Here is a 131,503-nt window from a genome sequence, read left to right on the forward strand (position 1 = left end):
TTTGGGCTCCTGGAGCACAAAACCGGGGGGGGGGGGGGAGGGGTCGTTAGTCAGCAGAAGGGAGCAGAGCCAGGCCCCCGGCAAGGCTCTCCCAGTGCTGCATGGATTAGCATGGGAAATGCGACTGAAACACCTCACCTTGAGATGCTCCTGACAGATCCCCTCGACAAACGCCTGCCTGGGGGAGGGGATGCTCCCAGCAGCCCAAAGCCTGAAGAAAGAAACCTTTCATCCACTGCTGTCAGGGCCAGGGCTCCTCCAGGGAATGAGCTTCGCTGGCCACAACCTCCACCAGTGCCTGGCCAGCCCCAGCCCTCTCTGGGCTCATCCCTAGGGACACTCTGTCCTGGCTGGGCAGAGGAACAGAGCCAGTGCTGCCACAATGGTGGGCACAGCACGAGGGAGAAGGGACCTGGAGACCAAGGAGAAGCAGACCCACCTTCCCTCCCAGACCCTGAGGCACCCTCTCCAAAAGCAGAGTTAAACATCCACAGCCTGAGAACAGGGGGTGGAGTGAAGTCTGATTTATCTTAACAGCAGCCCCCAGAAGCCAGAGGGAAAAATGAAAGAGAACTCCCCCCACACCCCCACCCCTGAAGCCTCCCTGTGCAGCTGGCAGCAGGCAGGGAGGGCTCTGGCTGCATACAGAAAAGCGTTGCAAGGGAGGAAAAGGAAGAGGCTGGAACCAAACCCTGCTCCTGCCAGCACAAAATGCACAGCAAAGCAAAGCAGCCCTGGGCAGCAGGGGTGGGGGCCACTCCCTCTGACTGCCCAGCAGGGCACCAAAACCTGCAGGTGGCCCAAACGGGCCTCTGGGCCCCAGCCTCCAAGAGAAAAGGCTGCCCCTGGTTCCAGGAGGAGAAATCTGTGGTGGTTTGTGGCTGGCTCAGAGCTTGGCTGGGGAGGCCTGCAGAGCACAGCTCCAGCCACTGTGTGCTGCCCTGCAAATGTTGTCCTGCTGCTGCCAGGACAGCCCAGCCCTGTCCCCATGCCTGTTCCCATCCCCACCCTGTTCCCATCTCCATCCCCACTCTGTTCCCCTCCCCATCCCCACCCTGTTCCCATCCACGTCCTCATCTCCACCCCATTTCCATCCCCATCCAGCCCCCAGAGACTTTGAAAGCTCTCCCTCCTCCTCCCCTCACTGGGCAGTGCAGGTCCTGCTGGGGGAGGTGGGGAGAGAAGCTTTCTGCCCCACTGCAGGGCACAGTCACCCCCCAGCCAGGCCACGCGTCCCAAGCACCACCCCCAGCTTCCAGCTCTGCAGCCAGACCCTGGTCCCAGGAGGCTGTGTCCATGTGCCTGCAGCAGGACAGATGGGCAGGGCTGTCCCTGGGAGGCAACTGGAGCTCCAGCTCCCAGCACACACCACGAGGACCAGGTGCTCTTCCCTTCTGATCCCATCAAAGCAACAAGGCTCAGCTGATGCCTTCACGCCTGGCAGACAGCTGAAGCCAATCATTCCGTGGTGAATGCTGCAGTGGGAGGCTGCAGGAGCAGAGCAGACCCACCCCAAAGCAGATCCCATGTCCTGCAGCCCCCTTGCCAGCCAACCCCCGTGCCCCTGTCCCACCAGGACGCTCAGGACCCAGCCCTAAGACGGTGGCTGGGAGCAGCTGGCCCCTGCTCTGTTCTGCAGCTCTCCAGCCAGCCACCCCCACTGAAAAAGGAGCATTTCCCAGCGCTGGCATCCAGCCCCAATCCTGCTGCCTCTTTTGGTGGATGTCAGGAAGGATTCCAAGCCGTGTGAATCACTCACAGCCCGGCCAGGATGCTGCTCCCCAGCGCTCTCCTGGAAGTGCCTGAATTTAGCCCACGCTGCTGGAGCTCTCCCTGGTTAAGTGCCACAAACGACCTGATGGGGTTAGGGCCAGGAATCCTCTGAGCTGGCATCTCCCTGGAAGGATTCGTTGTCTGCAGGAGTGTGAGGACCACTGGCCAGCCATTGCCTCGCTCCCTCCATCCCCGGGGTCCCTCTCTGGCCACCACCATCTGCAGCAGCAGCGCCTGGGATCAGCAGGCACCTTCGGGACTCTTCTCACCCAGAGCACAAGCCAGCAGGTTTGTCCTGCAAAGGGGACAAGCCAGCAGCTCAGGTCCCTTCGGTGCCTCTCTTCTCGGTGTCTCGGGGATGTCAGCTCCCAGAAATGCACAGCACAGCCTGGAGGTTCCTCCACCACCACCAGGGGAGCGATGGTGTCGCCGTGCCACACTGCCCGGCTCTGGCCGGGGCAGGGACACAACCCTCCGCGTCCTCTGTTACCTGCCAGTCCTGGGTGGGCTCCTGTGACCTCTCTCCTCACAGGGAGGGCATCTGCCAGCCCTTGCCGGCACTGCTCGGTCTGCCCCAGGCTGCGGGGACGGGGTGGGGGCGAGCTCCGGAACGTGAGCTCCCCCTGCACGGGGGGCTCCTTCTGCCGGGCGATACATCCCGGGGCCACGGGGCCCAGTCCCGGGGGGTACGGAACTTATACCGAGGCACGGAGCCAGTCCTGGGGACACAGAGCTGACGCTGGGGGCACGGAGCCGTCCTCGTCCCGGGGCCGCTCCCGGCGTTCCGGCTCACCCCTCGGGCAGCGCCGGGGGGGCGGCCGCTAGAGGGCGCCCTGGCTCCGGAGCCCTCCCGCCGCGGAACCTTCCCGCGCGGCCGCGGCTGCAGCCCGGACGGCCCCGGGACGGACTCTGGCGGCTCGGACTCGGGGGGGCTGGGAGCCGGGACGGACTCCGGGGGCTGGGACGGACTCTGGGGGCTGGGAGCCGCGGCGGCCGCAGGCCCGGCCCGGCAGCGCCATGGCGCGGGACCCGGCCTTCGTGCTGCGCTACCTGGCTGAGGTGGAGGAGCTGGCCGAGGACGTGCTGGCGGCGCGGCAGCAGGTACGGGCTGGCCCCCGCCCCCCCGGGAGCCTTCCCACCCTCCCCACGCTGCTGCCCCCAGCCCCGGCCGCAGCTGCTCCTCTCCCGCTGCAGATCGTGGACCTGGACGTGAAGCGGAACCGGAACCGCGAGGCCCTGAGGGCGCTGCACAAGGACGCGGAGCCCGAGGGTGAGGCCCCGCGGAGCGGCGGCGGCGCCGGGCGGGAAGAGCTCCGCTGACAAAGCCTTTCCCTTCCCCTTCTCTTCCCCCAGGCAAGGCCATGGTCTGCTTCGGCAACATGTTCATCGAGCTGCCCAAGGCGCAGACCAAGGAGATGCTGCGGAAGGGTGAGGGCGGCTGGGGGGGGGGAAGCTCTGCTCCGGGATGGGAGGCGGGAGCCAGGTGGGGCTTGGACTCTTCTCCCAAGGAACAGGGGGCAGGACAAGAGGGAATGGCCTCAAGTTGCCCAAGGGGAGGTTCAGGTTGGACATGGGGAGCAATTTCTTCCCCTAGAGGGTTGTCCAAGTCTGGCTCAGGCTGCCCAGGGCAGTGGTGGAGTCCCCATCCACCCTATCTCCAAAGGCATGGAGATGTGGTGCTGAGGGCCATGGGTTAGTGGTGACCTGGGTTAAAGGTTGGGATTGATGATCTTGGGGATCTTTTCCGACCAAAATGAGTCCATGGAGTGCCCCAAACCTCCCAGGAGCAGCCACAGGCAGGCTCTCAGCTGTCCTGAGCAGTGCACATTGGGTCATGAAGCAACCTCAAGCTCAGCCCCAGGAGCAGCAGAGGACAGGGTGGGACCCTGAGGCAGTGGGGGGGGGAGAGCTCCTCAGACCTGGGGTTCTGCATGGAGCATCCCAGAGGAGGTTCTGCTTGCAGCCCAAAGCCCTCCTGACTTGTGTCCCCCTTGTCTCAGACCAGGAAAGCCTGGATGAGGAGATAAGCAAGCTCCGGAAGGAGCTGCGGGTGAAGGTCAACCGCCTCTTTGAAGCTCAAGGTAAAGCCTTCCCCTCTGGAAGCTCCTTGGTCTCTGGGAGCAGACATCCTGTCTTGGGAGGGCCCAGAAGCTCCCTGGGGTGTTCCTGCAGCTGCTTCCCCACCAGCTCTGCAGTTCCTTCCCTGCTCGCTCCCAGCAGGCTCGGAGGCTCCTGCTGTGGAGCTGCCACCCCCCAAGCACATAGGTCACCCCCAGCACCTTGGGGTGACCCCCCAGCAGCTTCTGGGGCTGTCCCACAGCCCCTCTGCAGCTCCTCAGCTTCTGCTTCCCTCATTCTGGAGCAGAATTCCCCTTTCCCCACCTTCTCTTTCAGGCAAGCCTGAGCTGAAGGGCTTCAACCTGAACCCCATGACTGCCGAGGAGATGAAGCTCATCAATCGCATCCTGGAGGGCTGAGGGGGCTGTGCCCTCGGCCCAGCAGCTGTCACCTGTGGAGCTCACACTGCACCAGCTGCAGGGGCTGCAGGACATTGGTGTGCCCACAGCCCACCCTGGGGGAGGCCCTTGGCGAGTGCTGGGATGCTCCTTGGCCACCAGGCTGCAGCCTCCTGTACCCCCAGACCCTTCCCTGCCCCTTGCTGCAGCCTGGGGGCAAGGCCAGGGGCTGGGGCACGGTGCCCAGGGTGCAAGTGTGCTCATTAAAGTCAGAGCAGTGGGGCACTCCCAACTCTGGGTGCCTGCTCCTTGCTGGGCTTTGATGTGAGTGCTCAGGGAGCTTGACCTCAGGGCTGGTTCCTTGTGCTGCTGGGAACAGGAGTGGGAGGAACTGGGAACGCAGAGCGTGGCTGGAGCGGAGCAGAGGAGTTGTGCACCCTGAGGCATTCACACAAAGGCAGGGCAGACATCTGAAACATGCCAGGAATCCCTGCAGCTCTGCAGGGATGGCCAGGAGCCTTCCAGGCTCTGCTGCTGCTGAGTGTGAGGCAGGAGACCACAGGAGGAGGCTCCCCAAGGCAGGTGAGGTGGTGCTGGTAGTGCAGAGAGCAGCCTGAGGAGGCCTGAGCAGAGGTCCCTGGGCCTGGCTCAGAGGAAGAAGATCATGAACCAACCACCAATGGCTTCTGCAAAGGTTTGGACTTTCAGCTCCTGCACTCCCCTCCCTTTAGGCTGAGCTTGCCCCCTCCCAGCACCACTTCTTAAGGCCCTAAGGTGATTGAAACTTCATTGGTGATGGAGATTTGGCCTCTGCCTGGGGGTGTTTGCAGCCAGGCTGGATGGGGCCTTGAGCAGCCTGGAACTGGATGGTCTTTCAGGTCCCTTCCCACCAAGCCATCCCATGCTTCATGGATGCTTTCCCCCCTGTGTACAGGAAGGGGTCTGGGTCCTGCCACTCGAGGTAGCAAACCTGTCCTGTCTCCTGTCTGCAGGAGAGAAGGCTCCAGGGAGACCTTCTGGTGGCTTTGCAGGGCTTAGAGGGCCAAGCAGAAGGCTGAGGAGAGGCCTTGGAGCAGGGCCTGTTGGGACAGGCCAAGGGGGGATGGTTTGAACTCCAAGAGGGAGATTCAGGCTGGAGAGAAGGGAGGAATGTTTGGTGCTGAGGGTGGGGAGAGCCTGGCCCAGGCTGCCCAGGGAGCTGCCCCCTGGCAGGTCAGGGAGCTGCCCCCTGGCAGGTCAGGTTGTGGCTGTGAGCAGCCTGCTCTGGTTGGGGCTGTCCCTGGGCACTGCAGGGGGCTCAGCCTGGATGACTTCTAGGACCCCACCCAAACCAGTCTGGGATTCTACAACTCCATGAAGCCTCCCAGCATGGCCCAGAGCTGAGCTCAACCTCATCCTCTGCAGAGCTTCACCCCCACCATGTCCCTGCCTCCTTCCAGCTTCAGCAGGGTCACCTCCAGCAGCCCCCCACTGCCTTGTCCAGCCCCACAAACACTTCCAGTGATGCAGAGCTCCCCAGCCCCCCTGCTTCAGCCTGCTCCCACCTGAGAGGTGCTTCCCTTAGCTCCAAGAAGCCAACCACTGTTGCCTGGTTGCCAGGCTGTGCACCCTGTGGCTGCCACCACATCCCCCTCTCCACATGGCCAACTGGCAGGAGCAAGGTCCTCCAGGGGGAAGCTTTGGCTAAACAAACCAAACCCACCCTCAATTTGTGACCTCAACTGCCTCACCTGTAGCTCTTCCAGGAAGCCTCCCCTGGAAGCCAGCAGCAGCACAGGGAGCCAGGTCCCTGTGTCACAGCCTCCCCTGCACACCCTGCAGCACAGCCACTCACCAGCTCCAGGCTGTGCTGGTGGAGTTGTGTCTGCAGTAGCATGGCAACAGGTCTGCTCTGACAGGTTTCCATAGCAGAAGCAGCAGCAGGAGGAGGAGGAGGCTGAGGAGCTGCCTTCCCCAGCAGCTTGGCTTTGCCCTGCAGGGTGTGTTTAGCCCCTTCCTGTGTTTCCTGGCACAGTGCAGATGGGCAGGGAGAAGCAAGCAGCCCTGTGTCAGCAGCATGGAATAATCACAGGAGGGAGGTTGGAAGGGACCTCTGGAGCTCACCCAGGCCAAGCCCCTGCTCCAGCAGGGCTCCCACAGCAGCCTGCCCAGGGGCACAATGCCCAGGGCGGGTTGGAAGCTCTCCAGAGGAGACTCCACAGCCTCTCTGGGCAGCCTTCAGGTGGAGCTGAGCTCACCCTGTGGTAGTTAGGAAGCACAGGCAGGGGTGCACTGCACCTCAGCCTCTTGGAAGTGTGGCTGTGGCATCCCAGCAGCACTTCCCACCAGGAGAATCCACCAAAGCTTCAGGGAAGTGCCTGGGGAGAAGCCACTGAGTGCAGAGAAGCAGAGAAGAGCTCTTGCTGGCACCTCCCCCTTGAAAAGCAGGACCAGCACCAAAGCTGCCCCCACAGCACTGAGAGGTTTGTGTCCCACAGAGCTGCTGCAGCCTGGCTGCTTCCATCCACCCCTGGCAGGTGCTTGCTCCTTGGAGCCCCCAGGCCTGCAAGGGAAGGTGCTCAGGGCACCCTGCCAGAGCTGGATGAGTTCATGCCCAGCTGGCTGCTGGCCAGGAGGGCCTCATTCCCTGGAGGGCCCAAGGCCTCCCCCCTGCTGACAGACCTGTCAGGCCACAGCAGGGCAGAGCTGCTCCTTCCCCCTCAGCTCACACCACCCAAAGCCCTCCCTGCAGCGCCTCAGCCGTGGCAGTTCTCCCCCAGGGAGCAGTGGACATCTTCCTCCTGTTCCTGAGGTTGGCACAGTTGGCAAAGCCAATCCCAGCCCTGCTGCAGAAGGAGCTGCTGGGAGCAGGGAGCTCCAGGGTGGGAGGCAGGATGCAGGAGGGCCTCAAGGAGAGCTCTTGTGCAAGCCCCAGCCCCCAGCCCCCTCTGTGCTCCCACTCCCCAGAGGCAGCCTGCTCACTCCACTCTGTCTAAAGGTTCCAGGTTGTGCTCAGCTGCCAAGCAGGACATGGAGCAGCTCCTTCCATCCCCAACATGTTCCCCTTAGAAGGTAATAAACCTCTCTGCCTGCCCTCAGTGTGAAGAGGGCCTCTGAGCAGAGGCCACTGAGCTCAGAGGCTCCTTGCTGCTGGCAGGGGGGGAAGGTTGGGCCTCCCCCCTCCACAGCAGCCAGCCCAGGAGCAGCACCAGCAGCAAGCCAGGCAGAATGAGGCTGCTCTGCCAAGGGCTGCTCTAGGAGCAGTGTCTGTCCCCAAGCCCCACTGCAAGCAGGGCTAAGTGTGAAGCAAGAGGGAAATCCAACCCTAAAGCTCTTTCCCATGCCCTGAGCCAAAGAACATTCTGAGCCTGTTGCAAAGTTTCTATTCCTGTTCTCCATGGCACTGGAGGGGGGAGAGGAGAGAAAACAACCCACTAAAGCCCTGCAGCTTCCAGCCAGCCAGCCAAGGGAGAAGCAAAGCCTGGCTGCAGCAGGGGAGGCTGAGGAGGAGTCACAGGAACAGGCAGCAACCCTTGGGGAGCAGCAGGGTGTGGGGGAGCAGCTGCCCAGGGTGTCCCAACAGCCATCCCAGGGACCTGCCCCCCACCCCCAGCAGGGACCTGGACCCCCCCTGGTGCTCTGCCCTGAAGTTCCTGCAGCTGTAGGGGCAGGCAGGTTGGCCACACAGGGATTCAGCTGGGGGCTACAGACAGGAGGTGCAAAGCAAAGTGCTCAGGACCACAGCAGAGCTGCATCCAAGCAGCCCCCAGGGGCACCTTGTGGAGTGTTGGGTTGGAGCTGCCAGACACAGGGCTGCCCCCAGGGGACACAGCCAACCCCCCCCCCCCCCCCAAGGGGAGGAGGTAGAGGCAGGAATCAGGAGCTGCTCTGCAGGCATCACAGAGTGCTTTGGGTTGGAAGGGAGCTCAAAGCTCAGCCAGTTCCAAGCCCCTGCCCTGGGCAGGGACACCTCCTGCTAGAGCAGCTTGCTCAGGGCCCCATCCAACACTGCCAAGGCCTGGAGCCTCCACAGCTTCTCACCACCTGTTCCAGAGCCTCACCACCCTCCAGGGGAAGAATTTCTCTCCCCAGTGTCTGATCCCAATCCAGCTCCTTCCACTTTGAAGCCATCAGCCCTCACCCTGTCACTCCATGCCTTTGTACAAAGTCCCTCTCCAGCTCTCCTGGAGCCTCCTTCAGATCCTGGGAGGTTGCTCTAAGGTCTCCCTGGAGCCTTCTCTTCTCCAGGCTGAGCAACCCCAACTCTCTCAGCCTGGCTCACAGCAGAGGGCTTCCAGCACTGGCCCTGCTCCAGCAGGTCCCTGTCTGTGCTGAGGGCTCCAGAGCTGCCCCAGCCCTGCAGGGAGGTCTCAGCAGAGCAGAGCAGGAGCAGAATCCCCTCCCTGCCCCTGCTGCTGGGAAGCAGCCCAGGGCACAGCTGGCTGTGGGCTGGGGAGTGCACAGTGGCAGCTCATGGAGAGCACCATCAGCACCAATCCCACCTGAGGGAAGCCTCCTGAGCTGTGGTTCTGCTCTCAGGCCACATGAGCAAGGCTGAGAGCACAGCAGAGCCCTCAGCCTGTCATCTCTGGAGTGCTCTCTGCTCTTTCTGTTTCACTCAGCCCCTGCAGTGAGAGGCCAGCTGCACTCTCAGGTTCCTGTTGTGGCAATCCTGGGGCTGCAAGGGGAGCAGGCAAAGTTCCCAGAAGTTCAGCTGAACTTTACTGACATCTTTTTGTTCCCCCTTAGCCAGCAAGAAAAGCTCTGTGTGGAAACAAACCCCAGAGGCCAGTGATGGTTTAATGTTTGGGGGGTGGGTTTCCCCCCCCTTGGGTTCTGGTCATTACCCTCAGCTCCTGTGGAGTCCTCTTCTCCAGGAGGGATCTTCCAGCTGGGCTCTGAGTCCTGGCCAGTGGGTTGTGGTCAGTGGGTTGTGGTCAGTGCTGGCAGCCAAACAGCACTGGCTGGAGGTCTGTTGGTGCTGCCAAGGCTCTGCTGCAAGACCCACAAGCAGAAGAATCAAACATGGTTTGAGTTGGAGGGGGCCTTAAAGATCCAGCCCCAGCCCCCTGCCATGGGCAGGGACCCCTCCCACCAGCCCAGCCTGCTCCAGGCCTCATCCAGCCTGGTCCTGAACACCTGCAGGGAAGGAGCATTCACCACCTCCCTGGGCAGCCTGTGCCAGGGCCTCCCCACCCTCACTGTCAACAGTTTCCTCCTGCTCTCCAGTCTCAGCCTGCCCTCTTCCAGCTCAGAGCCACTGCCTCTCATGCCCTCACTCCAAGCCCTCCCCAGCTCTCCTGTAGCCCCCTGCAGGCACTGGGAGGCTGCCAGCAGCCCTCCAGCCCTGGCCAAGTGCTGTGACCCTGCAGGGCAGCACACTCCAGGAGGAGCCATCCTGGCAGGGCTTCCCCACAGAGGGCTAGAGCTCCTGCAGACAGCAGCACAGGGTGCTGCACCCAGCTAATAAACCACCCAGGCTCTGAGCAACAGCAGATGAATCCTTCCAGATGGCAGCTCCCTGCCTGCAGAGCAGCTCCAACCTCTCCTCACTCACAGCCCCAGCCTGGCTCCCTCTCAGCAGCCTGCAGGCACCCACTGCCATGCTGCAGGAGCATCACAAGGCAGCCCTGGCCCAGGGGGAGCAGCTGGCCTGGTGCTGCCCCCACAGCCCAGCTTGGAGGGGAAAGGACCTTTAAAGGTCACAGAGGCCAGGGACACAGAGCAGGCTGCTCCCAGCCCCAGCCAGCCTGAGCTGCAGTGGTGCCAGGCAGGGGGCAGCTCCCAGCTCTCTGGGCAGCCTGGGCCAGGCTCTCCCCACCCTCAGCACCAAACATTTCTCTCTTCTCTCCAGCCTCACTCTCCCTCTTGGGGTTCAAACCATCCCCCCTTGGCCTGTCCCAACAGGCCCTGCTCAAAGTCTGTCCCCAGCTTTCTCAGAGGCCTCTTTAAGCACTGCAAGGCCCCCAGGAGGTCTCCCCAGTAACTCAGGGCCCTCCTTTGCCTACAGACAAGGGAGCTGCCCACCCCAGGAGGCACTGAGCCCCAGCCTCCATCACCCCCAGTCACTGACCCTCAGCTCAGATCCTCCAGCCAGCTGACATCCCATCTGATGCCTTCTTCCCCTCTCTCTTCCTCTGAGAGAGGAAGCTGGGCAGTGAGAGCTGTGCACAGCAATGCCAGCCTCACTGCAGCACCTGGGCAGCAGAGCTCTGAGGTGTCTGCAGCTCAGCAGGCTGCTACCCAGGGCTGACTTGGTTCAGAGTCAAAAGGAGCAAGCTCCTGGATCTGCAGGAGGCTGCAAAGCCAGGCTGCAGCAGGAGCCTGCCCCCAGCCTCTCAGTGGCATCACACTGCAGGCTGTCAGGAGGCACTGCAGCCCCTCGGTGGCTGTGGCAGATGTCCACAGCCCGGCAGCTGGCAGGGGGAGGTCAGCTCCCATCTGCCAGCACAGCCCCCATGGCTGGCAGCAGGGGGCACAGGCTGCAGATGGCTGTGATCCCTCAGCTTCCTGGGAATCACCATCAGGAAGAGTCTCTTGCACTGCCACATCTGTCAGATGAACATCTGGAGGGAGGTGGGGACCAGGATCACAGAGAGGCAGGCACTGAAGCAGCAGACAGGGAGCTGTGTCTCTGAAGAGCCCTCCTGTGCCTCTGTGCCAGCTAACTGCCCTCCCTGCCTGGCATGGCTCCCACCTTCCAGCTGAACAGGAGCAGAGAGCTGTTGGGTGTGAGGGAGCAGAGCCCTGGGGCAGGCTGCCCAGAGAGGTTGTGGAGAGCTTCCAACCCCCCCTGGGCACTGTGCTCCTGGGCAGGCTGCTGTGGGAGCCCTGCTGGAGCAGGGCTTGGGCTGGGGGAGCTCCTGAGGTCCCTTCCAAGCCCTCCCTGCTGGGGTTTGGGGATTCTGCCACCACAGGCTTCAGCTGCTTGAGCTTAAACCTGGCCCTGCCCCTTGGTGCCTTGCTAAAGCTGGCAGGAACAAGTCCAGGGCAGAAGGAATCAAGCAGGAGCTGGAGAAGAATCAAAGGCTAAGAGGCCTGAGCCAGTGCTGTGCCTCCTGGCTGGCCCAGAGCTCCTCATGTCCCCAGGCCTCCACACAGCCTTCACCCCCAGCACTTCTCTCTTCCACTCTGGAAAGGCTTTTTGGATCACTCAGAGCAAGCAGGAGCTCTGCTGAGCTTGCCCAGAGAGAAGGGATGGATTTCCCCCTCCCTTGGTCTCCTGAGCCCTCAGCTTGTGCTGGGACAGCTCTGGGGAGGATGTGCTCAGCAAGTGAAAGCTCTCAGACTCAACCCAGCAGCAAGCTTGGCATGGAGGACACCAAAGAGCTCTCTCTCCCCTTCCCCCCACCCCCACCTGACATTCTTCTGAGGCAGAAACAAAGAGGCTGCCAAAATTCATCCCCTGCCAGACAAAGCAGGGCTGAGAGCTCAGCTCTGGGCCTGGCTCACTTCTCACAGCCACACTCCCAGGGACCTGCTGGCAGCAGTGTCCAGAGGGGGGAAGCCAAAGGAGGCTGGAGGGAGGCAGGGGGAGGGTGGCAGTGGCAGGAGAGCAGGACCCTGGCGGGGGGGCTGCAGCAGCTGGCAGTGCCAAGGTTCACCTGGCACAAACACTGAGCAGCAGAACTGTGCAGGCCTTCCACAGGATGGAAGGGGAGGGAAGGGACCTCTGGAGCTCATGGAAGCACAGAGCTGGCAGGGTTGGAAGGGAGCTCAAGGCTCAGGCAGCTCCAACCCCCTGCCATGGGCAGGGACACCTCACACCACAGCAGGTTGCTCACAGCCACCTCCAGCCTGGCTGCAAACACCTCCAGGCATGAGGCTGCCACCACCTCCCTGGGCAGCCTGTGCCAGGCTCTCACCACCCTCCTGGGGAGCAACTTCTTCCTCACAGCCAATCTCAATCTCCCCACTTCTAGTTCTGCTCCATCCCCCCCTACCAGAGCAGGAGCACAGAACCCAGCACAGGTCCCACAGGACCACATCCAGGTGGCTCTGGAAAGCCTCCAGAGCAGGAGACTCCACAGCCTCCCTGGGCAGCCTGCTCCAGGGCTCTGGGAGCCTCCCAGTGCAGAAGTTCCTCCTCATGCTGAGCTGGAGCCTCCTGTGCTGTACTTCACATCCAGTGCCCCTTGGCCTGTCACAGGGTGCAAGTCAGCAGAGCCTTTCCTTCCCCTTTCCCTTCTCCATGGCACACACAGGGAGGACACAGCAACCATCCCTGCTGCCAGAGTGAAGAGCAGCACCCCCACCCCTGCATCACCAGTGGGGGGTACTGGGAGGAGGAAGAAGGAAATGGGAGTCAGCACCAGGAAACCTATCTCTAGCAAAATTCAGCTCAAAGTTTGAGGACTGAGAACCTCTGGGAGCCAGGCTGAGAGAGTTGGGGTTGTGCAGCATGGAGAGGAGAAGGCTCCAGGGAGACCTCCTGGTGGCCTTGCAGTGCTTAAGGGGGGCAATCAGGAAGCTGGGGACAGGCTCTGAGCAGGGCCTGTTGGGACAGGCCAAGGGGAGATGGTTTGAACCCCAAGAGGGAGATTGAGGCTGGAGAGAAGAGAGAAATGTTTGGTGCTGAGGGTGGGGAGAGCCTGGCCCAGGCTGCCCAGAGAGCTGGGAGCTGCCCCCTGCCTGGCACCACTGCAGCTCAGGTTGTTTGGGGCTGGGAGCAACCTGCTGTGGCTGGGGGTGTCCCTGGGGGCTGCAGGGGGTGGTCTGGATGAGCTTGAGAGGTCCTTTCCCACCCAGAGCAGTCTGGATTCTCTGGTAACTGGGTTTGTACTCACAGATGTCACTGGAGCATAAGTTCTTGAGTCCAACTTTCAGCCCATGGAGGGAAATGTGTAACACAATCCAGCTGCTGCCTCCTGCCAGCCACAGCAGGGCCTTGCACTTGGCCTCCCTGAACTCAGGCTGGCCTTGGCCCACCTGGGAAGAGGACAGAGTCATAGATTCACAGAAGAGTTTGAGTTGGAAGGGACCTCAAAGTTCCAACCCCCTGCCATGGGCAGGGACTCCTCCCACCAGCCCAGGCTGCTCCAGGCCTCATCCAGCCTGGCCTTCAACACCCCCAGGGAGGGGACAGCCACAGCCTCCCTGGGCAGCCTGTGCCAGGCTCTCCCCACCCTCACTGGAAAGGATCTCTTCCTCATCTCCAGTCTCAATCTACTTAAACCCAGTCACCTTCCTCAGCCAACATCATCCTCCTGCTTCCAGGACAGGAGAATCCCTTCCCCCTGTGACCTGCCAGCCCCCAGGTGGGAGAGCAGAGCTTCAGCATTGCCACTTCCTGCAGCTTGCCAGCAGTGCAGTGCTGCACAGCCTCACTCAGCAGCCCCTCCCCACCTCTGCTGAAGCTTCTGATGGGGAAGAGGCCTCCACCACCAGCTCTCCTGCACAAGCAGCTCCCACTTGCAGGTGCCAGGAGGATTCCAGGAGCAGGCAGGCAGGCCTGTGGGGAAGTTCCACTGTGCTGACTAAAACAAAAGCTGCCACATGCTGACACAAACCCTCAGCAGCACACCATATGTTGTGGGGAATTTTGGTCAGCCCCACTTCAAGCCTCTGCACATTGCAGAGCTCAATGGAACAAGAAAGGCAGGAAGGATGGTCAGAGAACTTGGGAGGGGGGGGGAGAGCAGGGCGACCCTGAAGGCAGCCAAGGTTGCACCATGCATGAAAAGTGGGTCCTGAGTAGCCCAGCTCAGCACCCCCAAGGGGATCCAGCCTCCTGCAGCCTCAGGATGGAGCACTGAGCACATCCTGGCCCACTGCAGCACCCAGGCATGGGAGGGGACAACCTGAGGCATCACAAGACAGGGCTGCTGGCCAGCACAGACCCAGGGGAGGGGCAGCACTGAGCTGTTTGTACCTGGCTGGGAGTTTTGAGGTGAGCCACAAAGCATTTCAGCTGTTGGTGTCCTCCCAGCACTCACAGGCTCTGCACACAGACTCCCTCCCTGGGCTTTGGTGCTCCCACCTGGGTCACTGAGGTTCTGGGCACAGAAACCAGCTCCATACAAAGGGCTTTTGTTGCCAGCTAACATGCTGCCACTTGCAGAGTTAGCTACCCTCCAGCTGCTGCCCTCCTGGCTCCAGCTCACATCTTAACTTGTGCCATTGCCTCCCATTCCCTTCTCACAGGGGAGGCCTTGCAGGACACACAGGGCAGGGGGGAATCCTCCTGTCCCAGCCCTCTCCTGGGAAGCAGCTGCTCCCAGATTCTCCTCTGATCACTTCATGCTCTCAGGGTGGAAGCTGCTCACTGCCTTGGCTGGACTCACCCAGGGGCTTCCCTAAACCCAGCCAGATGTTTTCACAGCTCCATCTTCAAGGACTGCCCTGGAACACTGACTGAGCAGAAATTAAGCTGCCCTGCACCCACAGCCCCCCACACCTGCAGCTGAAGTGGAACATGGCACAGACGTGGCCATAACCCCACAGCAAGCTCCTGGGAGCACAGTCTGTGCCTCCACACCAGAGCTCTGCACTTCACCACTGAGTTATCCTGGGCTCTACAAATAAACCAAGCTGAAACAAACAGCTGCAATGAAAGGTTCCAGGAGAAGAAGTGTTTTGGTAGTAGGTGTTGACCAGGGGACTGCCCAGGGGCATGGCCACTCCTGGCCACCTTGCTCTGCCCAGCTCTTCCCGTGGCTCCCCTGCAGGTTTCCCTCTCCCCCTGCATCCATTCATCCTTGTCTGACTCTCCCTGGGAGAAGCCCTGCTTACCAGTTTCATAACCCAAGCAGTGCCAGGAGCCTTGCAAAATCCTTCCACAAACAAACACAGCTCTGGAGGCCTTTTGGAGCTCCTCAGGATGAAAGCACATTTTGTTGCCTCAGACTTTCCTCTGTCTCTTTCTGCTTCCGAAGCCTCTTTGGATCCTTTCCTCAGCTGCTCTTCTGACTCAGCTGGAGAGAGAGACAAATACAAGGTTCAGCTCCCACAGGCTGACTCACTGTAATTGCCCTTGAGAAGTTTCTGGGGAGGGGTGGTGGGGAGGACCAGCTGCACCACATCTTCTGAGGAGAAAGGGGAAAAAAAGAAGCCCTTGAGAGCTGCTTCCCCTGCATGGAGGTTTGCTTTCAATCTGCTGTGTCTCTGGAGGAGCACAGGGAGCCAGAACAGGTCTTACAATCCACATTCTACCACATCTACCCTAGGCAGCAGCCAGCACCCTCCTCTCCAGGACAGGCAGCACAGCCTACACAAGGAGGCTTAGCCCTGCAGCCCAGCCCCATCACTCCTGAGCCACCACAGGTCACAGCCCTGCTGCAGCTCCCCCCCCACTCCAGCCCCACCAGGGCGAGAGCAGGGCCACATCCTGCTCAGCTGCAGGGGAAGCAACACCCTGGAGAGCACCGGGCAGGGAGCTCTGCCTGTCACACCCAAACCAGCCCACGGCCACCACCAAGACTCCCTGGCACGCAGCCCTTCGGAGGCCTTACCGCAAGGCTCCAGCCCCGGGCGGCCTCGGGGCAGAAGCTCCACCTGCGGGGCAGGAGGCGCTGCGCCGGGCCGCAGGGAGGGTCGGAACCGAACACACTGCCCCAGTCCCAGGCGCAAACACCGCCCCGAGCCCTTCCCTCACAGCCAGGCCTGGGCCTGAGCCTCAATTTGAGGCCCGCGCCCGGCGCCCTGCAGGCCGCGCCCGTCGCCATGGCAACGGCGCCGCGCGCCGCAGGGGGCGCGCGCCCAGCCGGAACTGCGTCACCGGCACCGCCCCCGCACCGCCCCTGTCCCCCCCCCCCCGGTGTCTACCTGGGACCGACACCGCCGCCCCCCACCCCCAAGCCTGATCCTCAGCCTGCTCCCCCCAGCCCCCCCCACCCCGCTCCGCGCCCAGGGGCTCCCCTCTGCTCCTCCCCCCCCCCCCGCCCAGTTCATTGCTCCTCCTATGCCCTCTCATCCTGCTGTGGGTCCTCAGGTGCCCCGCGCTGTGCTCCCCGCACTGTGACCCCGAGTCTCCCCCTACCCTGCGCCCCCAGATTCCACACCCTGTGGCCTCCCCTCCCTGCACCCTGTGATTCCTAACCCTGCACCCCCAGAGCTTCCCTGCCCTCGGAGGGGCTGTGCTGTGTCACCCCCTGCCCTCTGGTTCTAGCTCTGTCCTGCCGACAAGCAGGGACCGGGACCAGCGCGCACCCAGTTCCGGCAAGCCCAGCAGCAGCCCTGGACAGCTGCTGGGGCCGGTGGCGAAAGGACACACATTAAAAAACCCTTAAAGTCTGGATCAGGATGTTGCTTTGGAGGGGAGTGGGGAGGCTGGCTCGTAGGTGCCAGCCAGAGGGTGAGCCATCACCCACCAAACCCCTCTGCTCGGCTGATGGCACCCTCTGGCACTGCCCTGGAAAGCCCCTGGGAGATGCCCTCGGGCAGCCTAGAAGTATGCACACACACCCTGCAGTGGGTACAGGCAAGGGTGGGCATGGTGCAGTCAGGGGTAGATGTGGTACAGGTTAAGGTGGGCATGGTGCAAGCAGGGGGTGGGCATGGTGCAGGCAGAGGTGGGCATTGGCACAGGCACTGGTGGGCATGGTGCAGGTAGGGGGTGAATGTGGTGCAGGCATGGGTGGGCATGACACAGGCAGAGGTGGGCATGGTGCAGTCCAGGGTGGATGTAGCACAGGCTAAGGTGGGCATGGCACAAGCAAAGGTGGGCATGGTGCACTCCAGGGTGGATGTAGCACAGGCTAAGATGGGCATGGCACAAGCAGAGGTGGGCATGGTGCAGTCCAGGGTGGATGTAGCACAGGCTAAGGTGGGCATGGCACAAGCAAAGGTGGGCATGGTGCAGTCCAAGGTGGATGTAGCACAGGCTAAGGTGGGCATGGCAGAAGCAGACGTGGGCATGGTGCAGTCCAGGGTGGATGTAGCACAGGCTAAGGTGGGCATGGCAGAAGCAAAGGTGGGCATGGTGCAGTCCAGGGTGGATGTAGCACAGGCTAAGGTGGGCACGGCGCAGACAGGGGTGGGCATGGCGCAGGCAGGAGCAAGCAGGAGCAGGCAGGAGTGGCTATAGCCCGGCTTGGCAGCAGGTATGGCCCAGGCAGAGGTGAACATGGCACAGGCAGGGGTGGCCACGCCACTGGGCAGCGAGCTGCGTGGCCACACCGCCCTTCCCTGGTGCCGCAGGACAAAGGTTTTGTTCTTCTGCCCACACTGGGGCCTTGCGCGGGCAGCGGCGCCAGGCAGCAGCGGCTCCCACGCCACGCGCGGAGGGGGAGCTCCTGCTCCTTTGTCTCCGCCGGCAGCCGAGAGCGGCAGTGCCCCGGCAGCGTCCCGGCGGGAGCGGCGGAGGACGGCGGGACCGAGTTCCCCCCTGTCCTGGCACAGCCGGCACCGGCTCAGCCTCGCTGCCCCGGGCAGGGAACGCGGAGGAGCTGAGCTCTTCATGACGGAAACCCCGGCGGGGAGCGTGCGGAGCGGGGACAGCCGCGGCCGTGCCTGGGGACGCGGAGGACGGCGACAGCATTGGGGACAAGGACAGCCACGGTCGGCACCCACCGCGGCGTCGGCCGCCGGCCATGGGAAACGGCATGAGCCAGGTACTGGGGAGCACTGGGGGACGGCGGGGAGAGCCCGCTAAGGGCGGGTGGCCATGCCAGGGTGGCTTGTGCCAGCGCTGGAGGTGGCAGACACTTGCCTGGTGGCTCGTCGTGCCCGGTGCGGGGCTCGGCTGGCAGGCAGCGGCTGGCAGGCAGCTTGTTTACCTCCGGCGGGGCGAAATCGGAGGAGAAGGAGGTACGGACCGAGCCCGGGGGGCTGCAGAGGGCAGGGGTGACAGCGATCCCCCTCTTTGAGGGACGGTGGAGCCCTTCCCAGCACTTTTAAACCCAAATTCTGGGCACAGACTGGGAGTTCGGTGTGCCCCTGAGCCCATGGGGCTCAGCACTGCTGGGCAGAGGGGACGGGCACTGTTTAATGGTCGTTTGAGCTTCTCCCTGTCACAGCCGAGCAGAAAAATCCTCCTGACGGACCCTCCAGCTCCCAAGCTTTAAACGTCGCCCCCACCGCCGCTGCCCATTCCCTGGGGCAGTGCCCAGGGCTGCAGAGGGGGCTGCACTGCCCCATTTCTCCCAGCCAGGAATGGGTCGGGAGAGTGCCGGGGACAGGAACGTGCCATTAGTCCTGGCTCAGTGTCCTGCCCTTGGGAGCTGCCCTTGCCAACGGGCACTCTCCTGCCCGCTCCTCTCCGTGCTGCAGCTGCAGGTTAAAGGCACATTATCAAGAAAAAATTGATCTAAAATCTTGTGAATCACTGTTGGGAGGGGGAGAACCAACCAACCAAAAAAAAACCCCCAACCTCTTTAAGCTGCTCGAACAGGAGAACCATTTCCAAACGTGGGCAGTGAGGTGAGTGTGGAAATCGCCTCCCCCTGGTCCTGGGCACCAAACTGCAGCAGGCAGAAGCTGGAGGGGAACCGGCTGGCTATGGGGGTGGGCAATCCAGGGAGCCTACTGCCCGGGCTGGGAGAAAAGGGGAAGCTAAAGGAGCTCAGTGTAAGGAGGTCTGCAAGGTGTCCTGCTTGTGATCAGCAGTGCTATTAGCAGAGCCGTCAAGGTAATTATCTTCTCCTCACGAGAGGTGGAATTGCACAGGGAAAAAAGAGGCTGAAGAGAGGGTCCAGAGCGATTTGTTCCTGGGCCGATAGAAGAGGGTTCCCTGCAGCACAGAGCATGAGGAGCAGAGCTTGGGGCTGGGATGGGGACCACCACATCCCCATCTCCCCCCACCCCGGACTGTGCCTGTTGCTGCCCTGTCCCTCAGCAGCAGGACTTGTGCCGGTCACGGGTGCAGCCCGAGGCTGTCCGGAGGCGTTGGCAGCTTGCTCAGCTCACTGATGACCCCCAGACAAAGAGCTGATTGATAACGAGCAAGAGGAGCAGCTAAAAAGCTGGGGCCAACTCCCAGCGGGCTGGGGAGGTTGGGGTGCCAGGGCTGCAGCCAGCCCTGCTTGCTGGATGCCAGGGCAGCGGCACGGGTTCAGCTGCACAGGCTCAGCTGCACCAGCACCACCCCTGCCCTGGGGCTGGTGGTGGGCACCTGAATGGCAGAACTTTGGCCTTTCTGGATGAGCTTGCTGTTTCTTGGGAGGCCCTGGCAGGGTGGGCACCGTGGCACAAGGTCACTGCTCACGCTGCCACTTCTTGTGTCTCACAGATCCTCCCCGGCCTCTACCTTGGGAACTTCATTGGTAAGCAGAGCATGGCCACCAGAGATGTCCTGCAGAGAGGGAGCTGGGCTTGCTTGAGCTGTGCCTCCCTGCCTGCTAATGCTGCCCACTGCCCTGCTAATGCTGCCCACTGCCCTGCTAATGCTGCCCACTGCCCTGCCAGCACCCACCGCCCTCCCAGTGCCCACCGCCCTGCCAGCGCCCACTGCCTGCCAGCACCCACCACCCTCCCAGTGCCCACCACCCTCCCAGTGCCCACTGCCTACCAGCACCCACCACTCTGGGCAGGCTGGGAGGGGACAGGAGCAGAGGTGGGGGTGGCACAGGGCACGCTGGGCTTTGCTTCCACCCCCCATGCCCATGGGAGTTCACCCGCTGCACTGTCTGTGCCATGTGCTCAGGCTGGCATGGATCCCATGCTGGAAGCAGAGGAGCTGGTGGTGCAGCACCAGCATGAGGGAGCAGGATCATGGCCCTTGGGTTGATGCACCACAGTTTTGCAGCTGTAGGAAATGCAGGAGGGGAAAATTCCAGAGACAGAGCCCCCGCTTCTCAGACCAGTTCACTGTTTTAGGGGGAGGTTCATTGTCAGGGGACAGCTCATGACCCAAAATTGTCCTCTGCCATGACAAACAGCATTTATTAGAGCTCCTGCTCCCCAAGGGCTCCTTTGGCAGCTTGCTTCCTGCTGGAAGTTCTGAGAAGGTTTAAAACCACTGCTGCGAGGTGCTAAGAAAACGTCCTTGATGCTCAGCTGCAGCCCTGTGCTCCCTGCACCCCATGGAGCACCTTGGGGTGGGCTGAGGGGAGCTGCAGCAGGTCCCTCAGGCTGCAGCAGATTCCTCACACTGCAGCAAGGCTCATTGCTAGAGGCCACAGCAGTGCAGGCAGGGCTGGAAGCCCTCTGCTGTGAGGCCAGGCTGAGAGAGTTGGGGTTGGTCAGCCTGGAGAAGAGAAGGCTCCAGGGAGACCTCCTGGTGGCCTTGCAGTGCTCAAAGAGGCTGAGCAGGAAGCTGGGGACAGACTTCTGAGCAGGGCCTGTTGGGACAGGCCAAGGGGAGATGGTTTGAACTCCAAGAGGGAGATTGAGGCTGGAGAGAAGAGAGAAATGTTTGACACTGAGGGTGGGGAGAGCCTGGCCCAGGCTGCCCAGAGAGCTGGGAGCTGCCCCATGCCTGGCACCACTGCAGCTCAGGTTGTTTGTGGCTGGGAGCAACCTGCTCTGGTTGGGGCTGTCCCTGCTGGCTGCAGGGGGTTGGTCTGGATGATTTCTAAGGCCCCTTCCCACCCAAACCCTTTGATAATTCCACAGCTTGCCTGTGCAGCTCACTGCATGCCGGGGGGGGTGATGCAGCCCTGCTTTGCCTGCTGCCTGTCTGTAGGAGCACGGTGAGTGCTTGTGGGCAGAGAAGTGTGGGCAAGGAACATGTGCTGAGATCTGGCTTCATCCTTTAGATGCCAAAGACCTGGAGCAGCTGAGCAGGAACAAGATCACCCACATCGTTTCCATCCATGAGTCTCCCCAGCCCTTGCTGCAGGTAGGGTTCGGTGCCCACCGCCACCACGTAGCTCCCCGCAGCTCCTTGCACGCTGCAGCATCTCCCTTCCCGCTGTGAGCAGCCCACAGCACGTGCACCTCTCCCCTCTGCCCAGGCAGTGGTCCCAGAGGAGCTGGGCAGCCCTCCCAGCATGGGAAAGTGGTCATCTGGTGACCATAACCTGGCCTTGAACGCTAAGGGGAAACAATTCCCAGCTCTCCAAACTCCTCTTGTTTCCCACCAGCTGTCTGTCCTTCACTGCCCTCCCCACCAGCCCAGTCAGAGGATGCTGTGCTGGGGGAGTAAGCCCCACAGGCAGCACTGGGGTGAGGGGCAGAGGGGCTGCAAGCCTCCATGGCACCTCAGCCACAGCACCCAAGTTCCTCCTCTTCCATTTGTGTCTTCCAGGACATCACCTACCTCCGGATCCCTCTGCCAGACACCCCTGAGGCCAACATGTGAGTATCCAAAGGAGCTGTCTTGGGGCACACAGGAGGGCTGGGGGAGGTCTTCTGGCACCCTGAGCCCTCAAGGTGCTGCTTCCAGCTCCCTCTTGCAGCCACCCACAGGCTGGAGGCACGGTGCCCTGGTGCTGGGGACCACCTCTGCATCCTGACAGCATCCCAGCTCAGTAAGCACTGGGGAGCAGGTCCCAGCTGTGGGGTGAGGTGAGGGGCAGCCCTTCTGGAAGCAGCAACAGAGAGGAGCAGTGAGCATCCCCCTGGGAAGCCCCCATCTGCTCCAGGAGCATGCTCAGGAGAGGTGCTTGGAGCAGTGAGAGCAGATAAAGGATGTGGAGCAGCCAAGGGTGCTGGTGTGGAGCAGCCAAGCTCCTGCTGTCCCAGCACAGGTCCCACGAGTCCCAGGGCTGCCCCACACGTGCCCAGCACCGTGGGACCTGCTCCCACTCCCAGCACAGCACAAGCTGGCCCAGCCACCTTCCCTTGGGAAACAGCAGCGCTGAGCTCTTCAGCTCTCAGCAGCCGCCTGGGAAGCCCCTGGGCAGCTTGTGTGCAGGGCTGCCCTGCTGCACCCTGAAGCCCTGTCCCATGCCTGCAGCCTCTCTTCTGACTGGTTTGGTTTTCCCTCCAGCAAGAGGCACTTCAAGGAGTGCATCAGCTTTATCCACCAGTGTCGCCTGCACGGAGGGAACTGCCTCGTCCACTGGTAACTCAGTCACTGCTCAGCTGGCAGGCACACAGCCACTGCATGCCTGTGGTTGGAAGAGATCTTTGAGCCCGTGGAGTCCAACCCTTACCCCAGCACTGCCAGGGCACCACCAAACCGTGGCCCTCAGCGCCACATTTCCATGCCTTTGAAACCCCTCCAGGGACGGGGACTGCCCTGGGCAGCCTGGGCCAAACCTTGACAGCCCTCAAGGGGCAGAAATTGTTCCTCATGGCCAACCTGAACCTCCCCTGGGGCTGTTTCCTCTTGCCCTGTTCCTTTCCCTGTACCTGATGCCACATCCCCCTAGCACAGCAGGAAAGACCCAGCCTCCAGCCCCCTGCTGTGGCTGCAGCCCTGTCTGTGCCAGAAGGCTCTGTGCCCACGGATCCGCCCTGGGCTGAGGAGTGTGACCCAAATCCAGTGGGATCCAGCCCTGGGGATGCTGTGGGGCTGGCAGTGTGGCAGTGCCCACTGCAGGCTGTGGGGTGGCAGTGCCCACTGCTCTTGCTGCCCGGGGAGGAGCTTGGGTGCGCTCCGGCCTCCAGAGAGCAAGGTCTCAGAGCAGAGGAACCGAAACAGCCGAAGGGCAGGGGTGGAGAAGGGTCGAGCAGGGGGCCAGGCTGTGCCACCCACAGCAGCCTTCTGCCCTTTCCCTCGGCAGCCTGGCTGGCATCTCCCGCAGCACCACCGTGGTGGTCGCCTACGTCATGGCCGTGACGGAGCTGAGCTGCCAGGAGGTGCTGGATGCCATCAGGACCATCCGGCCCGTGGCCAACCCCAACCCTGGCTTCAGGCAGCAGCTGGCTGAGTTCGGCGGAGGCTCAGCTCGCAAGGTGGGACCAAGCCTCCGCCCCCTCCCCTCGCCCTGCCCCCAGGCTCACAGAGGGAGAATGGCTCCGCAGGCTGCTTCCCTAGCTGGCGAGCTTGGGCTTGCCCTTGGGCTGCACCTTAGTTTGCTTCTCCTTTGTTCCTTCCTCCCCCAGGTCCGCAGGCACCTGAAGCAGAGGTTTGGGCCATCCCCTTTCAACGACGAAGAAGAGATCAAAGCCTTGCTGCCAGCAGGGAGGGGAGGATCAGCCAGGGCAGAGGGAGCCCGGCAAGGACTGGTACAAAGAGGCAGAGACATCAGGAGCACAACTCCCTTCCTGCTGCGGGTGAAGAGGACATTCTCCTGCATCCCAGCTTGTCTGAAGTGACCCCCAGGCAAGGGAGAGTGGCCAGAGTCACCCAGCAGCCTGGGAGAGAGGAAGGAGCCACAGCAGAGCAGGCCAGGGCAGCACGCTGCAGGGGAGCCAGGTCAACCCTGCTCCTTCTTCTCTTCTCCGTGCCACCCCCTGACCTGGCTCTCAGCTGCTAGGGAGGGACTCATGGGCACTGCCAAGCTCTGCAGCCTGTGGTGGGCTCAGCCTCTTCTCATCCAGCATCCTGGGGACGCTGCTGCAAGGTGTCCCCAGGTCACTGCAGACTCCTGCTGGGAGCAGGATGACAGATGGGGGCTCACCAGCACCTGGGTGGTGCCAGCAGCAACTTTACCCCTCGGGTACCTGCTGCAGGGGCCTCGGGGCACACAGGGTGCAGGAGAACCAGCAGTCCCCTTGGAGCAGTTTTCCTACCAGCAGCACAAGCTCCCAGAGCCGTGGTGGACACAGAGCAGGGATGTGTGGGCAGGTTAGCAGGTGATGCCACCACAGCAGCTCCCAGGAGAGGGCCCAGCTCCAGCCCAGCCCAGCACAAGCCCTGAGCGAGCACTGCAGCTTCAGGAGCCCATTGCAGCCCATTCCCACCCATCCCAGGGCACAATCTCTAAAGGGTGGGAGCTCAGCCTTTGCCCACCCACCTCAGCAGAGCCTTAAAGCCATTTTGCTCAAAGACTTTCTATGCCCCCCTCTACCCCCCCCCCCCCCCCCCCCCCAGTAATAAAACCTTTTCTCCGTGGTCTGACTCCTGAAGGATCCACAGGGGAGTGCTGAGGAGGAAGATGCTGATCTGTGGCAGGTCTGGAGGCTGCTGGCAGCTCCCTGAAACCCAGACAGGGGTGGGGAAGGATTGGACTGGGGACAATGGGACACCCAGTCAGGGGGACCACCCCACTGCCAGACCCTGGGTGCCATGGCAGGGGTCCCTGTGAGAACAGGCTCTGGCCAGGACCGGTTGGGCACCCCCAGGGAGCCTGTTTCACTCACCAGGTTCAGGAGCCTGCTGACTCTGGGAGCTTGGCACCAGCTGAGCATCATCATCCCCAGCTCCTCCCCAGACCTGTCCTATTTATACCTCTCCCTGGGGCAGAGTCTCAGGTGGGGGAAGTGCTGGGAATGCCCAGCTGGGTCATCAGCATCATCCCTGCTGCCAGAGCAGGTTTCTGGGGTCCCCTTTGGCCCTGCCACTCCTCTGCCACATGGGATAGTGGAGCTGGACAGGGACAGGCACTTGCAGGGAGGTTTCCAGCTCAGCATGTGAGGAGGTGCCCAGGAATGGGGTCCCAGAGCAAAAGAACTTCCCAGGAAGCAGGAACTGCCTCTGCCCTGGCTGCTTCCAAGAGAGCTCAGCATGGGACAGGACATGCTCATCACTAATTAACAAGCCCATCAGTGATTAATAATTGCTTGTTTACCCCTGCACGGCAACTCTGGCTGAATGTGAGCAGCCCTTGCCCTCTCCTCCCATCTCCAGCTGTTCCTGCTCCCTCACCCAGGGCTCTCCAGCACCCTTGGGCCCCCAGCGCCCAGCAGGATGGCAAGCCCTGCACCCCAGGGCGGCAGTCAGGATGGATGCAAACCTCCTGCACGGCTGCACCCTCTCCTCAGCCCCGAGCCCGTACAGGCTGCGCCGAGGAGCGCCCAGCCCCGTTCCCACCGGCACCCCCCTGGGGCGCAGCGGCACCTCCAGCCCAGCTCCGCGGCACAGCAAACGGTGTTTATCTTGGCAGCTCTGGGTTTGCACAACTGGAAAAACCCAGGCGAGGGCAAGGTTGGCTGTGAGTTAATGTTTGACTCCTTCTGAAGCTCGTTTCGGCAGGCAGAGCCTCGGGTTTGAGCACCTTCACCTTCACCACGGCAGGGGACCGGCCCCTGAGCATCTCGGCTGGTGCTGGGGTAGCAAGATCCCGCGGGTCCCGAGCGTCCCTCGGGAGGAAATCCCCAGCTGACAAAGGCTTCTCCTGGCTGGCTGGGGCTGGCTAACGAGCTGCTGGCGACCACTATCTCCTGGCCTTGGGTATAATCTGTGCAAGCCACTGAGAGGGGCTGTGCAAAGTGCCCCTGCCACCACCTCCCCTCCCCGGGCAGAAAGAGGAGATGTGGATCCTCCATTGGTCACCTCAGGGCCCTCTTCCTGAAACGTGCCCCTGGTTTGCCCGGGTTCGGGGGTGCAGGGGGTGGCAGGAGGTTGCCCCAGCAGAGGCACAGCTGGCTGGAAATCCCCTCCTCACTGGCACAGTGCAGAGAGGCTTTCTGTGCCAGCAAGCTGCCAGCCTGGCCACAGCAGCCTCAAGGGGGATGGCAACGGGCTCCCAGGGCAAGGGCAAGTGTGGCACATCAATGGGGGGAGTCTGGGGGGGTCTTAACCTGCTGCCCTTCTCCCCTGCCCCAAACCAGGACTCTCCAGTGCTCAGAACCACACTGGTGGCATCATGACCTCTTCCTTCTCTTCCTCCTCCTCCTCCCTGTCAGGGAGAGCCATGCCACAGGGTTTGCCACAGGGTTTCATGCTGAGCAGGCACAAGCAGGGCAGACAAAGGGGCCACAGATGGGGTCAGGAAGGGGAGCAATCCCCTGCCAGCTGTGCCATGCTGCTGTGCTCCTATCCCCACATCCTTCAGGCCAGTCCAGGGCTGGGAGCTGTGCTGCTGATTATGCATTTTGGGGCTGGGTGCATGAGCTGGGCTTCCCCATCCAGTGACACCTGGCTCTGCAGTGGTGCTGGAGCCCACCCCAGTGTCACCCCGGGGCAGTCCAATGAGCCCAAAGACCACCCAGCCCATGCCCTGCTGCTGGGGTGCGTGGGGGGGGGCCACATCAGGAGCAGAGCCCTTGGCAGGGGCAGCTGGGTCATGCTTGGTGCCAGCTCTCTCCCTGCCCAACACAGGGTGAACTCAGACCCTCCTGACAGCCATGGCATTGAGGAAGGATGCCCAGGAGCCAGCTGGGAGCCAAAGGGCTGTCTGGGCCCCTCTGCTGATGCCCATCTCACCCCTGTGCCCACCAGCACATGCACCCACCTGCCTGCAGCACAGCAGAGGGGCAGGAAGGCTGATGCCCAGAAGCACTGTGCCCACAAGTCCTGTGTCTCCTCTGCAGGGGTGGCTTCTACCGGGAACTGGGGCCGGCAGGGAGCCCGTGTGGGTGTGGGATGAGTCAGGCCCCTGCACCACTCCTGGCACAGCTCATCTCAGCTCTTCCCACCAGGTTCCCATTCGACTCAGCACCCAGAGCCCTGCAGGCTATGAGTTTGAGGGGTGGGACAATGCCTCTGCTCAGAGCAGCCTGGAAACCCTGAGCCTCTTTCCGCTGCTCCCCACACCCCCGGGCTGGGAGGGTGGTCCCTGGGAGGACGCAGCCCCCAGGGCACAGAGGTGTGCTGGTCCCCAAAGCAGGAGGACAGGGAGCAGAGTCCCTTGTCCCCCATGGGAGAGTGTGAGGACCATGAATGTCTGAGGGAGGGCACCAGGAAGGGGTGCAGAGCAGTCCCCTGTCCTCTGGGTCACTCTGTTTCCTCCTCCCACGGGAGAGAGGCACCTGTCCTCCCGTGGGTGTCCCCTCTTCCACGGGGGGCCGTGTGCTCTCTCCTGTGGGCTTCCCTGTCCTCTCTCTTCTGTGCTTTTCCTTGTCCTCATTGCCACGGGAGGCCTTTTGCCTTCTCCCATGGTTGCAAAGTGGATGTCCTCTCTCCTGTGGGCGACCTTGTCCCCTGCGCTGCCCCGCGCCTGTCCCCTCCCCGAGCTGGCAGCGGATCCAGCCCGGTGATGGGAAAGGGAAAGTGAAAGCCGGGGCCGCTCTTTCGCTTTCACCGCCCCGGCACGTTCCTTCCCAGGGGGCCGGCGGGGCCGGAGCGGGCCGGGGGGTCCCGGGGCCGCGATGGCGGAGCCGGGGGGGCCGATGCGGCTGAAGGAATGGCTGATCGCCCAGATCGACAGCGGCCGGTACCCGGGGCTGCGCTGGGAGAACCGGCACCGGACCCTGTTCCGCATCCCCTGGAAACACGCGGCCAAGCAGGATTACCGGCAGCAGCAGGACGCCGCGCTCTTCAAGGTACCCCGGGACCCTCCCCACCTCCCCGGCTCCAGCAGCACCCCCGAGACGCCCCCCGGCTCCGGGAGCATCCCCAGGAACCGCCACCCGGCTCCATGCACACTCCCAGGGCTCCCCGCTGTCCGGCTCGCTGCACACCCCCAGAATCCCCCCACCCGGCTCTGTGTGCACCCCTGAGAACCTCTTCCAGGCTCCAGGCACACCCCTGGGGCTCCTCATTGCCCTGCTCTGGGCACTCCCCCGGAACCCCCCCACCCGGGTCCATGCACACGCCTAAGACCTCCCACTTGGCTCCGTATGAACCCCTAGGAATCCCACCCAGCTCCATGGACACACCCAGGATGCCCTGCCTGGCTCCATGCCCATCATAGAACCATGGGATTGTCAGGGGCTGGAAGGGACCTCGAGGCTCAGCCAGTCCCAACCCCCCTGCCATGGCCAGGGACACCTCACACTACAGCAGGTTGCTCACAGCCACATCCAGCCTGGCTGCAAACACCTCCCCATGCACACCCCTAGGACTAGGACCCCCCCAGCATGGCTCCTTGTGCACCCCCAGGGCTCTCTGATGCCAATTCCCTGTGCTCCTCTGGGACCCCACCACCACTCAGCTCTCTGTAGCCCCCCAGTACCCCCAGCCCTGGCTCCCCACTGTCACCCACCCAGCCCCGGTGGGACTCGTACCGCAGTGGGGCCCCTGGGGCAGCCCCCTCTCAGCACAGGGCACCCTCTGCCCGCAGGCTTGGGCCATCTACAAGGGGAAGTACCACGAGGGGACAGACAAGGCCGACCCCTCCACCTGGAAGACCAGGCTGCGCTGTGCCCTCAACAAGAGCACCGACTTCCAGGAGGTTCCCGAGCGGAGCCAGCTGGACATCTCCGAGCCCTACAAGGTCTACCAGATCGTGTCAGAGGGCACCCAGGACACAGGTACGTCCCTGCCATCCCTCCTCCTGCACCAGACTCAGGCCTGATGCCTGTGCAAGCTCTGTGCCCCGCAGACATCACCCTCCCTGCCTCCCTCCCTCCTTCCCTGCCATCTCCTCAGCCTTCCCGGCTGTCCCCAGGCAGCCTTCTGGAGGCTGTTCCTGCTGTTGGCCAGGGGCTCACTGGGTTTTTCCTTGCTCTCCACAGAGAGGGATAGTGGCACACAGTCCCCAGCTGGTGAGGACCAGCAGGTGAGCCAGAACCTACCCCCCTTGCCATCTGTTGCATGGGCTGGAGAGAGTGGGAGCCCTGACTCCCACCTTGTTCTCCTGCCTGCACACTGCCAGCATCCATCCCACCGGGCTGGCAGCTCCTTGAGGCATCACTGAGGGTCCCCTTTGCCACATGGCTTACCAGACTCAGACCAGGAATCTGCTGGCAGATGGGGTCCGTGGTGAAGGCAGGAGCCAGCTCAAGGCCCTCACCACAGCCATTCACCTCCACAGGGCAGCTCTGTGAGGAATCCAGAGGAGGAGAACCAGAAGGGCATGGTGGAACCCTGCCATGCGTCTTTGACACCCCTGCTCCCTGCCCACCCGGCTGAGCGAGGTGAGGAGGGTCCCTGGCAGCAGGATGGGGCATGAGGAGCCCTGCTCTCTGCAGCCCCATGCCCAGACCAGGACTGTGGTCCCTCCCTGCCCTGGCAAAGCCACTGAATCATGCACCAAGGGGCTTTAATGAGGCCCAGTAACGAGCAGCAGTGGTGGGAATGACCATGCTGCCCACCTGACCCAGGGGCTGGGGCCAGGACAGCACCTGGGAGCCCTTGAGGGCAGCTGCCCACGTTCCTTTACCACCTCATCTCTGCTCTGGCCCAGGGTACCATGTGAGGGGAGCCTTCTATGGCTGGGACCCAACCCACAGCCACCTCCTCCCTGGATCCCCATCTCACCTCCCCGTGGAGGACGTCAACCACTCAGGTAGGAGCCATGCTGGCTGTGGGCAACGCCCTGGGTGACCTCCCCTCCCCCAGACCGAGCTGCCCGTGAGCTGACCCTCCCCTGCCCCCCCAGACTGCTGGCTCCACGTCCGCCTCTACTACTGCGACGTGCTGGTGAAGGAGGTGACGACTCGCACGGCCGAGGGCTGCCGCATCGCCTCCCGCCCCGCCCCCGAGCCCTGCGGCCCCTCCTGCATGGAGCAGATCGAGTTCCCCCCGCCGCGGGCGCTGGCGGGCAGCGGCAGGGTGGCCGGCATGACCGACGTGCTGGAGAGGCTCCTGCCCCACCTGGAGCGCGGCGTGCTGCTGTGGGTGGCACCCGAGGGGGTCTTCATGAAGCGCCAGTGCCAGGGCAGGGTGTACTGGCACGGGCCGCTGGCCCCGCACAGGGACTGGCCTAACAAGCTGGAGAGGGAGAAGACCTACAAGCTGCTGGACACCCAGCAGTTCCTGCAGCGTAAGTGCCCGGGGGCACGGGGTCTGCCCGCCCAGGGGATCCGCCTGCCCCTGCCCCATGCAGCTCTGCCAGCCCTCAGCCTGAGCAGGCAGGAGAAGAGAGCCCAGGGGTGACACAGCCTGGGTGCAGGCTCTGCCAGCCCCGCTGCCCCGCTGGGCACGGGGCCCGGGTGCAGGTGGGTGGGCTGGCAGCTGCCAGCCCCATGCTGTGTTTATTGCCCAGGAGGGACCGGGGAGACCCCAATCTGCTTGGGCACGGGAGTGGATGGCGCTGTGGGAGCCTGGTGTGGTGGGTAGCCTAAAACTACCACACCTGGGAACACCATGCCCCCTGACAGAGCTGGTGTCTTGCAGAGCTGCAGGGGTACCTGAGCCACGGGCAGCCCACACCTCAGTACCAGATCCACCTCTGCTTTGGGGAGGAGTACCCCACCAGCACCGGGCACCACTTCCAGAAGCTCATCATGGCCCACGTGAGTATGTGCCAGGGCTGGCGTTTGTGGCACCCCCAAGCCGCCTGCCAGGGTCATGGTGGCTGGCAGGGGGGGCACAGGGTCCTGTCTGCAGCCACAGTCCCATCAGCTCAGTGCCTCTGCAGGTGGAGCCAGTGTTTGCCCGGGAGCTCTTCCACCATGCCCAGCACATGGGCCCAATGCTGCGCCATGGCACGCCCCAGCCCTGCACCCCTGGCACCTCCAGCCACATCACTCGTGTCCTCAGGCGGCTCTGCCAGCCCTGAGCCTGAGCAGGCAGGAGAAGAGAGCCCAGTGGTGACACAGCCTGGGAGGAGAGGTGCTCTGCCAGCCCCGCTGCCGTGGCGGGCACGGGGCCTGGATGTGGGCAGGCTGGCAGCTGCCAGCCCCATGCTGTATTTATTGCCCAGGTGGGATTTGCTCAGTGCTTGTCTGGTGAGCTGGGGCACAGCAGCTCTGCCCTTGCACTGTGGGGACTCACTGGAAATAAAGAAATAAAGGTTGTGTCTGGCTCTGGTGTGGGGATGGGGATGGTCCAAGGGGGGGCCCAGGCAGCTGGGGAAACTGAGGCTGGGAAGAGCCTCACGCACCAGGGGGATCATCAGAGACCATCCATCCATGAGGAGCATCCGTGCAACCACAGGGCTGTTGAGGCTGGAAGAGACCTCAGACATCCCCAAGTAGTCCAAGCACTCACCCAGAGCTCATGAGCTCACCACTGCTGCTAAGCCACCACCACTGTCTGACCTCCCTGCTCCTGCACTGGCTCAAGTCCCATTCTGCCCTGGTCCCCAGCCCCCCGGCAGGGGGTGCAGGCAGTGGTGAGATGCCCATTAGCTGCTCTGCCAACCTGGCAACTCATGACCCTGTCCTAGATGTGCTTGCTGCCCATGCCTCAGTTTCCCCTGATGAGCAGAGTGAGGTGGGAGCTGTGCTGCAGCCTGGAGGCGATAATGGGCACAGCGTGGGGACTTGGCACAGAGCAGGGAGCTGGCACCGTGCACAGGATCCAGCACAGCCCCAGGCCGGGGACACAGCTTGGGCGAGCGCAGCAGCCCCGAGTCCTGCCTCAGCCTCCCACCAGCCCCGGACGGGACCCGCGGGCAGGGCAGGATGAAGCCTAGGCTGTGGGAACCTCCCGTGGGAAGAGGGGCTGGGGACTGTGCCCGGAGTTCAGCCAAGGCCAGCACTGCCCACCTCTGCCCTGGGGAAGCCACGGCCGTGCCAGCCCCGAGGCCGCTGGCTGCTGGCCGCAAGCCTTGGCGGCGCGTCCGTCCATCCTTCCGTCTGTCCGCAGGGACCAGAGCTGGACCGCGGAGCCCCGCTCCGCCCTGGGCGGCCCCGCAGAGGAGGGGCTCTCCCCCACCGCCCCCTCACCGGTCACTGGCGGGTTTTAACGGGCCGTGGCGGGGCCGTGCGGCAGAGCAGGCGGCGGCCACCGGCCAGGACGATGCAGCAGGACCTTCCTGTTGGGGACTCGGCTCTGCGCAGCCCGCCGGCCCCCGAGGCAACCGCCGGTGGTGGCCCTTTCCCCAGCAGCGAGGCCACCAAGCCACCCTACAGCTACATCGCCCTCATCACCATGGCCATCCAGAGCGCCCCCGAGAAGCGCCTGACGCTGAGTGGCATCTACCGGTACATCACGGCACGCTTCACCTTCTACCGGGACAACAAGCAGGGCTGGCAGAACAGCATCCGCCACAACCTCTCCCTCAACGAGTGCTTCGTCAAGGTGCCCCGGGACCACAAGAAGCCTGGCAAGGGCAACTACTGGACCCTCGACCCCGACTGCTACAACATGTTCGAGAACGGCAGCTTCCTGCGGCGCCGCCGCCGCTTCACCAAGAAGAGGAACCCCCGGGACGCGCCGGGCGCCACCGAGGGGGATGAGGGAAGCGGGAAGCCCCCCAGGCACCGGGCACGGGGACCACCCACTGCCCCGCTGCCCGAGGAAGGGAAAGCGGAGGGGGGCTACGCATCACCGGTGGCCGCAGAGCAGAGCCCCGCCGCGCTGCCCGAGTGTGATGGGGTGCCAGGCTGTGCCAAGCTCTGTGCCCGGCGGCAGCCGCCCAAGGCCAGGCAGCCCTGCCTGTACCTGCCAGACACGTCGCAGCCCAAGGGGCCGTTCTTTGCCCCCCCGGAGAGCCGCCCGCCCAAGGAGACTGTCTGCGGGGGGCTCCCGGCAGCGCTGCAGCTGCCCCGGCCAGGTCAGTACCCGCTGCCCGGCGAGCGCCCAGCACCGCACCCTGCCCTGCTGCCCACCCTGCTGCCCGCCCAGCCCAGGGACCCACCGCAAGACTCCTCAGCCCCGCCAGGGACTCCCCCAGGGCAGCTGGAGGGCGAGGAGCCACCCATCCCTGGGCTGGGGCCAGGCCAGCCCTATGGGCAGGTGCCACCCACCTTCCCTGGCACCCTTTTGGGCACAGGCAAGCCGCCTCCATCGTGCTTCCTGGAGGGAGAAGGCTACACGCAGCCCCCGCTGCCTGTTTTTGGCTCTTTCGGGCGCTCAGGGCCCGAGGCGCTGGGCGGCAGCTACCAGTGCCGGGTGCAGGCGCTGAGGTTCTGCGTGAAGGAGCGGCCGTGTGGCACCACCCTGGAGCACCTCCTGGCCACGGCCCCTCCGGCCCCTGCTGCCCCCCGACAGCCACCCTTCGGGGCTGTGGGGCCACGGGTGGGCGAGCAGAAGGAGCCGTGGGGGCCGGGGGGCACGATCCCATTGCAGGGGGGCAATGGGTACCCCCTGGGGCTGCCCCCCTGCCTCTACCACACACCTGGAATGTTCTTCTTTGAGTGAGGGACTCTCACACCTCGGGAGCCCCCCAGCCCTGGCACCAAATAAAGCACATTGCCCAACGCTGCTTCTGTGGTCTCTGCGCCCCGATTGGGGTGGGCAGTGGGCAAGGGCACGTTGGGGACCCTCTGCCCCAGCCTGGGTGCTGGCAGGGCCATCTGTGTCCCCAAGGCCACGCAGTGCCACCCTCACCCTGCTGGGCCCCCCACTGGTGATCACCAGCTGGACTGTGGGGCCACGGGGGATGGGGCATGGCCTGTGTCGGGGCACCCATGCCCTGCTCCTGTGTCCTTGGGAGGTGCTGGGGACCAGGTGCTGCACAGCACAGGGCCAGGAGCCTCCAAAGCCTCATCCCATGGTAGCAGGAGGGGACCTCATCCATGAGGGGCAGGGGCAAATGCTGTGGAAGGAGCGAGACCCTCTGAAGCCATAGTGCCACCTCCCTGTGCCTGGAACAGCTCACAGTGCCTGGCTTGTCCCAAGTGCCACACATGGCATGACTGGCACCAGCCTCAGTGCGTGGCCCCAGAGAGATGCCAGGGAGCAGTGGCACAGTGTGGGGGCTCTGCTCTGCTGAGGATGGGGCTCCCTCCCCTCTCAGTCCCTCCTCAGGGCTGCTGTGGTGCCTGGCTGGAATCCCACCAGGTCCCTGCAGACACCCTGCGGCCAGGGCACCCCCAGGGCCAGGCTGTTCCTGGGCTGCAGCTGCGGTGGGAACCGGGGAAAGTGGATTCCTTAGTCCTGAATCACGGCGGTGGCTGCCGGTGAGGAGGCACCGGCTGAGTCATTGCTGCCAGCACCGGGCTGAGCACCGGGGCTCACTCATGCCAGGCTAGGGGGAACCAGGGAGGGCATCCCCACACAGCCGTGGGCTGGGAGCTGGTCACCAGCCCCTTGCCCCTGCTTCACTGGGACACCCAGACCAGCATCTCCACAGCGCTGGAGTGGGACCAGAACAACGCTGGCAAACTGGGGGCCTGAGCCTATGCCAGTGCCCCCATCCTGCCCACCCCAGTCTGGGAGAGGGGGAACCGCAGGAGCAGCAATGCCCAGGTCCCATGGCACAGCCCAGGGTAGGCATGGGGGGAGAACACCAGGCTGGCAGAGGGTCTACACGCTGCTGTGGAACAGGTTCACGGCAAAGCCCCCTCCCCAAAACCAGCAGGACCCCAGCTTGGCCAGTCCGGGGGTGGGGTCTCTGTGGGGACAGCACTGGCGTCACGCAGGGACTGGGAGCAGAGCGGCAGCGTCAGCTCCGTTATCAGCCCCCAGGCAGCCGCTGCCGGGCCACGGCCGCGGCCCAGCGCTGGGCAGGGCAGGGCAGGGGGCGGGGGCCACCCTTGGTGGTACAGGACAGGGAAAACGGCTCAGCCCCGGGCCTCTCTCTCTTTTTTTTTTCCTCTACATTTTGTTTTTCCTTCCCAGTGGAAAACAATATTTGAGCAGCTACATCATGCTGGCGGCTCCGGCCCGAGCGTGGCTGACCTCAGCCCCCTCCTTCGGGCGGTCCCCGGGGGCGCGGGAGGAAGCGATGGCCGCAGCCGTGCCCAGGGGCCGTCTGGTTCCCACGGAGCTCAGCCAGCCCCATCGCCCACTCCAGCTGGGAACACGCGGTCCCAGCTCCACACGGTGCCCCGGGAGGGAGTCCCAGCGCTGGGAGCAGCGTGGCATCTCCCGGAGCATCATCCCATTGCCCCCCCGCCCCGACCAAGCTCCAGCCCCCCAGGGATGGGGACCCTCAGTTGCCAGCATCGCCCTGGACACGTGGAGGAGGGCTCCCAGTGCTCCCCTTCTCCACCCCAGCTCCTGGCCATGGCCCTGCTGCTCTCCCTGCCCTCCCCCCTCCCCAGCTCCTGGTGGGTGGCCTGGCTCCCAGCCCACTTGCCCGCTCCCAGCTGGGTGGCTGGGGACTGGGCTGCACCTAGTCACGGGGTGAGCCTGCTGCCAGGTGCCAGCACAGGAGGGGCCTCCCCTTCCCTCCCTGAGATGCCCCTGGCTCATGCTGGCAGGGTGGATGCCATGGGGATGGGCTGCAGGTAGGGGGGGGTGCCAGAGGGATGAGGTGAAGGTAGGGTGGGTGTCCCAGGGATGGGATGCTGATAGGGTAGGTGCCACAGGGGCAGGGTGCAGGCAGGGATGGGAGCAGGGTGCTGTTCTCTATGGGTGCTCAAGGCTCTGGATGGATGCCATAGCCCCTGCAGACTGTGCCACCTGCCTGTGGGGGTAATGAGGATCCCTAAACAAGGGGTGGGACCAGGACCTTCTCTGCCATTGTGCCCTTCAGCCCTGACAGGATCAGTTTCCCCATCGCAGGACTCGTTGAGCTCCCAAGCCATGTCCTGCCCCTCAGCCAGGAGCACAGGATGGGGTCATGGCTGCTCCTATGGGTGCCAGCCCTGTGGCCCAGATAGATGGGTGCTGGGTGCCCCTCTGGGGCCCTGAGATAAGAAAGGATGGGGTTGGAGAGTCCAAACTGGTCTGTGGGGTGGATGTTTCCCATTCTGAGCTTGGGATACTGGGATGTATTGGAGTATCTCTGTGCCATAGCTGTGCACACCCAGGGCTGTGCCCAGGAACCCCACGGAGCAGCTTGGGGTGCCAGGAGTGCCCAGGGCTGGGACCCCCATGGACCAAGCCATGGCAGGGCCCTGCAGCCCCCGTGTCCTGCGGGGACTGGGGCAACGCACAGCTCCTGGGGCCAGCCAGGAAGGAGACGTCAGCGCCATGAGCGTAACTCAAACCAGATGGGGCTGCGCTGGCGGCCAGGCCCGCAGGGTGGTCACCGACAGGAACCGGTCAAAGGCTGCCGGCAGGAAGCGGCTGGGAGGGACGCCCGTGGCGGGAGCCGCGGCCAGCGCTCGGGCAGCGTTAACTGCTTCGGGGCCGGCTGCAGCCGCGGCGGGGGTTGGAAGAGAACGCCAAGATCATCGAGTTCGACCCTTAACCCAGCACTGCCAGGACACCACCAAACCATGGCCCTCAGCATCACAGCTCCACGGCTTTGAAAGCCCTCCAGGGATGGAAACTCCACCACTGCCCTGGGCATCACTGCCCTTGACAGCCCTCAGGGGGAAGAAATTGTTCCTCATGTCCAACCTAAACCTCCCCTGGGGCAACTTGAGGCTGTTTCCTCTTGTCCTTGGGAGAAGAGACCAACCCCCACCTGGCTCCAGATCCTTCACCAGCTCCTTTGCCCTTCTCTGGAGCTCTCAATGTCTTTCTTGAAGTGAGCAATACCTCTAACCATCCATCCATCCATCCTTCTCTCCCTTTCCTCTTTGGAGCACTCAGAGCTGGCTGCTGCTGCAGTCACTGGGTGCAGAGTTCAGGACCCCTCAGCACTGCACAGCACCGGGGATGCACCAGGTGGTCCCCAAGCCCTGCTCAGCAGGGGATCTTCTCTGTCCCTTCTAGCCTGGGGACAAGACAGCAACCTGGGGAGAGGGCCAGGAGCATCCCCCCAGGGACACAGGGCAGCTGCAGACAGACCTGTACATTTATTTACAAGAGGGTGAGAGCTGGGAAGGGCCCCAGGAGCTGTGCCCCCTGCCCAGTAGGGACAAACCCAAAGCCCCTTCACCTGGGGCTTGGGGGTCAGCACCTCCCCCCATCTCTCCCCAGAGATTTTCCACCAGGCCCAGGCAGCAAACACACAGACCTGGCTAGGGGCGGGGGTCGTCCATGGTAAAAGACAAACCAGGGAGAACCGAGGGGGCTTAGGACCTCTCCCTGCTCTCCCATCCCCTCCCACTGCAGGCAAAGCTGGAAGCAGAAGCCCAGGCGCTGCCCATCCTCCAGTAGCTCCGAGGAGCGCAGGCAGAGGGGACGGGGGTCGGGACGAGGAGGATGAGGAGACTCCCCCCGCCCGGCCGGTGCCGGGAAGCCCCCGCAGGCGGTGCGGGGGAGCTGGCGGCCGCAGCCCGGCAGTTCCGGTGCGTTGGTGGTCGGTGCCGGTGCTCGGGGGAGCGCCGTGCAGCTGCTCCGCATTAGGCCGCCGGCTCCCCCCGCTCCGGCAGGGCCGGGGCAGGCAGAGGTTGTGTTTTTCCCCCGCTGGCAGAGCCGAAGGGCAGGGAGGGCAGGAGGAAGACAAAGCCTCCTTCTTTCCCTCGCTGCCTCCCAGCTGGGGATGCTGCTGGAAGAGTTCTCGCTGCTTCCTCCCTTCCTGTGCGAGCAGCAGCTCGGGGCCAGCTCAGCTCCCGCTCGGCCAGCCTGGGAGGAGGGGATTTGGCCCCCACGCTGTTGCCAAGGGGCCGGGCTGAGGGTCCACAGGTGCCCTCCAGCATCCTCCCACCGAGCCTCAGCTGGGATGGGAGGGCAGCAAAGGCAGGATGAGGCTGCAGCGTTTACACAGAATGAGTGATGGCAGGAGGGTGGAAGGGACCCTCAAAAGCCATCTTGCCCAAACCTCCTGCGGTCAGCAGGGACATCTCCAACTAGAGCAGGCTGCCCAGAGCCACATCAAGTCTGATCTTGAATGGCTCCAGGGATGGGGCCACAACTGCAGCTCTGGGCAACCTGCTCCTGTTCCAGTGTTCCACCACCCTCCCTGTGCAGAACTTCCTCCTGCTGCCCATCCTGAACCTCCTCTGCTCCACTTTCAAACCTTTGCCTCTCGTCCTATTGCTGCAGACCCTTCTAAACAGAGCAGAGTGTGCGAGTCCTGGGGCCAAGGTGGTGGCACAAGGGCACAGGGTGGCCCAGGAGTGGAGTCACACAGGGATGTCCCTTCTCCGAGGCCAGGGGAAGGAAGAAGGAGCAGAGCAGGGATGCTGCAGGTCAGGCATCACACAGCCAGGGATGAGAGGGGAAAGCAGAGCTCAGGAGCAACCTCACAGTCAGGAAATCCAGACTGGATCATTGGCTCAGTAGGAATGGGAAGGGTTGGAGCCTTGGGAGGATGCTGCAGGTGTCCCCAGGTCCCAGGGTAGACACAAGCTCAGCAGAGCAGCTTTGGGCAAGGAACCCAAATAAATCTCAAAAGCCCCCTGAGCAGTCCTGGAGCTGCAGGGTGAACAGTCCCAGGGGATGCAGCAGAGCAGCACCCACGCTGGCATGGGGCACAGGTCACCCACGCTGCCACGGGGCACGAAGCGCAGATCCAGAGCAGCCATCTGGCAGCGGCGGGGGCAGGCGGCACAGCTCCAGTGCCTGACCCCCACCACGGGAAGGGGGGACCCCAGCAAGGTCCTGCTGCCATCCACAAGCAAGAGGAACGTGGGACCCTCGCAGGTGCCTCCTTTCTGGCCTCGACTCCCCCAGGAGCCCCCCACTCAGACACCCAGCGCCGTCAGTGACCCCGAGCTGGTGATCTTCCTGAAGCGGTTGGCAGCGCACACCCCGATGAAGTTTTTCTGTGGGAGGAAGAGGAGGGCTGCTCATGCTGCTGGGAGGGCTTCAGAGCTGAACCAGATGCTCATGCTGCTGGGAGGGCTTCAGAGCTGAACCAGATCCAGCTCCTGGGGCTGGGCTGAGGAGTGGGCAGCCCCCCCCGGGCACCCACGGAGCTGGGTTGTGTGGGCAAGGAGCACAGGGCTGGCGCTGGCACCATCCCTCACACTGTCCTGCCACCACTCTTGTCCCTAAAACGTCCTCTAGGGATCAGCTCAGGGGAGACCACCACAAATGGACCTATACTTGCTGGGGGTCCTCACCTTGAGGGCACCCACAGAAGGAGCTTGGTGCTGGGGAGCCCTTCCTCCAGGCTCAGGCATCTCCAAGCCTTTTTTACCTCAGCTGTCAGCAGCACAGCGAGACACAGAGCCACCCTCCAGCGCCCGAATGCCGTCCACCAGGACGGGCAGAGGCTGGCGGCGCCCCCAGCCGGTGCTGAGCCCCTGGCACTCCCCTCACCTTCCAGCGCCGCCTCATGACGTATTTCTTGAGCAGCACCTGGGACTTGAGGCGGCGGTTGCAGCGCTTGGCCTTCTCTGCCAGGTTGTTGAGCCAGGGGTGCTCCAGGCACTGGGCAGCACTCATCCGGGCACTGGGGGCGAGAGGGGATGGGCTCACCCCTGCTCAAGCCCCTCTGCCCCAACCACCCCCATCTGCCACCCAAGAGCCCCCAGAAACATGCAGGGAGGAACCAGTTAAAGGGAGGTGCCCAGGGACTGGGCAGGAGCTTGGGTGGTCCAGCACATCCCAGCTGGGAGAGGTGACCCCGGAGAGACATCTCCTGCCCTGCTCCCACAGCCAGCAGCCAGGGCAGGGCCCCGTGGGGCTCACTTGGTGGAGGACATCAGGGGCTGCTGCTGGTGCCAGGGGGGAGGGCAGCACGTGGCACTCAGGAGCCAGGCATGTCTCTTTAGGGGTGCCATCCCACGGCCCCCATGCTCAGTGCCACCCTCTCACCTCTTCTCCTTGATGATGAGGTTTGAGACGAAGTCCTTGGCCTCATCAGAGACACTCTCAAAGGTTTCCTCATCGAAGTACCAGTTGGCAGCCAGGACGTTGTTGAGCGTCTCGGTGTCATTGTCACCCAAGAACGGGGAGAGGCCACTGAGCCTGGGGTACAGGGGGGTGAGGAGTCACTTCCCCTCGGGTTGTGGTGCCCCCAAACACCCCCACCCCAGAACAGAGCCAGCCTGGCCACAGCTGCCCCAGGGTGACCCTGAGAAGGGAGGTGCTGGGGTCCTGCTTGCAGGGGTGGGCGCAAGCAGCCTCAGCCCCATCTGTTCACCTCCCACCCAGCCCTCTCCCCCAGGCCCAGCAGGGCACACAGAGGGATGGGGACAGCTCTGTGCCCCTGGCAGGGAGCTGGCAGCCCCTGCCCAGCCCTGACGTACAGCATGTAGGTGATGACGCCCAGGCTCCACATGTCCGTGGAGTAGGAGACCTGCTCGTAGTTGACCACCTCTGGGGAGAGGAATTCAGGGGTGCCAAAGTTCACCTTCAGCTTCTCCTGGGGGTTGTACCTGCAGACAAGGGGGGTGGGGGGTGGGAGGTGTCAATCAGCAGGAGGGGGACAGGGCGCTCCCCAAAACCACTGCCCCCCTCCCACTCCAGCCAAGGAGAGCCATGGCCAAAGCTAGAGCCCAGAGTGGGAGCCAGGGCTCCCAGCACCCTGAGGGGGTGTAGGGACAAAGGGTGGGATGGGGATGGAGAGGAAGGATGGAGCTGGGGGGTGGGGGGAGGGGGGATGATGCCACCTTCGAGCCAGCCCAAAGTCAATGATCTTCACCATGTGCCCAACGGCAGCCACGCAGAGGATGTTCTCAGGCTGTGGGGACAAGGAGACCATCACAGGATCACACAGAACCAGTGAGGCTGGAACAGACCTCTGAGATCAGCAAGCCCAGCCCCTGCCCTAACACCACCACACCAGCTGAACCCTGCCACCAAGTGCCACATCCAAGCTCTTCTCAAAGACCTCCAGTGATGGCAACTCCTCCACCCCCCTGGGCAGTGCCCCCCAGGGCCTGAGCAGCCTTGCTGTCAGGAGCTGCTTCCTAACATCCAGCCTAAGCCCTGGCTGTCAGGAGCTGCTTCCTAACATCCAGCCTAAGCCCTGGCTGTGAGGAGCTGCTTCCTAACATCCAGCCTAAGCCCTGGCTGTCAGGAGCTGCTTCCTAACATCCAGCCTAAGCCCTGGCTGTCAGGAGCTGCTTCCTAACATCCAGCCTAAACCTCCCCTGGCACAGCTCACCACCAGGAGGTGACAGCCCAGGTGTGTGGTCTGGTAGCCCATGGCTGATCCATGCTACAGCAAACCAGCTTCACAGAACCACAACAACATCCAGGCTGGAACTGACCCTCAGGAGCACCGAGTCCAACCCAGAGCCCTGCTCTGCAAGGCTCACCCCTAAACCATAGCCCCCAAGCACCACATCTAAACCACCTTTAAACACCTCCAGGCCTGGGGACTCCACCACCCCCCTGGGCAGCACATTCCAGTCCCTGGCCACTCTTGATGGGGAAAATGTTTCCTGCTGTGCAGTCTGAACCTCCCCAGGGGCAGCTTGAGGCCATTCCCTCTTGTCCTGTCCCTGTGAGCAGAGACCAGCAGCAGCCTCTCCCCAGCCTGCTCTCAGGGAGCTGTAGGCAGCCAGGAGGTCTCCCCCTCAGCCTCCTCTGTTTCACACTAACCCTCCCCAGCTCCTTCAGTCGCTCCTCGGAGGATTTGTTCTGCAAACGGTGCTTGCACAGCTGGCCAGCGCCGGGGGCCCCCTCCCCGCTCCCCCCATGGCCGCAAGCAGCCGCAGGACTCTGCTGTCACCTTGAGGTCGAGGTGGAGGACGCGCATGTGGTGCATGAAGCGGATGCCCTCGCAGATCTGCCGCACGAAGACCATGCAGTCCACCTCCGTCAGGTGATAGTCGTCGTCGATGATCCGCTCGAACAGCTCCCCGCCCTCGATGCTGCGTGGGGATGGACCACGGGCAGGGGTCACCCGGGGGCTCCCCGCCCAAGTCCCCTGCCCACCCTACGAGGATGCCGAAGGGACTGGAGCGCTGCCCTGGGAGGAGAGGCTGAGCCCTGGGGCTGTTCAGTCTGGGGAGGAGAAGGCTGAGAGGGGATTTGATCAATGCTTTAAGTGTCTGAGGGCTGGGGGGCAGGAGGGAGGGGACAGGGCCAGGCTCTGCTCAGCTGCACCCTGTGACAGGACAAGGGGCAATGGATGCAAACCGCAGCACAGGAGGTTCCACCTCACCATGAGGAGGAACTTCTGCGCTGTGAGGCTCACAGAGCCCTGGAACAGGCTGCCCAGAGAGGCTGTGGAGTCCTCTGGAGCCTTTCCAGCCCCTGTGTGACCTGTGGTAGATTCTCTGCTCCTGCTCTGGCAGGGGGGGGTTGGACTGGAAGATCTCCAGAGGTCCCTTCCAACCCTAACATCCTCTGACCCCTCAGAACCCTGACCCAGCCCCACCATGGAGATGCTGGTGTAGAGGCTAAGCACAGCCATGGGGGGGGGGGTGGGGTTGGGGGTTCCACATGCACCCCTCAAGGTGTGCAGAGGGATGAGGGCTACCCCAGGCCATCCCCTGGGGTTCGTAGAGCAGAATGGTCCCAGCACAGTCCCAACCTCTTTGGAGCAAGTGGGCAGAGGGAGGGGGGAGGGGAAGAGGTGTGTGGGAAGGCCTTGGGTCATCTGCAGCCTCAGTGCAGCTGTGGTGGAAGGAGATCTTGGCCCCACCAGGCAGAGCCTCTGAGCAGCAGCAGCGTGAGACGAGGAGGCGGCCGAGAGGGAGCGGGCAAGGTGAGGAACACTCCCTGAGGCCATCCTCTTCTGCTTGGCGAGGGGCTGGAGCATCCATCCCTCTGGAGCATCCCCCACAAGGGTGCCCCTCAGCCAGGCCCCAGGTGGTGCCCCCCCAGGCACTCACAACTCCATGAAGAGGATGATCTCCCGGGGGGTCTCGATGGCGTCGTAGAGCTGGATGAGGTTGTGGTGGTTCAGCTGGTTCATGACATCGATCTCCAGCAGCACCATCTCCTGCAGAAGGAGCCCCAGGGGCACACCCACAGGCTGTGTCACAGCACTGGGGACACACACCAGGCGTGGCACTCCCACCCTCCCCCTCGGCCATGCCGCTGGCTGGTGGCACCCAGGCCAGGAGGAGCCAGCCCGGGGCAGACCTTGTCCTTGGCACCCTGCTTCCGGATCACTTTGGCTGCCAGCTTCAGCCCTGTCTGCTTCTCTGTGCAGGTGTGGACCTCGCCAAACTTGCCCCTGGGGGAGGGAAAGAGAGAGAGATGCCAGCACCACCAGCTGTCCAGCTTGCTGGGCACCCCCAGACTGCTCTGGGGTACTGCCCACCACCCCCCCGTGCACCCGTCCTGCCCGAGGCGCCAACACACCATGGCCAGGGAAGTCCCAGGCTGGGCAGCAGCCCGAGGCAGTGCCAGGGGAAAGTCAGGCATCTCATGCCCGCCCAGGGTCTCTCCTTACCCTCCCAGGATGTCCTTGGAGTCAAGGTTGAACTGGGAGCTGACGGTGGCAGAGCGCAGGGTGACGACGCGGTGAGCAAAGGGTGCTGGCGGAGGAGGGACATCGTCTGCCCAGGGAGGAGAGCCGGGCTGAGACGGGCAGCTGCCCACCTGGGGACCCCACTGCTGGGCACCCCGGCCTGGCAAGCACGCTCAAGGGTGAAGCAGGCACCCAGTCTAGCCTCTGGGTGCAGGATGTGGCCAGGTCCTGAGTGCCAAATCAGGGTCTCCTGGCTGCCCGCTGCAGTGGCACACACAGCACTGCCCAGGGGGTGCCCTCACTGCTGCATGGCACCCACCCCACTGGGAGGCACCCCAGCACATAGCACCCACCCTGATGCATGGCACCCACCCCACTGGGAGGCACCCCAGCACATAGCACCCACGCCGTGGCACCCACCCTGATGCGTGGCACCCACCCCGCTGGGAGGTAGCCCAGCACACAGCACCCCCCATGGCACCCACCCTGCCACAGGGTACCTAGCTACACGACCCCCCCTTCACTACATGCCACCCCACCACCTGGCACCCCCTCCCCACCATCCCGCGTGTCGCGATCGCCCTCTCCAGGTCACCAGCTCACCATGCCACCACGTCCTGCTCGCCCCCCGTGCAGGGCAGACCCCCCGCACCCACTCCTGGGCTCCCCTTCCCGGAGCCCCACGAGCACCCTCTGTGCCCGAACCGGGTGCAGCCCCAGCCCCGCCACCCCTGCAAGGGCAGCAGCACAGGACACCGGGACACGGTGTCCCCTGTCACCAGCCAGCCGCTGGCTGTCACTCCTGGGGCTCCTCTTCCTCCCGGGCAGCCCCAGCCCCGGGGACCGTGCCAGGCGGGAGCAGCCCACGGAGGGTCCGCGGCCCTCGGAGCCCTTTTGACGGTGAAGCAGGAGCTCGAGGGCCACCGGGCAGGTGACAAGCCAAGAGCATGAGCTGGCAGCACAGGGGGGTGGGAGGGGACCCCGGGATGCCACCCTGGGGTGCAGGGATAAGGCTGGCACCCCCCAGCCTTACCCAGTATCTCCGAGGGGTCTTCCTTCCCAAAGTCGGGGGTGAGGTAGGGGCTGGGGGGTGGCTGTGCCTCCGCTGAGGGTGGCTGTCCCTCAGGGCCGGGCTGCCCCGTGGCACCGGGCAATGTCCTCTCCTGGGGGGCGCTGGGGGGCTGCAGGTCCCCCAGGGCTGGTGGGGCCGGGCCGGGCTCCGCCACTGTGCTCTCCTCTGGAATCATCTCCATCGCCTCCAGCCAGGGCTGCTCCTCCCTGGAAGCAGGAGCAGGATGTGAGCAGAGCCCTGCCAGCAGCCCCCCAAGAGGGGACCCCATGCCAGGGGGTTAGGGGTACCTTTGGCAGGCAGCTGGGCAGCTCAGGCTCTGCAGCAGAGCCGGGCGAGGGGGCTCGGTGCCCCTTGGCTGCTGCTCCTCCACCTCTGCTGCCTCTGGGGCCTCCTGGCCTCCATCCCCAGCCTCTGCTACAGCCGGGGGAGGCTCCACCTCTGTCCCTTCCTTCCCTCCACCCTCAGCAGCCAGGACCTTCTCCTTGGCAGCTGCTGGAACCTTCTTTGCAGGTTCTTTGCTTCCATCTTGAGGCTCCTTTGCAGCTGGAGCTTTGTCTGCCTTGGCTGCTGCCTTCTCTCCACCCTGAGCCTTGGCAGCAGCCACAGTCTTCTGCTCTGCAGGTTCTTCTTTGCCTCCATTTGGAGGCTCCTTTGGAGCTTCTTTGCAGGCTTTGTCTGCCTTGGCTTCTGCCTTGGCTGCTGCCTTCTCTCCACCCTGAGCCTTGGCAGCAGCTGGAACCTTCTCCTTTGCAGGTTCTGTGCTTCCATCATGAGGCTTCTTTGCAGCTGGAGCTTTGTCTGCCTTGGCTGCTGCCTTCTCTCCATCCTGAGCCTTGGCAGCAGCTGGAACCTTCTCCTTTGCAGGTTCTTTGCTTCCATCTTGAGGTTTCTTTGCAGCTGGAGCTTTGTCTGCCTTGGCTGCTGCCTTCTCTCCATCCTGAGCCTTGGCAGGAGCTGGAACCTTCTCCTTTGCAGGTTCTTTGCTTCCATCTTGAGGCTCCTTTGCAGCTGGAGCTTTGTCTGCCTTGGCTGCTGCCTTCTCTCCACCCTGAGCCTTGGCAGGGTCCAGGGCCTTGTCCTTTGCAGGAGCTGGGATCTTCTCATTTGAAGGTTCTTCTTTGCTTCCACCTTCAGCCTTTTTGCCAGCTGGAGCTTTTTCTGCCTTTGCCACTTGATTTTCTTCCCCCTGAGCCTTGGCAGGAGCTGAAGCCTTCTCCTTTGCAGGCTCCTCTTTGCTTCTCTCTTGAGCTGTTTTTGCAGCTGGGGCTTTTTCTGTCTTGGCTGCTGCCTTCCCTCCATGCTGAGCCTTGGCAGCACCTGAGCCCTTCTCCTTTGCAGGTCCTTTATCAGCTGGAGTTTTTTCTGCCTTTACAGTTTTCTTCCCTGCATCCTGAGCTTTTCCAGCAGCTGGAACCTTCTCCTCCAGGGGCTCTTTGTTGTCTCCATCTCCAGCCTGTGCTACAGCCAAGGCTGCCTCTTCCTCCACGGACTTTGCCTTCCCTCCTTCAGCCTCCCCTGCAGCCAGAGTTTTCTCCTCTGTGGGTTGTGCTTTCCCACCACTCTCTGGGGTTTGCTCCTTCCTGGGCTCACCTTTTCCTCCATCCTGAGGCCTGGCAGCATCTGGAGCCTTCCCTCCTGCAGCTGCTGCCTGTTCTCCTTTACACTCTCCTGCAGCCGAAGCCTTCTCCTCCTTGGGCTTCTCCTTCCCTCCCCCCTGAGCCTTGGCACCAGCTGGAGCCTTCCTTTCCAGGGCTGCTCCCTTCCCTCCTTTGGGCTCTCCTGCAGCTGGAGTTTTCTCCTTCCCAGGCTCATTCTTCCCTCCATCCTGGGCCTTGGTAGCAGCTGGCATCTCCTCTGGGGATGCTCCTTCCCCTCCAAGGTGCTGTGTAGCTGAAGCCTCCTCCTCTGCCTTCCCTGCATCCCAGGGCTCTGCAGAGGCTGGGGCCAGCTCTGCCTTCCCTTCTCCAGCCTCTTCCACAGCTTCCTCCTTCCCAGGCCCTGCCCAGTCTCCATCCCCAGCTGTGGAAGCAGCAGGATCCTTCTCCTGCCCAGGCTCAGCCTTCTCTTCACCCTGTGCCCCAGGGGCAGCTGGCTCAGTCCCCTCCATGGGTGCTGCTTTGTCCCCTTGGGGCTGGGCAGTCTGTGGAGCTCCTGGGTCCGCCTGGGTTGTGTTGCCCTCTGCTTCAGGGGGGGGCATGGCACCACCCCCCCCTGTGCCACCACCCTGCTCCATGGGGGTCGTCAGGGCAGGAGGTGGCTGCCCTGTGGCGCTCCTGGCTCAGTGAGGCTCCTGTGGGAAAGAAGACAGCAGATGAAGGCTGCCAGCCCTGATGCCAGGCAGATGGGCACAGCAGGGCACAGGCAGCAGCTCTGCTCTCACAGAAGAGGGACAAGCTGCTGCCACCCAGCCAGGGGCCATGGCAGCGGTGCTGGCACCAAGCTGGGGGCTCCACACAGCCACTGGTCCCTTCCACCACCCCATTGTGCCCTGGTATCTGCTCAGTGGTGACTGACCCACGGCTGATGCTGGCACCTGTGGCTGCCACGGTGCCCACAGGGCCAGGACAGGCAGCAGGGCACAGCAGGGCACAGCAGGGCCAGGACAGGCAGCACAGCAGGGCACAGCAGGGCACAGCAGAGCCAGGACAGGCGGCACAGCAGGGCACAGCAGGGCACAGCAGGGCACAGCAGGGCCAGGACAGGTGGCACAGCAGGGCACAGCAGAGCCAGGACAGGCGGCACAGCAGAGCCAGGACAGGCGGCACAGCAGGGCACAGCAGGGCCAGGACAGCAGGGCACAGCAGGGCCAGGACAGCAGGGCACAGCAGGGCACAGCAGGGCACAGCAGGGCCAGGACAGGCGGCACAGCAGGGCACAGCAGGGCCAGGACAGCAGGGCACAGCAGGGCACAGCAGGGCACAGCAGGGCACAGCAGGGCACAGCAGGGCCAGGGTGCCAAGTTAAGGCCATGTGCCTCCGTGGCAGGGCAGCAGACGGCAGCTGCAGCCCCCGGGGGGCACGGTGGGGAACAGCCAGGGTGAGCATCCCTGGCACAGCCCCAGCACTGCCCACCCCCCAACCACACAGGCAGGTCCAGCCCCTCATAACTGCTCACCAGCTGACCCCCCCAGCCCCGGCAGCCACCAGTGCTGCCCAGCTGCCTGCCTGCTGGGGACCACAGCCTCTGCCCCAGGGGTCCCCATCGGCACGGGGGTGCCAGCAGGAGCTGCCACCTTGCTCCCCATCGCCCATCCCTGCCCAGCCACCTCCCCTCACCCTGCCCCAAAACACCTTCTGAGTAACTGCCCAGAGGCTGGAACAGCCTAGCCCTGACCCAGACCCTGCAGCAGCCATCCCAGCAGCACAGAGCTGCTTGCTGCTCTTACTGGGGCAGCCTAGCCCTGACCCAGACCCTCCAGCAGCCATCCCAGCAGCACAGAGCTGCTTGCTGCTCTTACTGGGGCAGCCTAGCCCTGACCCAGACCCTCCAGCAGCCATCCCAGCAGCACAGAGCTGCTTGCTGCTCTCACTGGGGCAGCCTAGCCCTGACCCAGACCCTCCAGCAGCACAGAGCTGCTTGCTGCTCTCACTGGGGCAGCCTAGCCCTGACCCAGACCCTCCAGCAGCCATCCCAGCAGCACAGAGCTGCTTGCTGCTCTCACTGGGGCAGCCTAGCCCTGACCCAGACCCTCCAGCAGCACAGAGCTGCTTGCTGCTCTCACTGGGGCAGCCTAGCCCTGACCCAGACCCTCCAGCAGCACAGAGCTGCTTGCTGCTCTCACTGGGGCAGCCTAGCCCTGACCCAGACCCTCCAGCAGCACAGAGCTGCTTGCTGCTCTCACTGGGGCAGGAGCTCCAAGCAGCTGGTTCCCAGCTGAGCAGCCCCACATCCGCCTGGGGAGCCCACGGGGATGAAGGTTTCCTCCTGGGGCTGGGGGCTCTGCCGTCCCCAAATCCCCACCCCGAGGGAGCAGCCACGGGGACCCCTCCCCTCCCTGTCCCCTTTACCTGGGCGCGGTGGTGGGCAGGCAGCATGGGCTCTGGGGCAGTGCCCGGCGGGGAGCAGCCTCTTCTAGCCCGGGTGTAACGGAGCCGGATTAGTGCGGGCAGAGGAGGATCCTTTACAGCAGCAGGAGCCGGCCCCACTCTGCCTGCCCCAGCACCTGTCGCTGCTGGAGCCCGTTCAAAGGACACGCCACTCTCCCCTGTCCCCCGCGGGCTGGGGACACGCAGGCAGGGGGCAGGGGACGGGGACAGCACTGCCGCAGCAGCGGCAGCATCCCCCCCGAGCGGCCCCGGCCGAGCGGGCACACTTCAAGTGGCCACAGGCGACACCAGGTGGCCACCCCCAAGAAGGATGGTGGCCAAGAGCAGGCAGGGATGGTGCCAGCCCCTGTGCCACCGAGCTGCAAGCTGGTTCTGGCCGCTGGTAGCAGCAGCTCTGAAGGACTCTGTGCTCCACGAGCAGGAGCTGGCTCCCGAGGGCACCTCGGGCCCTGAGCTGTGCTGCTGGTCCCCAGAGAGAGCTGGCAGCAGCCAGAAGCCAGGCACTGGCCAGGGGCTGCTGCTCCTCTGGGAACCAGCTGGGAAACTCCAGTGTGCTGCAAACCCAAGCGTGTGGGGGGCAGGGAATGAACTGAAGGAGCTGGGGAGCTCCCAGATGGAAGTGTGGTGGCACCACAGGGGCACCACCAGCCCCTGCTGGAGGGGCAGTGTGTGCTGCACAGGGCTGTGCCTGGGCACAGAGAACCCTTGGGAGGGGGCACCATGGGCTGTGCCATGCCAGGGGCTGCAGAGATCGCAAGTGGAGCTGGGCATGAGCGTGGGGACGTGGGGTCCTGGAGCAAAGGGGCTCCCAAGGGCCACACAGAGCTTCCCACCTGGCTCCCCAGCCCATTCCAGCCCAGTTTGCTTTAAGCCCCTGAGCTGTGAGGTGAGGAAAGCCTCTCACTCAGCGAGGGCACAGGCTCCTGCTGCTCAGGTTTCTGCTGGGGCAGGGGGGGGTTGCAGGAGGAACCCCCAGTAACCAGACCCAGCCCTCCCCAGCCAGGCCAAAGCACTCCAAGTAACACCAGCTATTAAAAACCCAGAGCAGCCATTTAGCAGGGCAGGGCAGGGCAGGGCAGCAGCAGTGCCAGGGCAGAGGAATCTGAGAATCATTTGGGTTGGAAAGGACCCTGGAGATCAAGTCCCAACCATTCTCCAACCACCAAGGCTGGTGCTGGTGCTCCTTTTAGGGGGACAGGGAAGGCTGGGGGCTCAGTGACAGGAGGTAAAGCACTGGTAAATAGAAGTGGGGAGATTCAGATGGGAGGTCAGGAAGAAGTTCTTCCCCAGGAGGGTGGTGAAAATCTGGCACAGGTTGCCCAGGGAGGTGGTGGAAGCCTCAGCCCTGGAGGCTTGGAAGGCTCTGAGCAACCTGCTGCGGTGTGAGCTGTCCCTGCCCATGGCAGGGGGGTTGGAACTGGATGATCCTTGAGGTCCCTTCCAACCCTGACAGTTCTATGGCTCTATGAGAGGAGCTTCCAGTGAGAGAGAAACAGAGAAGCTGCTGGGGGTCAGGCAGCTGTCCCCAGAGCTGCCCCACAGCAGCTTCCTCCAGGCCCCACTCCCCATATTGCTCCTTGGCAGGATGAGCCACTGAAGGACCAAGGGCTTGATGGGAGAGCTGAGCTCTGGGTGTCCCCAGGGAGGCTGAGCCTGCCCTGGGCTCCTCCAGCTGAGGGCTGAGTCCCTCCTCCAGCACTCTCCATCCCATGGCCCTGTGGAGCTCGAGTGCTGCCAGGCAACCCCCAGACTGACCCCAAACAAGACTCACAGGTGGCCACCAGCACAGGTAGCAACAGGGTGGTGCTCACCTGGCCTTCAGCACCTCCCAGGAAGATGCTCTGGGTCCAGGCAGGAGGAGGGACAGAGCTGCTCCACGTGGCCAAATCCCAGCTCCCAGGGAGCCAGCAGCTGCTGTGCACCAGGGGCTGGGCTTGGGGCTGCCCAGGGGAACCTTCCCACCTCCTCTGTTGCTACAGCCCCCAGCCTTGACTCCCAAGCCCTGCCACACAGGCAAGGTTTAAGGTGAGGAGAAAGTGAAGCTGGTGGCTGGAGCTGCCTCCTCCAGAGCCCAGCCAGTCCTGAGAGCCAAAGCAGTGACCCCTGAGCAGCAGCAGAGAGGCAGAAGCCTCTCAGGCACTCAGCCTCATCACCACCTCAATGCAAGAGCAATGCTGGCTCTGCAGGACCCAGCTGAGGGCTCCTGAGCAGGCATCAGGTCCTCTGTCCCACACAGCTGAGATTTGTAGCTTGGGCAGGCCCAGCTCCATCCTGGAGAGCCTCCCTTCCTCCCAAGCTCAGGGGCAGGGTCGGGATTGGGATGAGAACCAAGAGGGATGGCACAGGGGCAGGCACCTGGCTCCGAGCAGCAGCAGCTCTGCTGCTGTGCATGCTGGAGCATCACCAACGTCCCCAGCTGCCAGGGACGGTGACACACACAGGTCACAGAGTGCCAGCCCAGCCCCCAGGCCCGTGGCAAGCAGGAGCCCCCCCGGGCCAGCCCAGCCTGGCAGGAGGACCCAGGCAGACAAGGTGCCTGGGGCAGTGGGGACTCTGCCCACCGACTGTCATCGCCAGCAGGCAGTTGGGAATTGCCTCAGCCTCCGAGGGCCGAGGGCTGCCAGGCATCTAGAGGCCACCAGTGTCACTGCAGGCACATGCCACCAGCAGCTCTGCAGGCTCCCAGCAAGCCCCAGGTGGAAGGAGCCAGGAGCAGGAGCCTGTGTGCTGCTGCCGTGCCCCTTCCAGTGGGAGCTGGGATAGAACTCCCCATGGAGAGCAGGAGGCTGGACCCCAGCCAGCCTCCCCAGGACACTTGCAATCTTACACCCTCAAGTGAAGGTCAGGGTCAGTGTCCAGGCACAGAGCCTTGGGACAAGGTGAAGAAGAAAAGCCCTGAGAGCAGGTCCTGCAGTGCTGGGGAGCTGTGGAGGAGGCTCTCCAAAGGAGATGGGAGTGAAGGATGAGTGCCCCGTGGCCTGGCACTGGCACAAGGGAACAGCCACCCTTGGGCAAAGGGCACTGAGCTGAAAGCAGCTGAAACCCCTTGCAAGGGAGATCTGGAGTTTCAAGGTCAGGATGTCCTGGGCCAGGACCCCAGAGCCCAGCTAGCAGCATGGTGCAGAGGCAACCAACCCCCAGCAAGGCTTCAGAGAAGCACAGAATGGTAAAGGCTGGAAGGGACCTCTGGAGATCACTGAGTCCAACCCCCTGCCAGGGCAGGGGCACCCAGAGCAGGTCACCCAGAGCACAGCCAGGTGGGTTTGGAATCTCTGCAGAGATGGAGACTCCACCACCTCCCTGGGCAGCCTGCTCCAGGCCTCCAGCAGCCTTCAGTGACAGAAGTTCCTCCTCATGTTCAGATGGAGCTTCTCATGGTGCAGTCTGTGCCCCCTGGCCTGTCCCTGGGCACCACTGAACCAAGCCTGGTGCCACCCTCCTGCCACCCAGCCTTGCAGTGTTGCTCAGCAGTGATGAGCTCCCCCTCAGGCTGCTCTTCCCCACACTGAGCAGCCCAAATCCTCTCAGCCTCTCACAGAGAGGCTCCAGTCCCCTCAGCATCTCTGCAGCCCTTTGCTGTCCCCTCTCCAGCAGCTCCCTGAGGTCCTCCTTGAGCTGGGGAGCCCAAAACTGCACCCAAGACTCCAGCTGTGGCCTCACCAGGGCAGAGGAGAGGGGAAGGAGAATCTCCCTCGACCTGCTGCCCACACTCCCGACGCTGGGAGGGTTTTACTTTCCCTCCCCATTCAGGAACTGAAGCCGGAGCCTCCACCGGCTGCAGCCTGGGACACAGCCTGTCCCGGGCACGGCTGGCAGGGGCTCAGGCACGCAGTTCCCTAGCTACGGGGTGGCACAACTCAGCAGCACACTTTAACCTTTCTGCTGACCACCGGCCAAGCCCTGCCCGCTCCCCAGGGAACTCAACACCCCTCTAAATCGAGCCGGGAGCAGGACCCAGCAGCTCCCCGCCCCCAGCTGAATCCTGGCCGTGCTGCTGTAACACAAACCGCCCGGCCCCGAGGGGACGGAGCCAGGCATGCACTCAGCAGCTTCACCGCTTCCAGCAGCGCCCAGGACCTCCCTGGGCGAGCTGCTGTTGTGTCATGAGCATCAAGGTGGTGGGGAAAGACTCCACCCCGGCAGCACCCCCCAAAGAGCTCCCAGCCCCCAGCAGCATCCCCCAAAGAGCTCCCAGCCCCCCAAAGAGCTCCCAGCCCCCCGCAGCAGCTCAAGGACAGCGATGTGGCTGCCAGCAGCAGCCCCAGGGGGCACTGAGCCATGACTGGAGTCAAAGGACCTGCCCAGGCTGCCCTTGCCATGGTGGTAGCCAGCAAGATGTCCCACAGAGAGGCCAGCAAGAGCCAAGGCTCTGGTCCTGAGAGCACCCTCAGGTCTTTTCAGAACCCCAGTCAGCAGCTTGTAAGATCTTGTAGCTCTCAGCTGCCCTCCAACATTAGAGCCCAGAGTAAGGGCTGGAAGGGACCTCTGGAGATCCAGCCCAACCCCCCTGCCGTGGCAGGGTCACCCAGAGAAGGTCACACAGGACACATCCAGGTAGGCTTGGAATCTCTGCAGAGATGGAGACTCCACCACCTCTGTGGGCAGCCTGCTCCCAGGGCTCCAGCAGCCTTCAGTTCCAGAAGCCTCTCCTCCTCATGTTCAGCTGGAACTTCTCTTCAACTTCCAGCTGCACTTGAGCCCAAGCCTGAGCTCAGCAGACTGCTTTGCTAGCAGCTCAACAAGAAATGCACCAGAGGAGGATTTGGTGCCCAGCTCCAGCCCCACGTTCATCAAGACAAAAGGCCATCACCATGCTGCCAAACCCTGAGCAGGAAGGATGATGGCTTTTACAGCAGTGCCAGCCTACCCTGCCTCTCAAGGCAGGTCTCCAGGCAGCACTCTGTTAAACCCCAACCTCCTGCTTCACTTTTGCACCCTCATCCTCCCACCCCTGCCCTGCTGGGCCTGGGGAAGGTCACCTGCAACCAGCTCCTTGTTGAAACCTCAACTGGAGCCTGCCCTCCCCCCCGCTCAGCTCCTCCAGGACAACTCTCTGGACACATTTTCTGCTAGCAAGGAGAGCACTTTCCAGCACATCACCATTTTCCCCCTAGCTAAGAGGCCAGGTCACATGTAAGCACCTGGGAGGGCTGCTGGATGACTCCCAAGAGCTCCAGCAAGCCCCTGGAACCCCCTGGGACACGGCAGCCTGCGGCTCCCTTGCACTGAGTGTGCAGTGTGTGAGGAGCAGGGGAGGCCATGGCTGGGGGCAGAGGTAATTAGCTTTTATTAGAGGCACTGATACCACTGGGAAAAAACTGACAAGGTGTGAGGCACATGAGCCCTTCCTGGGGGCTGGAGCAGAGGCCATGCAGGGCTGCCACGGAAATCCATCCTGCAGGGATCCATAGCTGCCCCAGCCCAGCAGCCTCCTCCCCTTGCTGGCCTTCACATTCCTCCCCCAGCTCATCTTCAGTCAAGGCTTTCCCCTGACTCACCCCTGGAGATTTGCTGCTCCTGCTGCCCACACCCTGCCTGCTGCAGGCTGTGACAGGAGGTTCCTTGACCACACACACTCAGGGTCCTGCCATGGCCCCAGCCAGGGGGTACAGAATGCAGAACACACAGAAGCAGCCAGGTTGGAAAAGACCTCAGAGATCATCCAGTCCAACCTACCACCCAGCACCATCTGACCAACTCAACCATGGCACCAAGGGCCTCAGCCAGGCTCTTCCTAAACACCTCCAGGGATGGGGACTCCACCACCTCCCTGGGCAGCACATTCCCAGGGCCAATCTCTCTTGCTGGCAAGAATTTCTTCCTAACATCCAACCTGAACCTCCCCTGGCACAGCTTGAGACTGTGTCCTCTTGTTCTGGTGCTGGGTGCCTGGGAGAAGAGACCAACCCCCACCTGGCTCCAACCTCCCTTCAGGGAGTTGGAGAGAGCAAGAAGGTCTCCCCTGAGCCTCCTCTTCTCCAGGCTGAGCAACCCCAGCTCCCTCAGCCTCTCCTCCCAGGATCACATGGAGCAGCTCTGCTGTGAGAGGGGCTGGGTGAAGGCAGGCTGAGGGGGAAACAGAACCACACAGGGCTTGGGTTTCACCAAGCCTGAATGTGTTTGAAGGTGGTTTGGATGTGGTGCTTGGGGCTGTGGTTTAGGAGTGAACCTTGCAGAGTAAGGTTCTGGGTTGGACTTGGTGATCCTGAGGGTCTCTTCCAACCTGAAGGTTTCTGTGGCTCAGGAAGAGAATCACAGAATGCACTGGGCTGGAGGGGAGCTCTCTAGAGGTCATCTGGTCCAACTCCCCTGCAGTTAGCAGGGACAGCTCTCCAGTGAGGCACTGGAACAAGGTTGCCCAGGGAGGATGTGGATGCCTTGAGCAACATGGGGCTGGTGGGAGGCATCCCTGCCCATGGCAGGGGGGTGGAACTGGATGGTCTTGGAGGTCTCTTCCACCCCAAACCATTCTATGAATCCCAAACTGGCTCAGGTTGAGGACACTTAGAAGCTCCTCCTGCTCCAATCACAGAGCTGTTGAGGTTGGAAGAGAGCTTTGAGCTCATGAAGTGCAAGCACTCACCCTGAGCTCCCAGTCAGCCCTTGGAAGCTGCACCTCAGGGCTGTCATCATCACCTGGGAGCAGCATTTTTGGCCAGGTGGTTGCTGCTGAGAGCTCTGTCACCCTCAGCTCAGCGACACAGGGCTGCCAAAGCACAGCTGAAGCCATCCTGCATGAGTGAGCCACCCTCTGGGGCATGCTTCTGGCCCCAGCCCTGTGAAGATGAAGAGAGGATGAAGGGAAAGCTGCAATGTGGGCAGGAGAGAGTCTCTTCTCTGAGCTCTCCTCACCCTTCCCACCACCAACCCTTCCCCAGCACCCTGGCTCCCCAGCCCCTCACACTTGCCACCTGCACACCACCTTCCCTTGGGTGGTTCTTGTTTGGTCTGGGCTGACTTCCCCTCTCTGCCAATGGCAGCAGTCAGAGCCTGGGGTTCCTGAAGCACTGAGCTCAGCACACCCCCACAGCCCCCTCCTTGCTGGCTGCAGCTGCTTGTCCTGCAGGGACATCCCTGCAGCACTGCCTGCTTGGGGAGAGGTCCTGCAGCCAGGGCAGCCTCAGGTTCCCTCCCTGTTTGTCCTGGCATCCAGGTCTCCTGAGGACTTTGTCTCTCAGGTTGCTGCTGCTTGACCCCCAATCACTTGATACTTTGGCAAGTTCCTCTGACCATACCCCAGCCAGTCTGAACTCCCTCCTCTGCTCCACCCAGGTGAGGAGCTGAGTAGAAAAGACCAAGAGACCACACTCCAGGAGCACTCCTCCAGTGGCATCCAGATTGAGCACTGCCAGCAAACAGCCCCCAAGCACCACACCCTGGCTGCACACACTGATGCTGTCTCCCATCTCTCCCTCTGCTCAAAGCACCACAGCACCACTTCACAGCAAGCCACAAAGGCAGGGGAGCCAGGCACAGGAGGCACTAAAAGGCCCTGTGGCATCACAGCCAGGAGGAGGCCAAGTCAGCTCAGACAGCTTCAAGCATCTCCAAGCCTGGAGCAGAGATTTGCTCCTTCCTTCTGGCCATGTCCCCAGGCACAGCTCTGGGGACCCCACACCAGCCTCTGCTTGCAGCTCCCTTAATGGGACAGCACCACAGGGTCCCCTGGGGTGAGCAGAGCAGCTAACAGCAACACAGAGATGGCAGCAGGCATCACCTGGCTGCAGTCACCTCCCTCATCCCTTCTTCCCCTCACACAGCCCCCTTGGAATTCTCTTTCTTGTTCAAAGCCCAAGGAAAGGCCTCAGGAGAGTCCTCCAGAGGTGAGAAACCAAAACCAAAACTACAGCAAAAGAAATCAAACCAAATAATTCCTGGCAAATTTCCACCTGAGTTTGATTTGATCACCTTTGCCACAGCACCAGGGGGGCTCTGGCCCCCAGCACCTTGGAGCCCTGGGTCTGTACTTGGCTCTGCTGGGCTGGCTGGGAGCTGGTGTCTTTGGGCAAGAGGAGGCTGCTGGCAGGAGCCAGCTCCCAGGGAGTCATTTCCCAGTTAAGTGGTTTCCCCAAATAGAAGCTCAGCTATAAACAGCAGCTTCAATGGGCTCCCAGACACAGGGAGCTGCTCTCAAGAGTGGGCAAGATTCACACCAGCACTCATCCCAACACCAACCAGGGCTGGCTTGCAGGAGCTGCAGCACCTCACAGCAGGCAAGCTCCAGGAGCCAAGAGCCTAAAGAAGCAGACTTGAAATCAAGCATTAAAAATCACACCGTGGCAATGGCTGGAAAGTACCTCCCAGACCACCCAAGCCCAGCCCTCAAGGGCACCACCAAGCCATGGCCCTCAGCACCACAGCTCCATGCATCTGAAACCCCCCAGGGATGGGGATTCCACCACTGCTTTTGATAAGCCTCAAAGGGAAGAAGTTGTTCCTCATGTCCAACCTAAACCTGCCCTGGGGCAGCTTGAGGCCATTTCCTCTTGTCTGTCCCTTGTTCCCTAGGAGAAGAGGCCAATCCCCACCTGGCTCCAGCCTCCTCTCAGGGAGCTGCAGAGAGCCAGGTGGTCTCCCCTTAGCCTCCTTTTCTCCAGGCTGAACACTCCCAGCTCCTCCTCCCCAGCTCTGTTCTCCAGACCCTTCCCCAGACCTGCTCCAACCCCTCAGTGTCTTTCTTGAAGTGAGGAACCCAAAAGCAAACCCAAGATTCAAGGTGTGGCCTCAGCAGTAGAGCAGGATGATCCCTGCCCTGCTCCTGCTGACCACACTGCTGCTGGTACAGGCCAGGCCCTGGTCTGTGTGTTCCAAGGTGGAGCAAAACTAGAAGTGGGGAGATTCAGATTGGAGGTCAGGAAGAAGTTCTTCCCCATGAGGGTGGTGAGAGCCTGGCAGAGGTTGCCAGGGAGGTGGTGGAAGCCTCATCCCTGGAGGTGTTTGCAGCCAGGCTGGAGGTGGCTGTGAGCAACCTGCTGCAGTGTGAGGTGTCCCTGCCCATGGCAGGGGGGTTGGGACTGGCTGAGCCTTGAGCTCCCTTCCAAGCCTATGACTCTAGGATGCACCAAACCAATCCAGCTCTTCCAGGCTCATGTGGTCTGCTCACCAAGAGCCCTTCTGCAGGCCAGGGCTTTGTCCCAGCAGCAGGAGACTGGCATCAGGTTAAGAATGTTTATTTAGTTCAGGTACACAACAGCTGCTTACAATATCAAAACCTGCTCTGCCCTTCAGGGAGCAGGATGCCCAGAGGGGGAGCAAGGCTGTGGAGGCCACCTGGCAGTGCCTGCTCCTCAGCCCCCTGCCTCCAGTGGAGGCAGAACTGCTCCCCAGAACAACAGAAAACACAAAGACAAGGAGCCAAGGGACAGGCAGCAACACAAAACCTCCTCCCTTCGCTGCCTGCTGAAGGAATGGAGAGGGCTGGGATCCCTCCTGGCTGCTGCCAGCAGGTGGCTGCCGCTCGGTCAGCAGCGGAAGCGGTCGGAGAAGTTGGGGGACCTGGGGGTGGTGAGCGGCTGCTCGCTGGGCTTCACCTCCAGGCTGCGGTACCTGCGGATGGGGTTTGCTTTGTGCACCTGTGGGAGACACACAGAGGAAGGGCAAAACACACCATCAGCAGCACAGCCTGGGAAGGAGCCTCCAAGGCCCTCATCTCCAACCCCACTGCAGTCAGCCTCCAACCAGGCTCAGGCTGCCCGAGGCAGAGCTGGAAGGATTCCAGGTCTCAAGCACCCTCCCTGGGCAGCCTGCTCGGGGTTCCAGCAGCCTCACTGTGCAGAGCTTCCTCCTGATGCCCAGCCCAAACCTCCCCTTTCAAGCCTTTGCCCTTTTTATCCTGTTCCTACAGGCCTTTCTGAACAGGCCCTCCCCAGCCTGCCTGTAGCTCCCCTTCAGATGTGGAAGTATAGCTCCAAGGTCTCCCTGGAGCCTTCTCTCCTCCAGGCTGAACACCCCCAGCTCCCTCAGCCTGGCCTTGTAGCAGAGGTGGTCCAGGCCCCTAAACACCTTCATGGCCCTCCCCTGGATCCTCTCCATCAGGTCCATGTCCTCCCTGTGTTGAGGGCTCCATAGCTGGACACAGCCCTGCAGGTGAGGTCTCAGCAGAGGGGCAGGATCCCCTCTCTGGCCATAATTCTTTTGCTGCAGCCCAGGCTGCCTTTGGCCTTCTGGGCTGCAAGAGCCCATTGCTGGCTCCTGCCCAGCTTCTCATCCACCAGCAACCCCCAAATCCTTTTCTGCAGGGCTGCTCTCAGCCTCATCACCTCCCAGCCTGGGCTGATAAGGAGGATTGTCCCAACCTAGGTGCAGGACCTTGCAACTTTGCCTTCCTGAAGCTCTCCTGAGCCCACTGAAGTGAAACAAATGGCTGCAGCGATGCTGAAGCTGCAGCCTGCAGGTGGGTGGGATGAAGGCTGCTGTGTGCCTACAAGACTACCACAACACTGCCTGGGGAGTGGGAGGGAGCTCCAGGAAGATGCTTGGTGCACTCTGGGGGCTGTGGACTCCACCAAGCCCATTCTGCCCCAAGGACTACCCTGGGTGCAGCTCCAAAGCTCAGCCACCTGCAGCAGAGCTGCTGCTCCTTGGTTGAAAACCAGCTGGGAAGTTCACCAGGAGCCAGGCTGCAAGGAGGCAGCAGGAAAGGCCAAGCCTTACTGCAGCCCAGCACTGAGCTCAGCTCCTGCAGGACCCTCACACATGCCTCTGGGTTACCTGGCAGCCCTGCTCACTCACCAGCTCTTGCCTGAGCTTAGCAACTTCTTCCTTCTCACGCTCCTCTTGCTGCTGCCTGAGGTACTCCTGGTGCCTCTCCCTTATGGCTTCTTTGTGTGCCAGGTGCTTCTCAAACTCCTGCCTCTCTTTAGCTCTCTTCTCTGTTGCCAGCTCAAAGCTTTCAGGAACTACAGAACCAGAAAGGCTCTCTAAGTTCAGAAATAGAGGAGATAAGGTTGGTGCAGAGAGTCAGGTGAAGCAGAGCAGCACTGGTGTTCAACAGAAGCCTCCCTCAGGAGGCTTCACCTTGCAGGGGTGGTTAGTAGGTACCTCCAAAGGCTTCAGGACAAGAGGCATGAGCAGGGTTAATGCAGGTGGTGGTAGCCCCTCCTGGGTGCTCTCACAGGAGGGGGCAAGCACACAAGGGTTAGTACAAACAGCTTTGGTGTGGTTCTGCACTCTCTGGAGTTGCCCACCCTCGGTGTAGGTGCCTCCATCTCATCAGAAAGGGGAAGCAGAGTGAGAGTGGCTGCAGAGCTGCCAGCTGTCTCTGCAGGGAGCTCTGGGCATGCTCCCTGCCCTCAGCCCCAGCTAGCACACATCAATCATCTGCCTGTTGTGGCCTGGCTGTTACATACAGCTGCCATGGCAGGGCTGGAGAGGGGGGCAGTGGAGAGGAACCCCCCTGGCTCCCTCGGGACACAAGCTGTTAGGGAAGTAGTTGATTAAGCACAGGGCACTACTGGCTGTGCTGATAAAGAAGAGGCAGCAGCCAGGCTAAACATCACCTCATGGCATCAGTTGGGAGCTCCCAGCTAAGCCAGGGTGGGAAGCCCTTGGAACCCCACCTGCCAGCTGCTTGTTTTCCTTCTTGGGCACAAAAGGCTCCTGGTACACCACCGTGTTGGGACGAGCTTTAAAGCACGCTGCCTCCTTCTGCCTCTTCAAGTCTTCTTTCAGCTGGAAGAGAAGAGCCCAGAGAGGCTCAGGAGTGACAGAGGAGAAGATGATCTCCTCCCACCCCAGGCCTGAAAGCTCAGGGTGATTGAGAGCAAGTGATCTGCATCCAGAACTCTGCTAAAGCCAAAGCGTTGGGGCACCTGTGGCCTGCCAGTGGCTGCTGCCAAAAGGAGCCTGAAGGCAGTTCCAGGTTGTCCACTGCTGACTTCACCTGAGAGAAGCAGAGGATTGCTTCATGGCAGCAAATCCTTGGGCACAGAGATGGGCAAATGGATCCTGCTGCTGCTTAGCATCATGGAACTGGTTTGGTTGGAACAGACCTTGAAGATCCTCAAGTCCAAGCCTTACCCCAGCACTGCCAGGGCACCACCAAACCATGGCCCTCAGCACCACAGCTCCATGGATCTCAAAGCCCTCCAGGGATGGGGACTCCACCACTGCCCTGGGCAGCCTGGGCCAGGCCTTGACAACCCTCAAGGGGAAGAAATTGTTCCTCATGGCCAACCTGAGGCCATTTCTTCTTGTCCTATCACTTGGGTTCCTTGGGAGAAGAGCCCAAGCCCCACCTGGCTCCAGCCTCCTTTCAGGGAGCTGTAGAGAGCCTCAGGGTCTCCCCTCAGCATCCTTTCCTCCAGGCTAAACACCCCCAAGCTCCCTCAGCCCTGTTCCTCCCCAGCCCTGTCCTCCAGACCCTTCACACCACAATGCACCCCACAGCATTCAGGCAATTCTGGTCAATTCCCTCACTCCCCATAAAGTGAGGGGGGGGAAAAAACCACAACACAACAATCCCAGCTCCACTGAGCTGCTCTGAGCCTGGTCCAACCTGCCACCCTTCCAACCCTACCTGCTGCTTCCAGCTCTGCTGCTTGGCAGCTCCCCTCTCATCAACCTGCAGATTGAAGGGCTCAGGCTGAGTTGGGTTTTTCACCTTCTTTTCTGGCAGCTTCACTTGGTCAAAGTAAGGCAGAGGCAGAGCTTTGAACTTTGGAACCTGAAGGAAACGACATCAAGTATTTCTCACCCCTTTTTCCACCACCCCCCAAGCCTTGAAGCTTCAGAAGTTCAAGAGCCAACAGCAAGAGGCAAGTCCTGCCATGCTTGCTGTAACTGAGGAGGGGAATCTGAGGGGGATGGTTTTGGCCTTACCTCTTCCTTTTGCAGCTCTTCTATTTTCCTCTCCTTCTGGATCTGCCTCTCCTTGTCGCGGGCATCAAAAGAGAAGGGGCAGACCTCCACCTGCCGTGCCTCAGGCAGCTTGGGTTTGAAGGGCACCCCATAATATGGCATGGGGTTGGCTTTGATCACAGGCACCACTTCTTTTTCCTAAAGGGGACAAGGGTTGGGTTGGAAGGGACCTCCAAAGGCCACCCAGTGCAACTCCCCCTGCCCTCAGCAGGGACATCCTGCCCTGCAGCAGCTTGCTCACAGCCTTCTCCAGCCTCCCCTTGCACAGCTCCAGCCATGGGGCCTCAGCTCCCTCCCTGGGCAACCTGCTGCAGTGTTCCAGCAGCCTCCTGCGGCACAACTTGTTCCTCCCCTCCAGTCTCAATCTGCTCTGCTCTCATTTCAAACCCCTGCCCCTGGTGCTGTCCCTGCAGGCCTTTGGGAGCAGTCCCTCTGCAGCCTGCTTGCAGCCCCCTGCAGGTACTGGGAGGCTGCTCTGAGGTCTGCCTGGAGCCTTCTGTCTCCCAGGCTGAACACCCCCAGCTCCCTCAGCCTGGCCTCACAGCAGAGGTATTCCAGCACCCTGAGCATTTTTATGGCCCTCCTCTGAACTCTGTCCACCAGCTCCATGTCCTTCCTGTGCTGAGGGCTGCAGGCAGTGTCAGGAGCTGACATCCTCATTCACAGCAGCACCCCCTCAGCATACTCAGTGCCCTTGGGGCTTGAATCATTTCATTCTGCATGAGAATTTGGTCTCCAAGATGAGAAGCAGCAACTAGACTGTTAGAAGGGGATGACCACTGAAGGAGCTGCCTGGCAGGAGGGAAGGAGCTGCCTGAACCAGAGGGTGGTGGGACAGCAGTTACCTTTTCCTCCTCTCTGACAGGGGCTCGGGTTCTGCTTCTCGAGGTGAAGACTGGAGACTTGGGGACTGTCACAGGAAGAGACTTCTTCTCTGGAACACCCTGTTCACAAGAGCCAAGGAAGAGTTAACTCAGGCCTGAGTGCCAGGGAACAGAGCTACAGAGAGACAACCCAACACAGCACCAGAGCTACTCATTGCAGCCCTTAATCAACCCTGATCATTAAGCACAGAATGCAGCACAGCTACAGATCTTCTGATGCCAGTTTCCACCTCCATCCTCATTCCCAGGGCTGGGGATTCCTCCACTTCTCACCACAACATCCTCCAGGATTTTTGTTGGGCAGGGCCTGGAATGGAACTCAAAGTGCTCTTCCTCCTGCTGCTTCTTGCTCTCCCTGCCCTGGATCCTTTTCTCTATCTCCAAGTCAAAGCCAACAGGCTGGGTGAGCTCCTTCACTGCAGGTTTCTTGGGCAGGATTGGTCCCCCCTCAAAGATTTTGTGATCAAGTTCTCGTGCTTTGAACTTGTACCTGCAGAGGAAAGGCAGAGAGAGGGCATCACCACAGGCAGGGCAAGGGGAGCCTCCAGCCAACAGCTCCCCATGGCACCAGGGCTGGGGAAGGGTCTGGAGAACAGGGCTGGGGAGGAGCAGCTGAGGGAGCAAGCGGAGGCTGAGGGGAGACCTGAAAGGAGACTGGAGCCAGGTGGGGGTTGGGCTCTTCTCCCAAGGAAGAAGTGACAGAATGAGAGGAAATGACCTCCAGTTGCCCCAGGGGAGGTTTAGATTGGACAGGAGGAACAGTTCCATGCAAAGGGTTGTTAAGGCCTGGCCCAGGCTGCCCAGGGCAGTGCTGGAGTCCCCTCCTTGCAGGGGTTTCAGAGCTGTGATGCTGAGGGCCACAGCTCGGCGGTGCCCTGGCAGTGCTGGCTTGGCCTCGACGTTAAAGGTCTCCTCCAACCCAAAGTGTGCTGTGATCCATGGGGCTCTGCATGTGGGACCCTTCTCCCTCAGGGGGCAGACTTGGCTTACTGTTGAATTTTTTCTAGCTCCTCTGCTTCCAGCTCTGCTGCTGTCTTGCAGGTGGCAGGTCTGAAGCGCTGCTTGGTCAGCAGCTGCGGCGTCTTGGGGTGCGTAAGCCGAGCCTTGGCCACCTTCCGCGGAGCTGGGCCTGCAAAGCCCAGCCACAGTCAGCAGCAGGTCAAGGCAAGGCCTGGGGCAGACACTGGCTGCCTGCTCAAGCAGTCAAAGCACTCTTCCTGCTCTGCTGGCCCCAGCCAGCAGCTCTCACCCTCCTCAGATCTCCTGCTCCTCAGGTGGTAGCGCGAGGGAGTGCGCTTCTGGAAGGCCTCCACCTGCTCAGCCAGGGACATGTACTCCGGGGTGGCTTCCTCCAGCTTCCTTTTGCTTCCCTGGGACAGGTTGAATGGTTTGGGGACGGTGGGGCCCTTTGGCAGTCGTGCCTGGAGACAGGAGAGCAGAGTCATGGGGGCTGCTCAACACAGGGTGCCTTGATGGCATTCCCTTCCCTGCATCAGATCCCTCCCTTTGTGGCAAGGCAGGCAGCAGCTGGCTGTAAGCATCAGCTGGCTGAAGGCAAACTGCTCCTGCTGGGAGGAGGCAATGTCACAAGGGCTTGCAGTGACAGGACAAGAGGGAATGGATTGAAACTTGAGGAAAGCAAATTGAGACTGGAGATGAGGAAGGAGTTCTTTCCAGGGAGGCTGTGGATGACCCTTCCCCTGGGGGTGTTCAAGGCCAGGCTGGATGAGGCCTTGAGCAGCCTGGGATGGTGGAAGGGGTCCCTGCCCACAAGCAGGGGGGTTGCAAGTGGAAGATCTTGAAGGTCCCTTCCAACCCAAACCACTCTGTGAACAAAAAGGTCCTTTCAGAGCCTCATGGCCACTCAGTGAGCTAACAGCCACAGGTGCAGGACACTTCTCCCCCATGCAGCCCCCCGGGGGTGCTCCCAGCAGCACTGTGTGGCAGAAGGGGAGAGGTGGTGATGGCAGGCAGGAGGTGCTCTGGCTCTCACCGGGGAGGGGGGATGTTTCCTCAGCACTGCTGCAAAATCCACCTCCTTGTAGTGGTTGCCAGGCTGGCTCTGGCTCTCCCCATGCTGCTTCAGCCTCTCCTCCGTGCAGAAGTGGAAGTCGATCGGTTTGGTTACTTGACCACCAGATCTCTTGAGGGGTTGTCCTAAAGGAAAAGCAGCAGGGAAGGTCTGGACCTGCTGGAGCAGGTCCAGAGGAGGCCACAAAGTTGATCAGAGGGCTGGGGAATCTCTTCTGTGAGAGCAGGCTGGGAGAGTTTGGACTATTCAGCATAGAGAAGGCTTCAGAGAGACCTCAGAGCAGCCTTGAAGTACCTGAAGGGGACCTACAGGAAGGGTAGGGAGGGACTGCTCAGAAGGACCCTGTGGGGATAGGACAAGGGACAATGGTTTCAAACTGGAGCAGAGGAGGTTTAGGTTGGACTCTAGGATGAAGTTCTTTACAGTGAGGGTGGTGCAATACTGGAACAGGCTGCCCAGAGATGTGGTTGAAACCCTATCCCTGGAGCCACTCAAGATCAGACTTGATGTGACCCTGGGCAGATCACTATAGCTGGAGGTGTCCCTGCTGACTACAGGGGGCTTGGAAGGGACCCTCAAAGTTCATCTTGTCCAACTTGATGCAATCTGGGAAGCCTTCTGGAGTAAGGATTTGAGAGCAAGCCAGCATGAGATTTCTCCTCACTTCAACAGCTTTGGAGAGCTCCTCCATAACCTGACCAAACCCAAGCAGCTTCCAGGCAGCTTCGGAGCTGATCTACCTTAAAGGCCACCTAAATCCCAACACCACTTAATCTGGAGTGGTTGGTTTCAAAAGCATTTGTCCAGCCCAGCCCCAGGCTGCAGGCAGAGCCTACCTGTGCCAGCAATTGCTGCCTTCAGGGACTCCTCATTCTTCCTGCGCAGCTCCATCACCTCCCGCTGCAGCTGCTGCATCTTCTCCAGCTCCTGCTCCTCTGTGCTCTTGGGCTTCTCAGAGAGATTGGTCCTCCTGCAGAGGCACAGGGAACACTGAGCTGTGCTTGCCTGCCCCCTGAGCAGCAGGTTAGTGCAAAGGACCAGGCTGATCTCTGGTGCTGCTGCTGCTGCAGAAGGAGCACTCCTCAAGGGGACAGAGTTCCTCAGCAGAGATCAGCTTGGGCCTTGGCAAAGGAAGCCTGCAGGCACCAGCAGCCTGCTGGGTGAGCCCAGCTGCTGTGGGCAGGCTTCATCCAACAGCAAAACCAATGTCTTCCTCAGGTGACAGCACCCTGGGTGGAAGGACAGTGTCCTCTCTGCTGGTGCAGCACTGGGAGGAGAGGCTGGCACACAACACTCTGCTGCCACTCACAACACCTGGGCAGGCTGGAGAGCAGGGGCACAGGAACCTCCTCAAGTTCTACCTGGGCAAGTGCAGGGCCCTGCAGCAGTGCAAAGGGTTTGACCTGCTGGGAAGCAGCTCCAAGGAGAGGGACCTGGGAGTGCTGTTGGAGTTGTCCATGAACCAGCAATGTATCTTTGTGGCCAAGAAGGCCAAGGGTCTCCTGGGGGCATGAAGGAGAGGGTGGCCAGCAGGGCAAGGGAGGTTCTCCTTCCCATCTCCTCTGCCCTACTGAGGACACAGATGGAACATTGTGTCCAGTTCTGGGCTCCCCAGGTCAAGAGAGACAGGGAACTGCTGGAGAGAGTCCAGAGGAGGCTCCAAAGCTGCTGAGGGGCCTGGAGCAGCTCTGTGAAGAGCAAAAGCTGAGAGCCCTGGGGCAGAGCAGCCCCAGAGGGGAGCTGAGCAATGCTCAGCAAGAGCTGAAGGAGCTGTGGGGGGCAAGAGGCTGGGGCCAGGCTCTGCTCAGTGCTGCCCAGGGACAGGACAAACTGGAAACCATGAGGAGAAAGTTGTTTGGTGTGAGGGAGCAGGCTGGCTGCCCAGAGAGGTTGAGGAGTCTCCTTCTCTGGAGAGCTTCCAAACCTGCCTGGACATCATGACCCTGGGAAGCTGCTGTGGGTGCCCTGCTTTAGCAGGGGGGGTTGGACTGGTTGATGTCCAGAGGTCCCTTCCAGCCCCTCCATGCTGGGATTCTATGAAAAGCAAAAGCTTTCCTCTGCAAAGGCTCAGCTGGTGAAGCATATTTCATCCTGATATTGTCATGATCCTTGTGTTTACTAAATGTGATACCAGGCTGCACACTCTCCAGGGCAGGGCTGTCACCTAAATCAAGTGTGATTAGCAGAGACAAGTCACAAGAAAGACACCTACTTCAGCATCCTTGGTGTGGAGGGCATGGTCAGCTTGCTCTTCCCCCTCCCTGGGGAGAGCTCAGCATTCTGCTGGCTCTTCCTGGAGCCTTCTGCCAGCTTCTCTCTGCTGCTAGAGCTGAGGAGAGGACAGCTTTGTCAGGACACAGCACTGCACTCTGCTCCAACCCTGGAGGTGTTCAAGGTGAGGCTCAACAGAGCTCTGGGCAACCTGATCCAGTGGAGGATGTCCCCTGCTGCCTGCAGAGGGGCTTGGATTCCGTGACCTTTGGAGGTGCCTTCCAACCCAGAGCATTCTGTGATTCTTAAGTGACAGCTCCCCCACAGCTCTCACCACCATGCACAACAGCCCAGCACCTGGTGGGTTCTGACTGTCCTTACCTCACCACAGGCAGGAGAGGCCTAGATCTCCCTGGCACCCTGAGGCTGCAGAAGGGAAGATGAGTTACTGAGGGGGGTTGGGGCTTCCCTGAAGGAGGGAGGCTGTGGTGTGTGGCCCATGGCAGTGTTTGGAAGCTCACACTTTAATTTCCTGCCCTCCAGCTTATCACCATGGGATATCTTAGTGGTTAAGCTAATTTGAGAGATAGTTTAGCTGCTGCTCTCTCAGAGCTCCTGCCTGCCTCATGGCTTCCTGGAGGACACATTAACCCCATTTTACAGCCAGCTGACAGCCACAGTGCATGGCAGGAGCAGCTTAAGACACCCAAGCTCAGCCCATTCATCTTTCTACCCCCAACCAGAGCATTTCCTTCAGGGTCTTGCAGCCATTCCTCCTTGTTTATGAAACCAGGGCTGGGGGAATCAGGTTTCAGTCCCCACCCCCTAACCTTCCTGGGAGAACCTGCTCAGCCCTCTGGAAATTCTTTCCAAAGACCCACTTGCACCCCCCTTCCCAGCCCCAGGCAGGAGGGCTCTGATGACATACAGCCTCATTCTTTTGGGGGGTGGGACCTCCTCCTTAGCAGCCAGGGCGTCAGCACTGCCCTCCACAGCCACTCTGCCTGGCTGCTTCCGCTGCTGTGCCTTCCTCTGCCTCGCAGCCTGCTTCCTGCCTGCCCTGCAGGAGAGAGAGAGAGAGAGAGGGGAGGTTAGCCCTGAGGACACACCACCTCTGCACCCCCCAAGCCCCTCACTGGCTGGGTGTTTAACACAGCAGTGCCAGTGCAGCAGGGGTTAGCTGACCCCCAAGCTTCCCATTCTGTGGTGCAGGGGGGCACAGAGCCCTCTGCACTCCAATCAAGAGCCACTTCTGCTCCACTTGGGCACATATAAACAAAGAAACTTTATAAGCCACTCCAGTTTCAGATATCCTCACATTCCAGGAGCTCCTACTGCTACCAAGTCTCATTTGACAACTATGTGAGACACTGCATTACATTTCCACCCCTAGAGACTGGCCCTTCAGCTTAGCAAGCAGATCAGCTGTCCCCACACAGCAGAGAACTTCAGAGCCACAGGACAGCCCCAGAACAGCAGATCCTGAGGGCAAGGACCTGCTTAGTTACTCTGCCATCAATCTTCAGGCAAACTGGGCACAAGTATTTCACCTCTGAGGGGCCTCTGCAGGAGCAGCAGCTCTCCAGCTCGCCAGGGATCCAACGGTGTTGGGAGGAGCTGTGCTGGCCTGCACACATTCTGCTTGGCCAGCATCTTCACCATGGCTTTCACCTGAGAACAGTGACAAACATCAGCTCAGATACACACACAGCCCAGAAACCCAGCATGGAGGGCTTGGAAGGGAGCTCTGGAGATCACCCAGGCCAAGCCCTGCCCCAGCAGGGCTCCCACAGCAGCCTGCCCAGGAGCACAGTGCCCAGGGGGGGTTGGAAGCTCTCCACACCAGGAGACTCCACAGCCTCTCTGGGCAGCCTGCTCCAGGGCTCTGCTCCCTCACACCAAACAACTTTCTCCTCATGGAACCTCCTGGCTGCCACTCTGTGCCCATTGCTCCTTGGCCTGTCCCTGGGCACCACTGAGCAGAGCCTGGCCCCAGCCTCTTGCCCCCCATATCTCCTTCAGCTCTTGCTGAGCATTGCTCAGCTCCCCTCCAGGCCCTCAGCCTTTGCTCCTCCCAGAGCTGCTCCAGGTCCCTCAGCAGACTTGTAGCCTCCCCTGGACTCTCTCCAACAGTTCCCTGTCTCTCTTGACCTGGGGAGCCCAGAACTGGACCCAGGACTCCATCTGTGTCCTCACTAGGGCAGAGGAGATGAGGAGAACCTCTCTTGCCCTGTTTGCCACACTCTTCTTCATGCCCCCAAGGAGACCATTGGCAATCTTGGCCATGAGGGCACACTGCTGGCTCCTGGGCAACTTGCAGCCCACATCACTGAGATGAAGACTGAAGTGGAACCACAGGAGATGAGACCTTGCCAGACAAGCCCATGTGAAGGTGGTTCCACCAAAGCCAGAGTGAAGCTGGTTTGGTTCTCCAGTGGAAGGCAGGGTAAGATTTGTTCTCTCCCTGCCACACCATCCCAACTCACCTTTGATTCCTTCTGATGGGCAAGAGGAGAGGAGATCTGGCTTGGTAAGAGCAGGGCTGTTCACTGAGACCTTGGCCAAGTTTTCACCAGGAGGAACGTTCTCCAGATTGGCTTTTTGGTCTGGGAGGAGAGAGAGACTTTCACCATCCCCACCAGGACTGCCAACACCACCTCAGGATCTCATTATGATGTTAAAGTCCTCTTTCAAGTTTCAGATCACAAACAAAGCTGAAACCAACCCAACCCCCCCCACACACACACACACACACTGGGGGATGCAGTGAACACCACCACTAATCCACTGGCACAGGCCAAAAGGAGGATCAGGCCAAGGCCCTCAGCCAAAAAGAAGACAAATGGAGGAGCTGGGAGCAACTCACCAAACCAGGAGTCTGGGTTGTGTGCATCATCATCACTCAGAGTGGCAAAGTTGAGGCAAGGGTTTGGGACATCAAAGGAGTAGCGAGAGTCAGGGCGAGCCATCTTCACCCTCACGCCGCCTCCTCCTCCTCCTCCTGCACCCCTGCAGCCAAGCAGCATTGTCACACCAACCCCCCCAGCCACACCACCCTCCACCTCCCCTCCTCTGCAGGGTTTCCAAGGACAGTGTTCCAAGGAGGGCACTGAGGAGCTGGAGCAGGTCCAGAGAAGGGCAAGGAAGCCGGGGAAGGGTCTGGAGAGAAACAGCTGAGGGAGCTGGGGGAGTCCAGCCTGGAGCAGAGGAGGCTGAGGGGAGACCTTCTGGCTCTCTGCAGCTCCCTGAGAGGAGGTTGGAGCCAGGTGGGGGTCAGTGTCTCCTCCCTGGTATCAAGGGATACACAGAAAGTGAGCTGAACTTGTGCCAGGGGAGCCTGAGGTTGGAGAGGAGGAAAACTTCCATTGCTGCCAGGGTAGTCAGGGGCTGGCAGAGGCTGCCCAGGGAGGTGGGAGCCAGCATGCCTGGAGGTGTGCAAGAAACCTGTGGCCATAGCACCTGGGGACAGGGTTTGGGGCCCATGCTGGTGTTGGGTTGCTGGTTGGACTCCATGACCTTAAAGGTCTCTTCCAGCCAAAGCAATTCTCTGACTGTGTATTGCTGCCCTGTAGCTCACAGCCCTTGCCCAGGCTGCCTCACCTCAGCAGCAGTGCAGCTCTCTGTTCTGCTGATGAGCAAAGCCAAGGAGATTTTTAGCACTGCTGGTTCACAGCTCTCACAAGGATAAAGCTTTGCAGGTCTGCTTTGGACCTGCACTTGCTGGAGTTGTTTTCTTAAGGGACATAAAGGCCAAAGCTTTTCCAGACAGACACTGATTGCTTTTCTCCTTCCCTCCCTCCTCAGGCACCAAGAGGGCTTCTTACCTCACCAGGGCACAGATTTCTGGAGCAAGAGCCTGAGGCTGACTTCAGAGCACTGCCAAGGGCAGCCTTCCTCCTCCTGAAGGGCTACAACAGGACCCAAGGACACAAAGGTCCTCTTCTGCTGGGGGAACTGACTGTCAGAGCAGGAAGGTTTCAGCAGAGGGTCATCACTGGGGCAAAACAAAGAGTAAGAAGAAAGGCAGTGTCAGCAGGCTCTTGCTGCAGCCCATGGTGGCACTACCCAGGGCTGGCCCAGCCATAAACAAACCAGGAGCTGTGCCCACCTCAGGAGCAGCCCCTGCAGGTAATGAGTGCAGCACTGACAGCAGGAGGAGTCCCTGTGTCAACAGGTGCTGTTAAACCCAACAGGACAGGGATGGAGCCAGCAAGGAGGTTCTGAACCCTTAAATCATAGCAGAACCTTCCTGCAAACCTGGGTTGGGGAGGCCCTGCACAGCTGCCCCCAGAGATGGGCTACAAAACCTTCCCCAAGGAAACCACCTGGGCTTTGTCCTTAGGAGTCCCACTGGAAAGCAGTGTGGTCTTGAGCCACAAAAAGCCTCTGACATGAACCATCTGTCCAGGCAGACTACACAGAGAGCAGCCCAGGCAGGCTGAGAGAGAGAATGCTCAGGAGTGAGCAGCTTGGGCCAGGGGAGATGTCCCTGCCCACGGCAGGGGCTTGGAACTGGATATCTCTAAGGTGCCTTCTATGATAAGGGGCAATCAAAGCAGCATTGAAGAGGTGGCACTGCTGCTCACAACCACCAGGCCTCCCTCCTGAAGCTCAGAGAGTCACAGAATGGTTTGGGTTGGAAGGGACCTTTCCACCCCCACTGCCATGGGCAGCGACACCTCCCACCAGCCCAGGCTGCTCAAGGTCTCATCCAGGCTGGCCTTGAGCACCTCCAGGGAAGGGGCATCCACAGCCTCCCTGGACAACCTGCTCTCACCACAAAGAATCTCCTCTTAATCTCCAGTCTAAATCTGCCCTCCTCAAGAAGCCTTCAGATGCCTGGCACAGGGCTGAGACAGCTCAGAGGAAGAACCTCAGCAGAGAAACATCAGCAACAGGGCTGAAGAAGTCGGGGGGGGGGGGGACCCAAAGAAGGCAAAGAGCAGAACCAGAGCCAAAACCAACTGTAACTGAGCTGGAGGACATGGCAGGAATCAAATGCTTTCCTACCCCCCTTAATCAAGATAAAGTTTCTGTCAACACTAAGCCACTTTTTTAACTATCAAATGCGTCATCTGCATTCTCCCCTCACCCTCTGCAGCTCCAGGCATCGTGTTTCACAGCTCCTCCTGGCCACTGCTGCAGCTCCCAGCTCTCTGCTGGGGGAGCCTCATGTTCTTTCCTGGTGTCAGCACCCACCTCAGCACCCACACACCTCCCCCCTTCTTCTCTCCCCCTCCCTGGGAGTCAGTCATGGAAAGAAAGGGCTGGCAGCAATGTCACAGCTTCATGTTCCCAGTCTCTAGAAAGTGTCTGTTTGGAGGTGCAGTGATCATGAGCAGCTCCCAGAAGCACAGAATGGGAGGGGATCAGCCAGCCCAGCCCCCCTGCCAGGGCAGGGGCACCCAGAAGGGTTTGGAATCTCTGCAGAGATGGAGACTCCACCACCTCCCTGGGCAGCCTGCTCCAGGCCTCCAGCAGCCTTCAGTTACAGAAGTTCCTCCTCATGTTCAGATGGAGCTTCTCATGGTGCAGTCTGTGCTCATCACCCCCTGGCCTGTCCCTGGGCACCACTGAACCAAGCCTGGTGCCATCCTCTTGCCACCCACCCCTGAATATTGATCAGCCTGAGTGAGATCCCCCTTCAAGTTGCTCTACTCCAGATTCAAAAGCCCCAACAGAGCTGTTCCAGCCCCCTCAGCATCTTTGCAGCCCTTTGCTCTCCCTCTGCACCTTTGCACCCTTTGCTGCTCCTCCTGCTCCTTCCTCCCAGAGCAAACCCAGAGTGGGAGCAGAACAGACAGGAAGCTGAGGATCTGCTCCAGACAGATGAACTCTCTTAGATCACAGAATCATTAAGGATGGAAAAGACCTCCAAGACCATCAAGCCCAACCTCCTACCTCAGCACCTCCCTGACCACTACAACAGTGCCTCAGCTGCTCCTTTTCAAGCCCCCTAAGTGTCCCCCAAGCCTTGCATGGGACAGGATTTACCGTGAAGGAGTTCACTGAGCAGCATCTTTCTCCTCCACCCACAGCTCCACTCAGAGCTGAGCTCCCACCAGTCAGCCAGGAGCCTCGTGGTGATTTATCACTGATGTGCTTGAGGAGGGCAGATTTAGACTGGAGACTAGGAAGAAATTCTTGCCAGTGAGGGTGGGGAGGCACTGGCACAGGTTGCCCAGGGAGGTGGTTCCCTGGAGGTGCTCAAGGCCAGGCTGGATGAGCAGCCTGGGCTGGGGGGAGGTGTCCCTGCCCATGGCAGGGGGTTGGAAGTAGTCTTTGAGGTCCCTTCCAACCCATTCTATGACTCTGTGCTCCTTGGAACCCAGCCAGGCACAGCTGAGCACAGCCTCCTCCTGCTCCCCTGGGCCATTTCAAACCACCCAGCCAGGGCTTTGATGCTGGAGCCACCCTTACCTCCCCTGCTGGGGCAGGAGGCAAGAGCCTCTCTCTCCCTCTCCCTCCACTTCTCTTTGCCCTGAAATGAGGTGCAGAAATTTCTCCTCGTTAATCAGCACATTACCTAATTAGCAGGCACCAGGGGCATGCCTGCAGGCACGCTGCAACCCTACCCCCCCGGGGCAGGGATAGCCCTGCTCTCCCCCACATCCATCACCTCCTGTGTTGACACCAGCCAGCCAGCAGAGCCCTCACCCCCTTGGGCAGGATCAGCTTTCACCTGCTGCTCTGGGAAGCGCTCACCCCACCGCTGGGGGAAGAGGAGGAGGAGGAGGAGGAGGAGGAGGATTTGCTTTCCAAAGCAGCCCAAATGCCTTCCTCCAGAGCAGCTGCCTGGCTGAAGCCTTCCCCCTCTGCCTTGCTTCGCCTCTCTCGCCGAGCAAAGCGTGCCCCACACGGCTCCCCGGGCTGTGCAGGGAGGCAGGCAGCACAGCTCCCTCTGCACATCAGGCTGCTGCTGATTGACTACACTCGGGCACGTTCCAGGGGAGTGCCTTGGCCTGCCTTAGCTTAGTTAGCTTTGAAAAAGGATTAAGTTCAATTGGAACAAGCATTCCTATCCCAGAATAAGCCTGATCCAACCACAAGCCTAAGAGGTATTTCAGAACAACTTCACACCTCATTCTAATCCCAATTAGCTTCAAAATGCCAACAGGATTCCCTCGGGGATGTGCTCAGCCCCTCTTTTCCTCCCTGGAGCTCATTTCTTGCCAGAAAGAAAACCATTCAGCGTGGACAAAGCTGGAGAGGAGCAACCCCAACAAGATGCCAGCAGCAGTGGCCCAGCTGCTGGATGTGGAACTGGGCAGCAGGGGAGCACCACAGTTGCAAATGAACCCAGAAGAAAAGCCTCTTTTTAACCCCAAGCACGGGCTGCTGGTGACCAGGCAATGCCATAGCAGCACTGACTGCCCAGGAGTAAGGACTCTCCCAGGGCTTTGTGCTGGAGAGAGGAAACCAGCAGTGGGGTGAGAAGGGAGAGGTCAGAAGGGAGGAAGAACAGAAGGATTTGGGGGTTCAGGGAGCAGGAAGGGACAGAGAGGAGGCTGCAAAGATCTGCTGGCTCTTACCACCTAGTCATGGAATTAGATAAGCTCTGAGTCAGCCTGGGACACCACCTTATCACAGTCCACCACTGCAGCTTCAGGAGATACAGGTGCCACTGAACTCCAAACCCTAACAGGATCAGAAAGGAGCCGGGGGGAGGCAGGGGGGGGGAAGGACTAAATAGGAGCAGAGACACAGAGAGGATATTCCAAGTCACACCAGCAGGTGACTCTGAAGCCAGCAGATCCACACAGCCTCAAAATCCGAGCTGGGCAGTCAGGAATAAGGAACAGAAGCTTCACCAAGGCTGAGGAAGCTGCAGGGTAACACACTGCAGCAATTCCAGTGCCTTCTGCCGGGCATCCAACACCCCCTGGGCACACAGAGCGCTGCACTAACCAAGCAACTCGGTGAACTCAGCCCAAAGCTTCTTTATTGCCCTGCAGCCCAGAGTCTCTTGTCCCTTCTATAGAGAGGAGGATCCAGATGCCATTCCCAGAGGCTTTTCAGGGGTTAATAGATGAATTCGAGCACTAAAAGGGCTGGAAACCACCAGGTGCTATCACCACAGCCTCAGGTGAAGCTGTTCCACCACTGAGCTCCTCCAGCACACCACCAGCAACCACTAAGAGAAGTCATCCTTGTTTTTGCTTTTAACCAGTGCTGGGCTTACAGCTTCTGCCACCTCTCTCTCTCAGGTGCTCCTCACTCAATGCTCACAGCCCAGAATCAGCCCTGAATTCACCAGCTCAGATCCACAACAGCTGCTGCTCCACCATGCAAGGCTCACAATGGGAGGCAGAGCCTTTAACTCTGCACAGGAGAGACAGGAGCACACAGAGAGCTCCACAGACCACCCCAGCCCTACAGCAAGAGGAGAAAGTCATAGCATCATGGAATGGTTTGGGTTGGAAAGAGCCTTAAAGCTCATCTAGTTCCATCCATGAGCAGGGACACCTCCTACCAGCCCAGGCTGCTCAAGGCCTGGCCTTGAACACCGCCAGAGAAGGGCATCCACAACCTCCCCCAGCAACCTAGACCTTAGAGCAGCCTCCCAGTACCTAAAGGAGCTACAGGAGAGCTGGGGAGGGACTTTTGACGAGGGTTTGCAGTGCTAGGGCAAGGGGGAATGGTTTGAAGCTGAAGGAGGGCAGGGTCAGACTGGATCTTAGGAAGTTCTCCAGTACAAGGGTGGTGGGACTCTGGAACAGGCTGCCCAGGGAGATTGCTGATGCCTCCTCCTTGGGGGTGTTCAAGGCCAGGTTGGATGAGGCATCCCTGCCCATGGCAGGGAGGTTGAAGGAGATGATCTCTAAGGTCCCTTCCAACCTAAGCCATTCTAGGATGGCTCTGCTCCATCAGATACAGCTGCAACAGAATGTTTGCAGCCTTTCTAGGTGCTCACCTGCCTGCATGTTTTGTAAGCATAAGCCCAGTGAGCTGTCAGGTTTGCTCTCCCTCTGTGCTCACGTTGGGGCTGGCAGGCTGGCTGATTACTGCTCCCTTGGCACAGCCCCTTCCCCAAGGGGTCTGGTGTGGTGCTGGAGCAGCCTTTGCTCTGCTAGAGACCCAAAGCTGCCTCTTCCCAGAGCAAACAACTCTTGATATCCCAGGAGTTTTGGATGATGAAGATTGGCCATACCAAGAGCTGATAGCCAAGGAAAAGTAAACTCTTTTTAGCCAGTATAAGCTCAGCTTCATCTAAGCTGAGGCTCCTCTAGGTTAAAAACACAAAAGGCTATAAAATAGCTAACAGCACGATGGTTTCTGTGGCTTAAAGCCAGGTTTCTCCTGGTTTTCTTCCCCCCTTTTCAAGGAAACAGGATTTGGTTTGGGAAGTGACTTCGTGGCGGTGGGTGTGAGGGACAGCTAAGGACAAAGCCGGCAGCCTGGCATCGGCAGGGCGCTCCAGCTTGTATCTCGCCCCGAATTCAAGGGAATTCCATCACCTCGGGCTTTGGCTCGGGATGGAGCTGCCCCGTCCTGAGGCTCACCGCAGCCCCGGGAGCCCACGGCACGGCGGCTTCCCCCCTCGCCGGCCTCCCGCCGGCCCCAGCTTCCGGCTCCCTCAGCCCCCACGGCCATGAGGGGTTTACAATCAGCTTTCAGGAGCTTAGACCCACGCCACGGGGCCCCAGGTGCCACCCCGCCTGCCAGCCACGGATTCCGGCCACGGCAGAACGGCCTTGGCTGAAATGCCTCGAACCTTTTTCCGCCTCCCTTTTCCAGCAGCGCTGTTCGGCGAGCGGCCGGGGCCCCGTTACCGGTACCTGGGCTGGGTGCAGACCCGCGGTCCACGTACCCCACAGCTAAAGAGACCTGACCGGATCCTGGGAGCGGGGCGCGGCCCAGGCGGCCGTTACCGAACGGCGCCTGCCGAGGAAAGGCGGGGGGTGGGGAGGGTAGGTGAGGCGAAGCCGAGAGCCTTCCCTGGACGGAGGGACCCGTCCGGTACCGTTAACCCTTCCCGCTCTCACTCACCTCGGTTCAGCGCCGTGACCGCCTCGCGCGGCGCCTCTATGAGCCGCCGTTGACCGATTTCAAACAGGGCTCGTCCGTCCGAACCAACCAATCAACGCCTAGGGCACGCCCACGGTGTGCGCCGATTGGGCGAGCCGCCAACAGGCCAAGGGACCCGGATGAGCAAAGTCCGCCCCGAGCTCTCCTAAGAGGCTGCCGGGAAACGTAGTGACCGTAGCGCAGAGCTACCAATGAGGAAAGGAAATGCAACCACAACTCCCACAAGGCACTGCGCGAGAAGAGCTCAGCCAATCGGGCGACGCAGCTCACCCAATGGATGGCCTATCAGCTGCAGGTAGGCGGGTCATACGAGCCGAGCCCGGCCGGGCGGCTCGGGACAAGCGTCCGTAGCGTGGGAAAGAGCCCAACGGAGCCGTGCCCGGTACCACGGCTGCACCTGACTTGTGTCACTCTCACCACATGTGTCCTTGACCATGCACAGCCTGCAGTTCCATACAAAACCACGTGTTAAGTCCAAACTGTTGCGTGCTAAGAGACTGCAGGCTGTACCGTACCCACGATGCATGGCAGAGGTGGAGGCCGGCGCTTCCGTTGCCTTCGCGGCCTCTGCTGCTTAACGGACCCTATCGAGCTTCGAACACAGTGGTAGACAGGGGGCGCTATAGCCCCACACTCCACCCGGCTCCTCCAAGCCTGCGCACTAACAACGATGGTTCTGCGCCTGCCCGTCCCGCTCCGCCCCCGGCTGCTCCCCGCCCTGCCTCGCCTTGCACTGCGCATGCATACCGCCCCCTCCCCGCCCCCTCCCACCCTACCGCACCCCCCCGGCGCGGCCCAGCAGCGCGGCTGCCGTTTGACGAGCGATGCGGAAGGAGGCCGGGAACTGCTGAACGGGCCGAGGCCCGGCGGGGCTCCCGGCCACTCCCCGCGGCGTCGCTGCTAGCCGGGCCCACGGGGCTGGGGTGGGAAAGACTCGGACCCTCCACCGGCCGCTGAGGTGAGGGGCGGAGTGGGGCAGGCCGCGAGTGACGCGCGGTTTACCCAATAGAAGACTTCTCTTTCGGGCCCCGCCTCCTCGGGGCTCTCCCGGCGGGTGATTGGCTGGAAAGTGGGGGGGGGTGGACGCAGCGACGGCCCTCGTGTGCGGGCCCCGTGCCGCCGCCCCGCCCCGCTACGGTGGCCGCGAGGGGCGGTTCGGTGGCCCCGGGGCAGGCCGCCCCCTGCCGCCCGCCCGCCCTGCCGTTGCGGCTCGGCCCGTCACCGGCCCGCCTGCAACCACAGCTGCTGACCAGCATCGCTCCCGTAAGAACGCAGGGCCGGCCAGCGGCAGCACCGGGCACGGCCGAGCCCGGCCCCGCTGGCGAGAACTTGCCGGTTTCCATCTTTTTATTTTCTCCGTTCCCCTCTGTCCGCGGGGATCCAAGAGCTGCGGGAGGCCCCGGGCTGCTGCCCGTGGTGAGGATGTGCAAGGCGGCGCGCTCGGCCCAGTTCACCCCCGGGATTTGCGAGGTTGGGGGGGGAGGGGGGAGCTGCGCCGCGTTTACCGTCACACCGGGCCTCTCGCGGGGCTACCGTAAGCCTTGGGCAACGCTACCTGCTGGCTTCCGCAGGCTGCCGTTGGGCAATGCCGGCAGAGGGGGATGGGGGTGGGGAAGCCGAGCCCTTTAACGGGCGGGGCGGGGGCGGTGCTGCCTCCGCCTCCGCGGCGCTCCGGGACTGGCGGACTGCGGCCGGGCTTACCCGGCCCGTAGCTCTAACAGAGCGAGAGCCGCCTCCGCCCCGGCCCGGCCCGCAGCCGGCCTGCAAGGCGGTGCCTGCACCCGGTGAGACCCCCGGGGTTGGGGTGGCTCGATGCGAGCCCGGGGCGGGGGATCCCCTAGGGCTCGGGATTGGTTTCCCGGGAGGTTGGGGTGGGGGTTGCAGTCGGTTCTCCGTCTGGCTTCAATCCGGTGCTCCCGAGTCTGGGCGTAAAGCTGCGGGCTGAGCTCAGTGTAGCGGATGAGCTGTCGGTGTTAATGGCACGGGTGCGTCTGAGAGCTGCGGCGTTAACCGTTTCCTGGCCTCTCTCCTCTGCCGTTTGCCCGTGCAAAGGTCAGATGTTCCCAGCGGTCGCGAGGAAGAGGAGCGGAGCCTGGAGCTGCTAGGTGCTGATCTGCTTCTGCGCTGGACCATGGACTCACTGAGGGCGGCCCAGGTGTGAAAATGTCCAGCAGTAACCGGGAGTTAGTGATTGACTTTGTTTCCTACAAGCTCTCGCAGAAGGGGTACAGCTGGAGCCAGCTGGAGGAGGAGGAGGATGAGAACAGGACTGACCTTGCAGCCGAGGGGGCCGGGCTGGACGGCGTCCTCAACGGCAGCCCCTCCTGGCACCCTCCCGCCAGCCACGCGCTGAACGGAGCCGCCCTGCGCCGCAGCGGCCTGGAGGTCCGCGAGATGGTCCAGGCGGCCGACGTCAGGCAGGCGCTGAGGGAGGCGGGGGACGAGTTCGAGCTGAGGTACCGGAGGGCTTTCAGCGACCTCACCTCTCAGCTCCACATCACCCTGGGCACAGCCTACCAGAGCTTTGAGCAGGTGGTGAACGAACTCTTCCGCGATGGAGTGAACTGGGGTCGCATCGTGGCTTTCTTCTCCTTCGGGGGAGCCCTGTGCGTGGAGAGCGTTGACAAGGAGATGCGGGTATTGGTGGGGCGCATTGTGTCTTGGATGACCACCTACTTGACCGACCACCTAGACCCCTGGATCCAGGAGAATGGCGGATGGGTAAGGACTCCTCTCCCTCAGAGGGTCGTAGGATGCTTTGGGTTGGAAGGAACCTTGGAAGATCATCAAGGTTCAGCCCTGCTGGCGCTGGCAGGGATGCCCTGCACTAGGCCAGGTTGCTCCCTGCTGGGGAGGGCTGCTCTGTGTCCTCATAGAGTCATAGAATGCTTTGGGTTGGAAGGAGCCTTGGAAGATCATCAAGGTCCAGCCCTGCTGGTGCTGGCAGGGGTGCCCTGCACTAGGCCAGGTTGCTCCCTGCTGGGGAGGGCTGCACTGTGTCTTCAGAGAGTCATAGAATGCTTTGAGTCAGAAGGAACCTTGGAAGATCATCAAGGTTCAGCCCTGCTGGCACTGGCAGGGATGCCCTGCACTAAGCCAGGTTGCTTCCTGCTGAGGAGGGCTGCCTCACAGAGTGTCCTCATAGAGTTGTAGACTGGTTTGAATTGGAAGGACCCTTGGAAGATCCTCAAGGTTCAATCCTGATGGCACTGGCAGGGATGCCCTGCACTAGGTCAGGTTGCTCCCTGCTGGGGAGTGCTGCACTGTGTCTTCAGAGAGTCATAGAATGCTTTGAGTCAGAAGGAACCTTGGAAGATCATCAAGGTTCAGCCCTGCTGGTGCTGGCAGGGGTGCCCTGCACTAGGCCAGGTTGCTCCCTGCTGGGGAGGGCTGCTCTGTGTCCTCCCTCGCTGCAGGCAGGCCGTGGGGCCGGTCGAACCGGAGCTCCCTGTGCTGTTTGTGCTAGACCTTGCAGGGAGGTGGAGGGTGTGTGGCCTTTCCCTCGGTGCTCTTGGTGCTCTGCTCAGGAGGGTCAGAGCAGCGTGATGATGCAGTCTGTGCTCAGCTGGGTCCTTCTCCCCCTCTGTCTCTTCCCCATCTCCCTGGGCGTTATGTAAAAGAGCCTAATGTCACCCGAGCTGCTGCTTCCAGCTCCGGGGCATGGTCCTGGTGTCATTTAACAGCAGGGAGTGCAGCTTCCTCCTCTCCAAGCCGGGCTGTGGGGGGCCAGAGCTACTTCTGCATTCTGGAGGCAGAGGGCTTTGCCTTCTGCTTGAATCCCACCGCAGATCCCTTTGGGTGGGCTGCTGGCGCGGCGGGGGCCGGGTGCTGAGGTTGTGCTGGGGGGTGGCGGGGGGGGAAGGTAACCTCTGCATCGGGGAGCTGCTGAACCTGCAGCTGCTTCTTGGCAGGGAGCAGTGCTCCCAGCTGCCCCAGGGAGCTCCCGGTGTGAGGTTTTACCATGAATAAGCATTTCTGCAGGAAGCATTCCTGAAATGCCGGGTCCGGCGCGGCGGGGCTGCCGGCCGCGGCGGGGCTCTGACCTGCGGATGGCTGAGCAGCTGGGGTGGGTTTTACCTTCCTCTCTGTTGCTCCTGCATCTATCTCTGTTGCTTCCCTGCTGCTCTAACCTTTCCCCGTGCCCGGTGGGGAGAGCTCATGCTGTCCCTCGTTAGCATCTGAACGGTGGGGAGTTGGTCTCTCGGTGTGCCGGTGAGCTCGGGCCTCTCGGCCCCTTTTATGCCCTGCTCGATCAGCAGCTCCTTCGTCCTGAGGAGGGGGCAGGGACCTCCTTGCTCCTCCTGATGAAGAGAGGCACAGGATCTCCTCGTGCCTGATGCTGGGCACCTTAGGGAAGGTCCCCCTAGTGAGAAGGTTCCCAAAGAACAATCATCTCATGGTCCATCAGCAGCCCCCCTGCATCTTGAGGAGAGGCAGGGACCTTTGAAACCTGCTTTGTGTCTCTGCACCCTCCCGAGTCCCATGGAGCTCCCCAGCTTCCCATTGCCTGATGCTGAGGACCTGGAGATGGTGCACACACAAGAGAGGGAAGCCCAGAGAAGGTGCACCCAGGGAGAGGGTATCCCAGAGGAGGTACACCCAGGGAGAGGAGACCCTGGAGAAGGTGCACCCAGGGAGATGGGACTGCAGATGTGCACCCAGGGAGAGGGGATCCTGGAGAAGGTGCACCCAGGGAGAGGGAAGCCCAGAGAAGGTGCACCTAGAGAGAGGTATCCCAGAGGAGGTACACCCAGGGAGAGGAGACCCTGGGGAAGGTGCACCCAGGGAGATGGGACTGCAGATGTGCACCCAGGGAGAGGGGATCCCAAAGGAGGTGCACCCAGGGAGAGGGGATCCTGCAGGAGGTGCACCCAGGGAGAGGGGATCCCAAAGGAGGTGCACCCAGGGAGAGGGGATCCTGCAGGAGGTGCACCCAGGGAGAGGGGATCCTGCAGGAGGTGCACCCAGGGAGAGGGGATCCTGCAGGAGGTGCACCCAGGGAGGAGGGGATCCTGCAGGAGGTGCACCCAGGGAGAGGGGATCCTGCAGGAGGTGCACCCAGGGAGAGGGGATCCTGCAGAAGGTGCACCCAGGGAGAGGGGATCCTGCAGGAGGTGCACCCAGGGAGGAGGGGATCCCAAAGGAGGTGCACCCAGGGAGGAGGGGATCCCAAAGGAGGTGCACCCAGGGAGGAGGGGATCCCAAAGGAGGTGCACCCAGGGAGGAGGGGATCCCAAAGGAGGTGCACCCAGGGAGAGAGGATCCCAAAGGAGGTGCACCCAGGGAGAGGGGATCCTGCAGGAGGTGCACCCAGGGAGAGGGGATCCTGCAGGAGGTGCACCCAGGGAGAGGGGATCCTGCAGGAGGTGCACCCAGGGAGAGGGGATCCTGCAGGAGGTGCACCCGGGGAGGAGGGGATCCCAGGAGAAGGTGCAGCCGGTGAAATGCAGCTGCAGAAGGTGCACCCAGGCTGTGAGCTGCTTCACAGGGGTGCTGGAATTCCAGGAATGCAGCCGGCCTGGGGCTCTGCCCGGGCGGGGCTGCAGGGGCAGGGAGCTGCCTGGCGGTGGGGATCCGGCGGCCGGCTCAGCCGGGCTCCCGCTTGCCCCTCCTCAGCTCTCTTCCTCCTGCAGATAACCCCTGGCCAAACGCCGAGTTCCTTCTCCCCACCACCTCCTCCTCCCTCTCCCCCTGCCTTTGGCTTTTAAAGCCACAGCTTAGGCTGGGAAGTGAGCGCTCAAATGGAGGAGGTTTGGGAGCCGGGGTGGCTGTTGCTGTTGGTGACGGATCGGGCTGTATCCTGGAGACCCAGGCCGTAATGCAGGCTGATTCTGTCGGGGTGTGTTGTTGGAAATCAACTCTCTGGGGGATTTAGATTAAATCACTGGTGGAAAATCACTGCTCCCTGCTTGTGGGGAATGAAATAACCTCCCTCCCTCCCTCCCTCCCTCAGCTTCCCCTCCCCACCCCCTCAGCCAGCAGGGATCAGGCTCTTCCATTATTATTATCTGTTATGGGGGGGGGGGGGGTGGTTGGGGGTTGTTTTTTATCCATGTCTGTCTCCAAATGAATTGTTTGGAGCAAATATTTGTTCAGGAAGGGTCAGGACTCTGCCTGGCTCTGACCCACCCAGCAGCTCTGCCTTTGAAGGCCGCCGGTGGCTGGGGTTCCCACCCAAGGAGCTGCCTGGCTCTCCTCTCCTTCTAGCCTTGAACAGGGCTTCAAACTTCCTCGCTCAGGCCGTGCTGGCAGCTGAGGGGGAGGCAGGCAGCATGGTGAAGGCCATAGTTGGGGGGGGGAGGGGGAAGAAATCCAGCCTGCCAGCCACCCGAAACAAAAAGGGTCTGGCTGCTGCCAGCCTGTGGTAAAGCCCAAGCTGGAGCTTGTTGGATGTCTTAGCTGCATCCCCAGGAGTGTGGTGGAGAGAGGGGATTCTGCCCCTCTGCTCTGCTGAGACACCCCCCCCCCTGCAGTGCTGGGGCCAGCCCTGGAGTCCTGAGCACAGGAGGGACAGGGACCTGGTGGAGCAGGGCCAGAGGAGGCCACAGCAGTGCTGGCAGCCCTCTGCTGCGAGCCAGGCTGAGAGAGTTGGCCTTGGGCAGCCTGGAAAAGGCTCCAGGTGGCCTTGCAGTGCTCAAAGAGGCTGAGCAGGAAGCTGGGGACAGGCTTCTGAGCAGGGCCTGTTGGGACAGGCCAAGGGGAGATGGTTTGAACTCAAAGAGAGAGATTGAGGCTGGAGAGAAGAGAGAAACGTTTGGTGCTGAGGGTGGGGAGAGAGAAGAGAGAAATGTTTGGTGCTGAGGGTGGGGAGAGCCTGGCCCAGGCTGCCCAGAGAGCTGGGAGCTGCCCCATGCCTGGCACCACTGCAGCTCAGGTTGCCTGGGGCTGGGAGCAGCCTGCTCTGGTTGGGGCTGTCCCTGCTGGCTGCAGGGGGTTGGACTGGGTGACATTTAAAGGTCCCTTCCAGCCCAAGCCATTCAGTGATTGTTAAAGCTGCTGGCCTACAGCCAGCTGTCCCTCAGGAAGAAAGTGCCAGCAGCCTGCCCTGGCCGTGCCAGAGCCATCCCTCTCCTGCCACCCTCTGCCCAGGGAGCTCCCTTGGGCGCCTCGCAGCCGCTCCAGCCCGGCCCCTGCGAACAAAGGCTGTCCCCGGGGGTGCAGCAGGCAGGCCCTGCTGGGTCCTGGCGGCTCTGCCTGGCAGGGAGCAGGGTGGGCTGTGTCCCGGGGAGCTGCAGCCCTTCTCTTCCTGGCAAGCCCCTCGGGCAGGGGGCAGGAGCGCGGCGGGCAGGGAGCCGCTTCCTTCCCTGCCGCCGCAACAAAGGCGAGCGTGGGCTGGCTGCGGGGGGCAGGCCGCCCTTGGGGGGGCCTGGGGGGGCTGCTGCCCGCTGGGCTTGCAGCAGTTTTCTTGAGAAACCCTTCCTTGAGGAAGGAGGAAACGGTAGAGGTGGCTCTGCAGCGCCGGCATGGGTGGATTTGGTCACGTTTCCTGGCCCTGCTTTGCTTTGCCCCCTCCCCCCCCCCCCCCCGGGCTCTCTGCAGCCTGGCACTGAGCAAACCGATGGGAGCAACCCCTGGGGGGCATCTGCTGAGCAGGCAGGAGCAAGCTGCTGCCTCAGGGAGCCAGCAGAGCCGCAGAGGAGGCTCTCCCGGGGCGGTCGTTCTGGCCAGGAGCAGCTCCTGTTAGCCACGAAGTTCAAACCCTGAGCCCTGGGAGTGGTGGAGGGGGGAGAAATCTGGGGAGTGAGAGTGTGGGAAGAGGGGTGGGGGAAGCACAGGGGAGAGCCTGGCAGGCAGAGCTGCAGTGACCCTGCTTAATCTGCTGGAGAGAGGGAAGTGAGCAGCGGCTCCTGCCTGGCCCCGGCCCTCCGCTGCCTGACAGCTGCCTCCAGGCTGAGCTTCCAGGCTGCTCCCTGCACAGGGAGGCCAGGGGCTGCCTCTTTGGAGGGTGTGAGGTGGGGACCAGCGCTAGGAGGCTGTGGCAGGCCAGGACTGGAGGCAGAGAGCACCTTTGTCACCAGCTGAACCCCAGCAGGCTGGGCTGGGCTGCAGGCTGGATTGCTTCCCACGTGGGCTCCGTGCTGGGCTGTGGCTGTTGTGTTGCTCTGCAGTGGGCTGGGAGCTTGTGGTTGTGTTTGGGGGAAACCCTTTGAAGATGGCAGTGTTAGCAGCCTCATTTCCCAGCTTTTTAACGATTTCTTTCTCTTTTTTGTCTATTTTTTCCCCCCCCTTTTTTTTGTCATGAATGATAGGAAGTGACTCAGCCTGTGTCATATGACAGAGCACAGCTGGGATTGCATCCCAGCTCAGCCTCCAACCTTCTCAATGGTTTCAGGTTGAGAGCTCAGACCAGCTCTCAGCTGCTTTCTGGCCTCCTGCCATCACCTGGGTGCCCTGCACAAACCTGCCCTGCCACCACCACCACCACCACCTCAGCCAGCTGATCCCAGGTGCCCCACAACCCTTACACCTTCCCACCCTGAGTGTTTGGAGCAGCATGAGCTAAGCTCAGGTTTGAATTCTGCTGCTGGCATGGCCTGAGGCTCAGAGTGGAAGAGGCTGAGCTTTGGCAGAGCTCTGAGTGTTGTCACACTCAGCTGTGCTGCTCTCAATCCCCTTGGAGATGGCAGCCACTGGTTTCACTTGCTGGCCCCACTCTGTGCTGCCCTGGTGAGGACACATCTGGAGTACTGGGTCCAGTTCTGGGCTCCCCAGGTCAGGAGAGATAGGGAACAGCTGGAGAGAGTCCAGGGGAGGCTGGGAAGCTGCTGAGGGGCCTGGAGCAGCTCTGGGAGCAGCAGAGGCTGAGAGCCCTGGGGCTGAGAGCCTGCAGAAGAGCAGCCCCAGAGGGGACCTCAGCAATGCTCAGCAAGAGCTGAAGGAGCTGTGGGGGGCAAGAGGCTGGGGCCAGGCTCTGCTCAGTGCTGCCCAGGGACAGCACAAGGAGCAATGGGCACAGAGTGGCAGCCAGGAGGTTCCATGAGGAGAAAGTTGTTTGGTGTGAGGGAGCAGAGCCCTGGAGCAGGCTGCCCAGAGAGGTTGTGGAGTCTCCTGGTGTGCAGAGCTTCCAACCCCCCCTGGGCACTGTGCTCCTGGGCAGGCTGCTGTGGGAGCCCTGCTGGAGCAGAGGTTGGGCTGGGAGAGCTCCAGAGGTCCCTTCCAACCTCTCCCTGCTGGGCTTGGGGGGTTCTGTGAGCTGGATGGAGGAGCAGGCTGTGAGTAGCCAAGGTTGCCCACTGCTGTTTGGAGAGGGATCCCAGCCAGTGGCCTGGGCAGCCTCCCTGGGCTGTCTCCATCCACTCTGCTCTGTGATTGCTTTGCAGTGTGGATCCCTTGGAGCTGGGATGCTGTCCCTGCTGGCAGCACCTGCCTGGGGGGACAAAAATCTCCTGCTGCCCCCTGGGGCCCCTCTTGCCCCTTCACAGGGTGTCCCTCCCCAGCCCTGGGAGCCACTGGCAGGGTCTGGGCTCAGGTTGTCCTGCCTGGTGCAGCCATCCCAGGCAGCTGTGCCCTGAGTGCTGGCTGCAGAGCCAGGCTCAGCCTGCAGCTCCCTGGCAGCTCTGCCTGCGACCTGGGAGGCTTTGCTGCAGTGCTCTCCAGGAAATGCCTTTGGAATGACTTCCACTGCAGCTTCCTGCCCGCCCCAGCAGCATTCCTGCTGCTAGCCCAGCTCCATTCCAGCCCAGCCAGGCTTGCCTTCTCACCCCATTTGCTGGTTCTCCTTCCTTGGGGCCCTGCCTCCCTTCCCCTGCCTCCCATCCCCTGCCTCCCATCCCCTGCCTCCCATCCCCTGCCTCCCATCCCCTGCCTCCCATCCCCTGCCTCCCATCCCCTGCCTCCCATCCCCTGCCTCCCATCCCCTGCCTCCCATCCCCTGCCTCCCATCCCCTGCCTCCCATCCCCTGCCTCCCATCCCCTGCCTCCATCCCCTGCCTCCCATCCCCTGCCTCCCTTCCCCTGCCTCCCTTCCCCTGCCTCCCTTCCCCTGCCTCCCATCCCCTGCCTCCCATCCCCTGCTGCCTGTGTGAGGTGCAGCCCCATAACATTCCTGCTCTCTGTGATGAGAGCAGGCTCTGGGAATGGAAAGCTCCTGCCTGTGGCTCAGAGCAACCCACTTAACCCTGTGGTCTTGCAGCAGAAGGGGATAAGGTTTCCTTCCCTCCCAGGGGAGCCCCTGGGAGCTGCACTCAGATTCCTGGAGCACTCTGAGGCTTCTTTAATTCAAAGAGTTGTTTTAAAAAAAAACAAAAAAAGGACTTGTGAAATAATTAACAAACTGATAGGGGGGAAAAAAAACCCAAAACAAAGCCCAAACCACTCAGCCCTCAGCACAGCACAGACAGGGACCTGCTGGAGCAGGGCCAGAGGAGGCCACAGCAGTGCTGGGAGCCCTCTGCTGTGAGCCAGGCTGAGAGAGTTGGCCTTGGGCAGCCTGGAGAAGGCTCCAGGGAGACCTCCTGGTGGCCTTGCAGTGCTCAGAGGCTGAGCAGGAAGCTGGGGACAGGCTTCTGAGCAGGGCCTGTTGGGACAGGACAAGGGGAGATGGTTTGGACCCCAAGAGGCAGATTGAGAGTGAAGAGAGAAATGTTTGCCACTGAGGGTGGGGAGAGCCTGGCCCAGGCTGCCCAGAGAGCTGGGAGCTGCCCCATGCCTGGCACCACTGCAGCTCAGGCTGTGTGGGGCTGGGAGCAGCCTGCTGTGGTTGGGGCTGTCCCTGGGGGCTGCAGGGGCTTGGACTGGATGAGCTTTAGATGTCCCTTCCCCCCCAAACCTGCTGCTCTGTGCCCACAGCTGCTCTCTCTGCTCCTCCTGCCCCTCTCTGAAGCAGGGTCCCCCAAAGCCCTGCCTGTGGCCTCTCCCTTTGCAGCAGGAGGAGGCCTTGTGCTGTCTTTGCCCCTCTGGAAGCTGCAGCTTCCTCTGGTGGCCAGGCTGCTGTGCCTGTTTTCCATGGAGCTGCTGGGTGGTTGATGTTCAGGATCCCCTCCTGGGAGCAGGGTTGTGCCTGTGTCCCACCCTGGGGACAGGCTGAGTGGTGACACCAGGCTTCCAGGCTTCTCCCCTTTGATTCTCCCCAAGCTGCTGACAGCTGGGAGCAGAGCCCCACTGTGACACTACAAGGAGCAGCTCTCAGCAGCTCCTTCCCCAGGAGCTGTGATGCCAGAGAACTCCCAGAGGGAGCTGAGGGAAGGGAAGGGATGGAGGAAGGTGGTGGGAAGGCTGCAGACCTGCTGGACTTGGAGGTGGAGGATGAATGGAGCCTCATGAAGCTCAACCAGGGCAAGTGTAGGGTCCTGCCCCCAGGGAGAAATAACCCCCTGCAGGTTGGGGGTTGGGGACTGACCTGCTGGAAAGCAGCTCCAAGGAGAAGGACCTGGGGGTGCTGGTGAACAAGTTCCCCAGGAGCCAGCAATGTGTGAGGCCAATGGTGTCCTGGGGGCATGAAGAAGAGCACAGCCAGCAGGGCAAGGCAGGTTCTCTGCCTCTGTGCTGCCCTAGGGAGCTGACATCTGGGGTCTTGGGTCCAGTTCTGGGCTCCCCAGGTCAAGAGGGACAGGGAACTGCTGGAGAGAGTCCAGGGGAGGCTCCAAAGCTGCTGAGGGGCCTGGAGCAGCTCTGAGGAGCAAAGGCTGAGAGCCCTGGAGGAGAGCAGCCCCAGAGGGGAGCTAAAGGAGCTGTGGGGGGCAAGAGGCTGGGGCCAGGCTCTGCTCAGTGGTGCCCAGGGACAGCACAAGGAGCAATGGGCACAGAGTGGCAGCCAGGAGGTTCCATGAGGAGAAAGTTGTTTGGTGTGAGGGAGCAGAGCCCTGGAGCAGGCTGCCCAGAGAGGTTGTGGAGTCTCCTGGTGTGGAGAGCTTCCAACCCCCCCTGGGCACTGTGCCCCTGGGCAGGCTGCTGTGGGTGCTGGGCTGGAGCAGGGGTTGGACTGGGTGAGCCCCAGAGGTCCCTTCCAAGCCCTCCATGCTGGGCCTGGGGGATTCTGTAACAGGGACTTCTGCTGTGGGACCAGCAAGGGGCTGAGGGCAGCTGCTCTCTGCCCACTGGTGACCCTGCTAGCAGGGCACAGCGCCAGAGGCAGGATGAAGCTGTGCTTGGTGGCCCTGCCCTGGGTGTCAGGAAGGCAGCCACCTTCCCCTCCTCCCCCTGCTGCCTGGGATGTCACCTTTAGAGCCATTGTTTGGAGTGACTAAAGATTAACTGCAGGCTCTGGAGGCATCAAAGGCAAGCGGTGTCCCTCCGTGCCAGGGCACTCCTTGGTTCCTGCCCTGGCCTTGGACAAGGGGAAACCCAACTCCTCCTCCCCCTCCCCACCTGGGAGGATGTGCTGAGGGCTGTCTGGGGGCAGTGCTCTCTGAAGTCCCACTCTGAACCGTCCTTGGGATGCCAAGGGCTTAACTCAGGGCATTGAAGGGTTGGAGCAGGTCCAGAGGAGGGCAGCCAAGCTGGGGAAGGGTCTGGAGAGCAGGGCTGGGGAGGAGCAGCTGAGGGAGCTGGGGGTGTGCAGCCTGGAGGAGGCTGGGGGGAGACCCTGAGGCTCTCTGCAACTCCCTGAGAGGAGGCTGGAGCCAGCTGGGGTTGGGCTCTGCTCCCAAGGAACAAGGGACAGGACAAGAGAGGATGGCCCCAGGAGAGGTTCAGGTTGGCCATGAGGAACAATTTCTTGCCCTTGAGGGCTGTCCAGGCCTGGCCCAGGCTGCCCAGGGCAGTGGTGCAGTCCCCATCCCTGGAGGGGTTTCAAAGCCTTGGAGCTGTGGTGCTGAGGGCCGTGGGGTGGTGGTGCCCTGGCAGTGCTGGGCTGGGGGCTGCACTCCATGATCTCACAGTCCCCCAAAGCCATTCTGGGCTGGGGGCTGCACTCCATGATCTCACAGCCCCCCAAAGCCATTCTGGGCTGGGGGCTGCACTCCATGATCTCAAAGCCCCCCAAAGCCATTCTGGGCTGGGGGCTGCACTCCATGATCTCACAGCCCCCCAGAGCCACTCTGGGCTGGGGGCTGCACTCCATGATCTCACAGCCCCCCAGAGCCATTCTGGGCTGGGGGCTGCACTCCATGATCTCAAAGCCTCCCAAAGCCACTCTGGGCTGGGGGCTGCACTCCATGATCTCACAGCCCCCCCCAAAGCCATTCTGGGCTGGGGGCTGCACTCCATGATCTCACAGCCCCCCAGAGCCATTCTGGGCTGGGGGCTGCACCCCATGATCTCACAGCCCCCCAAAGCCACTCTGGGCTGGGGGCTGCACCCCATGATCTCACAGCCCCCCAGAGCCATTCTGGGCTGGGGGCTGCACTCCATGATCTCACAGCCCCCCAGAGCCATTCTGGGCTGGGGGCTGCACTCCATGATCTCACAGCCCCCCAAAGCCATTCTGGGCTGGGGGCTGCACTCCATGATCTCACAGCCCCCCAGAGCCATTCTGGGCTGGGGGCTGCACTCCATGATCTCACAGCCCCCCAGAGCCACTCTGGGCTGGGGGCTGCACTCCATGATCTCACAGCCCTCCCAAAGCCATTCTGGGCTGGGGGCTGCACTCCATGATCTCACAGCCCCCCAGAGCCACTCTGGGCTGGGGGCTGCACTCCATGATCTCACAGCCCCCCAGAGCCACTCTGGGCTGGGGGCTGCACTCCATGATCTCACAGCCCCCCAGAGCCATTCTGGGCTGGGGGCTGCACCCCATGATCTCACAGCCCCCCAGAGCCATTCTGTCCCTCTCCAGTTCCCTGCCCCCAGCGCTCTGCAGTCGCAGGCTGCTGGGCTCGGGGCCGCTCGGCCTCCAGGCTCCCAAAGCTCCCTCCCCAGCCAGGCAGTTGCAGGCTGTGCTTCCCCCGGGGAGCTCTGCTGGTGCCCAGCAGGTTGGGGCCGTGCGGAGGAGGCTTCCTCCCTGGCAGAGCAGGGGGCAGAGGCTGCTGGCAGCCGTTGGCAGATGGCTGCAGCTGCCTCCCCAGCAGCAGGTGTGGGTTTCAGGGGGCTGCCCCTGGGGCTGGAGGGGGCTGAGCCACCAGCACCACTCGCAGGCTGGGGAGCTGTGACCTACTTGTGCTGCTGCAGCGCTGCTCTCTGCGTGGATTTCTTCCTTTCATTTTGTCTTTTCCCCTGTCCTTCTAACATCCTTTTTAGGCTGGTTTGGGGGTTTTTGCTTTGCTTTGGTGTCCTGTTTTGGGATGGGCTTTGGGGCTTGGCTTTGGGGGCTTAGGGTTTGGGGGCTGTGTTTTTGGGGCTTTGCTTTTGGAAGGTCGTTTTTGGGGCTTAGTTTTTGGGGGGTTTAGCTTTGGGGCTTAGTTTTTGGGGCTTAGTTTTTGGGGCTTAGTTTTTGGGGCTTAGGTTTTGGGGCTTAGGTTTTGGGGGTTAGTTTTGGGGCTTTGGTTTTGGGGCTTTGGTTTTGGGGGTTAGGTTTTGGGGCTTTGGTTTTGGGGCTTAGTTTTGGGGCCTTGTTTTTGGGGTTTCATTTTTGGGGCTTTGGTTTTGGGGGTTTAGTTTTTGGGGGTTTAGTTTTTGGGGGTTTAGGTTTTGGGGTTTAGTTTTTGGGGGCTTAGGTTTTGGGGCTTAGTTTTGGGGTTTAGTTTTTGGGGGCTTAGGTTTTGGGGCTTAGTTTTGGGGCTTAGTTTTGGGGCTTAGTTTTGGGGTTTAGTTTTGGGGTTTAGTTTTGGGGTTTAGTTTTGGGGTTTAGTTTTTGGGGGCTTAGGTTTTGGGGCTTAGTTTTGGGGCTTTGGTTTTGGGGCTTAGTTTTGGGGCCTTGTTTTTGGGGTTTCATTTTTGAGGCTTTGGTTTTGGGGGTTTAGTTTTTGGGGGTTTAGTTTTTGGGGGTTAGTTTTTGGGGGTTTAGGTTTTGGGGTTTAGGTTTTGGGGATTAGTTTTGGAGGTTTAGGTTTTGGGGTTTAGTTTTTGGGGGTTAGTTTTGGAGGTTTAGGTTTTGGGGTTTAGGTTTTGGGGGCTTAGGTTTTGGGGCTTAGCTTTTGAGGGTTAGGTTTTGGGGCTTAGTTTTTGGGGGTTAGTTTTGGAGGTTTAGGTTTTGGAGTTTAGTTTTTGGGGGGTTAGTTTTTGGGGGCTTAGGTTTTGGGGCTTAGGTTTTGAGGCTTAGGTTTTGGGGCTTAGTTTTGGGGCTTTGGTTTTGGGGCTTAGTTTTGGGGCCTTGTTTTTGGGGTTTCATTTTTGAGGCTTTGTTTTTGGGGGTTTAGTTTTTGGGGGTTAGTTTTTGGGGGTTTAGGTTTTGGGGGCTTAGTTTTTGGGGGCTTAGGTTTTGGGGCTTAGGTTTTGGGGCTTAGTTTTTGGGGGTTAGTTTTTGGGGGTTAGTTTTTGGGGATTAGTTTTTGGGGGTTAGTTTTGGAGGTTTAGGTTTTGGGGTTTAGTTTTTGGGGGTTAGTTTTGGAGGTTTAGGTTTGGGGGCTTAGGTTTTGGGGCTTAGCTTTTGAGGCTTAGTTTTTGGGGCTTAGTTTTTGGGGCTTAGTTTTTGGGGGTTAGTTTTTGGGGTTTAGTTTTTGGTGGTTTAGTTTTGGGGTTTAGTTTTTGGGGCTTAGGTTTTGGGGGGTGGGTCTTGGGGCTTAGGTTTTGGGGGGTGGGTCTTGGGGCTTTGGTTTTGGGGTTTAGTTTTGGGGGCTTTGGTTTTGGGGCCTTGTTTTTGGGGCTTCATTTTTGGGGCTTTGCTTTGGGGTTTTAGTTTTTGGGGCTTAGTTTTTGGTGGTTTGTTTTTAGGGCTCAGGTTTTGGGGGTTTAGTTTTTGGGGCTTTGCTTTTGGAAGGTTGTTTTTGGGGGTTTAGTTTTTGGGGGTTTAGTTTTTGGGGGTTTAGGTTTTGGGGTTTAGTTTTTGGGGGCTTAGGTTTTGGGGCTTAGGTTTTGGGGGTTAGGTTTTGGGGGGTTGTTTTGGGGGCTTTGGCTTTGGGGCCTTGTTTTGGGGGTTTCATTTTTGGGGCTTTGCTTTTGGGGTTTAGTTTTTGGGGTTTAGTTTTTGGGGGTTAGGTTTTGGGGGTTAGGTTTTGGGGGTTTAGTTTTGGAGGGTTGTTTTAGGGGGGTTAGTTTTGGGTGGCTTAGTTTGGGGGCTTAGTTTTTGGGGCTTAGTTTTCGGGGGTTTGGTTTGGGGGCTTTGGTTTTGGAGGTTTATTATTGGGGTTTAGTTCTTGGGGGTTTAGTTCTTGGGGCTTTGTTTTTGGGGCTTTGGTTTTGGGGGTTAGGTTTTGGAGGTTTATTTTGGGGGTTTAGTTTTGGGGGGGTTAGATTTGGGGCTTTGGTTTTGGAGGTTTGTTTTGGGGGGGTTGCTTTTGGAGGTTGTTTCTGGGGCTTTGGTTTTGGGTTTTGTTTTGGGGGGGGTTATATTTTGGGGCTTTGGTTTTGAGGTTTGGTTTTTGGGGCCTTGTTTTGGGAGCTTTGGTTTTGGGGTTTTGCTTTAGGGGCTTTGCTTTTGGAGCTTTGCTTTTGGGGGTTTAGGTTTTGGGGGTTTAGTTTTTGGAGGTTTATTTTGGGGGCTTTGTTTTTGAGGTTTGTTTTGGGGGCTTTGCTTTTTGGGGCTTTGCTTTTGGAGGTTTACTTTTTGGGCTTTGCTTTGGGAGGTTTATTTTTGGGGCTCTGTTTTTGAGGTTTGCTTTTGGAGGGTTTTTGGGGGGGGTGTTTTGTTTTCTTTTTGCTTCTTTTCTCCTCATGTTTCATTGAGTTAGGAAAAGGGGGGGAAAGGAGGGAAAAAAAACCAACCCAACCAACCCCAAAGCATCAGAGGAGGGCTGAGCAGTGCTGGGGAGGACTTGCCTGCAGCAGCAGAGCTCCAGCTGCCTGTGTCTTCTCCTGGCCACGTGCTCACGTGGAGCAGCCCAGTGCTGCTGTCTCTCAGGATCCTCTTTAATGGGAAACCCAAGTGCACTGCTGCCTGCCTGCAGGGTAGAGAGGGAGGGGAGGAAGGAAGGAAGGAAGGAAGGAAGAAGGATTCAGAAGCCTTCAGCAGAGAGGAGGCCGTGGGGACTGTGTGGGAGCGCTGGGCTGGAAGTGGTTTGCCTGCCTGCCTGCCCCCCCTGCTGCTGGGAGCAGGGTGAGCACAGAAAGCTTGGAGCAAGGGGATCCTGGGGGTGCCCTGCAGCCTGGCCTTCTGTGGGCATGGGGTCGTGGAGCTGGGAGCCCACAGTGGTGGAACTGGAGAGCTGTGGTCACAGAATCGTGGAGTCATGGAGCTGTGGTCCTGGAATCATGGAGCCATAGAGCTGTGATCACAGGATCATGGATCTATGGTCCTAGAATCATAGAGTCATGGAGCTGTGATCCTGGAATCATGGAATCATGGATCTGTGGTCCTGGAATCATGGAGTCATGGAGCTGTGATCCTGGAATCATGGAGCTGTGGTCCTAGAATCATGGAATCCTAGGTCTGTGATCCTGGAATCATGGAATCATGGATTTATGGTCCTAGAATCATGGAATCATGGATCTGTGATCCTGGAATCATGGAATCCTAGGTCTGTGATCACAGGATCATGGATCTGTGGTCCTAGAATCATGGAGTCATAAAGCTGTGATCCTGGAATCATGGAATCACAGGTCTGTGAGCCCAGAATCATGGATCTGTGGTCCTAGAATCCTGGAAGCATAGGTCTATGATCACAGAGTCATGGATCTGTGGTCCACAACTTGTTTTGGTCCAGCAGAGACCCCAGCTGCAGGCAGTGCTGCAGGTGTGGCCTGAGCAGAGTGGGACAGTGACTCCTTCATGGCTGCTGGTGGTGCAGCACAGCATCCTGCTGGCTCTCTCTGCCCCTGCAGCACGCTCAGGAGGCTTGGGGCTGCTTCCTCACCCCACCACCACTTGCCCCTGCCTTCCCTCAGTGTGCAGAGGGAGGGGACTGGGCTGTACCTGCCAGGAGGGAAGTGGCAGGGGGCTGTGTGGTTGCCCTAGGGAGAGCTGCTTGATTTTAGCCTCCTTCCTGCTCCAGCTTCTGCTGCAGCTCTGGCTGCAGGCACAGCTTCTGAGTTAAGTAGATCCAATTAGTAGCTGGCTTCTGGCAGCAGCATCCTGCTCAGGGAGATGAGCCCTGGAGATGAGAAGCCTCCAGTGGGAGCAGGGCTGGGCTCAGCCTGAGCTGGGCTTGGTGCTGTGGGGCTGGGCTCAGCCTGAGCTGGGCTTGGTGCTGTGGGGCTGGGCTCAGCCTGAGCTGGGCTTGGTGCTGTGGGGCTGGGCTCAGCCTGAGCTGGGCTTGGTGCTGTGGGGCTGGGCTCAGCCTGAGCTGGGCTTGGTGCTGTGGGGCTGGGCTCAGCCTGAGCTGGGCTTGGTGCTGTGGGGCTGGGCTCAGCCTGAGCTGGGCTTGGTGCTGTGGGGCTGGGCTCAGCCTGAGCTGGGCTTGGTGCTGTGGGGCTGGGCTCAGCCTGAGCTGGGAGGTTGGTGTGAGGCTGATGTTAGCCTCTTCCAAGTACCTAACAACAGGATAAGAGGAAATGGCCTCAAGCTGCACCAGGGGAGGTTCAGGTTGGATATTAGGAAGAATTTCTGTCCTGCAGGAGTGGTCAGGGCCTGGCACAGGCTGCACCTCCACAGGGAGGTGGTGGAGTCCCCATCCCTGGAGGGGCTCAAGAAACAAGTGGATGAGGCACTCCAGGAGGTGGTTTAGTGGTCATGGAGGTGTTGGGTGGAAGGTTGGATGTGATGACCTCAGAGGGACCCAGAGCTCCCCAGCTCACAGCCCTGCTCCTGAGCTCAGGGGGAAACTGAGGCAGTTGTGTTGTTTGTGCTCCCCCTGGCCAAGAGCAAAGAGCAGGCAGGAGCTCCTGCCCCTGCTGCAGCCAGCCAGCTGCTTGCTGAAGTCAAACACTCCAAACCTTGACAGCCTGGCAGCAGGCAGAGCTTTGAGCAGGAGATGGGCAAGGGGCTGATGGGCAGAGCTGGGCAGGAGCCTCTCTGTTGGGGGTGGCACTGTGCACCCAGGAGGCACAAGTGGAAATGGCCTCCAGTTGTTCCAAGGGAGGTTTAGGTTGGACATGAGGAACAATTTCTCCCCCTTGAGGGTTACCCAGGCCTGGCCCAGGCTGCCCAGGGCAGTCCCTGCACATCCTCCACGGCCAGGGCTTTGCAAGCTCCTCCATCCCATCCTACCACAGCTCACCAGGGCTTTAAGCTTCCCAGGGAGCTAATAGCTTTGATTAGAGCTACTGACCTCATTTAGAGGCTTCCAGTGCAGCAGGCAGTGATCATTTCATGCACCAAGAGGGCTGGAGGAGCCCAGGGCAGAGCCCAAGGTCTCCTCTCTGTGCTGTGCTGCATCAGCTGCTGGCTGCTTCGTCCCCTCCAGTCAGAGGAGGACTTTGCTGCCAGGGACTTGGTGGCCCTGAGCCATTTGAGATTTCATGTGGGCTAACAGGAAGTGAAAACAGAATGAGGACATCTTCCTCCTCTTCCTGCTCCTCCACCCTTTCCCCTTTTTTCCTCATTCAAGTGGCATGTAAGAGCTCCTGCAGCCTCCTGAGCCTCAGCTGGGGCTGAGCTGGGAGGTGGGGAGGGCTTGGCTGCAGCTCCTCTGGGCTGCTGGAGGATCCATGGCTGGAGGTGGGAGGCCTGGGTGTCCTTTCCCCCTCAGCTGGGGACTGTCCTTGCAGCCAGCCTCGCTGCCTTGAGTGCTGTTGCCTGCAGGGAGGGTTTGAGGCAAGGCTCCTGGTGCAGCTGAGGGGCAGGGAGAGCTGCTGGCATCCCATGGCTCAGCCCCTGGCTAAGCTGAGAACCACAGGATGCTTGGAGAAGACCTTCAAGGGTGTTGAGTCCAACCCCTAACCCAGGGCACCACTAAGCTGTGGCCTTCAGCCCCACAGCTTTCAAACCCCTCCAGGGATGGAGACTCCAGGCCTGGACAACCCTCAAGGGGGAGAAATTGTTCCTCATGCCCATGAGACTCGTGCTCCAGACCCTTCCCCAGCTTCACTGCCCTTCTCTGGACATGCTTCAGCTCCTCAATGTCCTTCTTGGAGTGAGGGACCCAAACCTGAGCCCAGGATCCAGCTGTGGCCTCCCCAGTGCCCAGCACAGAGGCACCATCCCTGCCCTGCTCCTGCTGCCCACAGCATTGCTGATCCAGGCCAGGCTGCTGGTGGCCTTCTTGGCCACCTGGGCACCCCCTGGCTCCTCCTCAGCTGCTGTCAACCAAGCCCCCAAGGTCCTTTCCCACCAGGCACTCTGCCCCCCAGGCTGGAGCATCCATGGGGTTGTTGTGCCCCAAGTGCAGGCCCCAGCCCTTGGCCTGCTTGAACCTCAGCCCAGTGAGCTCAACCCACTGCTCCAGCCTGGCCAGGACCCTCTGCAGATCCTCCCTGGCCTCCAGCAGAGCAGCACTGCCAGCCAGGCTGGTGCCACCTGCAGCGTGGCTGGGGGCAGGAGGCTGCAGGGCACATCCCCTGGGTGCAGCTTTGCCCAGGGTTGCACAAGGGCAGGGCTGCAGAGGAGCTGAGAGGCCTGGGACAGGCAGCAGTGCCAAGGTGAAACTGAGGCTTTGCTCAGCCTCCCAGGGCCTGGGGAGGGCCTGCAGGAGAGCTGGGGAGGGACTTTTGACAAGGGCTTGGAGGGACAGCGTGAGAGGCAATGGCTCTGAGCTGGAAGAGGGCAGGCTGAGGCTGCAGATGAGGAAGGAATTCTTCCCAGGAAGGGTGGGGAGAGACTGGCACAGGTTGCCCAGGGAGGCTGTGGCTGCCTCCTCCCTCGGCATCATAGAACCACAGAATTGTTTGGGCTGGGAGGGACCTGAAGGATCATCCAGATCCAGCCCCCCTGCCATGGGCAGGGACACCTCCACCCTGGCCTTAGAACCCTCCAGGGCTGAAGCCTGGATGAGCAGCATGGTTCAGTGTCCCTGCCCAGGGCAGGGGACTTGGAACCAGACGATCTTAAAGGTCTCTTCCAACCCAGCCCCTGCCGTGAGCCTCTGAAGCCGCCAGGGTGGGCAGCAGCGAATGGAAAGGTGACAGCAGGAGCCTCCCCCTGCCCCCCCAGCCAGCCCCTCGCACAAAGGCTCAGACACCATCTGTCTGCTGGGGCAGAGAGAGACCACCCTCTCCCCTCACACTGCTCCTCTTAATGCCCTGTGGCAAACAATCCCCTGCCCAGCAGGTGCTAATCCCTCCCCTGTGTGCTCTGCTCTGTGCCTCCTCCTCCTCCTCCTCCCCTGCCAGCCAACCCCCCCCCCCGGCTCCAGCACCTTCAGGAGCTCTCAGCCTGCGTGCTTGAGGGAGAAGCTCCTGATGAAAGATGGATGCAAGTGGATTAGTCATCCCCACCCTCCCCAGCCCTAGCAGGCAGCGATGTCTCAGCACATTGCTGGCGTGGAGAGAGAGCAAGAGAGCAGCTCCCAGCCCTGCCTCCCGTGCTGCAGCCTCCCGGGGCAGGGGCAGGGACCAGGGGGGTCGCAGCTGTCACCAGAGCCCCTTTCATCTGCTTGGGAAAGGCTGGAACGGTGCTGCACGGCGTGGGGCTAGCGCAGGACCCCTGGAGCCGGGGATGGAACCAGTCTGACAGGAGGCTGCCGCGGGGAGGGCTGGGGCTGGAGCGTGCCAGCCAGGGCCTGGCTCTGCGCAGGAGGGAGCTGGCTCTGGCCTGCCTGGGGGTGAAGCCCCACAGGCTTCTTGGGCTGAGGTCCCAGGACCAGGTGCCCACCGCCCCATGGCTGGGTCACATCACCCCATGGCTCACTCTCATCCCCCCATGGGTCACTCCCACCACCTCGCAGTTCACTCCCACCACCCCATGGCTCACTCTCACTACTCCATGGCTCACTCTCACCACCCCATGGCTGGGTCACATCACCCCATGGCTCACTCTCACAGCTCACTCCCACCACCCCATGGCTCACTCACCACCCCATGGCTCACTCTCACCACCCCACAGCTCACTCCCACCACCCCACAGTTCACTCTCACCCCCCCATGGCTCACTCTCACCACCCCATGGTTCATTCTCACCCCACCATGGCTCACTCACCCCGCCATGGCTCACTCCCACCACCTCGCAGTTCACTCCCACCACCCCATGGCTCACTTTCACCACCCCATGGCTGGGTCCCACCACCCCACTGCTCCCTCCCACCACCCCACAGTTCACTCTCACCACCCCATGGCTGGGTCCCACCACCCCACTGCTCACTCTCACTACCCCATGGCTCACTCTCACCACCCCATGGCTGGGTCCCACCACCCCGTGGCTCACTCCCACACCCCCCCAGCTTGTGCCTTGGGTGGCCAAGAGGAGAGGAAGGAGGGGAGGTGCTCGCTGAACGAGCCCTGTGGAGTTGATGGCTCCCTCCCTTGGGTTTCTTTGGCAGCAGAGCCCTGGAGCTTGGGCGAGGGCAGCCCCCCCCCGAGCCCCCCGAAGCAGCCCAGCAGCACCTCAGCACCTGCTGGCAGGCCAGGGGAGGCGGTGGAGCCGGTGGCATTCCCTGCCATTGTCATGGAGATCAGCAGCTGCTTCCCTGGAGGTCACCATTTGCATAACAGTTTCGAGCTGCGTCCCCGGAGCCTTTGCACCTGCGGCTGCGCCGTCCCCGGAGCCCCCTGCCCCTCCCCGAGCCAGCCCGGGGTGCTGAGGGCACCGGCGGGGTGAAGCTGAGCAGCTGGAGGAGCTCTGAGCCCCCTGCCTCGGGTGGCAGCTTGCCTTGGCTTCCCCAGGCAGGGGCACCTTGTCCCCCGGTCCCCGTCCCGTCAGCTGTGCTGCGGGGCCGGGGCTGCAGACAGGGCTGGGGGTGGTGGGGAAAGGGGGCTACAGGAAGGGTGTCAAGTAATGATAGGGCTGGGGGGGATGGAGCCAGACTGGAAGTGGGGAGACTCAGATTGGCTGTGAGGAAGGAGTTGTTGGCCAGGAGGGTGGTGAGAGCCTGGCACAGGCTGCCCAGGGAGGTGGTGGAAGCCTCATCCTGGAGGTGTTTGCAGCCAGGCTGGAGGTGGCTGTGAGCAACCTGCTGTGGTGTGAGGTGTCCCTGCCCATGGCAGGGGGCTGGGGCTGGCTGAGCCCTGAGGTCCCTTCCAGCCCTGACACTTCTGTGGCTCTGTGAGGGCAGAGGGAAACCTTCCAGGAGGTCTCTTCCACTCCCCCAGCACTCAGGAACCCCTAGGGCTGCTGGTGCAGGATCCCTGGCAGCAGCCTCTGGGGGGTTCTGATGTTTTCTTTGCTTCTGCAAGATCTCAGCTGCCTTCCCCCCAGCCCCTCCCCACGGCTGCTCGCCCAGGTTCCCATATGGCAGTCCCCCGTGGTGAGCTGGCAGCCCGGAGGGGCTCAGGGAGCAGGTTGTCAGCTCCGGGCTTTGTTGTGGGCTGCCCTGAGCTGCCGGCGCCGCCTTTCTTGCCTCCGTCCTCGGCACAAAAAAGCCCTTCCCAGCATCTCATTAAGCGAGGCCTGGCCCTGCAGATGACTGCCCCTGGCCCCGGGGTGGTGTTGGACCTCTCGGCCGCAGCGCAGCTGGAGCTGCCTGGAAGGTGCGACGTGGACAGAGCCTCGCTTGCCCTGCGAGCCCTGCCGCTCCCCCTGCCTGGGGACACTGCACCAGGCAGGAGGGCTGGGAGAGCGTTCTGTGTGTGCTGAGCTGGTTGCTTGGGGGTCTCAGGGCTGTGCTGGGTGGGCTTAGGGGTGTGGGCAAGCTCTGCTGCCCCTCCTGCGGTCGGAGGCGTTGTGTCCGAGGGCCACTGGTACGCCAGGAGTGGTCCTGGTGGAGCCTGGCTCCTCTCTGCTGGTTTTCAGAGCTTCCAGAGACCTCCAACCCTTCACCTTCCAGCCTGAGGGAAGCTTTGAGCACCCAAGCTCTGCCCTCCCCAGCAGCCTTCCCCCCCCCTGCCCTTTCCGCTCACAGGAGACCAGCTGGGGATCCATGGCCCACATCTGCTTCCTTCACCTGCCCTGGTGGCTGGGTGGCTCTGAATCCTCTTTCCCCAAGGGCTGAGGCTGATCTTGAAAGAGGAAGCTGCTCTGCTGCACTCTCCTTGAATGGGATCTGCTGCCTGGCCCCCCTCCCCCTGGGCTGCCCTGCTGAATGAAACCAGCAGCAGCCCCAAGCTGGAGCTTCCCCTTCCTGTTTCCAGACCTCCTGCCTGCCTGCCCTGCTCTCCCACCTGGGACAGAGCACTCTGGGTCAGAGCTGCTCCTCTCCTCCCTCTCCCTGTGGGCCCTGAGTCATCTCTGGGCCCTGAGGTGGCTGCTGCCTCCCCCCTGACGGTGCACTTGGGACCACTGTGAGCCTTTGGCACTGCAGAGCCTGCCTGTCCCAGCCCTGGGGGTGGGGGCTGGAGAGCCAGGTCCTCACTGCAGCCACAAGCTGGAGACTGAATCCCACTTCTGGAGAGCACCACATGGGAGAGCACCTAAGGAATCTCCACATGGGAGAGCACCTCCCTGTGAGGACAGACTGAGGGAGCTGGGGCTGTTCAGTCTGGAGAAGAGAAGGCTCTGAGGAGACCTCATTGTGGCCTCCCAGCATCTGCAGGGGGCTCCAAGCAGGCTGGGGAGGGACTGCTCAGGCTCTCAGGCAGTGATAGGAGCAGGGGGAAGGGACTGAAGCTGGAGGTGAGGAGATTCAGGCTGGAGGGGAGGAGGAAGTTCTTCCCCATGAGAGTGGTGAAGCCCTGGCATGGGCTGTGCAGGGAGGTGGTTGGGGCCCCAGCCCTGGAGGTGTTTGCAGCCAGGCTGGCTGAGGCTCTGGCCAGGCTGATCTGGTGTGGGGGGTCCCTGCCCATGGCAGGGGGCTGGGACTGGCTGAGCCTTGGGGTCCCCTCCAGCCCTGACTGCTTCTGTGGTTGTGTCTGCTGCAGGCAGCTGAGGCAGGCTGCAGGGCAGTCCCCACCCCAGCAGCCAGTGCTGGTTTAGGCTGCAGCCAGAAGCCAGCAGCTCCTTCCCCAGCACCTGGGGGGGTGAGGAGAAGCAAGGGCAGGGTCCTGTCATCAGCACAGCCTCACTGCTTCCTCCCGGCCTGCCCCGGAGCATCCTCCCGGTGCCGGGCGGGGAAGGGAAGGGCATGTGAGGGCTGCTGGCTGGGGGAACAGCCTGGCCTGGCCTCTGGCCTCTGGCCTCTCTGGGGTGGAAGGAGGCCAGGGAGAGGGCTGTTGAGACATGACTGTGCTGTTGCTGCCCTGGTCCTGTGATTGCCTCAGGAATGCCAAATATTTCCTCTCAGATAAAGGTGCCTGGGGGAGGCCAGAAATATCTGGACGAGTCTGGGCAAGCCTGAGAGCCCAAGCACCAGGCCAGGGAGGGCAGGATGGGTGCTGGGGGTGCTGGGCTTCAGGTGCAGAGCAGCCAAGCGCCCTCCCTCTCCCTTCTTCCCCGCCCCAATCCCCAAGCAGCAGTGTGGGAACCGAGCAGGCTGCTGTGCCCTGCCCTCCAGCCCAGCAGGGAGGAGGAGGAGGAGGAGGAGGAGGAGGATGCCCTCCCCCTCCCCCTCATCTGGGATCACCGTTCCCAAGGGCCACATCTGGGAGTGCCAGCCTCAGGGGGACACATCTGGGGTGGCCATTCCCAAGGGCCACATCTGGGACTGCCAGCCCCAGGGGGACACATCTGGGGTGGCCATTCCCAAGGGACACATCTGGGAGTGCCAGCCCCAGGGGGACACATCTGGGGTGGCCATTCCCCAAGGGCCACATCTGGGAGTGCCAGCCCCAGGGGGACACATCTGGGGTGGCCATTCCCCAAGGGCCACATCTGGGAGTGCCAGCCCCAGGGGGACACATCTGGGGTGGCCATTCCCCAAGGGCCACATCTGGGCTCCTCGTTCCCGGGGGACACATCTGGGCTGGTGGTGGTACAGGGGCTGAGCTGGGGCAGCTGCAGGGGGTGTGGTGGGGGTCTCAGGGCTCAGCCCCTCAGCTGCTGGCTGCTCTGGGCGGGGGGCAGGCTGAGGAGGGGTCTGGGCCTGGCTGTGCCCCGGCTGTGGCAGCCGATAGCTGCGGCGGCCCCGGGCGCCGTTATCTGTGGGGCAGCAAACACTTCCTCTTCTCAGAAGCAGCAGCTCCAACCCAGGCTTCTTGGAAGAGCCTTGGCCCCAGCCTGGTGGCACAAAGCAGCAGGCTGCCAGCTGAGCCTCAGCTGCCAGCTCTGCCCAGCTGCCTCCCCCCCGGGTCTCGTCCTGGAAGCCCTCTCCCCGGTGCCCGCCCTGCAGGGAGGTCCTTCCCCCCCGCCGTGGGGCTGTGCCCTCCCTGGTGGGGCTGTGCCCTGCCTGGTGGGGCTGTGGAGGGCTCCTGCTGGGGCCCTGTCCCTGCTGCCTGTGAGCCTCCCTCCTGCCCCTCCCTGCCCCAGGGAGGCTGTGCCAGCTGGCAGGCCCCGTGGGAAGGGAGCTGCCCTCGGCTCTGTTTGGGTGGCAGGAGCCATGGGGACGGTTGGCACATCCCTGGGGAGGGCTCTGAGTGGGGTGGCAGCAGTGCTGTGCCCCAGGGTGAGCTGGCAGAACCGCTGCTGCCCCAGGGCCAGGGGCTGCTGGTGCCAGCTCCCCGGCCAGGGGGTGTGGAAGGAAGCTGGGGGTGCCAGGGGGGGCTGGAGGCAGTTTGGTAGGAGGCAGAGAAGAGCTGTGGTGGGACAGAGGTGGGTGCTGAGGGGCACAGCTGGCCGGGGGGGGTGGGTCAGCTGTCTGATCTTGGGGGGGGGTCTGATCAATGCTGATCAATGTTTAAAGGCTGGGGGGCAAGAGGCTGGGGCCAGGCTCTGCCCAGTGGTGCCCAGGGACAGCACAAGGAGCAATGGGCACAGAGTGGCAGCCAGGAGGTTCCATGAGGAGAAAGTTGTTTGGTGTGAGGGAGCAGAGCCCTGGAGCAGGCTGCCCAGAGAGGTTGTGGAGTCTCCTGGTGTGCAGAGCTTCCAACCCCCCCTGGGCACTGTGCCCCTGGGCAGGCTGCTGTGGGAGCCCTGCTGGAGCAGGGCTTGAGCTGGGAGAGCTCCAGAGGTCCCTTCCAGCCCCTCCATGCTGGGATTCTGCTCCCACACAGGAAAGAAGCCTGTGCCCAAGGAACAGCCCAGTTCCTTGGGTGCCACTGTGCCCATCTGCTGCCCACCTTCCTGTGCAAAGCTCTGGGTGAGCCTGGTGTGTGCCCAGGGGAGGAGATGCCCTGCAAGCTGTGACCAGGCTGGGGCAGTTTTGGGGCAGCCAGGGGGACTGGCACCACGTTTGCACGAGCAAGGGAAAGGCAGCAGCCCCAAGAGCCTGTGGATGCCAGGCACCATCTGGGCACTGAGGCCTCCCAGGCCGTGCAGCAGTGGGCACAGGCACTGGCAGGCCGGGGGGGGGCAGCCTGCAGGCAGGGGTGGCACTGCCTGTGCCCCCAGGGGAGTGCCACAGCCTCAGCCAGGCCGGGGGGGGCAGCCTGCAGGCAGGGATGGCACTGCCTGTGCCCCCAGAGAGTGCCACAGCCTCAGCCAGGCCGGGGGGGGGGCAGCCTGCAGGCAGGGGTGGCACTGCCTGTGCCCCCAGGGAGTGCCACAGCCACAGCCAGGCCGGGGGGGGGCAGCCTGCAGGCAGGGGTGGCACTGCCTGTGCCCCCAGAGAGTGCCACAGCCTCAGCCAGGCCGGGGGGGGGGCAGCCTGCAGGCAGGGGTGGCACTGCCTGTGCCCCCAGGGAGTGCCACAGCCTCAGCCAGGCCAGGGGGGGCAGCCTGCAGGCAGGGGTGGCACTGCCTGTGCCCCCAGGGGAGTGCCACAGCCTCAGCCAGGCCAGGGGGGGCAGCCTGCAGGCAGGGGTGGCACTGCCTGTGCCCCCAGGGAGTGCCACAGCCAGGCCGGGGGGGGGCAGCCTGCAGGCAGGGGTGGCACTGCCTGTGCCCCCAGGGAGTGCCACAGCCTCAGCCAGGCTTATCTCTGCCCTCCCAGAGCAGCCCAGTTACTGGAACTGCCTTCCCTTACCAGGAACCTGGGGGGGCCTTGCTGGTCAGAGGGCCTGGAGGTGCCCCCACAGCAGCTGCAGGGCACCCCAGAGCTCCCAGCTGCCCCCAGCCCTGCTGGGCCCTGGTAACCCTGGGAGCCCTCCCTGCCCAGCCTGGCCTGGGGACCCCAGCAGCTGTCCCCGAGGCGCCCGGGCCGGGCTGGCACCGTGCCCCTGGGCGCTGCAGGGGCACAGGGCTCTCGGGGAGCGTGGGTTTGGAAGCAGTTCAGCTCTGGGGAGCCCTCTCTGCCCTCCCCTCCCAGGCTGCAGGCCGTGGCCATCCCTGCCCGGCGCTGCCACACGTCCCCCCCGGGCGCAGGGCGGCTGGGCCGCGCCGGGCAGGAGTGACCACATTCCTGTCCAGCCCTCAGGCCTGGCCCTGCTCTCCTGACCCCCAGCAGCAGCCAGCAGCTGACTCAGGGGCTCTGCCTGCAGCTCAGGGGCTGGGAGTGCTGGGTCCTGCCGGGAGGAGGGGCAGGTGTGGGCCCCACCTTGGGTGGCAAAGCAGCACGGGGGGTGCCCGGGGTGGGCTCCTGCTCCCCCAGCAGTGGGCTGGAGCCCAGCCCTGCTCTGCTGCAGTGCTGCCTGTCCCCTGCACTGCTCCTCACAGAGCTCCTGCCCTGCCTGGGCTTCTCCTGGCAGCTCCTCCCTGGCAGCTCCTGCCCTCATGACTGGTGCTGTGCTCCCCCCAGCACCCTCTGGGTGTGATTCAGGGCCAGGAGGCACAAGGCATCTGCCACCCAGCTTCCAGAGGAACTCCTTTTGGCTGGGAGAGACCCTTCTGACCCTGGAGCCCAGGCCTGACCCCAGCACTGCCAGGGCACCACCAGCCCATGGCCCTCAGCACCACAGCTCCACAGCTCTGAAAGCCCTGCAGGGATGGGCACTGCCCTGGGCAGCCTGGGCCAGGCCTTGGCAGCCCTCAAGGGGCAGAAATTGTTCCTCATGTCCCCCCCTAAACCTCCCCTGGGGCAGCTTGAGGCCATCTCCCCTTGCCCTGTCACTTGTCCCTTGGATGTGGGAGAAGACCCCAAGCCCCTCCTGCCTCCAGCCTCCTTTCAGGGAGCTGTAGGTCTCCCCTCAGCCTCCTTCTCTCCAGCTCCCTCAGCTGCTCCTCAGAAGTTCTCCAGACCCTTCCCCAGCTTGGTTGCCCTGCTCTGGAGCTGCTCCAAGCCCCCCGAAGCGAGAGGCCCCGAGGCTGAGGCTCGGAGTTGCGCTGCAGCCCTGGCAGCCCCCCGCTGACTGCTTCCTCTCTCGCCCCAGGAGCGCTTTGTGGACCTCTACGGGAACGATGCTGCTGCCGAGGTGCGCAAGGGGCAGGAGACCTTCAACAAGTGGCTCCTGACCGGCGCCACGGTGGCCGGGGTCCTCCTGCTGGGATCTCTGCTGAGCCGCAAGTGACCCTCGGCCGCGGCCCCCTGCCGTCCCCGGGACGCCTTCACCGCCACATCCACTACACTCCGCTCCCGAGCACCGGCACCGAGGGGCGGGGGGGGCCCCGGGGGGGGGGGGGGGGGGGGGCGCGGAGCAGCCCCTTCCCACCGCCTCCCCTGCTGCTCCCTGCAGCTTCTCCCCGGTTGCCTCCAGCTCCTTTGATCGTAGCCCGTCTGTACCTCCCCTCCCCTTGTGTTTGAGAGGCGCTGAGACCACCGCAGCACTTCAGCCCCCGGCCCCCAGCGCGGGGGAGGGCCCGGCGGGGGCGCTGGGAGGTGGGGAGGGGGCGTTCAGGAGGTGTCCCGGCCCCGCAGGGTCCTCTAGATCACTTTGAAGAGAATAAAACAGACTTATTTTTGCATGTGTGAGTGCGTGCGTGTGTGTAGCTGTGGCACTAAGATAAGGTGTGTGTCCCCCCCCCCGCCCCTAAAAGCCAGAGCGAGGGTCCAGCTCCCTCCCCCCAACCCTCCCCACCCCCTCCCCAGCCTGCTCAGGTCCCCTGCAGCCCAAGCCGGGACGGTGCAGGCTGCTGGCTGGGATGGAGCCTGCCAGCAGCATCCCCATCCCGTCCCTGCCTCCTCCGGCCCGAGCTGATCCCTGTGGTGTGGGGGCAAAGAGGCAGAGGCTGGGGGCACCCTTCCGGTGCCCTCCCCCTTGCCCTTTATGCCCAGGGAGCAGCTGCTGGGGGCTGGGAGCGGAAGGGGAGGAGGATGGGCAGGCCCAGGGCAGTGCCCGGGCTGGAGGGACCCTCCCCCTCCTCTTCCTCGGAATGTAGATTGCTGTGGGGCGCTGGGTGCCCTCCCCCCACCCCCCAGTGCCTGCAGGCGAGGGGAGGGGGCACGCTTTGCCCTGGCACGGGGCGGGGGGGGGGGCTCTGCAGAGAGCCTGGGCAAGGAGCAGAGCTGGGGAGGGGTCGAGGCAGAGCTGCTGCCCAGCACCAGGCTGGCAGAGCCCTGGCGGCAGCAGCCCCACCGTGGGGGGACAGCAGCCCAGGGGAGAGGGGAGCGAGGGGTGGCACCGGCTGGGTGCCATCCCTGCCCCCTCCCCCCCCCCCCCCCTCCAGAGAGCCCCTCTAGGGAGAGCAGGAGCTGCTGCCCACACCTCTGCCAGCCCCTGTAGCACAGGCAGGGCCCTGCCCCGCGGCGTGGCTGTGACGGGTGCATGCGGTGACAGTGACAGAGGTGACACAGGAGCCTGGCATCCCCCCCTTGCCCACCCCCCGCGCTGCTCCTGCTGCCACCAGGGCAGGGAAGCTGCAGGCTTTGGGCTGAAATGAGCTTTGAGAACCCCCCCTGCCCCCTCCAGAGCCTGCCCGGGGCAGGGCCAGCTGTGCCCGCAGGCTCACCCAGCCGTGCCCACCCCACCCCCCCCCCGGTGCCCATCTGGCCGTGCCCACCCCGTGCCCGCTCTGCTGCCCCTCCCCCGTGGTTTTTAACCCCTCTGTGAATACTCTGAACGCTATTTTTGTTATCTTGTCTGTCCCTATTTATGTCTGGGGCCCTGCTCCTGCGCAGGCCAGGGTGGGATGAAAGGAGGGGAGGCTGAACCGGAAGGCTCCAAAGCTTTTCGGGGGTGGGGGGTGGGGATATGGGGGGGGGGGGCGCTGAGGGGGGGGTCCCACCTGGTCACTGAGCACGGACTGGCTGCTCCCAAGGGGTCCTGCTCGATGGGGGGGGGGGGGGGGGGGGGGGTTAGCAGTAGCCCCTTGAGCGCTTCGGGTCGCAGGTGCAGGTGAACCAACAAATAAACTTCTCCATGGAGCTGCTGCTGTGCTGTGCCTCTGTGGGGGGCTGGGGGGCACGGGGGGGGGCATGAAAGGGGAGGGGTGGAGGAATAGGTGGGTAGAGGGAGGGGTGGGGGAAAGGCTGGAGGGAAGGGGAAGGAGAAGGGGATGGGGATGGGGAAGGCAAAGGGGAAAAGGGGAAAGGGGAAAAGGGGAAAGGGGAAAAGGGGAAAGGGGAAAAGGGGAAAGGGGAAAAGGGGAAAAGGGGAAAGGGGGAAAAGGGGAAAAGGGGAAAGGGGAAAAGGGGAAAAGGGGAAAAGGGGAAAAGGGGAAAAGGGGAAAAGGGGAAAAGGGGAAAAGGGGAAAAGGGGAAAAGGGGAAAAGGGGAAAAGGGGAAAAGGGGAAAGGGGAAAAGGGGAAAAGGGGAAAGGGGAAAAGGGGAAAGGGGAAAGGGGAAAAGGGGAAAGGGGAAAGGGGAAAGGGGAAAGGGGAAAGGGGAAAGGGGAAAGGGGAAAGGGGAAAGGGGAAAGGGGAAAGGGGAAAGGGGAAAGGGGAAAGGGGAAAGGGGAAAGGGGAAAGGGGAAAGGGGAAAGGGGAAAGGGGAAAGGGGAAAGGGGAAAGGGGAAAGGGGAAAGGGGAAAGGGGAAAGGGGAAAGGGGAAAAGGGGAAAGGGGAAAGGGGAAAGGGGAAAGGGGAAAGGGGAAAGGGGAAAGGGGAAAGGGGAAAAGGGAAAAGGGAAAAGGGGAAAGGGGGAAAGGGAAGGGGGGAAGGGGGGAAGGGGGGAAGGGGGAAAGGGGGAAAGGGGGAAAGGGGGAAAGGGGGAAGGGGGGAAGGGGGGAAGGGGGGAAGGGGGGAAGGGGGGAAGGGGGGAAGGGGGAAGGGGGAAGGAAAAGGGAAAAGGAAAGGGGAAAGGGGGAAAGGAAAGGGGAAAGGGAAAAAGGAAAGGGGAAAGGGGGAAAGGAAAGGGGAAAGGGGAAAAGGAAAGGGGAAAGGGGAAAAGGAAAGGGGAAAGGGGGGAAGGGGGAAAGGAGGGAAAGGGGGGAAGGGGGGAAAGGGACAAGGGGAAAGGGTTAAGGGAACAGGGAAAGGGGATAGTGATGGATCCCTCCTTGGAGGGAGGAGGGAGGGAGGGAGGCAGTGCTGTGCCCAGGGCACCGTTGTGGAGCCATCGCTGCGGGGTTGCTGTTGTGCCAAGGGCAGGGCTGGCTTGGCATGGCACTGCCAGTCCCCATCCTGAGCAGGTCCCTGCCCGGCCCTGCTGCTTTTCACCTTGCCCACTCTGTGTCCTCACCCAGGGGCTGAGGGAGCTCCTCCCTGGGCCGGGGCTGGGGGCTGGGGGCTCAGCACCGCGGGGGTGCCATCCACGGCCGTGCTGGGGGGAGGAGGGAGGGGGCTTGGTGCCGCATCCCCTCTGTGCTCCTGGGGCTGCCTTTTGCCCATCACTGAGCTGGAAACGGGGGAAAGGCCCTCCCAGCACCCCCTGCCCTTCGGAGGGGACTGAATTTGGCCCAGCTTGCCCCCCCGCCCGGGTGGTGCTGAGCTTGCTGCGCTCCCTGCTTGCGGCTCAGCCTCTCCCCCCCCGCCCCCCAGCACGTCCCTTTCGCCCCCTCTAGGGGAGGAGGGCAGCGGCCGGAGCCGTGGGCTGCCGGGAGCCGGCGGGACCCACGGACACGAGCACCATCCCGTGGGCGTCGGGGGAAGCGGCCGAGCCGCCGCGGCCGCGCGATGGCCAGGAGACGGCGGAGGGTTGGGGGTGACACCCCAGGTCCCCGAGAGCCACCGGCGCCCACCCGAGCCCCAGCCCCGGACAGCTGCTCCTCTGCACCCCAGCACAGGGGACAGGACCCCCCGGCCCCAGCATGGCCAAAGTCCCCTGCGGCTGGGGGGGACCCCACGATGTCCCCAGCATGGTGGGGGGGGACCCTGCCTAGGGACCCCACAGACACCCACGGCAGGCTGAGCCACACTGGCAGCTTTAATCCCACCGAGGAACCCACCCCCAGCTGGGGGGGTGCTCAGGAGCTCCCACGAATGAGGGGGGGACACACACAAAGCCAGAGTGGCATCAGCTTGTCCTTGGCTGCTGGTGGGACAGGGACAGGGCTGGGGAGGGGGCGGGGGTCCCACGCAGGGAGTCTCTCATGGCTTGTCCTGCAGGTCCGTGGAGATGAGCACAAAGCCCTGGGGGGAGTCAGGGTGAGAGAGGGCACATGGGGGGCATGAGGGTGAGGGGACAGTGGTGGCACTCACCTCCTGCAGCGAGAGCTGGGGGTCCAGCAGGCTGAGGCCAGGCGGGATGGGCAGGGGGATGCCAGCCTGGAGCCGCCCTGGGGGGGGAGAGCAGGGCCTGAGAGGGGGCAGCCTGGGGGGGGGCAGCTGAGGTCGGGGACTTGGGGACAGGATGGGGACAGGATGGGGACAGCACTCACTGTTAGCCCAAGGGACCCCAAAAAGCCACAGCCCGAACTTCAGGAGGGTCTCCAGCCTCTTCACCTGGGGACAGGACAGGCAGCCCCTGAGCCCAGGCAGCCCCCGAGCCCAGGCAGCCCCCGAGCCCAGGCAGCCATGGCTGAGCCCCCCCCCAGCACCCCCAGGACCCCCCAGAGCAATGCAGAGCCCAGGGCTCCCCGGGGCTGCCTCCCCACCCCCCAGCACAGCCACTCACCTCCACGGGGCCCACCTGTGATGCCACCTGTGTCACACTGAGCCTGCAGGGTGAGAAGAGGGTGAGCCAGGTGTGGGCACAGGGACTGCCCCCTCCCAGGGCACTGCTGGGAGCCCAGCAAATCAGGCCCAGCTGAAAGCCTGCCTGGGTGCCCAGTGCCAGGGCAGCAGGCACAGCCAAGAGCCAGGGCAGGACAGGGGCCGAGCTGGGGGATGAGTGGGGGAGGCAAATGGCCCAAGGTGGGGAACAGGGGCAGCTCCCCAGGTGCCTCCCAGAGAGTGCCAGACCCAGCACGGGGCTGGGGTCTCACCCAGTCAGCTTCACAGTGCCCCCCAGCCTGGTCCTGGTGATCCTTGGCTTCCCAGTCACGTTGGCATCCTGCAGCAAGAAGAGATGTTGGGAAGAGCAGGGCAGTGCCTGCAGCTCTGCACCACCCAGCCTTACCTGGTGCCACCCATTATTGCCCTGCATCACCCAGTGCCACCCAGCATCAACCAGTGCCACCTAGCACTGCGTCAGCATCACCTTGGCATTGCTCAGCATCACCCAGTGCCACGCAGCATCACCCCAGCATCACCCAGTGCCATGCAGCACCACCTCAGCATCAGCCAGTGCCACACAGCATCACCCAGTGCCATGCAGCATCAACCAGTGCCACCTAGCACTGCGTCAGCATCACCTTGGCATTGCTCAGCATCAGCCAGTGCCACGCAGCATCACCCAGTGCCACGCAGCACCACCCAGTGCCACGCAGCACCACCCCAGCATTGCCCAGCACGTCCCTGTGCCATGGCAGCAGCAGGCACTCACGATGTTCAGCAGGAAGGCAGGGACCCTGGTGGCATTGGGCAGCACCACGAAGGCCTCAGCAGAGCCAAAGAGGATGCCCTGCAGGGCGTGGGGGTGGCAGGAGAGCAGGGGCTGCCGGCGTGCCCAGAGCTCCAGCTCCAGGGGCCGGTCTGGGTAGCGCTCCTGCAGCTGGGGGGCACACAGGCCGGGCTGGCACGGAGCCACACCGGCACCGCGGGCACCAGCCCCACCTCCCAGCTGCTTCCCACCGCCCTCCAGAGCCCTCATCCGAGGAGGAGGAGGTGGAACATGATGAGGGCTGCCTGGGGGCAGGCAGGGTGGTCCTGTGCTGCCCAAGTCCCATCCTGCCTTCATCCCATCTTGTATCCCACCCTGCCCCTGTCCCATTTCCCCTTCACCCCAGCCCTTCTGTGCCCCCTCCTGCTTGATCCCATCCCTTGTCCTCTCCCGTTCTACCTCCATGCCATCCCCTGTCCCATCCCACCTGCCTCCTGCCCCTCCCACATCCCAGCCCATGGCCTGTCCTTCTTGCATCCCATTCCACTTCCGTGGCATCCTATGTGCCATCCTACCTGCATCCTGTCCCTCCTACATCCCATTCCACCTCTGTGGCATCCCCTGTCCCATCCCACCTGCATCCTGCCCCTCCCACATCCCCTTCCATGTGGCATCCCTCCTGTGTCCCACCTCTCCTGCATTCTATCCCCTGCTCCTGCATCCCACCCTACCCACGTCCATCCCAAGCTCTGGACCTCCTGCATCCCATCCCATGTCCCACCCTGCCAGTGTCCTGGCCTGCCCCACATCCCACCTGTGTCCCCTTCTCCCTGTGCCCCATGCCCCCCTCACCCACCTGCGGGGAGAGCAGCTTCATGCTCTTGGTCCTCAGCTGGATGGGGAACTGCCGCGGGAGCTGGAAGGCAGCAGAGGGGTCGGGATGGGCACAGGTGGGCACAGGGCCCCCTCGGTGGGACGCCAGGGGGGGCAGTTGGGCCCCACAGCCGTGGCTGGAGCTGTCCCTCTGTCCCTACCATGTCGCTGGAGATCCTCCTGCGCAGGGCCCCAGCCATGAAGTAAGTGAAGGCAGCAGAGTTGGCCACATGCTCAGTGACAGCCAGCAGCAGCATGGGCTCCTGTGCCGCGGCCCCAGCTGTGGGCAGGGCCGTGGGCAGGGCCACGGGCAGGGCCACGGGCAGGGCCACGGGCAGCCCCAAGGAAGGTCTCTGCTGGAACTTGCCCACCGTGAAAAACTCCCCCTGCCGAGACAGGCAGACAGAGGGACACGAGGCTCAGCCAGGTACCCCTGTGCCCACCTTGCCAGAGCCAGCCCAGGGGCGCCCGGGACGACTTTACCTTGAGGGCGACATCCCCGTGCTCTGCCCCGATGGTTGGTGGTCCCAGCAGGGAGTAGTCGATGGCAGCAAAAGGGTCCAGCTGGGTGGACACTGCAGGGACACAGAGGGGGCTGGGGGCAGTTGCACCACCAGCCCCTCCTGCAGCCCTGATTTGAGGGGGCAGACCCCCCCACACACACACAGAGCAAGGTCCTGCAGACCTCCCCGGACCACCCTGTGCTGTCCCCTCCTGCCCCAGCCCTGGCCCCCAGGGTCCCCTCACCCACCAGCCATGTGCTTCAGGGCAGCCTCCAGCCTGTGGACGCCCCTGCGGAGCTCAGAGCAGAGCTGGAAGCAGAGCAGAGCATCAGCGAGCCCGGGGCTGGGGGTCCCCAAGCCGCTCCCCGAGCCTGCCACGGTGGGGGGGAGAGGGAAAACCTCCACAGCCCACGGCACAGGGACCAAGCACTCACCATCCTGTTCAGCTCCTGCCGCAGGGCGCTCTGCACCAGCGGTGCCAGCAGGTTGTAGAGCCAGCTGCGGGGCAGAGCAGGGTCCTCACGTCACCCCGGGGTGCCCCACAGCCTCCCCTGGCCAGGGGCACCTGAGAGCCCCCGTGTGCCAGGGGCAGGGGGGGAATAGGGGTCCCGGCATCACCTGTACCCATGGCGAAACTGCATGTTCAGGTCGGTGCCGCGGGCATCGCAGCTGGCACTCCACACCCTGGGGCGGCCACCGCCGTCGGCACCCACCCCCAGCACGGTCACCACGGCCAGGTCACCTACCAGCAGCTCGACGGAGCCCTTGTCCTGGCTGGGGACAGAGCGGGTGAGCACGGGGGACGGCTTCAAGCCACCCTGAGCCACCCGTGTGCCCCTCTCGGTGCCCGCCGCGGGCGAGCACTCACAGGGCACCCAGCCGGGCTCCCCAGTCGGCGCTGAGGCGGAGGCGGCCGCGCTGCACCCTCAGCTTCACCCCCACGTCCTCAGCGAAGTCCAAGCTGGAGTCGTTCAGCTGCAGCTCCTGGATGTGGATCCTGCAGGGCACAGGCAGGCCGGGCTCAGGGCTGCGCCTGGCAGGGCTGGGGGCAGCGCTGGGGGCAGCGCTGGGGGCAGCGCTGGGGGCAGCGCTGGGGGCAGGGACCTTACCGGGGCACCTCATAGGAGAGCGTCCCCAGCAGCGGGATGTGGTGGGAGCCGCTCAGGTTCAGCTCATGCTCCTTCTGCAGCAGCGACTGCAGCAGCTCCAGCCCGAAACGCCGACCTGGGCAGAGCCAGGGGTCAGAGGCGGGCACCAGGAAGGGTTGGGGTGCCAGGGGGGGTGAGCAGCCAGGTCCAGGACACCCCTTCCACCCCCCCCAGTCCGGGCATCGCCCCCCTCCGGGCCCTGCCCAGTTCCCCACTGGATGGCCGGGGGTGCAAAGCTCACCAAACTCCAGCGTCCTGCGAGTCAGCCAGGCCTTGATGCCAGGGTTGGTGCCCGCGGTGGGCACGCAGGCAGTCAGCAGGAGCAGCAGGAGGCAGAGCCGTGTCGTCCGTTGTGTGCCCTGGGGACGGCGCTGGGACCTGGAGGCTGGCACAGTGGGCATGGCTGTGGGCTGCCCGAGCACCCTGGGCACCCCATCCACCTGCACCAGGGCTTATATTGGGCACAGGGAGCCCGGGGGCGTCCTGCACACGTGCTGGGGCCACCGCGGTGCCCCTGCCACCGAATGCCCAGCCTTGCCCAACGGGTGACTCAAAGGGGAAGCCACTTCCCCTGGCCTTCCCCACTCGTGGCCACCGTGGGAGCAGAGGAAGGAAGGCTCCCACGCCACCTCACTGCTGTACCCTGCCTGGGGGGGTCCCAGGGAGCTGGGGGCATCAGCCAGGGCTCCCCAGGGGGTGCCTGTGGCTGGCATGCAGGGACTCGTGGCTGGCATGTGGGGACAAGCAAGGAGCCAGCTGGGCCAGACCCCAAAGGGCTTTGGCTGTGCCCATCCTGGGGGTGACAGAGGAGTCAGGGTCCCAAGGGGCTTTGGCTGTGCCCAGCCTGGGGGTGACAGAGGAGTCAGGGTCCCAAGGGGCTCTGGCTGTGCCCATCCTGGGGGTGACAGAGGAGTCAGGGTCCCAAGGGGCTTTGGCTGTGCCCAGCCTGGGGTGACAGAGGAGTCAGGGTCCCAAGGGGCTTTGGCTGTGCCCAGCCTGGGGGTGACAGAGGAGTGGGGGTCACAGTGAGTCAGTGCCAGGGCGGGGTGGGGCTGCACAGCAAGGGCAGGGCTTGACCCACTTCTCCCAGGGAGCAGCAGCTGCCCCCTCCTTGGGGGAGACCCTGCGTGGGGCCACCTGAACCTCAGTGGGGGTGAGGATGGCCAGGACACAGTGGCAGCCCCAAGGGCCCTGGGGTGACAGGAAGGTCAGAACAGGAACAGAACTGTGCAGTGCCCCCCAGAAAGCCCCAGGTGCAGGGGAAGACCAACCCCATGTTCCCAACCCCACTGCCCCTGGGACTCTCCCCCGGTGGGGGTGGCCTCTCCAGCTGGGTGGTGCCACAGGCTGTGGCTGCCAGAGGGCCAGCTGCCCACCAGGACCCAGCCTGAGGACAGCACTGGGGATGCTTCCAGGGGGACCAGGGCCCCATTCCAGCACGAGGAGGAGACACAGTGCCCACGGCCAACCTCACTGCAGGGACCACAGCCCCATGCAATGGACCTTACAGACCCCTCACAAGCAGCTGCCCCCTTGCCAGGGACCCCGAGTGCCACCAGTGATAGCCACAATGGCCACAATGCCCATCAGTGTCCCCAAGGCCAGCCCTGCCCCCAGCCCCGTGCCCACCACAGCCCCTCCATCCCCCGGAGCAAACCTCACCGTGGCCACCAGTGCCCTGTGCCATGGCAGCTGTGGGTCCCGCCGTGGGTGCCATCTCCTCCGTGTCCCCAGGGCTGTCAGAGGCAGGGAGCAGCAGGGACTGGCTCTTGCCACCACTGTCCACCCCAGGGTGGCCAGGCTGGTCAGACCAGGATGTCACTTGGCTCCCAGGTCCCTAATCCCTTCCGGGATGAATCAGGTCGCAGGAACACAAAAGAGCTGATGGGGCACAGATGCCCTCGGGGCTGGGCCCTGCTTGGGGCTCCCCAGAGCATCCCAGCAGGTGCCAGGTGCTGCCAGCCCTGCTCCACACAACACCTTCCCCTGCTTACCCACCACCCTGGCAGTGCCAGGCCCTGGGGCAAGGCTGCATCACCTCCTCATGCCCTGATGGATGGTAGCCAGGGCTGTATGGCAAGGGCTCAGGCATGGGGAACACAGGGCTTGGGCAGAAGGCCAGGGCAGAGACTTGGGGACACACATTGGCACCCAGGGAGTCAGGGCAGAGACTTGAGGACAAACACTGGCACCCAGGGAGCCTGGGCAGAGACTTGGGGACACACTGGCACCCACAGGGAGTCGCTTTTCCCATAGCTCCAGCTGGAGTTCCTGTTGGCAGCGACCAGGCAAGGGTGGCACTTGGAAGCATGGCACAGCTGTGGCTGCTGCACGGGGTGCGGGGGGGAAAAGAACCCCAGGACCCTCCCTGCCACTCCTAGCCCCAGAAGAGCTCTCAGCCCCCCAGCTGCTCCTGTGCAAGGGGCACTCTGAGCTCCTGCAGGGTCGCGGTTCAGGCTGGTCCATGCAGTGCGAGCAGGCACCGGGAGAGGGACCCACGGCACCGGCACTGCCGTGCTCCGGGACCGGGAGGGAGCCGGCAGCTGCCGCGGCAATGAAGGGCACCAGGAGATGATAGGAGGGACAGCAGTGGGGATAATAGAGGAGAGCAGGGGGCGATGGAGGCGACTGATTCAATGCCAGATGCACCACCAGGGCTGATAGGACACCTTTGTCCGTCCATAGAGGTCTGGGGCCCACAGACCCCCCCAGCTGTCCCCTGCTGCTGTGTCACAGCCAGAACAAGGCCATGTCCTGGCTCCCCAAGTCACCTGCCCATTCTCAGCACCCTGCCAGGGGGAGCTGCTGGGCTGGGAAGCCACGAGTGGGCACACACGGGCACAGACACACAAGAGCCGCGACTGTGCCAACAAACAAGCCAACACTGGCGCCAAGGCACACAGCCCACAGCCAGGGCAGCCCCTGCAGGGCAGGAAGAGCCCAAGTGGCTGGGGCAGCAGGAGTACCCCCCAGGGCACCCCAGTTTGCCCTCACCAGGCTCATGAACATCTGCTGTGGGAGGCATTGTGTCCCCAGAGGGCATGCTCAGGTCAGCTGCTGCCTGGGGCACCCCGAGACCACGGGAGTTGCACAACCTCTGATGCAATTTCCTCCACCCAAAAAGCTTCTCCAGGCCTGGCCCCGCTGGCAGGGGGTGAGCTCAAACCGCAGCACGGGGCATGCCAGGGCTTACACCAACTTTCCCTTGGGGCACCACCCCGGGGCTCACATCTGCTCTCCCTCAGGGCAGCAGAACACAAGCGGCCCCTAAGGCATCACCCTCAGCCCACAGCTGCCTGCACCCCAAGCCTCAGCCCTGACCTAGGGGCAGAAGCCCCAAGAACGCCACGCAGTGGGGGTGGCTCTGCTGAGGAATGGGGCAAAGACAAACCCTCGAGGTAAAGTCACCACTGCCCAGGGAGACCAGGACCCACACACACTCCATCTGGGCACAGGGCTCCCAGTACTACCTACTCCTTGTCATGGTCCCAGCCGAGTGACTGCCCAGGTGGGACACACCCCAGTGCTGCAGAAATCGGGGTGCAGTCCCTGACACCCCCACGTCTGAGCCCAAGGGGGAAGTACAGGACTCTGTGGGGACACAGAGCTGTGACAAGCCACCTGCAGACCCCAGCACACCCTGCCCCCACCACAGCAGGACACTGGCAGGGGCAACTGGGACCCACCTGTGGAACACTCCCTCGCCGGCACCACTACAGGGATGCAGCCTCAGTATCCCACAGCAAACCCTCCCAGCCCGCAGTGCTCCACACCTCCCTCCTCCAGTTTCATGCTTCCTGGGGGGGAACGTGCCCAGGGCTTAGCCCATCCCGAAGCCCCCCCGGGGGTAGGAATTGGAGCCGTGCTGGTCATCAGGGCTTGTTTAATAACAAAACTCCAGCTATTGTAGAACAATATTCGGCAGCATCATTGTAATATACAATACGGGGAATGCTCTCAGCAATCTGAGAAGGATACGGCCCGCGGCCCCCCGACAGCTTCTCCCGGGCGGGGAGCAGCTGCCGGCCCCAGCTGTGCCCCGGGACTCCCGGGATACAGAAAAGCCGCGGTGCTCCGGGGGTCCCGGGGCTGTTGAAGGGTCCGGAGTGGTCTCAGCGGCACAGGATCCGGTCAGCAGCCGGGATGCACGGAGCCTGCAGAAAACAGAAGGGAAGCGGCTGGTCAGGACGGGTCCTGGGGATGGAAGGAGACTCTCGGGGACGGGACAGTACGGTGCGGAGCGGAAGGGCACGGTGCAGCCCGGCAGGAGAACCGGACCGGGCTGTTGATAGGGGTCTACACCCACTTCGACAGGGTCTCGGGGATCTAACAGACAGAAGAGAGCCGGGGAGGAGGAAGACCGGGGACGCCGGCGTGAAAGCGGGACGAGGTCGGTGCCGGACAATCCACACCCACCGCAGAGGGATCTCGAGGATAGAAGAGGACAGGAGGGACACCCCGGGAAGGGAACAGCGCGGTGCAGAGCGAAAAGAGAATCCGGTACAGAGAGGCAGAACAGGACCAGGCCGGTAGCGGGGTTCCACACTCACCTCAGGGGTGTCACCGGTGGCGACGGGACGGGGGGGCCCGCGCTGCAGAGCCAGCTGGAGGTCCCAAATGTAGTCAATGACGTGCTGCAGCAACTCCACCTTGGAGACCCTCCCGTGCCGTGGCAGCGTGGGCACCAGCGCCCGCAGCCGCGAGTAGCAGCCTTTCATGTCGTACAGCAGCGCGGCAGCCGCCTGCTCCGCCGCTCCCGGGGACACTCCTGGGCCCGGTCCGCAACGAGCGGCCTCCCCGGGCCTCACCGCCTTCAAGGAACCGCCGGGACCCGCGGTCAACGGCGAAGGAGCGGCGGCGGCAACCTTCATGGCGAGGAAAAGAGCAGCGACGGAGAGAGGACCAGCGGCAGGACCCTGCGAGCGAACAGCGCAGCCCGCGCCCCGCCGCGCCAATTATAGAGCGCTGCCGGCGGGGGAGGCGGGGCCAGGGGAAGAGCCGCCGCCAATGGCTGCGCAGCAGGGGTGCGGCCGGCCCCTCCCACTCCATTCCCCAGCTCCGGGCGGTCAGCGCCTTAAAGGGGCAGCGGCGGGGAGCGGGCCGGAGAGGTTGGGGGGGGCGACACACATAGCAGGGGTGCGGCGGGGTCGTGGGCACCGTCTACCCCGACGCTTCTCCGGCATTAACGGAGGATCCCGGTGGCGGGGTCCGCGCAGCTCCGCTCGCCCCTAACTTCCTCCCCTTAGGCCCCCCGGTTACTCCCCCTCCGCGCAGCCCCCTCGGCCTCCCGCTGCCCCCCCGCCCCCTCCCCGCTCTCCGGCGGCTCAGACCTGCAGACGCCAGGCCTGTGACGTCACCCATTCATAAAACCCCGCGCGCTGTCAGCGCGGCGCCGCGCGGGCGGTGCCCATGGCGACGGGGGCGGGGCTGAGGGGGGACACCGCACACCTGCAACCCAGCCCGGGCACCGGGGGCACCGGGGGCACCGGGGGCACCGGGAGCTCTGCGGGGACACGGGGGGGGCGACACTGCACGCAGGGGCACCGGGGGCACCGGGAGCTCTGCGGGGACACGGGGGGGGCGACACTGCACACAGGGGCACCGGGAGCTCTGCGGGGACACGCGGGGGGCGACACTGCACACAGGGGCACGGGGGGCACCGGGAGCTCTGCGGGGACACGGGGGGGGGCGACACTGCACACAGGGGCACCGGGGGCACCGGGAGCTCTGCGGGGACACGGGGGGGGCGACACTGCACACAGGGGCACGGGGGGCACCGGGAGCTCTGCGGGGACACGGGGGGGGGGGCGACACTGCACGCAGGGGCACCGGGGGCACCGGGAACTCTGCGGGGACACGCGGGGGGCGACACTGCACACAGGGGCACGGGGGGCACCGGGAGCTCTGTGGGGACACGGGGGGGGCGACACTGCACACAGGGACACGGGGGGCACCGGGAGCTCTGCGGGGACACGCTGGGGGCGACACTGCACACAGGGACACGGGGGGTACCAGGAGCTCTGCAGGGACACGGGGGGGACCGACATTACACATAGGGACATCGAGGGCGCTGGGACCCGCCACGGGGACACTGAGGCACAGAGACCCCCACAGCAATACAGGGACACAGGCAGCACTGCGACCCTCGTGGGCATACGGGCATCCCCGTGGGGCCTCAGAGACAGGTATCCCCACTGCAGTCAGGCACATGGATGTGAGGGTATGGGTACACGTGGAGCCATGCACACACATGTGGATGCACACAGGTGAGGACATGCACAAACACAGAGAGCTGAAGGCCTCCCCTCCTCCTCCTCCTCGGGTGGGCAGCAAGCCTGGAGACTACAGATGGGCTTTAACCCTGCCAGGCTGGCTGGAGAGAGCTGCATCCCTCTGTCCCTCCATCTCTCCATCCTTCTGTCCCTCCACACCCTGTCCCTCTCCTCCCCATCCCTCTGTCCGTTCACCCCTCTGTCCCTCCATTCCCCCATCCCCCTGTCCCACCTCCCCGTGTGCCCCCATCCCACTGCGGTGGCGGTTCCCAGGGTGGGCACGACGCCGGGGTCACCCCCTCCATTCAGGGCTCGCCGGAGGGCCTGGCGCTGCCCGGTTCCCACCGTGGCTCTCAAAGCTGCTAATTAGCCCCCATCTGGCAGCGGTGGCCGTGCCGCGGCGGGGAGGCTGGGGACATTGTGCACAGGAATGTCATTCAGCGCTGCTGGCCGGCCCGGTGCCGCCAGCTGTGCCGCCAACAATGCGCTACGGCCACCACGGGCTGGCCCTCGCCCCCCAGTGGGCACACTGCCCGCAAGCCCCCCAGCACCGGGGCCACCCCGGGTGACGTGGGCACACGGTGCCACACGGTGGGTGCCAGGATGCACATGGCACAGACACCCCCTGGGAACTGGGGGTGCTGAGCCTGGAGAAAAGGAGGCTGAGGGGAGGCTGCACCTCAAATCCTGGCTTCAGTTTTGGGGCTCTCATTCCCAGAAGGACATCAAGGAGTTGGAGAAGGGCAGCAAAGCTGGGGAAGGGTCTGCAGACCAGGGCTGGGGAGGAGCAGCTGAAGGAAGGGGGAGAGGAGGAGGTTGAGGGGAGACTGAGGCTCTCTACAGCTCCCTGGAAGGAGGCTGGAGCCGGGTGGGGGTTGGTTTCTTCTCCCAAGGAATAATCAAGAGGACAAGAGGAAATGGCCTCAGGTTGTCCCTGGGAAGGTTTAGGTTGGCCATGAGGAACAATTTCTTTCCCCAAAGGATTGTCCAGGCCTGGCCCAGGCTGCTCAGGGCAGTGGTGGAGTCCCCATCCCGGGAGGGGCTTCAAAGCCTTGGAGCTGTGGTGCTGAGGGCCATGGTTTGGTGGTGCCCTGGCAGTGCTGGGGTAAGGTTTGGGCTCCATGATCTTAAAGAACTCTTCCAACCACAACCGTTCTGTGATCCTCCAGCTCGGTGTCCCCAGGCACCCTCACCCCAGCCCCTCTGCGTGTCAGGGGCTGGCAGCGTGGCCCTGGGAGGCTGCCGTGGGCGCAGCTGGGCTGTGTCCCGGCACGCCAGGCTGGGCAGCGGCCGCGGTGTCCGGCAAGACTGATCGCTTCATTTCCATCTCAATTCTGGGAACGGGGCGGGCGGCGCGGTAACAGCGGCCGGGGCCATATGGCGCTGGCGGGGAGCGGGGGGGCTCAGCCCGGCCAGGGGGGTGGCTGCTTTGCGCTGAGCTGGGGTTGCCCGGCAGCCGAGGACATCAAAGCCCCCCGGCCACCCCCCACCCCCACCCCGCTGGGACCACACAGGGCACGGCCACGCCAAGCTGGTGAGGGGCCGCCGGGGGCTGCTTGAGCTGCGGTGGGAATGGTGGCTGGACAGTGCCCCAGCTTTGGCAGTGCCCAGCTCTGACAGAACAGAGCCCTGGCAGTACCCCCACACCACCCCCTGAAGCACCCAGCTCTGACTGACCCAGCATCCAGCCCCAGCAGCACCCAGACCTTGTTTAAGCCAGCCCGGCAGAATCCAGCCTTGGGTTGGCATCCAGCCCTGGAATCACCCAGCCCCACAGCACCCAGCCTGGGAAGAACCCAGGCCCAACATCACCTAGCCCCAGTAGCACCCAGATCCAGCAGCACCCTCCTCCAATAGCACCCAGACCCAGTATCATCCAGCCCAGAAACACCCAGCCCTGGCAGCACCCTCCCCAGCAGCACCCAGCCCTGGCAGCACCCAGCCCTGGCAGCACCCTCCCCAGCAGCACCCAGCTGCAGTAGAACCCAGGGCCGGCTGCATCCAGAGAGGAAGAGCAGCCTGGAGACCCCGGGTCAGGCTGGGAGGATCCCCAGTGAATGGAACCCCCAAACCCGGGCTGCTGCTGCCCTGGCTGGGGTCGGGCTCCATCCAGGTCCCCTCACGCCGTGACCCCAGCTGCGGATGTCCCCCGGGGACGTGCACATCTCGGCCCTGGATGGTGCAGAGCCAGGGCTGCAGATGCGAGCGCACAGCTGGAGCGGGGCCGAGCCCTGAGAAAGCCCCTGCGCGATCCCCTCCCGCCTGCTCCCTTCCCCTTCCCGGCTCCATCCGCTGCAGCCCAGACCAGCTGGAGCCAGGCAGCCCTTCCTGGGATTTATTCCAGCTTCCTGCCCCTCCTGGCCGGGGCTTGGGGCTGGGGCTCTCGTTTGCTTCCTCCCCCAGTCCACAGCCGCCGGCCGGGCGCCATGGCAGGCACCCATCACCCTGCACAGCCCTGGTTCCCACCAGCGGCACCCCCTGCCCTGCAGGACTCCTGCTTCTCACCATGAGCACCCAGCCCTCACCACCAGCACCCAGCCCCCAGCAGGACCCCAGCCCTCACCACCAGCACCCAGCCCCCAGCAGGACCCCAGCTCTCACCACCAGCACCCAGCCCCCAGCAGGACCCCAGCTCTCACCACCAGCCCCCAGCAGGACCCCAGCCCTCACCACCAGCACCCAGCAGGACCTCAGCTCTCACCACCAGCACCCAGCCCCCAGCAGGACCCCAGCCCTCACCACCAGCACCCAGCAGGACCCCAGCCCTCACCACCAGCACCCAGCCCCCAGCAGGACCCCAGCTCTCACCACCAGCACCCAGCCCCCAGCAGGACCCCAGCTCTCACCACCAGCACCCAGCCCCCAGCAGGACCCCAGCTCTCACCACCAGCACCCAGCCCTCAGCAGGACCTCAGCTCTCACCACCAGCACCCAGCCCTCAGCAGGACCCCAGCTCTCACCACCAGCCCCCAGCAGGACCCCAGCTCTCACCACCAGCACCCAGCCCTCAGCAGGACCTCAGCTCTCACCACCAGCACCCAGCCCCCAGCAGGACCCCAGCTCTCACCACCAGCACCCAGCCCCCAGCAGGACCCCAGCCCTCACCACCAGCCCCCAGCAGGACCCCAGCTCTCACCACCAGCCCCCAGCAGGACCCCAGCTCTCACCACCAGCACCCAGCCCCCAGCAGGACCTCAGCTCTCACCACCAGCATTCACAGTCCTGCAGGACCTTGGGTCCCACTGCCAGCACCTACCACCCTACAGGACCTTAGCTCTCCACTGGCACCCACCACCCCACAGAACCCAGGTACCCTCACCCCAGATGGGCATCCCTGTGCCATCCCAGCAGCTGCACCCCCAGCCGTGGTGGTGGCTCTGCATGGCTCTGCTGCATCCCCCACACCAGGCACCAGAACTCCCCACCCATGAAACCACCACTCCACTACCTGGCATTTGCTCCCAGGGGTGCCCACTGCACGCCTCCAGCTCAGCCCACCCTGCTGCAATCCCTGGCAGGAGCTTGGCATGAGTGGAAGGCACTTATGGAAGCAGTGGGCACCTACAGTAGTGCCCTGAGGGGCCATGGTTGGCAGGGGGGCACACCTTAAACCCCTGCATGAGCTCAGCTCTGTGGATGGAGGTTTCCTGCCAGAGCCTTCAGGCTTCCCCAGCCCCCCTGAGCTGGAGGGACCCCGCGGCGAGGGAAGGTGGCTCCGTGGTGGCTCAGACAGAGAGGAGCCCTGTGGCCATGGCAATGCTGGCAGCAGAGATGCCACAGGGCCCAGGTGCAGCGGGGCCGAGCGGGGCCGGGGCCACCGCGGCGCCAGCAGCTCCTCGCAGGGCCTGCAGTGCTTCCTTCCTCCCGGCAGGGCAGGCTGAGGGGCGACCCTGCCGGCCCCTTCCCAAGGCCTTCCGCTCCCTGCAGCCCCGGCAGCGCTCCTGGCTCGCTGCCTGCTCCCTCTGCACGCAGGGCTGGCACCAGCTGCCCTCTGCTCCCTGGGCAGCAGGGAGGGCAACGCTGCTGCCAGGGGTACCGTGTGCCGCTGCCATCGGGTGCCGTGTGCCACTGCCACCATGTGCTGGGAGTACTATGGTGCCAATGCCACCATGTGCCAGTGCTGGGGGTACCATGTGCCACTGCCACCATGTGCTGGGGGTATTATGGTGCCAATGCCACCGTGTGCCAGTGCTGGGGGTACCACGTGCCAGTGCCACCATGTACTGGGGGTACTATGGTGCCAATGCCACCGTGTGCCAGTGCTGGGGGTACCACGTGCCAGTGCCACCATGTACTGGGGGTACTATGGTGCCAATGCCACCGTGTGCCAGTGCTGGGGGTACCATGTGCCACTGCCACCATGTACTGGGGGTACTATGGTGCCAATGCCACCGTGTGCCAGTGCTGGGGGTACCACGTGCCAGTGCCACCATGTACTGGGAGTACTATGGTGCCAATGCCACCATGTGCCAGTGCTGGGGGTACCATGTGCCACTGCCACCATGTGCTGGGGGTACTATGGTGCCAATGCTACCATGTGCCAAGGCTGGAGCTACCATGTGCCAATGCCACCATGTGCTGGGGAGACTATGGTACCAATGCCACTGTGTGCCAGTGCTGGGGGTACTATGTGTCAGTACCACCCTGTGCTGGGGGTCCCACATACTGGTGCCAGCACGTGCCAGTGGCACCACGTGCAAGCCCCAGGCTGCTCCTGCACGCTCGAGAGGCCACACAGAGATGGGGGCAAGGTCGTGGTGGCATCAAGCTCTCAGCACGCAAAGCCGGGGCGGGGGGGCAGGGATGCAAAGCCTGTCAGGCTCCGGTGCCAGACGCGGTGCCAGGCCCACACCGGTCAGAGGGTGGCAGCCAGCAGGGCCCTGTCCCCGTGGCAGGACCAGCACCGTTTTCCAGGGGCCACTGGAGGCTGCTGAAACCACATCTGGAGTCTAGACTCAGCGACTCCGCGGCGGCCGCGCCGTGCCCGAGCCCCGCTGCACTCTGTTTGCTTAGCTGGAGGCATTTAATTGGAATTAAAGTGGCCTCTCTTGTTTTTGCTGGGGGGGGGCGGGGCGGGGGCTGCTGGAGAGCGAGCTGCAAGTCATAGAAAACATCTGCAGGAGGCTGGAAGGGTCAGGAGATGGCAGAACACCAGGCGCCACTTCCAGTGCTCCAAGGAGGCGTCAATGCGGCTTTTGTGGCCAGGCTGCCGGGGCTGCAAGCTCTGCTGCTTACCCTGGCAGTGGGCACGGCCAGAGGGGTGCAGGATCCTCCACATGGCTGTCCCCAAGGTGCTGAGGGAGGACACAGGACACCTGGCACCAGTGGGAGCAGAGGCAGCTGGAGGAGAGGCCCCTGCCGGCAGCTGCTCCAGCCCTGCTGCCTGCATTGGTGTCCCTGTGCCTGTCCCAACCCCCTGCCTGCATTGGTGTCCCTGTGCCAACCCCCTGCCTGCATTGGTGTCCCTGTGCCAACCCCCTGCCTGCATTGGTGTCCCTGTGCCTGTCCCATCCCCTGCCTGTCCCAACCCCCTGCCTGCATTGGTGTCCCTGTGCCTGTCCCAACCCCCTGCCTGCATTGGTGTCCCTGTCCCAACCCCCTGTCTGCATTGGTGTCCCTGTGCCTGTCCCAACCCCCTGCCTGCATTGGTGTCCCTGTGCCTGTCCCAACCCCCTGCCTGCATTGGTGTCCCTGTCCCAACCCCCTGCCTGCATTGGTGTCCCCTGCTTGTCCCAACCCCCCACCTGCATTGGTGTCCCTGTCCCAACCCCCCGCCTGCATTGGTGTCCCTGTCCCAACCCCCTGCCTGCATTGGTGTCCCTGTCCCAACTCCCTGCCTGCATTGGTGTCCCTCTGCCTGTCCCAGTCTCCTGCCTGCACTGCTCCCTGTGCCCATCCCAGTTCCCTGCCTGTCCCAGTGTGAGGGCCTAGGCTGTGAGGGGGCAGAGCCTGTGCAGCCATCACCCCGCTCCAGGGCTGGCTTTGGGGTCACTCAGCTCCTTGCCTCCCCTTCCCACTCTTCTCCCGAGGAACAAGAGAGAGGAGGAGATGCAGTGGCCTCCAGCTGCCCCGGGGGGAAGTTTAGGCTGGAGAGGAGAAGACATTTCTTCAGTGAAAGGGTTCTCAAAGCCTGGCAGAGGCTCCCTGGGGCGGCGGCCGAGGCCCCCTCCCGGGAGGTGCTGTGCAGAAGCCCAGGGCAGGGGCAGAGCTGCGGTGCTGAGGGACCCGGGGGGGGGGGGCCCTTAAAAGTCTTTTCCAGCCCAAAGGACTCCACGCCTGCAGGGGCAGCGGGGGGCACAGCCCTGGCACTGCCAGCCCAGCTCCTCCTTCCTTTGAGATGGTTTAATATGAGAGAAAGCAAATGCACAATACAAAATTTAAAAACCGGCCTGTGGCTGCCACCCCCTCCCGGCCTGGGACCCTCCTCCCCCCCGGGAGCAGCCCAGCAGGCAGGGAGGGGGCTGGGAGGGGCTGGCTATGCGGCGTTACATCGACCCCCGCCCCGGGGGGCTGCTCCCACACACACAACACGATGCTCTTGCAACAATTGCTCCGTGCTCTGTCACTTGGCAGAGGGTCTGGAAGGGCCCCAGCCCGGCGGCGCCAGGCACAGCCCCACGGCCGAGGTCACTTCTCCTTCTTGGGGGCTTCTGTCAACTCTTCTTTGGAGGCCCCAGGCACCTCCTTGGGGGCAGAGCTCTCCTCGTAGCTGAGGGGGAGAGAGACAAGGAGGAGGTAAAACGCTAGGAGAGGCTGTCCGGGGCTGTGGTTGGGGTCCTGCCTCTGGAGGCATTCAGGATCAGACTCAGCCTGAGCTGGCTGCAGGGGTCCCAGCTGGCTGCAGGGGTCCCAGCTGGCTGCAGAAGATGACCTTTGAGGGTCCCTTCCAACCCCATGCAATCTGTGACTCCTTGAGGCCAGACCTTGCCTGGGGACAGAGGTCTGTGCCAGGCAGGGCCAGCCCAGGACTGTGCTGAGGAAGCCAAGGTGAGCTCCAGCCATCACCTCCCCACAGCAGGAAACATGATGGGGCAGAGCTCCAGGGTGGGGAGACAAGTGCTGGGACACCCCCCAGCCACCCCCAGCAGTGGGGGGCACCCAGCTGTGGGCTGAGGCTTCACCCAGGCAGCCCTCAGGCCAGCTCTGAGCCTGGGGTCCGTCCTCCTTCCCGAGAGCACCATCCTGGCTAGCCACACAATCCCATGCCAGCAAGGGTGGGGAGCCACAGCACGACCAACCACCACCCCCACCACCCCCCCAGGGTTTTGCTCCTCTGGCTGCCACCCTCCCCCAACCCCCAGCACCATGCCCTGGGGCAGGAAACCCAGGAGCTGCCTCCAGGGGCAGAGAAGTCAAATCCTCTCCACCTTCAGAGCTGTCCTCTCCAAACCAAACCAAACCAAGAGGGAGAAGCTGATGTGGAGCAGCGAGAGGATGCCAACTGCCTGTGCCAGGGGGCGGGGGGGGGATGCCAGGAGCAGCCCCTACCTGGGCAGAGCCACAGAGAGAGAGAGGGCCCCGCGGGCGGCTGCTACATGGCGCTGGGGCTTTGCTGCCGGCGGCGGCGGGGGCAGGACAGCTTCTGCTGCATGGAGTCAGCCAGGCTGGCTGGAGAGCCTGACACGGTGGGGAAGTGAGTGAGCCTCGGGGTGTGAGGCAAGATTTCAGCAGAGGATTCGTAGCTGCAGGAGAGAGAGAGAGAGAGGAAGCAGGAAGGGGAAGGAGAGGAGAGGACAGACAGGAGGGGCAGGGAGAGAGAAAGGAGTTTGGGGCAGTGAGGCTGCTGCACACTCACCACCCTGGGCAGGGTGCTGGCCCCTCTGGCTGCTGGCCAGGGTGGGGTGGGCCTCAGCTCCTGCCTGCAGACCAAGGCCAGGGTTGCAGCATGGAAAAGAGAGGGTTGAGAGCCCAGGGAAAAGCAGCTCCCAGGGGAGAGCCAGGCAGCTGGAGCCCACGGGGCAGCAAGCCTGGGCACTGGGGGGGCAGCAGCAGAGTGGGGCAGGGAGCAGATCAAGGTGGCAGCCTCTATCCTGCTGCTCCAGGTCAGTGTCTGCAGCAGCATAAGCCCCAGGATGGGTTCCTCACTGTTGAGGGGCAGAGTGAAGGTCACTGCCTGCCTGGGGAGGCTCAGTGAGGTTGGGAGCCCCAACACTCCCCTCAGTATCCCCCACCCACGCTCCATCAGCACCCCTTCCCCAGCCTGCAGCACACAGCTGCTGGCTCCCACTCTCCCCACAGCACTGCCCTTCCTGCTCCCTGTGTGAGACCCTCTCTGAGAGCCCACGAGCCAGCAGGGAGCTGCCATCTCTGGGCTGTGACCAGCCTGGGGAGGCTCAGGCCCCAGGGCACACCGAGGCCCAGCTCCACGTGCTGGGACTCCTGCAGTGGGAACCCTCCCAGGCACAGGTCCTGGCACGTCCTACTTCCTCTGCCTGCAAGGGGGGCTGCACTCCAGGGGTGCATCCCCTCCCCCAGCCACACTCAGCCAAGCCCAGCAGGCAGCACTCTGCTGCTGGAGCAGTCTGTGCCAACACTCTGGGAGGGGGCAACGAGCCCCTGCTGCCTGGCTGCCAGCCTCCCAGCCCCACAGCTCATCTCTCCCCTATTTCCCAGCACTGGAGGGAGGAAGGGAGGGAGGGAGGGAGGGAGGGAGGTGGTGCTGGTGTCAGCTGGTGAGTCAGGCAGTGGCTCCCAGGTGCACAGGAAGGACGATCCCAGGACGCTCGGCGCCTGCAGCATCGATCCTCAGAAGCAAACATCAAAGGGAGGGCAGGTGCAGCAGGGCTGGGGAGCTGGGGGCCCAGCTGAGAGCTTGCTGGGAACACTGGGAACAGGCAAAGCAGCATCTCCCAGGGGAAGGGGAGGAGGCCAAGGCAGCTGGGTCCGTGCCGTGTCCCAGTCCGAGCGCTGGTTTCGCCGGCAGCGAGCTGGGAGCTCGGGCAGGGGCAGCCCCGGGGCAGGGAGGCTGCAGGGCCCTGCTCTGGCAGCAGTGTTCCCAAAGCTGGGTTGGGCAAATCGTTGTTCTCCTGCCTGGACTCGAGGATCTTAGAAAGCCTTTTCAAACTGGGAGCATTCCATGGTCCTGTTGCTGTCCCTGCTCTGCTTCAGCTGCCCTGGGCCACCGCGCAGCCCCCAGCACAACTGGGAGAACCAGTTCCCAGCAGGGCCAGCCCAGGCTCCCTGGGGCTCAGGGGGCACAGCCCAGGCTCCCTGGGGCTCAGGGGGCACAGCCCAGGCTCCCTGGGGCTGCTGACTGACAGCAAACAGGCAAAGGCCTGGAGGGTGGCAGGCTGAGAGCAAGGCTGGAAGTGACAGCACAGCTCTGGGCTCCCCAGGTCAGGAGACAGGGAAGTGCTGGAGAGAGTCCAGGGGAGGCTCCAAAGCTGCTGAGGGGCCTGGAGCAGCTCTGGGAGCAGCAGAGGCTGAGAGCCCTGGGGCTGAGAGCCTGCAGAAGAGCAGCCCCAGAGGGGACCTCAGCAATGCTCAGCAAGAGCTGAAGGAGCTGTGGGGGGCAAGAGGCTGGGGCCAGGCTCTGCTCAGTGGTGCCCAGGGACAGCACAAGGAGCAATGGGCACAGAGTGGCAGCCAGGAGGTTCCATGAGGAGAAAGTTGTTTGGTGTGAGGGAGCAGAGCCCTGGAGCAGGCTGCCCAGAGAGGTTGTGGAGTCTCCTGGTGTGGAGAGCTTCCAACCCCCCCTGGGCACTGTGCTCCTGGGCAGGCTGCTGTGGGAGCCCTGCTGGAGCAGGGGCTTGGCCTGGGTGAGCTGCTGAGGTCCCTTCCAGCCCCTCCATGCTGGGATTCAGGGATCCCTTTCTCTGCAGCCCTGGGGCAGGCAGGTTGCTGCCAGCCAGGATCCTTCCCCTGAGCTGGGATGTGCTCAAACCGGCCCTGGCTGCTCTGGCAGCTGGATCCGGCTCTGCTCCCCCCCACCCCCGGGCCCTGGGACACAATGACCAAGTATCTGCAGCCCAGGTGCGTGGTCCCACCCTGCCCTGCCTGCCAGCACACGGCAGGGCTGTGTCACCGGGGCGGCAGAGCCGCTGCCAGACGCTGCCTGCCGGTTGGAGCCGCAGCAGAGCCCCGGCCGGGCCGCGGGGCGGTGTCTGGAGCCGGCGCCGGCATGTCCCGGCACGGCCCCGCGCCCCTGCCAGCGCACACGCCCAGGGCCTGCCCAGGTGAAGCCATCCCTCCAGCTGTGCCCAGCGTGGGAACATCTGCACGCACCCCCCTGCCCTCCCCCCGCCGCGCTCCAGCCCCGCGGGGCCCAGCTGAGCCTCACCTGAACATTTCAGTTACCTCCCCCTTTGCCAAGGCCACCAGAAGTGGGAATCCGATGCATGCAGGGACCAGGTAGAGGAGAGCAGGCTGTGGGGGAGGGACAGCAGCGGTTAAACCACAGCTCCCCCCTCGGGAGGAGGCCGAGGGGAGCCGGCCCTGGCGCCCCGGGGCGGCTCGGAGGCTCCGTGCCCCGAAAGCAGCTGTGAGAGCCAGCTGCAGGGGCACAGAACCCTGGCTGTGAGGCCACAAACACGGCCAGGCTCCACAGGCAGAGCAGTCACAGCACCCAGGGTGGGGCTTCAGGGGCAGTCTGGCTGCAAAGAGCCCCCCAAAAAACCCCCCAGGGCAGCCTGGGTGAGAGGCTGGGAGGGGGAACGCAGCTGCCTGGAGCCAGGAGTCTGCTGGGCAGGAAAGGCACTGGGAGAGAACAAAGCCCAGAGAAGGAATGGGACCCTGCCCTGGCATGGCCAGACTGGTGTGGCCTGCTTGGGATGGGCATGGTGCAGCTCACCTGGGCATGCTTGAAGATGTGCATGATGAATATGGTCAGGCCCAGCCCGAAGATGTAGGCCACGAAGCTGGTGTAGAAGTAGGTGTGTGTGTTCTTCTTCAGGCTGCAAGGGAAGGGAGCAGAGCACACTGACCTTGGCTGAGGGATGCCAGGGGCCAAAATGCAGCTGGCACAGCACTCCCAGCCCCCTGGGAGTGGGGCAGGAAGGGGTGACACCCAGGTGACAGGCTGGGGAAAAGGAAGGAACAAGAGACAGGACAAGAGGAAACGGCCTCCGGTTGCCCCAGGGGAGGTTGAGGTTGGCCATGAGGAACAATTTCTGCCCCCCAGAGGGTTGTCCAGGCCTGGCCCAGGCTGCTCAGGGCAGTGGTGGAGTCCCCACCCCTGGAGGGGTTTCAAAGGCATGGAGCTGTGGTGCTGAGGGCCACGGGCTGGGGGTGCCCTGGCAGGGCTGGGCTGATGGTTGGACTTGGATGATCTTAAAGGTCTCCTCCAACCAAAAGGACTCTGTGGCTCTGTGATCCAGCTGCTGGATGGCCACTGTGGGGGGAAGAATCAGTGCTGGGACCCAGACACAGAGTGCCCCCTTTCCTGGGGGAGACACAGCCAGTCCCTGGCAGCCCAGCTCAGCACTTGCTGGTTTGTTGCAGGGCAGGCAGCAGGAACTGGGACTCCCAGCAGGTGCAGGCAGGATGTGGGTGGAAACACCTGGAGGAGCTGGCACAGACCAGAGAGGGGCTGAGCAACAGCAGCAGGAGCAAGGCCACACCACTGCAGCCCCACTCAGTGTGGGGCAACTGCTGCAAGCACCACCCTGGCCATAGGTGCAGCTCCCCTGTGTAGGAAGGAGCTGCCTTCCCCATTGCCAGCCCAGCAGCAGCCAGCACTGCCAGGCACTGGCTTGCATCCATGTGAGCACCTCCCAGGTGCCAGCATGCCCAGCTCTTCCCCAGGCCTCTCTGCTTCCCCCTTGCTGCCTCAGCCCTCTCCTCCTCAGAGCCAGGGAGCTGGGGAGGCTCAGGGCTGGCTGTTAGGTGCTGCCTGCCCTGCCACATCGTGCAGCAGCTGCACTGAGCTCAAGCAAGCCCCCTGCAGCACTCCCAACGCCCCTGCAAGAGCTTCCCCTCACACCTGGCCCTGGCCCAGCCCCTCTCCTGGGTGCCCACACCAAGCCCTGGCAGAGGGGGGCACACAGCTCTGCCTCTCCTGCCTGCCCCTCTTGGTGGTTTGGGGTTTTCTTTCCCCCTCTCTCTTTTCCCTCTCACCCCCTCTGCAAAACGCTGCGAGCCCCAACGTGCCCCAGGCCCCTTCCCACTCACCTGATGTCGAAGCGCAGCAGCAAGGCAATGAAGATGCCTGCGGGGAGAAGGGGCAGTGAGGGGCCAGGGCAGGGCGGCGCCGTGCCTGGGCCGGCAGCGCCCTCTCGTGGCTGC

General features: G+C 62.7%; 10 protein-coding genes across 13 annotated transcripts in view; 5 read left to right on the forward strand and 5 right to left on the reverse strand.

Moving 5' to 3' along the window:
* Nucleotides 1–2,779: 2,779 nt before the first annotated feature.
* PDRG1 (p53 and DNA damage regulated 1) lies at nucleotides 2,780–4,267 on the forward strand. The gene is made up of 5 exons (XM_054173641.1): nucleotides 2,780–2,874; nucleotides 2,968–3,043; nucleotides 3,127–3,201; nucleotides 3,774–3,854; nucleotides 4,168–4,267. Exons 1-5 carry the CDS (start codon nucleotides 2,791–2,793, stop codon nucleotides 4,248–4,250), a joined length of 399 nt encoding a protein of 132 aa, XP_054029616.1. The 5' UTR covers nucleotides 2,780–2,790; the 3' UTR covers nucleotides 4,251–4,267.
* Nucleotides 4,268–17,175: 12,908 nt separating this feature from the next.
* DUSP15 (dual specificity phosphatase 15) lies at nucleotides 17,176–23,986 on the forward strand. 2 transcript variants are annotated; one of them, XM_009901787.2, is made up of 7 exons: nucleotides 17,628–17,758; nucleotides 19,375–19,408; nucleotides 20,843–20,925; nucleotides 21,334–21,383; nucleotides 22,018–22,092; nucleotides 22,757–22,928; nucleotides 23,079–23,986. In XM_009901787.2, exons 1-7 carry the CDS (start codon nucleotides 17,738–17,740, stop codon nucleotides 23,289–23,291), a joined length of 648 nt encoding a protein of 215 aa, XP_009900089.1. In that variant the 5' UTR covers nucleotides 17,628–17,737; the 3' UTR covers nucleotides 23,292–23,986. The 2 variants fall into 2 exon arrangements, with proteins under 2 accessions (XP_054029376.1, XP_009900089.1); XM_054173401.1 differs by lacking the exon at nucleotides 19,375–19,408 and having other exon boundaries at nucleotides 17,176–17,758.
* A 3,131-nt stretch (nucleotides 23,987–27,117) lies between these two features.
* LOC104301440 (interferon regulatory factor 4) lies at nucleotides 27,118–30,504 on the forward strand. The gene is made up of 8 exons (XM_054173410.1): nucleotides 27,118–27,341; nucleotides 28,082–28,271; nucleotides 28,476–28,568; nucleotides 28,773–28,877; nucleotides 29,147–29,248; nucleotides 29,342–29,725; nucleotides 30,079–30,197; nucleotides 30,323–30,504. Exons 1-8 carry the CDS (start codon nucleotides 27,168–27,170, stop codon nucleotides 30,461–30,463), a joined length of 1,308 nt encoding a protein of 435 aa, XP_054029385.1. The 5' UTR covers nucleotides 27,118–27,167; the 3' UTR covers nucleotides 30,464–30,504.
* An 817-nt stretch (nucleotides 30,505–31,321) lies between these two features.
* On the forward strand, nucleotides 31,322–33,038 carry FOXS1 (forkhead box S1). The gene has a single exon (XM_009901820.2). It carries the CDS (start codon nucleotides 31,648–31,650, stop codon nucleotides 32,989–32,991), a length of 1,344 nt encoding a protein of 447 aa, XP_009900122.2. The 5' UTR covers nucleotides 31,322–31,647; the 3' UTR covers nucleotides 32,992–33,038.
* Nucleotides 33,039–38,258: 5,220 nt separating this feature from the next.
* MYLK2 (myosin light chain kinase 2) lies at nucleotides 38,259–50,639 on the reverse strand. Its single transcript, XM_054173500.1, has 15 exons — nucleotides 50,573–50,639; nucleotides 45,271–45,878; nucleotides 45,012–45,180; nucleotides 44,598–44,954; nucleotides 44,252–44,489; nucleotides 43,926–44,170; nucleotides 42,875–42,980; nucleotides 42,562–42,655; nucleotides 42,309–42,418; nucleotides 41,201–41,342; nucleotides 40,134–40,204; nucleotides 39,771–39,899; nucleotides 39,337–39,489; nucleotides 38,839–38,971; nucleotides 38,259–38,339 (listed from the first exon to the last, which is right to left on the reverse strand). The coding sequence occupies exons 1-15, from the start codon at nucleotides 50,637–50,639 to the stop codon at nucleotides 38,259–38,261; spliced, it is 2,703 nt and encodes a 900-aa protein (XP_054029475.1).
* A 6,818-nt stretch (nucleotides 50,640–57,457) lies between these two features.
* On the reverse strand, nucleotides 57,458–68,968 carry TPX2 (TPX2 microtubule nucleation factor). The gene is made up of 16 exons (XM_054173409.1): nucleotides 68,863–68,968; nucleotides 68,483–68,602; nucleotides 67,547–67,667; nucleotides 66,925–67,056; nucleotides 65,998–66,114; nucleotides 64,622–64,755; nucleotides 63,747–63,910; nucleotides 63,003–63,174; nucleotides 62,744–62,882; nucleotides 62,027–62,243; nucleotides 61,715–61,813; nucleotides 60,831–61,007; nucleotides 60,529–60,675; nucleotides 59,570–59,681; nucleotides 58,743–58,909; nucleotides 57,458–57,583 (listed from the first exon to the last, which is right to left on the reverse strand). The coding sequence occupies exons 1-16, from the start codon at nucleotides 68,963–68,965 to the stop codon at nucleotides 57,473–57,475; spliced, it is 2,232 nt and encodes a 743-aa protein (XP_054029384.1). The 5' UTR covers nucleotides 68,966–68,968; the 3' UTR covers nucleotides 57,458–57,472.
* Nucleotides 68,969–76,784: 7,816 nt separating this feature from the next.
* On the forward strand, nucleotides 76,785–105,346 carry BCL2L1 (BCL2 like 1). Of its 3 annotated transcripts, none has more exons than XM_054173404.1 (3): nucleotides 76,785–76,983; nucleotides 78,078–78,746; nucleotides 105,120–105,346. In XM_054173404.1, the coding sequence occupies exons 2-3, from the start codon at nucleotides 78,189–78,191 to the stop codon at nucleotides 105,255–105,257; spliced, it is 696 nt and encodes a 231-aa protein (XP_054029379.1). In that variant the 5' UTR covers nucleotides 76,785–76,983; nucleotides 78,078–78,188; the 3' UTR covers nucleotides 105,258–105,346. The 3 variants fall into 3 exon arrangements, with proteins under 3 accessions (XP_054029379.1, XP_054029381.1, XP_054029380.1); XM_054173406.1 differs by lacking the exon at nucleotides 76,785–76,983 and adding an exon at nucleotides 77,337–77,441 and having other exon boundaries at nucleotides 105,120–105,343; XM_054173405.1 differs by lacking the exon at nucleotides 76,785–76,983 and adding an exon at nucleotides 77,680–77,809.
* Nucleotides 105,347–109,152: 3,806 nt separating this feature from the next.
* Nucleotides 109,153–113,410, reverse strand: LOC104301436 (bactericidal permeability-increasing protein-like). Its single transcript, XM_054173502.1, has 15 exons — nucleotides 113,251–113,410; nucleotides 112,971–113,085; nucleotides 112,730–112,858; nucleotides 112,480–112,635; nucleotides 112,296–112,359; nucleotides 112,110–112,170; nucleotides 111,842–111,933; nucleotides 111,520–111,744; nucleotides 111,342–111,401; nucleotides 110,489–110,656; nucleotides 109,989–110,056; nucleotides 109,679–109,721; nucleotides 109,443–109,506; nucleotides 109,264–109,340; nucleotides 109,153–109,194 (listed from the first exon to the last, which is right to left on the reverse strand). Exons 1-15 carry the CDS (start codon nucleotides 113,408–113,410, stop codon nucleotides 109,153–109,155), a joined length of 1,524 nt encoding a protein of 507 aa, XP_054029477.1.
* Nucleotides 113,411–116,881: 3,471 nt separating this feature from the next.
* On the reverse strand, nucleotides 116,882–117,889 carry ID1 (inhibitor of DNA binding 1). Its single transcript, XM_054173408.1, has 2 exons — nucleotides 117,560–117,889; nucleotides 116,882–117,163 (listed from the first exon to the last, which is right to left on the reverse strand). The coding sequence occupies exons 1-2, from the start codon at nucleotides 117,878–117,880 to the stop codon at nucleotides 117,122–117,124; spliced, it is 363 nt and encodes a 120-aa protein (XP_054029383.1). The 5' UTR covers nucleotides 117,881–117,889; the 3' UTR covers nucleotides 116,882–117,121.
* Nucleotides 117,890–126,775: 8,886 nt separating this feature from the next.
* Nucleotides 126,776–131,503, reverse strand: part of HM13 (histocompatibility minor 13) — a 12,363-nt gene continuing 7,635 nt past the window's right edge. The window contains exons 9-12 of the mRNA XM_054173411.1: nucleotides 131,390–131,426; nucleotides 130,071–130,173; nucleotides 129,561–129,646; nucleotides 126,776–126,963 (exon numbers count right to left, since the gene is read on the reverse strand). Of these exons, the coding sequence (XP_054029386.1) occupies nucleotides 126,813–126,963; nucleotides 129,561–129,646; nucleotides 130,071–130,173; nucleotides 131,390–131,426 (377 nt within the window). The 3' untranslated portion in view covers nucleotides 126,776–126,812. The remainder of the gene's footprint in view (nucleotides 126,964–129,560; nucleotides 129,647–130,070; nucleotides 130,174–131,389; nucleotides 131,427–131,503) is intronic.

This window comes from Dryobates pubescens, chromosome 26 (genome assembly GCF_014839835.1).
Source record: "Dryobates pubescens isolate bDryPub1 chromosome 26, bDryPub1.pri, whole genome shotgun sequence".
Taxonomy (NCBI): domain Eukaryota; kingdom Metazoa; phylum Chordata; class Aves; order Piciformes; family Picidae; genus Dryobates; species Dryobates pubescens.

What these genes read in the sequence shown, in the direction of transcription:
- PDRG1 (XM_054173641.1), top strand. Translation starts at nt 2,791, where the DNA reads ATGGCGCGGGACCCGGCCTTCGTGCTGCGCTACCTGGCTGAGGTGGAG. An exon ending in CAAGGAGATGCTGCGGAAGG is followed by an intron (nt 3,202 to 3,773) that starts GTGAGGGCGGCT and finishes CCCTTGTCTCAG; the next exon opens with ACCAGGAAAGCCTGGATGAG. An exon ending in CCGCCTCTTTGAAGCTCAAG is followed by an intron (nt 3,855 to 4,167) that starts GTAAAGCCTTCC and finishes CTTCTCTTTCAG; the next exon opens with GCAAGCCTGAGCTGAAGGGC.
- DUSP15 (XM_054173401.1), top strand. Translation starts at nt 17,251, where the DNA reads ATGGCCCAGGCAGAGGTGAACATGGCACAGGCAGGGGTGGCCACGCCA. An exon ending in GGGAACTGCCTCGTCCACTG is followed by an intron (nt 22,093 to 22,756) that starts GTAACTCAGTCA and finishes TTCCCTCGGCAG; the next exon opens with CCTGGCTGGCATCTCCCGCA. An exon ending in GCGGAGGCTCAGCTCGCAAG is followed by an intron (nt 22,929 to 23,078) that starts GTGGGACCAAGC and finishes TTCCTCCCCCAG; the next exon opens with GTCCGCAGGCACCTGAAGCA.
- LOC104301440 (XM_054173410.1), top strand. Translation starts at nt 27,168, where the DNA reads ATGGCGGAGCCGGGGGGGCCGATGCGGCTGAAGGAATGGCTGATCGCC. An exon ending in TGTTGCATGGGCTGGAGAGA is followed by an intron (nt 28,569 to 28,772) that starts GTGGGAGCCCTG and finishes ATTCACCTCCAC; the next exon opens with AGGGCAGCTCTGTGAGGAAT. An exon ending in CACCCAGCAGTTCCTGCAGC is followed by an intron (nt 29,726 to 30,078) that starts GTAAGTGCCCGG and finishes GGTGTCTTGCAG; the next exon opens with AGCTGCAGGGGTACCTGAGC.
- FOXS1 (XM_009901820.2), top strand. Translation starts at nt 31,648, where the DNA reads ATGCAGCAGGACCTTCCTGTTGGGGACTCGGCTCTGCGCAGCCCGCCG.
- MYLK2 (XM_054173500.1), bottom strand. Translation starts at nt 50,639, where the DNA reads ATGCCTGGCAGCCCTCGGCCCTCGGAGGCTGAGGCAATTCCCAACTGC. An exon ending in AAAGGAGCCTCCAAATGGAG is followed by an intron (nt 44,490 to 44,597) that starts GCAAAGAAGAAC and finishes AGGAGCCTCAAG; the next exon opens with ATGGAAGCAAAGAACCTGCA. An exon ending in TCCAAGGACATCCTGGGAGG is followed by an intron (nt 42,656 to 42,874) that starts GTAAGGAGAGAC and finishes TCCCTCCCCCAG; the next exon opens with GGGCAAGTTTGGCGAGGTCC.
- TPX2 (XM_054173409.1), bottom strand. Translation starts at nt 68,965, where the DNA reads ATGGCTCGCCCTGACTCTCGCTACTCCTTTGATGTCCCAAACCCTTGC. An exon ending in GAGCAGGAGATCTGAGGAGG is followed by an intron (nt 62,883 to 63,002) that starts GTGAGAGCTGCT and finishes TGGGCTTTGCAG; the next exon opens with GCCCAGCTCCGCGGAAGGTG. An exon ending in GAGCTAGAAAAAATTCAACA is followed by an intron (nt 62,244 to 62,743) that starts GTAAGCCAAGTC and finishes TTTCCTCTGCAG; the next exon opens with GTACAAGTTCAAAGCACGAG.
- BCL2L1 (XM_054173404.1), top strand. Translation starts at nt 78,189, where the DNA reads ATGTCCAGCAGTAACCGGGAGTTAGTGATTGACTTTGTTTCCTACAAG. An exon ending in TCCAGGAGAATGGCGGATGG is followed by an intron (nt 78,747 to 105,119) that starts GTAAGGACTCCT and finishes CTCTCGCCCCAG; the next exon opens with GAGCGCTTTGTGGACCTCTA.
- LOC104301436 (XM_054173502.1), bottom strand. Translation starts at nt 113,410, where the DNA reads ATGCCCACTGTGCCAGCCTCCAGGTCCCAGCGCCGTCCCCAGGGCACA. An exon ending in GGAGGATCTCCAGCGACATG is followed by an intron (nt 111,402 to 111,519) that starts GTAGGGACAGAG and finishes GCTGCCTTCCAG; the next exon opens with CTCCCGCGGCAGTTCCCCAT. An exon ending in CCCAGCTCTCGCTGCAGGAG is followed by an intron (nt 109,195 to 109,263) that starts GTGAGTGCCACC and finishes GACTCCCCCCAG; the next exon opens with GGCTTTGTGCTCATCTCCAC.
- ID1 (XM_054173408.1), bottom strand. Translation starts at nt 117,880, where the DNA reads ATGAAGGTTGCCGCCGCCGCTCCTTCGCCGTTGACCGCGGGTCCCGGC. An exon ending in CCACCGGTGACACCCCTGAG is followed by an intron (nt 117,164 to 117,559) that starts GTGAGTGTGGAA and finishes TGTTTTCTGCAG; the next exon opens with GCTCCGTGCATCCCGGCTGC.